This window comes from Triturus cristatus, chromosome 12 (genome assembly GCF_964204655.1).
Source record: "Triturus cristatus chromosome 12, aTriCri1.1, whole genome shotgun sequence".
NCBI classification, from domain to species: Eukaryota; Metazoa; Chordata; class Amphibia; order Caudata; family Salamandridae; genus Triturus; species Triturus cristatus.
In genome coordinates, this window is record NC_140595.1 from 767,945,929 (window position 1) to 768,090,107 (window position 144,179).

General features: G+C 43.2%; 1 protein-coding gene across 1 annotated transcript; it reads left to right on the top strand.

Annotated features, from left to right (window-relative positions):
- The first annotated feature begins 54,807 nt into the window (after positions 1-54,807).
- Positions 54,808-116,769, top strand: LOC146782775 (vomeronasal type-2 receptor 26-like). Its single transcript, XM_085637246.1, has 6 exons — positions 54,808-56,423; positions 71,446-71,737; positions 106,568-107,392; positions 109,011-109,238; positions 115,646-115,769; positions 115,865-116,769. Exons 1-6 carry the CDS (start codon positions 54,808-54,810, stop codon positions 116,767-116,769), a joined length of 3,990 nt encoding a protein of 1,329 aa, XP_085493372.1.
- Positions 116,770-144,179: the final 27,410 nt, after the last annotated feature.

Genomic DNA, 144,179 nt, shown 5'->3' on the forward strand with positions numbered 1-144,179 from the left:
TGGAACTCCACAGATGAGTTTGATGGCATTCGAGGTCAAGAGGGTTAAGCAGAACGACGGGGTGTGGCCTATCAGGAAGGAACATATCTAGTGAGGTGCGTATCCTTGCATGCTGGCTTCATGCAGTCATTGGCTAAGGATGGGAAGTGAGACACAGTTGAAGGCTGTGGAAAGGTTTTGGCAGGGCAGCAGTGTCACCTCTAGTTGGCAAGCATCTTCGGGTCTGCTGAGGGATTCTTGTGGCAAGGTAGTGCTGTAACATGTTTCCAGGTGTCTTGTAGGTGGCTGTGAGTTGTTCAGGATCTGGGCTGTGTTGATGAAGTCCATGCCTTTGATGAAGGTGTGGTGCGAGCAGGGATCCGAGGGTCCACCAGAGAGCTGTTTCTTAAGTGACGATGCTGGTCTGCGTAGTCAGGGTGGTCCTCTGGGTATTGGTGTAGGTGGGTAGGAAGAGATTTCCCGTGGTGAAAAAATGGTATTAGAGTAGACTGGGTTGTTTTCAACAGAAGCACAAAACATAAGCCCATGTGTTAGGATATATCTAAAAAACATACCACTATGTAATTTAAAAAGACATCATATTTTATTAAAAACCAGTTAAAAACACATAATACAAAAACAAAATTTCATCCGATGAAGAGATTTTTTTCTATTGCCGGTAAACAAATAGGTTCTGCTGAATCAAAAGGCACAATAAATATATCTTATTAGAATATATTTATACAGACACGACAGTGCACAATAATTGTGCTAAACGATTAACAAACTCATAAACCAGAAGTGGAGAGACAAAAAAAGACAGTACAATTTGTCATTAATTAACACATCTGCTCATAAATCTCAACAGAGCTTTTCCTATACACAATATGTAGATATAGTGTCTTATCAAAAAAGCTGTTCCCACAGATTGTGTCGTAGTATTGCGTCGACGCGTTTCGATGGTTTTAATCTAATTGTCCATCTTTTTCAAGACAAGAATTGTCTCATCCTCTCAAATTATTGTAGGCACTGAATGGTTGCCGTTGCAATAAGCTCCTTATAGCATGTCTTGGATTCTTCAGATTTGGGGATTATCTACTTATTCTTGTAATTGTGTCAACAACATCATAAATGTAGTCACATAAAAAATGTGTATTTATATGTCCGCCACACCTATGGTATGTTATTGGTGTGAATCCATACACTTTCATTCATAAATGTACAGAAGTCTTAATCAACTTCACAGTCCCGATCAAAGTATCGGATGAAAGGGAAGGTCAGTATCTAGGTCCGAAAAGCGAGAAAGGAGAGTACACCGATCATCGTCTGTATTCAGTTAGCGTGATTTCACATGAGTAACATAGAGAACAAACTAAATTTACCACAATCAAGACCGCAAGAGGAATGCTTTTTTTTATGCACAGTCAAAATAAATGTCAATTTAATTCACTAGTGAGAGAGCAAACTGGTGTACCAGCAATGCACAATCAAGAAAAATGTAGAGGATGAGAGCCATACGGTAACCCAGACCCGCCAACTGTGATATATATAACCAAAGGATAAAGTAATGTTATTGTAATATTATCTTACTGTACATTTAAGAAAAGCGTAGATGTTCACTGTTATGTTATTTCGATTTGTATAGCACACTAATCACCCATGAGGGGATCCAGGCGCTTGAGCAAGGTGCGTAGTCCCAAGATGCTTATATGAAGAGTAAGGTCTTCTGCCTTTCAATTTAGCCTCATGGAGAGGGTCCACCAAAAGGTTCAGGGAGTCAGGGTACCCTTCCCCCTCATACCATTTTTTATTGGTCAATTATGTCATTTGAGATGTCATCAGTCATAAATAATGGCATACAACATGTAATGAGTGATGTCATTTGTGAGGTAATAAGCAGTGCATGTGTGCCCCCTACCCATTTACAAAGGTGGTAGGCCCCTGTTGATGGAGTCTCTGGGCTATAATTACCCCAGAGACGAGGGCTGCATGGCTCCCACCCTTTAGTAATTGGCAAGGCCCTAGTGGATGGGATCCCTGGGGCTGATATCTGCCCCTCCCCATTTACAAAGGTGTTGGGCCCCATAGGAGGGGGTCCCCAGAGCCAAAATCGGTCTCCCCTTTAGTCATTGCCCACGCCCTGGGGTATTTGGTGCCTGGGTAAAATTTGGCTTGGGAAGGGAAGCTGAAGGACCCAACTTTCCCTTTAGTAATTGGGCAGGCCATGGGCCAAAATCAGCCCTGGAAGGGGGGCTGCGTACCCCTCCCCATTTTCAAAGGTGCTGGGCCCAGGTGGATGGGGTCCCAGAGATGAAATTGACCTGGGGAGGGGGCTGCATGTCTCCTACCACTGTAGTGATTGGCCAGGCCCCGGGGGAGGGTTTTCATGTGGATGATATCGTCCAATGAAGGGGGGCTGTGTGCCTCCCTCTCCATTTACAAATGTGCTCTGCCCCAGGGTATGGGATCTCAAGGCCAAAATTGGCCTGACAAGGGGGGCCAGTGGGCCCTCTTTAATCACTGCCCAGGCCACAGGGGATGGGGTCCAGGGTCAAAATCATTCAAGGGAGGAGGACATGTGCTTTCCTCATGGGTTGCCTGCCTTTGGGGGATAGGCCACAGGGCCCAGTAACAGGCCAGGCCTTGTGGTCAATGCTCTGCTACGCACTGCCTTTGACTGTGCAGAGCATAGGGATGGCTGCATGTGGGGGTTGGCTGCAGGCTCAGATTTTAAACACACACAAAAACAGACAAATTCAGCAGTTAGAGTTAGAGTTATCTCAAGTAACTTTAACTCATGCCTCAAGGTAACTATAACTCGCTCCCTCACCATGCACTTCTAACTACCCCACATATTATATCACTCATGACAACTTCTATGACATCACTGATAATGTCACTGCAACATTTGCTGTAAAAATATTGAAGAGAAAATGCGCATGGCGAGGGTGCGAGTTATAGTTACCTTAGTGCACAAGTTATAGTTACTTGAGATAACCTTGCTGAATTTCTATAGTTTTGTCTGGCTAAAATAAGAACCTTACTATAACTAGGCCTGGGTGGGGTTCGCAGAGTTCTGCTATGTGGAACTCCGTGGAATAAAAAAAAACTCTGCCACAGTGTGATGGGAACGCAGAGTGCGACCTCGTGCTCCAAATCGCTTGTGAACAGCACTACGTGGTTCTCAAGTATGTTCTCGCATTCTAAATCACACACAAACGGCACCATGCAGTCCACATGGGTACGGCCATTTTGTTTTTCTCCTCTCTGTTATGGTGCTGGGTTGCTAAATCTTAATCTCTCTTTAATCTCTGTAATCGTAAGTATTAATTACTTATCTACACATATTTTTATTTTTTATATTAGCGCATGTCTTTGTTTCTGTGTATTTTGCTTTTGTTTTTGTTTTTACTTTTCCTCTTATTTCTTTCTATTTTCCTTTCCCTATCCTTTCCTTCTTTTTTCTACCCCACCCAGCGCCATGGCTGAGAGGCACCGCCGCCGCCCAGGTGTGCAGCCCTGGGCGATCTTTGAAGAGGAGGAGGTTGCAGCACTAGTTTATTTCTGTGCAGCACCACCTCTCCTCTATACTGTCAGCAGGATGGAAGGCCTAGTACGAATAACCAGCGATAGGGGACGATGCGCTGGTTTGGGTGGCGCACCAGCCAGGTTCGGCACAACACCCAGCAGCTGACGCACTTCTGAATGGACATTATGGACCACGACCAGGACCTCCTCTACCTGCTAAGCAGCGAGATTCTGGGGCTCGGTAAGTATATACATTATTTGTTGTGTTTGTATTCTACAATGCTCACTTTTTTCCAAATAGCATGCTGCTTACCCTCAGAGGTAAGTTACGTTTGGTGTACATTGGTATATTATTGTGCAATCCAGTTTCTAGTTTCTCTTAGGCAGGTGCTCACCGCTACCTAATGGTACTCTTCATTGGTGCTCACTTTGGCTGAATAATTTAGAAGCCATTGCAGAATGTTCTCCTGTCACTATAGTGAATCAGTGAGTAGTGCATTCTCTCCTTGACTGTTTATGAATCTCATACAGTTCCAAGTTATTTATTTCACAGCGATGTGTAGTATGCATCTATGCATTACTAAAAGGTGAGTCTGAGTTGGTCCATCAAGGGGGTTGAGAAATGGGAATAAACTCAAAGATCATTCACTGCAATGCATTAGTTCTAAACGTAGTTTTTGCTAAGGAAATTTGGAATAAGGAATTATGGGCAGCTCAGCAAAAGTTGATAGACTTGAGTGGAAACTAGTAGTACTATAGGTGATCTGGTTTAGAGAAGTACAATGCAACTGCTTTGTCATAAAAAAGAAAATTGTGGAGATCATTAACCGAATCACTAACCTATTTTTTAAAATCTTCTTAATGTCATTTATTAGCACCCAAGGGCACGAAAAAGGATGTTTCCAAGGGTCCTGGAGAAGCTGGTCAACCTGCGCCGACCACCATCACTGCTGCAGAGGGCTCTGCTGATCCCAGTAAGTCTTTTTATGATTGTTGTGTCTTCTTAGGGTAGGATCTTGGAGTATTGGTATGTTGGTGCTGTCTATAGTGAAGATTCAGATAGCAGGCCCAAGTAAGCTAGTATTATAAATAAAATTTACCAAGTATGTTTGCTGAGAAGTCTTTCTTTTTACTGTTGATGCTCTAACACTTTTGAGTCCACAAGAGAGTGGCCATGGTCACCATGGACAACCCCCATCCCCCCAATGCAGCATACTGCTGTCTTGTTCATTTATATATACAGAAGAATGAGGTCCCACTCCATTGCATTTGCCAACCAACACCATATGTCCTTCACTGACCATTTTTTCACCCCTGGATTGTCTTTCTTTGTGAACCAACCAATCCAATGCCCAGGGTGATATTTAGAAGATACTACAGTGCTAAGTGAACTGCAGTGCTGTATTGCAGTTGTATTTGGGGTCATGTATCTGGCATCTAAATTATCTGCAATGTTTCATTCTAGCCACACAGAGCATCGGTGATGCCGGCTCTGGTGCCGCTGCAGAAGGAGATGGGTTAGTTGGATATTATATATCATAAAGCTCTACCCTACCTGTCTAATTCCACTACCATATGCCCTGCAGTACAGTAAATCAAGCTTCCTTTCCATGCATACTGCCCAGCTAATGAATTTATTTGAAATATGTGGTGGTGGGAGAGGCCACAGAGTAAATTGGGAGTAAGTGCATGATTTGATGTCAGCTTTGGTGTATGAGATACACAGTGACGAATTTGCCAAACAAAATCTGTATAGCCCTGTAGTGCAGTCCATTGGATTCATTTTCCCCAATGTCTAATTATGGCAGACAGGATACTATACTAATATCCACATTTCGTACCTGAGGTGTGTGGCGTAGCATATTATTAATTATTCATCTGCCTCTTTGGAGACAGGACAGAAAGAGAAATGCATTTGGAAAAGAGCATGGCCATTGGAATTAAACACAGATAATTGTCAACTATAGCTGCAGACAGTGGTAAACTAGCCAACGTGCTGGCTGGCAATGAGCATGTCTTCATCATTTTAGCACAACACACAACTTGTACTCCATATAGTGCATAATGCTGTACTCATTAATGAGAGGTAATTTATTTTGAACTCAAAGTGTCTAGCTCTGTTTATAGTTACCTGAAAAGACTTTATAAGAAAAAATATTCAAATCACAGTTTTTTTTAATCCAGTAAAGTTATTCTGCCTGTTAATACTTTTTTGCCACAGTCAGTGCTTTTTTATGCAAGTCATGTATGGGTAAAACATAAATTTGGCCTTGTGACTCTCCTGATCATAACCACATCAAATAAATTCCAATGGCGCTAGGGGACCAGCAATGTTCAGCTACTTTGCCACCCAGTAATTTAAAATAATTGTTTGCACCACCATCACCCACCAGGCAGGAGATAGCATCCCGTTTGCAGCGGCAGAGGCTGGAGCATATCCAGCTGGAATATCGCTGGCTGGCTGTCCCCTATCCCACTGACAACAAGCCATTGCTGTGCCGCATCCTGCAGCGGCTGAACACCATCGAGGGCCAGCTCACCACGATGGATCAGAGCCTGGACCAGTTCCGGACCGATATCCATACTGCTCTCTTTTCGCTCTTTTTCAAAAATAAAAAAAAATTGTTTTGGTGGGAGGGACTTGTTGTTTGTTCGTGCTGGGTGGAGTGGATGGGATGGGAGTCGGGACTGGAGTGACTTTTTCCTTGGAGATTTTAAGTTTTGGGGCTTGGGTCAGTTTTGTTTGGGGTGAGGGGTGGGCATGTTGATTTTTCTTAATGAATACAAATAGGGGAAAACTATTTTATTCAATCTAAATGTATGCCTTCAAGTAGTTTTATGCAGCCTATTTATGTACTTGTATCTTAAGAGAGAGTGTAGTGCTTAGTTATAGAGTTATACTTCTCTAACTATCTTGAACATTAGGTGGAGTGCTGCCATGATGACCTATATTGTGCACAACAACATAGATAAACAGCAATATGGAAAATAATGGAAATAGAAAAACTGAGTTAGTGGGTTATATATTGGTCAAAGATTGACATCACCTGAGTACTACATGAGGACACAAAAAGATTTCCTGATGGTGCTAAAATATAAAAAATAACAATGCTAGTAAGTTTTGGCTAAAGTGGAGCTAGTAGTATTATCTGTGAAATCCTCAAGTTATGCAAAAAATGGACTTAACGTCTGGAGTGGACAAGCTTAGGTTAGGCGTTTACAGTTATGCAAAACATGGTCTGAATGATGATGCTGACAACTGATGTTCTTCATTCCATATCTAAAATATGGATCATTTTTAAAGCATGGGTGGGTAATGGGCCAGTGTGGGCTATTGCTTAGAAGATCCTGCAGTAAGTTGGTGCTGCTTTCACCACATCCACCCCACCAAGTGTGTGATCCATTAATGGTAAAAAATTAAGCCATACCTCAATAAGTCACACAGCCCAGGGGAAGAGGGTTAGCGGTTTGATGAATGGATGGGAAAGGAGATTTGGGGAAAGTTTTGACAAAGACAAAAATTACCACACAAGGACAACATTCATCTGGGCAATGGGCCGCAGCACATCATTCACCATCAATCTCTTGTTAGAAGGAAAGAAAAGAAAAAATATGACAGAGTACAGATAAATGCATTGCAAAGAGTCCTTCTGCCCCTGAGAGCCAACTTATCAGATATCTAAATGTTCTATCTTCTAGGTTAGGGAGTAAACCCACCCATCCAGTTCTCTTAATACAATTGTTAAAAGAAAAATTAAACTGTATTGCAAAATTAGGTGGTGCATCTGCATTCTCCACAAAAATCTCCACTCTTTTGTACCTGTCTGGACTGGTCAGGCAGGTAAACAGGAGTATTGTTGAGCTCAGCTAGCTTTAGCATTCCGTTCATGCAGGAGACTAGAAGAAGGCCCGTGGATTGTAAAAAAGAAACTGTAATTTAGAGTGAAGGAGAAGGACAGTGGGAAGGTAAGCTTCACAAGGAGTTTATCAAGAAGTATCAGAGGCAGAGCAAACAAAACAAGAGGGGGAACTCAGAGTTTCATTTTTGCCACTAGACCAACACTCACACTGCAGCATTTCATAAATGCACCTCTCTCTACTCCACATAACTGAGTACTTGGCCTCAGACTCTTGGTTTATCTTTGAACTGATGTTGTTTTACAATAACTTCTTGCTATTAGCTGTTGATGAGGTAGTCCCACAGCTCCTGCCCTGAATTCTTCTATGATCCTCCTCCTGACTCTGAGTAACTCCGTCACAGACCAGTCATCATCAGGATGACCCAAACAAAATAGACGTGTAGTGCATAGGTTTTTCTTTGTTAACTAAAGTGATTGTTCTGTTCTCTGAAAAATAAGAGAAAAGGAGAGGACCCTGCAATAAAATCTGACTAAGTGTGAAGCTGTCGTTCATCTCCAGGGAAAGAAATGATCTTCCTTCACACAAACCCCAAGCATTGCAAATCATTAATCATCTGAAGAAATTTCCCGTATTTTAGTTCAACACACCCTCCATCACTGTCAACCTCCACCTCAATCATCACGCACAGTCACTGGATAATCTGATCACTTATTGATGCTATGGTTACCTGTTCCACTTCAAGCACGGTGGTAGGTACACTATCTGTCCTTTAATGCAAACAACAGATTGGAATTTGGCAGTCTTATAAATCAAACAATTGTCCGGGGTAGTCATCCTGGATGATGAAAAAAACAGAAGGATAATAGGAGTGGACATTACAGGTAAACTCATTTTCGATAAGTAAGTTTGTAAAGGTCAATCACCTCCAAGGAAAAACTGATCACCCATCACTCAAACCCCAAACATTGAAAATCAGTCATCTCAGGCAAGTTCCCACATTACAGTTCAACACCCTCCCTCACTGTCTGCCACCACATGAATCATCAATCATCATCATTACTCACGCAATCAGTCACTCACCGTTGGAATAGTTGAAGGTACCTCTTCTTTGTTTGCTTTGGTTGCCCTAAGTTTGCAGGATATTCCCAGACATGGGTTGCTTGCTCACTTTGCCACTGGATTCAACCTAGTCTGGCTGATGAGGGCTGTTAGCCCAAAACCAGTCCCAGGATGCTTGTTTCTGGTCCAGGGAAGACATGGCTTGGCAGTTCGAGCTGGACTGTTCCCATGAGGCACAGGGTCAAGACTGATTTACACATAGCTGTGTCTGAACTGGGGTAGTGAAGTGAGCTAAAAAACGATGATGGACTCAACCCAGATCTGTGACTGGGGGTGAGTGTCTGAAAAGATTCAGCACTCCGTCCATCATCTCCTTGTGTTTGCTGACCTCCTCCAATCCGAGCACTAGTAGTTTAGGTGTTAGGTATTCAGTCATCTTTGATGCAAGCAACACATTGGAATATGGTATTGTAGATAATTAATGATCTTCTGGGGCAGACCTTCTAGTGCTAAGTGATGCAAAAAGGGATAGGCAATAGGCATGCGAGGGGGATAGGCATTGTCCCCAAAGCCATGAAGGAATTGTGGAGGCTTCTTCAAATCACAGTGGTCCATCAGCAATCCGCCAATAGATGTGACTAATAAAAAAGGTGGGGCAGCAGAAATCTGACACAAAAATAATAATGCTCCTCTAGCTACTTTTATTCTGTGAAGAAAGAGCTAAGTTCAATGAGAAAAAAATTAAAAGTTCTTGAGGAGCACTGGCATACTTAGTCCAGGAAGAAGAGATCCTCCTCAAACTCAGATGGTCTGCCCAGCTAACACATTTGATTCAATTTCGGACCAATCACCCTCCTTCTCCGGCTGCACTGCTGTTTCAGAAACGGTGTAATTGTGGGGTGTGTAATGTTGGTTCACTTTGATCAAAGTCAATCTCTCCACTTTTTGAGTGAGAGGCTGGTCATTCTCACTGTGACAATCGTACCATCTGCACTGAACACACGTTTAGCAGATTTTGATCCACATAGACCTCTTTTGGATCATCCCGATACTCCTGGGACATCCTGTGAATGGCAATTGGTGCTGCCACTTACTCAACCTGTTTTGCCATCACCTCTGCACTGGACTTTGCTGTTGTTGCCGGTGTTCTGGTGATGGTGTTGTTGGCTGCTGTGAGACAAGACTGCCCTCTCTGGAAGTCAAAGGTGGCACCCCAGAACTGTGGGGTGGGATTCAAAGTTCCAGCCGTTCTTCTTCCAAGTGTCTGGTTTGATCTACAATCCACATCTTGTATTTAAAAATATCCCCTTCAGAAAAAGAAATGAAAGTGGTCAGAATTTTTTTGCATCGTGGACGAAGTAGTGTGACAGAGATGTACTCTTAGAACTTGATGATGTCATGTTGCAGCCATGTATTACAAGCCAAGCAAAGGATTAAGGTCCCAATCAAGGCATGCTCTTCTTAGACTCCTTCTTTACCTGGTCCTGTAGGAGATGCAACAATGGGATAGCTTGGCCCATCGTACTCTCCTCCTTGCTAATGTCTTGTGTGAAAACCTTAAAAGGGAATGGCATCTGTCTGAGGCATTTGACTAGGCCCCATTTGTCTCCATCCATGGTCATATCTTTCCCAACTTCATCGCCTCCTCTATAAATGACACAGTCATTGATCTGTTTGTACTGCTCAAACAGACGTTGCAACATGTAAAAGGTTGAGTTCCAACTTGTTGGCACCTCCTGTATCAGGGTTTTAACTGGTGCTGTATTATTACTCTCAATAATCCACAGCTGCTTCTGGCATTTACAAAAAATGCTGAAATTAGTGCATATTCTGCTGCAGGTGGTAAGTATATTGCTGACTATGTCCTCCTTTTTGAGGAACTCTTGCATGACCAGGTTGATGCAATGGGCCCAACACAGGACCCTGAACTAGCCTCTGTCTGACTTGGCCGTGACATTGGCTGTGGCAACAAATCCAACTCAGAGACCCCTGGGTCGCAGCCATTAATACACCTTGCTGTTAAAATCCTCCAAGATGTTTACAGCTGTATGTGATTTCTCCGTGGAGAAGACAGTCACTGTTGCATGCTGCCGAACGCTCTTAAAACTTTATTCAGGGCCAAGACCTGAAAATATGTTTTGCTTTACCTCCGCAAAAGAGATCCGGTGTGTAGTGATGCACATGTAATCAGTCACCTGACAGTTGTTCCACATGTCTGTCGTCAGGTGGATGCTGTAAGTGACACTTTAATGCAAAGCTTGTCCAACCGACTGTAGGACACCGTGACACAGCGTTGGAACAGCAACTCTGAAAAATAGGTCCTACTTGGTACCTTCCATTTTGGGCAGAAGGCTACCACAAATTCTAAGAATCTAGCTCCTTCCACAAAATAAAAAGGGAGGAGGTCCAGCACTAACATTTTAGACAACTTCCCACTGTACAAATGTGCAGTCGCATGGTTCTACTAGTATGGCCACTCCTGCCTAAACATGCCCATAATAGTAGCCTGGATTTTCTTCTTTTCTTGGGACATTAACACAGGAGTCTTTTGAGAAGTAGATGGTAGTGGTGGACTCAATGTGCATCAGTCTGGGACTGTCAATGTTTGCCGTAGTGTCTTCATCTCACTCCAAATCTTGTGCAATTGTGAAGTCGCAGAAGGTAGTTGAATCTGCTGGTGCCCTGCAGGGGACAGGGCTGCTTTGTGTGAAGATGTCCCTCTCTTCTTCCTCATCATCACCCCCCACCGTGATTGGACTTGCAGCTGATGTTCCCCAGCTCTCATCACCACCATTACCACATTCAGCAACTTTTAAAAGATGATCCTCCCTCTTGATTGTGTGGTGTTTTTTCATATGGGTCATCTGGCCTCCAGTATCATAATGTGTACCAGGATTACCTCGATAAACATTCAGCACAAATGGTACATACTGCAATGTGCTTCCCCTCTTTGCTAACTGTAAAAAAGTTCCAGACTGCTGAGGAGTACTTTTTTATGTTTGCCTGTGCAAATGCCTGAAGAAGAACTGGAGGTAGGTGAGTGTGTCGTCGATTGCCTCTCTGCTTCTTCTGAGGTAGCTTTTGGTGCAGGTCTCAGTTGGGGTTTTGCAAATATGAGAGCTAGTGGTGTTGCCACCTGTGCCACATCCCTCGGAGCAGCTTAAATAGCAATGACAGACACCTCTGTGTCACCTTCCACCATGACTACCTCATCATCGTCATCCTCCTCATCATCCCATTCCATAAGTCTAAGTCTTTTGGGAACTATTCTTTTCCCATGCCTCTCCTGTTGTCTCCTGTACTCTGTCTCTATAACCATAATCAGAACTGGTGCAGTAGTACACTTCCTTTTCCTTGCTGGAGATCTGGGAGCCAATGATTCTAAAAGAGGAGGTTTAACTTCTTGCTCAAAAGGAAGCTCAACTTCTTGTTCTACTGAAACATCAGGCAAATGTACTATTACTGGCTGCGGCTGCTGTCCACTTAGTTATGTTTCCTGAAACAATTATGTACTACTTTGTGAAGGGGACAAATCTAATTCAACATTATTACTTGTTGGCGTTTACATCATTACACTGGCTGCCTCACTGACTGCCTTGGTCCTGGGCTTAGGTTCGGGGGGTGGTGCTGTTGATTCAGGAGTGCTGCTTTCAGCTTGCTCACCGGAGGCCGGTGCGGCAGGCAAAGGTTTGCTGAAAAAGGTTGTGTTTGGTAAAACAGTGGTGGAAATGTGCTTTTTATCCTCCCCACTGACCCCTTTCTTGGCAGCACCTTTCCTTGGGGCCATCTTGAAGCTGTCAGTTAGCAGTAGCACTTAGCTTCACAAGCTGAAAAGATGCCTGTGTTGCGTAGTCAGTCACGTGTCACGTCGTGCACATACTGTCTGGCAATACTGTGGGTGATGTCTCTTCTCTTGTGCATCTAAAAGCATACAAGCAAGAAGAACATCCGTGAAATGTGGCTTTGTTGCAGTTCAATTAGTAGCACAAACAAACAATATGATTTAGTGTGGTTAAATTAGTTATTTAAAAAAATTAGCAATACAGTCAAACTATCCATTTGTAAAACCACACCAACATACATTTTCATGGTGTATAGTACTCTCAAGAAGTTATCAGAAAAAGCAAAAAGAACAACTTACAGATGTAACTGTTTGCTTTATGTTTGTCACGTTGGGATGTGGCCCTCCAGGAAGTGAAGGTGAAAATGTATTAATCATTAGAAACGTAATACTATTGTGTTGTGCACCTATAGCAGGCTTGTGGGTGATGCCAGATGTTAGGAAAATGGAAAGAAAAAAAAATACATTATTTAAATTAAAACTAAATTAAAGTAAACATATTTAAAACAATCATTAAAAACATTAAAAACATTAAAATTAAAAAATTACGAAATTAGTTACAAAAATAAAATTGAAAAAATGTAAATATAGCAAACTAACGTAAAATATCCGAATACAAAAGTTAAAGATAAGTGAAATTATGCTCAAGCATAATCATTTATTAAATTGTTATCATTCTCAACCATCCATGCAAGCATATGGCAAAGGGCCGCCCTGACAGGACTCACAAAATATCTGCCAGCCAGTGCCAAATGGTCTTCAACAACAACTAACAATGAGCAAGGAGGTATGGCCACAACAAAGAAGACTTGAAGGCCTATTGAAAAGCACATTGGCTGGCTACACAAAATGGCCACCAGCCACATGGTCACAGCAACAAGCAGTAAGGAAGTATGGCCACAGCAAAGAAGACATGCAGACCTATGGCAAAGCACTGGCAGGCTACACAAAATGGCCACTAGCCACATGGCCACAACAACAACAGCCAGCAAGAAGGCATGGCCACAACAAAGAAGACATACAGGCCTATCACAAACTAATCACAATGACTGACTACAGAAAATGGACACCAGCCACATGGTCACAACAATAACTAGCAAGAAGGCATGGACACAACAAAGAAGACATGCATGTCTTTGGCAAACTAAGCACACTGGCTGGCTATACAAAATAGGCGCCAGCCACATGGTCACAACAACAACAACCAGTAAGAATGCAAGGCCACAACAAACAAGACATGCATGCCTATGGAAAAGGCATGCTGGCTGGCTACACAAAAAGGCCGCTAGCCACATGGTCACAACAACAAGCAGGAGGCTTGGAAAACAAAGAATACCTGCAGGCCTATGGACCCTGACTGTACAACAAAACACATCCTCCAAAGGCTTTACCCCACCTATACACTGTTTACAGGAGAAAAAGAGGCGAAATACCAAAAAAAGCACATTTTGTATTGTAATTCAATGCCATTCATGGCCTAAATGATGTTTAAATTCAACAGACACCACAGAAACAGTTGTTTCATGTACCTATGAATAGTACAGGGCCTAATGGCTGGAAGGACCATTGGCAGACTAGGCCACGTAGTGAGTTGAATTAATAGTGCAAATTTATTAAAAAACATGGAGAAAATGTATTAAACTGTGCAACTTTTTTCCTTTACAAAAGAAGAAAAATTAGATGCACAAAACTAGGCCTCTACTGAAACTGCAGGCCACCCACCAAAATAAATTTTAAAAATCTAATAAAAGTACAAATAAATCCAGGCACATGCCCCTAATAAAACAAACAACACCCTTATACACCAGTTTTTCAACTTACTTGTAAAATCTCAAATGCAAAGTCCTTAAATCTAATGGGGTGTTATCCTTTCAGCTCCAAATCCCAATGAAAAGTGATCAGGATAGGGACAAAGCACTGGGATGAGCCTGCTGGACAGGAACGTGAAGTTGGAGTCTCAGTGGCACTTCCTGTTTTAAAAAAAGTTTTTAAAAAAAAGGGCCTTCCTGAACAAAAAAACAACTCCAATGGCCAGTTTGAAAGAAAATTAACTTCAAATGCCTCTCAGCTGCATCTCCAGCTGAAAAGATGCTTACTAGTGGTGCGAAAAGTCTCTTGTCCGCTCGCAAGCAACCCAAGACTCTTGCGAGCCAAAACAAAACGGGAGCACATGAACAGGAAAAAAACTCTGCGTTGCACCCAAATGGCGGAATTCAGGAACTCTGCGTTCTCCCGAGTAGCAACCGAATTCAGCAAACTCCACAAGCGAAGCAGAGCTTACCGCCAAAACCTAACTATAATGTCCCGGTAACCTTTGTTTTTTTTGTGAATATATATATTCCTCCACACACCCAGCGATTCTAATAGTGTAAGCTGGAGAGCACTCGCATGTCCTTGTTTGACGTTATTTGTTCGTGCACAAATAACCCCCGCACTGACAGACGCCTCTCAGCAATCTGCCTTTCTCGATGTCAGTTTCCCCAAGTGCATAGCACATTTTTAAAGAGCTAAATGTGAGCTACGTGAATTAAAAGAAACATGGAAATAAAAGATGGCTTCGTATAGTGACCACATAATGCAGAACACATAGCGGCCATCTTTAAACCTGTTCCAGAGTTAATATAGGTTCACAACAAACCAGTATATATCAATATATACAACTATTTACATGAGGTTTAAAAAAGAAAAATATATACATATTTCATAGTTAGACGATCCAAAAGTTAAACATGATTTGAAAGATTATATATTATTGTGGGATCATTCTATGCAATGAGTCAGTACTGAGAGAAGCTGCTCGTGGCAGAGGTAAATAGTAAATTCCTCTGGTCCACCGCAAATAATATTCATTATTGCCGCTTAGAAACAACTCAAACTAATGGCATACTGACATGTATATATATATATATTTATATGTATATATGTATACATGTTACCTACTAGCGGTCGCCAGTAGGTAGTTATAGTTAGGACCTATTTTCCATAGGAAATCCGCAACATTCTATAAGTCTGGCGCCGGTTGATGAATCTTCATGAAATTTTTGAAACTTTTGGCCAGCTCTGCTCCGCTCCTACCCTGAAAGTTTTGTGGTGATTCGTTAAGCGGGGACTGAGAAAAAAGAGGGGTCCCAAAACGCGTTTTCCCCATGCAATTTCCCATAGGATCTGTTGTCGCAGCTACAGCCTGAACTGCTGAACGGAATGACACCAAATTTGGCAAAGCGGTAGTCCTCAGTTGAGACTTGTGCCTTTTGCATAAATGGTGTGAATCTGTTCAGTAGTTCCTGAGAAAATTAGGGTAAAAAAGTTAGTGATATCTATGGCCGAAGATGATCCGCGGACCCTACCCACACCGTAAGCGCACCCTCCCCGAACCGAGCGCGCACCCTCCCGATCGCGCGCTGAATGCTAATTGGCTGTCGAGTGTCTCTCTACATTCGAAACCAGGAACAGTTGGCAGCCATTTTCTGCCTCAGTAGAAGCGAGGCTGAAGAAGCAAGGGGAATAAGTGTGTAAAACATATAAAGGGGTCAGAGTGGAAATACTCTGACCCTCTAGAGGTGCTTAGGGGGTCCCAGAAGGACCCCCTGGGGCCCCCATTTAAAAAAAAAAAACGGCGAAATACGCGCACGGTGCGCGCATCCTATCGCGTTGGGTGCACTGATTCTCATGCGGTGGGTGTGCGGATCCACGGCAACGTTTTTTGAAAGAAGACAAGAAATCATTGGTTGTATGACTACTTTCTACACTGAAAGGTAGGGTGTATATTTCTGTTTTTTAAAGGTATGATTCTTATTGGTTAACAAAAACAGATTGTAAGGAACATTATATATGATAAGCTGATATGTTGAAAAATCAAGCACACTTCCTGTCTTGTTTAGTAACATTGTGTGCTGAACTTGTGACCTGTGAGCTCAGTGCAGTGTTCCATGACCTGTTTCTATGGTAACAGGCAGAAGGCAGATTGGGGGAAGGGTTGAAATGTATTTCAGATGGAAAGGGTTGAAATGTTTAACCAATAGAAATGTGTGTTTGCTTTTGAGTTTATGTGAGAAGTATTGTGATTTGATTTTTACATGTATATGTGTGGAAAATGAAAAGGAAACTTTTCCATTCTTTGTTTTTGCTGAGAGGTGCACAGTGCAGAGATTATGTAAAAGAAAATATGGTGAGTGACTGATATACTTCTTAATCTACAAAAGAACTTGAAAGATGAGTTATTTAATTGTGAGGGGATGTATGTAGACTATTTTGATTTTAATCAGACTAATGTATTTCTACTGCTAAAGTGTAGGGAGTACTTTTTTTCTCTACAATCTTATTGACAGTGTGTGTGCATGTAGAAACCATTCTGTGATAAGCATTTGTGTTTTTCATGTGTTTGCAGACAGATAACTGTGCTGTTTTTATATTTTGGTAGAATTAGAAACCAGTCATTGTTTATGAATTTGTGAAATGAGTTATGTTATGTTTCTATACTAAAATGTAGTACTACTTCTAGATGAAGAAATGTGTTTTGGTATAGTGCAAGAGATAGTGTTGTTTGTCTAGAATCACACAGTGAGTCTGTGTGCATTTGGGAACCACTGTGAGAGAAGCATTTGGTAACATCGTGTATTTGCTGACAGATAACTGTTTTAACTTGTCATGTTGTGAAGTTTTAGTAGCATTAGAAGACAGTTATGGCTTATGATTTGATTAAATGAGTCAGGCTTTGACAGAAAAGTGCAGTCCTGAAATATGTAGATTGTGTGCAGTTTCCTTACCACTTGCACTGTAGTGAATGAGTTTTGGTAAACTCCTAGGGATAGTGGTGCTTGTCTAGAATCACAGTGTGAGTTAGTGTGTATTTGGGATCAGTGTGAGAGAAGCATTTGGTGACATCATGTATTTGCTGACAGATAACGTTTTTAAAACCTGTCATGTTGTGAAGTTTTAGTAGCATTAGAATCCAGGCTTTGCGTATGCGTTGATTAAATGAGTCATGCTTTGACACTGATGTGCTGTACTCAAATATGTAGCTTGTGTTCAGTACCATTAACTCTTCTAGACTAGTGAATGAGTTTTGGTAAACTCCTAGGATAGTGTTGATTGTCTAAAATCACACTGCGAGTCTGTGTGCATTTGGGTAAAGAATGTTAGAGAAGCATTTGGTAACATCGTGTATTTGCTGACAGATAACTGTTTTAAAACCGGTCATGTTGTCAAGTTTTAGTAGCATTAGAAGCCAGTCTTTGCTTATGCTTTGATTAAATGAGTCAGGCTTTGACACAAAAGTGCAGTCCTGAAATATGAAGAATGTGTGCAGTTCCCTTACCACTTCCGCAGTAGTGAATGATTTTTGGTAAACTCCTAGGTATAGTGGTTGTTGTCTAGAATCATACTGTGAGTCTGTGTGCATTTGGGAACCACTGTGAGAGAAGCATTTGGTAACATCGTGTATTTGCTGACAGATAACTATTTTAAAACCTGTCATGTTGTCAAGTTTTAGTAGCATTAGAAGACAGTCATTGCTTTTGCGTTGATTAAATGAGTCAGGCATTGACACTAAAGTGCGGTTGTGAAATATGTAGATTGTGTGCAGTTCCCTTACCACTTCCACTGTAGTGAATGAGTTGGGGGTAATCTGCTAGGGATAGTGTTGTTTGTCTAGAATCACACTGTGAGTCTGTGTGCATTTGGGAACTACTGTGAGAGAAGTGTTTGGTAACATTGTGTATTTGCTGACAGATAACTGTTTTGAAACATGTCATGTTGTCAAGTTTTATTAGCATTAGAAGCTAGTCTTTGCTTATGCATTGATAAAATGAGTCAGGGTTTGACACTAAGGTGCAGTACCATGTACTATTCTGTTCACTGTGGCAGAACTGAAAATTTAAAAGTTTTACCTAAGCACTGTCCTAGAAGTAGTCTGATTATTTAGTCAGTTTCTAAGTACCAAATAGATTGCTTTAAATGTCTATGTAGTATGCATGTAGTGTTCTAACATACTATACACTTGTCTTTTACACCTTCAATTCCCTAGTCAGTATCCATACACTTCCAGGAAACATCCTGTCACTTCCTTTGCAGTCCTCTAGAGACCCATTCAACAGCATGTACTAATCCATTCACTGTGCCAAAACCCAAACACTTATAAATTCACCAAGACACTCTCTGTCCAGTACTCTAATGATTCAGTCACTGCCTAAGTATTCATGCACTGAGCCAGGTCTTAGCACATGGACTTATTCAAACCCCTATCCACTATGCATGCAGTCCTCTAACCACCTACACAATTGTCTTTCACACCTTCAATTCCCCAGTCAGTATCCATTCACTTCCAGGAAACAACCCTGTCACTCCCGTTGCTCTCCTCTAGTGACCCATTCAGCACCATGTACTAATCCATTCACTGCACCAAACCCTAATAAATTTACCCAGGGACTCTCCTTGCAGTACTCTAATCATTCAGTCAGTACCCAAGTACTCATCCAGTGACCCAGGCCTTAGTATATGGACTGCTTCAAACCCCTATCCACTATGCATACAGTCCTCTAACCACCTACACAATTGTCTTAAACTCCTTCAATTCCCTAGTCAGTATCAATACACTTCCAGGAAACACCCTGTCACTCCCTTTGCAGTCCTCTAGTGTCCCATTCAGCACCATGTACTAATCCATTCACTGTGCTAAAACCCAAACACTTATAAATTCACCAAGATACTATCTTTGCAGTACTCTAATCATTCACTCAGTGCCTAAGTATTCATGCAGTGAGCCAGGCCTTAGCACATGGACTGCTTCAAACCCCTATGCATGCAGTCTTCTAACCACCTAGACACTTGTCTTTCACACTTTCAATTTCCTAGTCAGTAGCCATACAGTCTAGCACTTGTCACTGCCTTTGCTCTAATCCATTCCCTGTGCGAAAAGCCTAGCACTTATAAATTCACCTAGGCACTCTCCTTGCTGTACTCTAATCATTCAGTCAGTACCCAAGTAGTCATGCAGTGAGCCAGGCCTTAGCACATGGACTGCTTTAAATGCCTATGCAGTATGGATGCAGTCCTCTACACAGTATTCATACTCTTCTAGCAAACACCCTGTCACTCACCCAGTGTGTCTCCTTATAGTACTGTAATCATTTAGTCAGTTAGCATGTAGAGTTTTAGTGAGGTAGGCTTTAGGGCATGAACTGCTTCAAAGTAGTATGCACTATGCATGTAGTGTTTTAACCATCGTCACACTTGTGGTTCAGGGACATAGTTTCTTAGTCAGTGTTTATATAAAATGTGTTTGTATAGTAATGGATGAAGGGTCCTTAGGTGTTTCATCATACTTGCTGTGCTGCACGAGTATTTTTTGTTAGGATCCCCTTGTAACAGAACTCTTTTGCAAATCTTTCACGAGACGAAGGTGGCATTGGTCTTTGTTTGCCCCTTGGGAAAAGTAAAAAAATTCCTCAAAACTGAAGAAAAACGTTGTGGGCATGGTGGCTTCTGCAAAAAAAATTCCTCAGATTCGGTAAATATTTTAAAGCGGCAACATTTACAGTTTTTGTAAGTTAAACTTATAAAATGTTGTTAGCTGTATGTATCTTATATATCTGTGATTTGTTTCTTGTGGTATTTTGTTGAGAATACCATGTTGTGTTATTTTTAACAATCTTTCTGATTTTCCAGGTCTGTCGTCGACATCCATGGTCCCCACAGGAGTGTTCCGCCTTGTTGTTTTGTATTATGGTTGTTACATTTTGTTTATTAGTTTATCGTTCATATATATGTTAATAAAAAAATTAAGTTTGAAAATAGTTTATCGTTTATATATCTATGATTATAAAAAATAAAGTTTGGAAAAAAATTAATAACGTTTTTGGTTGTTCTCTTAACTGCTGTGTGACTCTTTCTTGTTCTTATTACTGTTATTTGATGGAGCCCACCATGGTGTTAAATTTTGGGGCACTTATCGCTGGAATACTGGTGATATCTGCAGTTTCCACCAACTTCTGAATAGTGTGTTTGATTTATCTCAACTTTTCTTCCGTTAAAAATGCTGATAATAAAATGGAGACTAGCTGTTCTCGTGCAAAAAGACACGAGGTGCGCCTTTCCAATTTATTCTAAATGCTAAAATCCTGTATTGAATTGCACTGAGGTATTGGCTGCACTTACAGTGTACACACAAAATCTATTAAGAAATCTCATTGTATTTATATTGATTGGGAATAGTGCGTCAGGTGCTGGATCTTGACGAGATACACTGCTCAGTTCGTATATTGTTCTGCACACGGAAAAAATTCACATCACAACTTTCAAACCAATTGCAATGCGAAACAAATTCCGGCGATAAGACAAGTTAGCACCAGGGATTTTACACCTGCTTTCTGCTGGTGTTAAGCAGGACAACTACCTGCACCATGAAAGGGAACACAACCAAGAGCCACACCAGAACACCCACAGGTGCCATAGAGTCAATGAGCATGATACAGGGATACCCATGAGGTCCAGAAGACTCATCTTAACAACTCCAGGACTGCCAATGCCCCCCAAACCCACATCTTAGTAAGTGTGTCCCTGTGGTCATTGTCTTAGCATGATAGGCACGAGCCCTGCAACATCACAGTGTGCTGTCACCTCAGCATTAGCAGTGAGCCTGGATGTGTAGCTACGCACGCATCCTCCTGCATGCACAACTGGCGTGTGCTGGTCTAGTGTTCACAGGTCAGTGCAGGGGTGTGCCTATCCGGCAAGGGGAATGGGGTATCTCGGACATGTCTGTGTACAGGAAGTACGGTAAGTGTGTTTCTGTGTTCTGGTGTGGCCTGCTACAAGAGCCGCAGCAGTCGATGTTGTAAAGTGGCATGCACCACCTCCAAACGGCACTGTGATGGTGTAGTTGGAATGTAGCAGGACATGCGCAAATAGGCATTACAATGGTGTGCCGTACGAGTGCACGAGATACAACAGCGCACCGTAAAAAAGTGTGGGGGCTCGTGGGAGGGAGGAGCAGCCGTTTGGCAACATAACACACAGTGAACTCGACCATGTGCCACATGCTGGCATCTCATCCATGATGACCACGGTCGCAGACATCCCACAACACCAATGACTGGCCTTTGTACACATCCTGTATGAATGCAGTGTGGTTTTCACTTCTATGCTCGTTCAGTGGTGTGATGTTGGCGGGTTGTGTGACTTGTGCTCCTTGTTGGTGTGTTTCATTTTGGCCATTGTTAGTCTATATGTGTGTTGTACTTAATTGTGCATTTGTCCTATTCTGCCCATCTCCCCCCTCCCCCCACTCCCTGCTTCTTTCTCTTCCTAGTGCTGTTGTGTCTATAATTTTGTTGCTGCACACATAAATACATGCAAAGAATAAATTAGAATAGTTCCTTGATTCTTTTAGGTTTCAAAACTTCTCTATTGGTTTCTTTTTAATTTTCCATATGAACCGTTTTTAAAATATTTAACAACACATAGAAGTCAGAAGTGCAACATATTCTATCAACACACTTTCTAGAACATTCTACAACACGTGCAGGTTAAAAGTTCATCAATTTTTTAAAACTTAACGATATTTTTTCGTAACATTTTCTTGAACATTTAACGACACGTGCAGGTTAAAAGTTCACGATTGTTTTAAGTTCGAACAGTGCCTTCCAAATGCAAGTAGCAGGTGTGGTTGAGCTGAGCAAATTTTATCCTATGATATGTACTCCACGTTGAAACTGCTTTTTGTTAACCAATCACAAAGATGCTTTTCCACAAAACTAATGTGCACCCTACTTTTAAAAAAGAATGCTTTTCATGATATCTTTAGAGATAAGTTATAGATAGGAATTAGCATTTAAAAAACCTTTGAAATTCACTGAAAACACCATAGGTTTCTTGCACGTTATAGTTAGGAATTGGCATTTAAAAAACCTTCGAAATTCACTGAAAAAACCATAGGTTTCAAGGGCGTTATAGTTAGATAGACATTTCTCTCGTACAAAACCCTGGAAATTCCCCTGTTATAGTTAGTTCAGCTAACTGTAACTCGCGCCCCGCAATGCACTGCTGATGACGTCACATATTACATCACTCATGACATGGTCAGTGACATCACTGATGACATCACTGATGACATCTCAAATGACATCACTGATGACATCACTGATGACGTCATCCATGTGATAAAGTAGTGCATCTTCTCACACCCTTTGATACACCGACTCAAAATTTCAAACGGCCATTTTGACAACCATAGATACTCCAATACCAATAACTACACACCCACTCATTGACTTTTAGGTCTACATACATGTCCACTCACTCACCTGTACAGTCACTCATACTTACAGTCACTCTGTGCATTTATACACCTATATAGACACTCACACACTGCCAATCATCCATTAAGGTACTGACACATCTAGTCAGTCATGCAAATAATTAATCACAGTCCAATTTACTCACCTATACAGTTACAAACACTCAAGTTCACTTACTCATAAAAATACTAACAAATTCTGTGTCTTCCTGCAGAAAAACAAACAGCACATGACACAGATATCCTTGCACTATGGCGCATACAGCCACTCCCAAAATCACACACTCTCACATATAGATAGTTATATACTCTTACACACATATACTCTGCGTTTCACATATGTAGTTACTGACACATGTACAACTGAGATATACATTCAATCACTAACACACCCATACATACACTCACCCAACCATACAGTCCATCACAGATGCACTCTTAAAACCATGCACCCACTGAATCACCCACTCACACATCTAGTCACTGAGTCACACACACCCTACCCACACAAACACTCAGGCACCCATACAGATACTCAGACAACCAATCAATACCCCATATAGACACTCATATAGCTATTCACAAAACCATGCAGCCACTTATACTCCAACACACAGACACATGCAGACATTCACACAGTTTAGTCACTAGTCTGCAGTAAGATACATTTAATGACTCACTTATAGAGTCAGTTACGCACCTAGAAAATCATCCATTCACACACTTGTACTCCCACTTATTCTTCAACAGGCCTTTCCGTATATATATTAAACATAATAAAACTGTTCAGAAACACATACTCAATGGATGATATCATCAGTGATGTCATTTGAGATGTCATCAGTGATGTCATCAGTGATGTCACTGACCATGTCATGAGTGATGTAATATGTGACGTAATCAGCAGTGCATTGCGGGGGCGCGAGTTATAGTTAGCTGAACTAACTATAGCAGGGGAATTTCTAGGGTTTTGTACGAGAGAAATGTCCAGCTAACTATTAGGCCCCTGAAACCTATGGTTTTTTCAGTGAATTTCTAAGGTTTTTTAAATGCTAATTCCTAACTATAACGTGCCTGAAACCTATGGTTTTTTCAGTGAATATATATATATATATATATATATATATATATATATATATATATATATATATATATATATATATATATATATGTATACATAGATATATATATATATACACATATATATATATATATTCACTGAAAAAAGCAGAGGTTTCAGGGATGTTATAGTTAGTTGAACATTTCACTCGTACAAAACCAGAGAAATTCAGCCGCCCTAGTTAGTAGAGCTAACTGTAACTCGTGCCCCCGCAATGCACTGCTGATGACGTCACATATTACATCACTCATGACATGGTCAGTGACATCACTGATGACATCACTCATGACATCATCCAGTGAATGTGTGTTTCTGTAAAGTTTAAATATGTTTTATATATGTTAATGCCAAGGTATATTGAAGAATGAGTTGGTGTATAAGTGTCTGGGTGGGGGATTTAATAGATGTGTGACTGACTGTATAAGTGAGTGATTAATTGTGTCTTTCTGAATGCATGGGTTAGTGACTAAACTGTGTGAATGTCTGTATCAGTCTGAATGTTGTTGTGTAAGCTGCTACATGAGTTGGTACATGAGCGTCTTTATGGGTTATTTATTGGTTGCATGAGTATCTGTATGGGTGCCTCAGTGTTTGTGTGGGTGGGTGGGGTGTGTGACTTTGTGCATAGATGTGTGAGTGGGTGATTCACTGGGTGTATCAGTTCAAGAGTGCATCTGTGAATGGCTGTATAGGTGGGTGAGTGTGTGCATGTGTTACGAAGTCACCCACCTGTATTCCGATTTTCCTTCGCTGAGCTGCTTGTTCCCAACTCCCTCTGAAAGCCCACCGAGGCCACAAGGTAATTACACTTGTAACCCAGTTGGGCCCCCGGGGGGGAAGGGGGGAATGGGAGGAGAGAGAAAGAAGAAGATACACACTGGATTCGCGTCTTGATCTTCTTCGGAGATTTCTTCAGGGACAGGGAATTAAATGATACCTGTTTCTAATGACTCCACTGGAAGCTGTCACAGATTCTCGTTACCTATACAACATAAGAGGTTCATATAAGTCATTGCTAATTACACCACCTTGAAGTACATTACTTTGAATATTAGATTCATCTGATTTCTTTCTTAGAGTCACATACCGTTAGTGGTTTCAGAATAAACTCTCTTTCACAGAAGAAAGTCTGTCAACCTTGTAGCGCCTTTTTCTTACATACAAAACCAGAATACTAATTCTGTGACAATTGCTTCAAAGTTTTCTTTTATACATATAACCTAACATTCAAAATGCGATTTCCAAAGCGCAATATAGTCCACTCCTATTGCGCAATATATTGTTCATTGTTCACTCTGTTGCGAAATATTGTTCCCTCTGTTGAGCAAATATTTTTATTGTCCAAATATTCTCCAAACTATTTCTGCAACAATTGTCCAAACGTTTGTACTAATATCTTCACTGTTCTTGAAAAGTTCCCAAAAAATGTGGAAATAACTATTAAAACTCAAAGTATTTGTAAAACACTTTCGTTCTGTTTAATGACTTCTTCTGTCTCGATACGCTTAGTCTTTTAACCTTGAAATGTTGAGCTTAAATGAACTCTTACCTAGTCTTTAGGTAATTACCCGAGTGTTTAGCTGGGTTGCTAAGCACCGATCCTCTCTTTGTTTCTTTCCTCCGTTTCCAGGTAACCGGAGGCGAAGTGCGGGAGAATCAGGAGCAGAGAGCTGTGTAAAAACGGAAGGAGATCCAGCCGGACCCTTTATTGCGGACGCCCTCGAAGAACCAGGAAGCGCTGCTGTTCAGGAGTCGAATTGGAAGCCTGGAGCCGAATTCAGGGACGGAGTCAGGTGAGTGCTGCCAGCAGGAAGCGAAGCAATGAAGGCAAGCGGGTGGGGGTTTAAATACTGAAGTGGGACGTGTGCGCGAAGACTCTAGATCAACGTGCCCAGGGTGTGCCTTGTAATTACCATACGCATGGAGCGCTTTCCGGTAACACGTGTAGCGCTAAGGTCTAATGAATGCAATACAGCGAAGAACAGTTGGCACGTGTATCTGGGGAGTACTATGCAGCGAAAACAGTTGGCACGTGTAGAACATGAGTCAAACTGCTGAATTACTAACAAACTTATCAAGATTATGCAAGCAAACAAACATTTATACCTGCAACTATCTTCATGTATGAAATCAAAGTTGATGAAGCATAATAAACATACAGATTGCTTGTAATCAAATACATATCAGTTTGCAATTCAAGTTTTCATAACAGCATGGGTGTGTTTATGAGTGTTTAGATGTCTCAGTGGAACATGTGTGAGTAATCACATGAAAGGCAGTATATGTGAGTGTTGGATTATATAAATGACTATATGTGAGTGAGTGATTGTGAGAGTGCATGTATGGATGAGTGTGTGCTTGTGTCAGTGATTGTATAAGAGAGTAAGAATGTGTTAGCATCTGTATAAATGAGTGAGGTGGTGTGTGTATAACTGTATAGGTGAGTAAGTGGCAGTGTTATTGAATCTTTACATGACTAGCTAGGTGTGTCAATAACTCTATGGATGAATGGCAGTGTCTGAGAGTCAGTATAGGTATATGAATGCTTATGATAGTGCTGTATTGATGAGTGACTGCATGTATGACTGACTGTATGGGTGAATTAATGGATGTGTGTGTATACCTAGGAATTAGTCAGTAGGTATGTAGTAACTGCTATTGGTTTGTCTATGGTTAACAAAAATGGTAGTCTGCATTTTAGAGTGGGTGTATCAAAGGTTATATTAGGGTGTGAGGAGGTGCATAAAATTATCACATGGATGATGTCATCAGTGATGTCATTTGAGATGTCATCAGTGATGTCATCAGTGATGTCACAGACCATGTCATGAGTGATGTAATATGTGACGTCATCAGCAGTGCATTTCGGGGGTGCGAGTTATAGTTAGCTCTACTAACTATAACGGACGAATTTCTCTGGTTTTGTACGAGTGAAATGTCCAACTAACCATAACGTCCCTGAAACCTATGTGTTTTTTAGTGAATGTCTGAAGTTTTTTAAATGCTAATTTCTAACTATAACATCCCTGAAACCTATGGTTTTTTCAGTGAATTTCAAAGGTTTTTTAAATGCTAATTTCTAACTATAATGTTCATTAAACCTATAGTTTTTTCAGTGATTTTGAATTATCGTCCCATTCTCAACCTGGTGTAAACTAGGGGTGGGCGGAATTTGCGTAATCGCGTTACGCAAATCTCCGCGAAACGGTAAAAATCTCCGCGAACACGCAGAAATTCCGCGAACGCGCGGAATTGCTTGTTCGCGATACTTTTTTCCTGTTCGCGATCGCTGTTTGCGTGCTCGGGGTGAAATATCTCGCGAACACGCATATTGAGAACGCGAACAAGCAAAAATTTCGCGAAGTCGCGGAACGCAGATTTTTGGGCAATTTCGCGTTCTTCGCGGAACGCGAAATTACCCAAATTCCGCAAATTCCGCGAACGGAACAGAATTTACCGCCCAGGCCTAGTGTAAACAGCTGATATTGCCAGTTTTCCAGCGATAGCTTCACCAAAAAAAATCGCCACAAATGAGAGCGACAACTAATGCTAATGATATGCAGAGTCGGCGTTCCCGTGCAAAAATAACACAAAAGCACCACTTCCCGATATTTTCAATGACCAGCCAAATCTGCGATCCTAAAACAGGTGAAAATCCGCGTAAGAAGTAAGAATTTAACAGGTGCCTTTTACTGGTGTAAAGCAGGATGACAACATACAGTATGAAAGGGAGCCCAGTCCAGATCCACATCTGAAGACCAACAAATGTCATAGAGTTACTGATCATGCATCTCCGATGTCCAAGAAGGCCACAACACCCACCACCACAACCCCAGAACCTCCCCCTGGACCACCCACCCTACTACCACCGGAGCAGCTCAGAACAGGACAGCGGACCTTCTAAATACGGCATGGCCCCTCAGCCAAACAATAGCTCAATGTTGGGAGATGTGGCAACCAAGTATGTGTGAAGGACGCAAGTCACCCTTCAATAACAATGCACACAATGCCAAGTATAGCGGTGATGTGCTAGACAGACCTGACTATGCAGAGCACAGTCCTCTCCATGTGGACTTATACTGCTGGTGCTTGTAGTGTTGTGGAAAGTAGACGCAACCATGTTACCTCAGACAGTGGGGAAGATCTCGGTGATGTAGCTGTGTCGTCCCCCCTGGAAGCAGAAGCTGGTCCAATGTACGCCATTCCAGCGTAGGAGTGTGAATAATTAGGCCGGGGCTCTAGGCGTGGTTCACTTCTGGGAGGGCCAGCATGTCTGCCACAGCAGCAGCCCTCACCCTGCCACTAGGCCGCTGATGTAACCGTCGGCCTCCTCCACACAGGCCCCCTTCGAACCCAGCAGCACTGCACCGCAGAGTTATGTCTGTACAGACTACTGCCTCCAATGTACACCGCGGGCAGCAGGGCTCACAATTCAGATTGAGTCGCGATTTCAGATGACGCAGTCTAGTAGGCAACAGACATTGCTCCCAGTGCGGCCCGCCCGGGCCACGTATCATTGCAGGCTGCGCACACGCTGAGCGGTTCAGGTGCCACTAACTCAGTGCACTACAAGTCATCACCACGTAGCCTTATTAAGGCAGAATTCATTAGACAAAAGTCATTTCTACCAGTACCCTCCCATACCATGCATCATCGCAGGCTGCGCACACGTTGGTTGCTTCAGGTGCCACTAATAACTCATTGCACCACAAGTCATCGCCACGGAGCCTTATTAAGGCACAATTCATTAGACAAAAGACATTGCTACTAGTGCGGCTCGCCCGGATCACGCATCATCGCATGCTGCACACATGCTGAATGCTTCTGGCGCCACTAACTGTGCAGTTCAACTCAATGCCGCGTGACTGTGGGCCCTTGCTGACTGCTGCCTCTGGCCTACACTGTGCTCATCGAGGCTCACAATTAAAATTGAGTCTTGATTCATTATTTGCAGAGTCCAGTACACAACTAACTAGAACATCCCAAAAACCTACATAATATCCTTTTAGTAGCCTTGCTTCGAGAACTTCTTTTATATCAGTTATAGCTTTAGTACAATGACCAAATTCATCTTGCAAGTCCACTGAACACTGAATGGCAGTCTCCACTGCGCACAGAAGAGCTCACAGTTCGAATTTAGTTTTGATTTATTAATTGTAGAGAGAATTGTACTCTATGTCCTCGCATTTTTTCAAAAGGAAGTGACAAAAAGCATTCCTCGATGTCTGTGCTGACTACTGCCTTCGATCTACACTGCGGACAGCAGGGCTCACAATTCAGATCGAGTCACGATTGCAGATGACACAGTCCAGTAGGCAACAGAAATTGCTCCCCGTACTGCCCACCCGGACCACGCATCTTTGCTGGCTGCGCACACGTTGAGTGCTTCAGGTGCCACTAACTGTGCAGCTCAAGTGAACGCCATGTGACTGTTGGCCCTTGCTCACCGCTGCCTCCAGTCTACTCTGCGGTCAGCAGGGATGATAGTTCAGATAGAGTGGTGATTGCAGATGACGCAGTCCAGTAGGCAACAAACATTGACCAATGACCAAATTCATCTTGCAAGTCCACTGAACACTGAATGGCAGTCTCCACTGCGCACAGAAGAGCTCACAGTTCGAATTTAGTTTTGATTTATTAATTGTAGAGAGAATTGTACTCTATCTCCTCGCATTTTTTCAAAAGGAAGTGACAAAAAGCATTCCTCGATGTCTGTGCTGACTACTGCCTTCGATCTACACTGCGGACAGCAGGGCTCACAATTCAGATCGAGTCACGATTGCAGATGACGCAGTCCAGTAGGCAACAGAAATTGCTACCAGTGCAGCCCGTCCGGACCACGCATCATCACTGGCTGTGCACAAGCTGAGTGCTTCAGGTACCACTAACTCTGTGCAGCTCAAGTCAACGCCACGTGGCTGTGGGCCCTTCCTGACCGCTGCCTCCAGCCTACACTGCGGTCAGCAGGGCTCACAATTCAAGATTAGTACCAATGCAAATTGTGTAAGAAGACCAAATGCTCCCAATCGTTGCAGCTCAAGTCAATGCCACGTGGCTGTGGGCCTTTGCTGACCGCTGCCTCCAGCCTATACTGTGGTCAGCAGGGCTCCTAATTCAAATTCAGTCTTGATTCATTAATTTAAGAGTCCAGTAGGCAACTAACTATAACGTCCCTGAAACCTACATATTTCGACAATGTAGTCAATACATAATTCATCTTTTGTTTCATACGCCTACACTGCGGTCAGCAGAGCTCACAATTTGAAGTCTTGATTTATTAATTGCAGACAGAATTGTACTCTATGTCCTCGGATTTTGTCAAGAGGAAGTGACAAAAAGCATTCCTCGATGTCTGTGCTGACTACAACCTTCGATCTACACTGCGGACAGCAGGGCTCACAATTCAGATCGAGTCACGATTGCAGATGACGCAGTACAGTAGGCAACAGACATTGCTCCCAGTACTGCCTGCCCGGACCACGCATCTTTGCTGGCTGCGCACATGCTGAGTGCTTCAGGTGCCAATAACTGTGCAGCTCAAGTGAACACCACGTGACTGTTGGCCCTTGCTTACCGCTGCCTCCAGTCTATAGTGCGGTCAGCAGGGCTGACAGTTCAGGGGATCTTACTTTTTGTCTTGTAGGCTGTGGTTCACAGATTGTTAAGGGTTGACACGCCATGGCTGTACCTACTTTTATTTTGTTGTTTTGTGTAAATAAAATGTTTTATATGTAAATCCATGGATGACTATGATTCTCATTTGTCCAACCTCACATGCATCTTGATTTTTCTAATTGTGCGATATAAGCCGATTTGTTACGTTCCAGATTTCGGAAGGTTGAGGTCACATTTGTTTGTGGGGGCGGACGGAGGGGTTGCCACTCAATTTTTTTTTTTTTTTTTTTAACGTTCATTTTCATTTTCATTCATTTTCATTCTTTATTTTTTTAAAGGGGAAGGGGGCCACGTGGCCCCCTTCCCAGGCCACTTCTGGCCCATGGGGACCCCATCTCCCAGGGCCTGGCCTCTCTGTTGGGGATTGTGGGGGCAGCCCAATGTCTCCACAGTCCCGCTGGTTCCCCGACTCCAGAGGAAGGCGGCATTGCTTTTGGGTAACAGGAGCTGCTAACATGCAGCTTCCCTTGCCCAAAAGCAATTCTCCTTCCTTTATTGAAGCAAGATGAGGTTTTCCTTCTCTCGCTTCAACAAAGCAAACTTGGTTATCACAGGGTGGAAGCCATGCTCCTGCCCTGTCATAGCAAATGGCAATGTTCCGGGGGTGCACACCACGGGACGTTGCAGGAGCCGGCCTTAGGTGGTGATGGTCCCCAGGGCCATCATGCGCTACAGGAGGGGGACTGCATGGCCCCCCTCCCTCTATTTTCAAAGCCCTGGGGAGGAGGTGGTCCCCAGGGCTTTGGGGGGCCCGCGAGGCCCACCCTGCATATTTAATTAAAGCCCCAAAGGGTGGCAATCCCTGGGACTTCGGGTGGCCTTGGAGGCCCCCAAACAAAAACAAGATCCCGGGGGCTGCAGGAGGGCAGTGTGCCCTCTTACATCTAATTTACATTGGAGGTGGTGGTCCCCAGGGCTGCGGAGGTCCCGAAGGCCCCCGCAATATAATTATAGGATTGCCCCCAGAACCTGCCCACCCGGGGGCTCATTTAAATGACTCGGTAGAACTGAGTCACAAGAAAACAGTAAAAAAGAGGTTAAAAAGAAGAAAAGGGGGCAGGGTAGAAACACCCTGACCCCCTAGGCCTGCTCCCACAAAGACCCCCAGGGCCAAAAAAAAGCAATAATTTTTTTTAAATTGCAGAATTCGCATTGGGGTTGCGAATCCCATTGAAATTTTTTTTAAAAATGAAGCACGGGCTCCCGCACTTTATTTTAATGAGGCCCCGGGTGGGCCAGGTCCCGGGGCAGTGCCAAAAAGAAATTTCGGGGGCCCGCTGGGCCTCCCGCAGCCCCAGGGACCGCCACCTCCCCAGGGCTATGCTAATTATGTGCAGGGGGCACGTGGCCCCCCCAACAGCCCCGGGGACCGCCACCTCCCTGGGGCTTTTTATATAATGAATGGGTGGGGGGTCCCACCACCCCACACCGCCCTGGGGACTGCCACGTCCCTGGGGCTATTTTAATTGTATGCGGGGGGACACAGCCCCCAGCAGTCATAGGGACCGCCACCTCCCCAGGGCTCTGTAATTTTTTTACAAAAAAGAAATGTGGGGGGTACTCTTTATTCAAATTTGGGGGTCCATTATGGATCCCCAGCCCTGGGGACCACCACCTCCCCGGTGCTTTCAAAATGAAAAGAGGGGGGCTGTGTGGCCCCCCTCCAGGAGCCCTTGATGGGACCGAAACCCCCCAGGGCCAGCTCCTGCAATGTCCCGGGGTGCCCACCCCAGGGACTTTGCTGTTTGCTATGGCAGGGCAGGAGTGCCAGCAAACCTTGCTTTAGTTTTTGGAAGCGAGAGCAGGAAACCTGCTCTTGCTTCGAAAAACCAAAGCCGGATTGCTTTTGAGCAAGGGGAGCTGCATGTCAGCATCCCAAACGCAAAGGGACGGTCCCGGGGATGGGGTCCCCAGGGCCAGGAGTAGCCCAGGAGGGGGGCCACGCGCCCCCCATGTTAATGAAATAAAAGGGCGTGCCCCGGAGGGTGGGGTCCCTGGGGCCAGAAATGGCCAAGGGGAGAGGGGCCACAAGGCCCCCTCCCTGGAAATATAATTAAAAAAAACAACCAGGCCAGGCCCCGGGGGATGGGGTCTCTGGGTCAATAAAGTAGTAGAGAGAAGGGGGGCCTCGCAGCCCCCCTCCCAGAAAATGAAAAGAACAATGAAACCGGCAACTCACTGGAGGCCCCGCACTCTGCAAACGTGTGCCCGGTGGGTTCTAAGTTGGGGGATTAAGTCCCCTTGAATACTGAGGGTCCCTGGGGGCCAACTAGCCCACCAGGTACCTTCAGTAAGCACCACAGAGCTGCATTGTAGAGAGGTGGTCTATGCCCATTCCCCTTTTTACACCTCACTGCAACGCCCCTCAGGAGTCAATGGGACTTAATCCCCCAATTTACAATGCGCCAGGGAGTAAGTGACATCACTGATGACATCACTGATGACTTCTCAAATGACATCATCCAGTGAATGTGTGTTTCTTTAAAGTTTAAATATGTTTTATATATATATATGCCAAGGTATATTGAAGAATGATGTTTACTAGACCCAGGAAATATCAGGGCAAGAAGGAGGAGTCCTGTACCACTGCCTTTTTCGATTTGTCAGTGCTCTCAAATGCATCTGGAGTCCTGCCATTTTAGGACTATATAAATGGTGGACTAGACCCCACTATAGCACCCATTGTTAACTTTGAGCTACTTGACTATTTCCCCAGTCAGAGAAACATCTAGTTTGAACTTTGGCACTGGGAGGAACTTGTGGAATATATATGGTTTGATTTGCAGCAAATGGGAGCCCTTTGAACCATAGCTGACTTTTGGATGGAGGGCAGACACCATCTAACATTTTAAAGACCTATAAGTGGTGTGGCCTCTATTTGATTGTAGAGGTCTTGGTTGCTTGAGAAGTAGTAATGGTATCTTTGTGAAGTAGGGTTCTGTTATTACTAGTGGTCTTATTTTGGGCTGACAATTATACCCAATCCTTGTTTATATGCTGGGGGGGCTGATATGCTGAATTGGGCCCACTGAATAAAGACACTTTAGCTAAAGATGGGCAAGAGGAAATCGATGACTGTCATTCAACTAGCACACCACTCGCCACAACCACTTCCATTGACTCATTTCTACATAGAGCTATTGGAGTTATAAGTACAAAGATCAAGATCACTGAACAGCAGATGTCTCTTCATTCTGAGACAGCTGCCTCGCTGGAGGTCGATCGGGATACACCTACCAATGCCTGAGCCCATACCCTTCCTTTCATGCCCTTCTCTAGGAGTGACAGAAATTCAATCTATGATCGCCTCGGAGATATGTATGAATAGCGCTGGCCAACCCACAGTAAGAACCAAGAAAACTAGACAAGCCACAGGTTGTAAAAATCAAGAGGCACGTTGCTCCCCATTTCTACTTGGTTATCCCATGGGATAGAGCTGCCCAATTTATCTCCTGCAGAGTTTAGTGATGTGGCTCTACCCAAATGCTTTACCCAATATATGGATAAATGCTTAGGCACTGCTAGGGAGCTCCTAGTGGAGCAATTAACTCCAAAATGCACCTGTCTAGCATCCATACAGAAGGAAGTAGCCGCTATGAGACAGTTGCAGGCTACGCTCGGTATAACCAACCCCCATGCAACTGGGAAACCTAGGGCTGTCAGGAACTTGGAACATTCATCACAATGTACCCAGAGGCTGCCCTTAGGTACATTATTCCATGAGACCAGAATATACAGTGACCTTAATTGTCGAGCATAGGGGCAGGATAGTTATGACCACATACCTCTAGTCCTACCACACGGTTGGGCAGCACGGGTTCCAGCAAGACAGCACATGCTGCTGACGATTGTCATGTCCTGGTAACACTAGATCAAATATCTTTGGGGAGAATACCAAGCTGCTGGTGATAAATCTCCTGTGGCATCCTTTCCATATGTAGTCATCCTAAAAGGAGTCCTTTATTTGCGGGAAGAACAAAGAGAGACATTGGGATGACTTATACGGTTCAGAGGTGTCCCACTTGCCCAATCAAATAACATTTTGTTTCCCAGAAGAGTGGCTTGAATTGGGTCCAGTAGGCTAGACTGTGATGGTGATTGTATTATTATTAATTTTAGAATCCCATTATGTCTCAAAGCATTTTGTTTCTCAGTGCCATTAATTAACTAGTAGGAACCAGCATAGTGCTGCAGACCCTAAGACTACTTCTTTCGGTCCCTTATCTGGCAACATTCTAAATTCCAACATTCACCTTTCCCAGTGACTGTGTCCCATATCCACTGTTGGATCCATGGTCAACTTTTTCCTATACCAATACACAAACTTTTTGACTACTTGACAGGGGTAGCTTGACGTCCAGCAGAAAGGCAGTGAATAGCCGCTGACCTAATCCAAGAGAACAGAAGCTGGGGGCTCCATCCATCTCAGCATTGAGAGAGGCTCTAACAGAGACCCCATGCCCCTTATTGATTTCAATAGGGGTGAACAGGGCCTATACCGCAAGGTTGGTAATGAGATTCTGGTTAGCAAGGGCCAGAGTCAGAGGGGGCTCATGAACATAGAACACTGTCAAAATAGAATGGACGCTCGCCCCTTAGAATACACAATAGTGGCAGGGCAGCAATCAGACAACTATGAGAGTGGGCAAACTCTTGTAAAGGATCATAGTATTTGTCGAGTTGGTATAAATACCAAGGGAGAACAAATGCAATTGATTTGTCAATTAACATAGGAGGTACTGATGGGGTGTTTTACCCCACTCCCATACTCCAAACGATCTGTCTGGTGAGGGGGGATACAGCCTCTGTTCTGGAGACCCAATCCAAGCTCATTTCTTGGAATTTAGCAGGTCCGGCTTCCAAATTAGTTTGCCCAAAGTGGTGTAAGTACATAGAGCAGTTCAGTTTTTGTCTTTCTAAGAGGCACGGTCCCTACAACCCCAGCACCATGCAGGTTACGTACATTTTTCTAAGGAAGCTGTTGCATCAGGGAAGGGAAGACCTTCCGTGGGATTTACAATTTGGGTGAGGACAACAGTGCTGGGTGGGTTGAGAAAGGTTGAGGTAGATTCTCCAGATTTTTTGTGTGTATGCTCACCAGTCCCACAGGGAGATACCTACTATTTTTATAATTTGCATTGTAGATCTGCTGCGTGTAATGTAGAACCGTTTGTTTTATAACAACTAAATACTCAGATTTAAAGACATCCAATGCTCTGAAAATTGTGAAGGTTGATTTTAATTGTCAATTCGAACCATTGAGTTTTGAGATTTCATCCCTTTCCGCGGACGAGGATGACTTATGTTCCGTTCCAGCCCTTGAAATTCCACCTATCAAGAAGTGGACTTCAACTGCAGTTAAAATTAATACACTCACTCTAAATCAGGGGTTGCGAGTCTGTAATGTTAGAACCAATTCTGATTGGGCAGGGTCCCATACATTTATTCGCTCCAGTTTCACCAGCCTAATTGTTCATATTTTGTCGGACTTTAAGTTATGGCCATACCTGGAGGACATAATAGTAATGCCACACCAGGATAGTGATCACAATGCCCTGGTTCTCAATCTCAATTTAAATGTTAAATGTAACATTTGTAATACTGGAGAGCCATTGGACAGAAGGCTGAGAATCATCAGTAATAGGCATGAGGTCAAATGGTGTAGCATGGAGAACTCATAGGAGGCCCTTAGCCTGATTTATAGTTTGATGGCAGATGTTCTGGAGGGAATGGTACCCCTGACCTCGACAGGGACCTTGAAGAATCCCTCGGGCCAATTTCTGGGATCCTCAAACAGTTGCTTGGAAAATTGAGGAGCCTCTTCTTTCTTGAGACCAGGTGAGCAATCGAGAGGAAGTGCCAACAAATATTGCAGGGATGCCAAAACCAAATTGGTTGAAGCAATAAAAGGACAAGATACGACTCTAATCAAGGCAGCTTGCAGTTCCCACAAAAGGTTCTCTCTACTGCTACTACTCATACTCAGTAGACTACAGGTGTGAATGGCTGGAAATAATATCATGTCTCCCCTACAGATGGGCTTTAGGGTAGCCACAATCAAACAGGTGCTCCAGCTCCTGATGGTGTACTGGAAAGTGGTTACATTGTGGGGTGGTTGCCGATCCATCATATTTGTGGACTTACATTCTGCCTTTGATTTAGTCCCCAGGCCAATCCTTTGACAGGTTTTACAAGAGCTAGGGGTACTTAGTTACCTACTTGATATCATTGCAAGGCTGCATAAAAACAACTATGCACAGGTCAGGAGTCACCAGGTTGGTGAGACTGGGCCGCTCCCTGTAAATTGGCAGGTAAGGCAGGGGAGGGTACTTGCCTTGACAATTTGTTTTCTCTATATAAATGAGCTTATAGACTTTTTGGGGAGAGAGTAACAATTAAATCACTAGGTTGGCAAACATGAGGATCCCTGCCCTCATGTTTGCTGATGAGACCCTCTTATTGTCTTAATCACCCATGGGCCTGCAAAACCTAATGGACCGCTACGAGCACTTCAGTAGGGTGCAAGCCTTGAAACGAATGTGGGCAAGACCAAGTACATGATTCTAAACCTAGGGCACTCAACTAGGGCCAATCCATTATTAGCAAAGACCCCCTTCAAAAGAGTGCATACCTTTACCTATCTGGGTATTACATTAACTGAACATCTGTGGTGGGAGGTACACATTATAGAGAGCAGGCTAAAACTTGAGCAAGTTGTGGGAGGTATATTGAAGATGTGACTTAGCTCACAGTTTCAACCTACCCAGCCCGCCCAATAGGTATACCAGCTCCAAGCCCTGGGCACAACATCCGATATGCAGAACTGTTGGGTCATTTGGATGTTTCCACACTAGATTTAGTAGAAAACCGGGTTATCCAACAGCTAGTATGTGTTCATGTAAGCCCTCCCCTACTCCCCTTCAGACTTGATCTTGGATTGAGAGCCCTATCAGCCAGAATGTGTCTGTACCCTATCCTTGTTTGAAGGACAATCTGGGCTACCCAAGAGTTCCACCAGTATCAGACAGGCCTAGAAGAAATACTTAGCTTTGTAGGTTTATGTAAAATACCTTATGTCAAGTACATGAAAGCTACTCTGGGATAGATTGGATTTGCAACCTTGTGGAGTGCGCCTGGCAAGGTAGGTAAGATATTCAAGAACATCATTAAATCAGCCTACTGGCAGCACAAAGACTCCACATTTCATTCCCAGGCATACCAAGGATCTCTGAATGATGTTTTTCTCTCAGTCAAAGACTCCTTTGGCAGAGAAGATTTCCTGTATGTGATAGAACCTCCCCTAGTGAAGCGCTTGTTCTTGCAACTTTGCTATGGGACCCTACCCCTCTACTCCTTTACTGCTAGGTGGTGCTCCCAAGAAAACTTTAGAACATTTATTGTTTTTCCGTCCTGCTTACATGACCAGCAGGCATTGCTGGATACTACCGCTTTGTTGGAATCAGGGCATCAGAGAGTCTAAAGTTGCCCTGAGGATACTTAGACATATTCCAGCATGCCACTGGTTTATGCACTTACCCGTTACCTGATGGCCATATGGAGAGCTAGGGCAAAACATTGAACCTCCTCTGAGAATCAACCTATTGTTGCTGTAGTGAATTATAGTGCAATATTATATATATACATCTGTTGTTTTGTTTGTGGATGCTCAGACTCGAGCGCCCTTTCCCACTCTTTCCTTCTCCCCTTCAGCTTGACTGATAATTGTATTACCTTATAAGTCTAACTACAACCGCTGTACATAAGGTTGTCTTGTTTAAAGTTTGCATTATTATGAGTTGGTATTATTTTTTATCTGTAATTATTTTACATTTTATTCTATTTAGATTTAGATTTTAATGTGTTTCATGTGTTTTTTGGATATGGAGCTGAAATAAAGGTTTTTAAACTGAACTGAACTGATAAGCCCTTTGTGTGAAGGCAGAGAACAGCCTATTCAGATGCAAGTGAGGCTATGCCCAGCTCTACTCCTCTATCCTTCCAGCAGATGGCCCATTTAGGCATATCCAATTCCTCCTTTGTGTGATTGTCTCGAAGGAAGTCACAAAGTCTAAATGCAAACTACAATCTGTCATGTGACCTAAGATAGGCTGCAGGCACCAAATGCAGAGGGCAGGAAAATGGCAACTTTGCAAAAGTGGCATTCTCAAAATTGCAATTTGAAATTGGACTTTGGCATTCAAGAGCATTTTTTATTAAAATGTCATAGATACCAAACATTAAATGCTTATTCGTCTGCAATCAAATGCTGGCACTTATTAGATGGTATAAGGCAACCCAATGTTATACTATGGGACAGGTAGGTCCAGTCTCACAGTAGTGAAAACTTTATTTAGGACTTTTTCAATACCACGACATGAAAAACTTAAATGTGCATGTCCAATATTTTAATTACAATGCACCCTGTTCATGTGCTTTATATGACCTCCCTAAGGGTTGGCTGATATGCAATAAAAGGAGAGTTTAAAGCTTGGAAAGGGGGTTATTTTGCCAAATGGAATTGGCTGTCTAAAACTGCATACAAGCTGCAATGGCAGACCTTGGTCATGTTTTATGGGGCTACTCAAGTGGGTGGCACAATAAGTGCTGCAAGCTCACTATTAGCATTTCATTTACTGGCTCTGGGTATATGGTATACAACCATACAAGGGACTGAGAAGTAAATTAAATATGACAATCGGGGGTAATCCATTTCTGCCATGTGTAGAAGAGAGAACACAGGGACATTAGCAATGGTTAACAGTGGTAAAGTGTACAGAGTCAAAGGCTCCTATATTACATTATGCATGACATGTTCTATGACATCATTGATAACATGACTGCAACTTCTGAAAATACATAATGTATGACAACAGCATGGATGGAAGAAAACAGAACAAACAGTTCAAGCTGAGAAATACTCAACACAATACTTTCATAGCTCCTCAAAAGAAACGAAACTGAAAAGGAGGGTTTTATGAATTTCCTTATTATTTGACGGAAATGATTTGAATTTATTTCATATTTCAAAGATAATTTTGCGCAGAGACATTTCTTTTGTTGCGCTAAGATCTTATATACAAAATTTTACATAACATATATTACAATGACACCTAACTGATGATCCCCTGGAAACAAGGAGAAAATATATGCAAACATTCATCTAACACTCATGGCCATTATACTCATGCATACACAGCAATCATACAAAAACAGTCAAGAACAAGGTCCGTTTGAAAACGTTTTTTTCTGAGATAACCGAAGCAGTAACGGCAGAAGTCACCGGACTAAAGAGGAAATCTACTTTTTGTCCATCAGGACCCAAGGTTCCCAAGGAAATCGCAACGTTTGAGAGAACCATCTTATCAGGAATACAGGCAATGGAAAGCAAAAAAAGCTTTGTGAGGTTTAACTTAGCCAAAAAGGAAAAAGATGCCCTTATCAACCTGCAAAATGATAGATCTATTGTAGTGAAGCAGGCTGACAAAGGTGGGGCAGTGGTCCTTTGGGACGTCAATAAATATAAGAACGAAGTACTCCGCCAATTGGAAGACGTGACCTGCTACCGGAAAATCACAAAAGACCCAACTAAAGAACTACAAGACCAACTATTTCATATCATAGAAGAAGGCTTTTCACAAGGTTTTGTGGGCCCTAAAGAACGCCTGTTCCTGAAAAATATGAACCCAAGGATACCGGTCTTCTATGCCTTACCTAAACTCCACAAAAATGAACTGGACCCCCCAGGACGACCCATAGTTTCTGGGTGTGAATCACTCATTGAGCCGGTAGCTCAATATATCGACTTTTTTCTGAAACCATTCATCAATCAGGTTCCGGCACATTTGAAAGACACCACTGCTTTCCTGAATAGAATCACATCCGTGCATTTCAACAAAAGCACACAATTGATGGTCACAATGGATGTGGTGTCACTCTACACCCAAATCCCACAAGATCAAGCTTTGGAGGCCTTAGAGTGGTTTTTAAATTTAAGAGAGCGACCAGTACAAGTTCCCACGGAATTTCTCCTGTCTCTGGCTAAGTTTGCACTATCTAAAAATTACTTTTCTTTTGACTCAGAGTTTTTTTACCAAATACGAGGCGTGGCCATGGGTTGTCCTTTCGCACCTGAGTTGGCAGTTTTATTCATGGGTTTATATGAAAATAATTTCATATATAATAACAACCCGTTTGCTGCTAATATTTCCAACTATTTGCGTTATATCGACGACATTTTCTTAGTTTGGACTGGCACACAGCAATCACTAGATGAGTTTATCTGTTGGCTCAATGGAAGATCAAATGATATCAAATTTAGTAGTGTCTCGTCAAACGATTCGATCACTTTTCTGGATGTTAAGGTAGTGGCTTCGGATGGAGAGCTCGAGACCACACTTTTTAGAAAAGAGACAGATCGGAATAAGGCCCTTCATTTTACGAGCAACCATCCTCGTAGTCTGAGACAAAATTTACCCTATGGTCAGTTCTTGCGGATTCGCAGGAACTGTACCAAAAAAGAGGAATATTTCAGGCATGCAAACAAATTAAGAGACCGCCTCCTTGAGAGGGGATATCCAAAGAAACTAATTAAACATTCTTTGAAGAGAGCTTGGTGGACACCAAGAGAGACATTGCTGGAGCAGAGAATTAGGAAAAAGGGTGACAGATCGGTCTGTGTGACAACATTTTGCCCTAACAGCCACCAACTCCGCAAACTCTTCCTGGGCAATTGGCATTTAATCAAGGACCTCCATGAGGATTTTTCGAGACCTCCGATGTTTGCGTTCAAAAAAGAGAAAAGTGTAGCTAACTACATAGTACGTGCTGCCTTACCAAAAGAAGAACAGCGTACATTAAGGAGTATGCTCAACCTACCACCAGTTATGGGGCACCACAAATGTGGAACATGCATAAACTGTGATCAGACCATAGAGGGTGATGTTTTTTCATTCAACACCACGCACTGGAAGCATAACACATTCAGTAATTGCAAAACGAAGAATGTCGTTTATGCAATAGTTTGTCCGTGTCCTAAGCTGTACATTGGGAAAACCACGCAGGAGGTGCGACAACGCATTATCCAGCATAAATCTAGGATCAGACGTCGAGTTGAGAATGCCCCTTTAGTCCATCATTGGGTCACTCATTCACACAGGGAGGCAGATTTGAGATGGACGGTTTTGTCAAAAATTGAAAGAGATCCACGTGGAGGAGATTTGGAAGGCCAATTAAGCCGTCGCGAGGCATTATTAATCATGAAGTACAACACGGCTATTAATGGCCTGAACGAAGTCGCTGAAATTTTCAGACCAATTGCTTAAAGTAAAAAGAACACCTTTTCTCTGTCGCTGTCTCTATGTTTTGGGCTTGGTCTGCTCTGCTGCTTCATTTTGTTATACAACTATAATTGATGGAGAGTTCCGATCATTCGTTTAGCCATGCATTACTCCCCGCTTTGGGGAAGCCTTCCCCGTAGTTTAGGTGCGTAGCTAAGGAATTGTTTTACATTTATGAACACACAACTAGATAGGAAGAATTTTTAACCATAACACCCGGAAGCCACTTGTCTTTTTCATCTTTATTATTTTAAATTTGCAACACTGTTCCTCAGGTTTACGAAATCCTAGCCACATTTTCAAAAACACACCTGCAGGGTCGCTGAGCATAAACTACATGTACCAGTAAGCTTTGCGCTTCTGGTAGTCCGAATGAGAGCTATACGTCACTAGCACCCACAAGACTGGGTTCACCCTCACTCGTGGTTTGACAAGGTTCCGAACGGATGGAAAATGTACTCCCGGTAAGCGTGCAGGGAAACAAGGATTAGTCATGTCTAGGAAACAGGAGCTCTGAGATATCAGGCCGTTTTAGTCTCCTTTGTTGATTTACACATCTCGTTTCGTCTTTTCAGCTTCCGGCGCGGGAAAAGCATCTTGAATTTGACTGAGAAACTTATCTAAGTAAGTTCTACATTTTATACAGCTGGTTGCGGTCCGGCTTTTCGAATGCGTATGTTAACGTTTGTTCAAAGTTGCAAAATAGATGACGATAGTCAACGGAATTCATTTCGACCGTTTCCCCTCCCTCCCTTTAGATACACAAGTATTCAAACATTGGCAGCCGGAAAAGAGGACACTTTCTCTTTCTCCAGTAAGTCGAGCGAACATTACCTACCTTTGTCCAAAGTCTGCTGTGTGTCATGTGCTATCTGTTTAGCCTGTGGTAGACAAGTAGAAATTTTAATATACTTGGTCTTGGTGTTTTTTTGTTTAGGTCCCTTTGCATTGGAAACGATTTGCATCCATGTCAGGCAGATAGATTTCCACGTTCTAAGGTGGGTTTTGAGAAGCCCTGTTGGTGCTTCGTAGTTATTTTGAGTCCAATTTCACATCCTAAAACTTTTCTATTGTTCATTTCAGAAATTGGTTGGTCCTGAGGAGAACCCATAATTCTGGGGTTCGAAACGCGTCGACCAGTTCTCATTTCCTTGTGTCGCACCGCTTTCAAAGAATTCTATTTTCATGTGAAGTTCAAAAGAATTTGTTATATTCATTTGGGCAATGCAATAATGAAATGTTTTTGGACATTTAAATTGAAATGTAATTAATTGTACAAGGGAAGAAAGGTCGCCACAAGGACCTTGTTCTTGACTGTTTTTGTATGATTGCTGTGTATGCATGAGTATAATGGCCATGAGTGTTAGATGAATGTTTGCATATATTTTCTCCTTGTTTCCAGGGGATCATCAGTTAGGTGTCATTGTAATATATGTTATGTAAAATTTTGTATATAAGATCTTAGCGCAACAAAAGAAATGTCTCTGCGCAAAATTATCTTTGAAATATGAAATAAATTCAAATCATTTCCGTCAAATAATAAGGAAATTCATAAAACCCTCCTTTTCAGTTTCGTTTCTTTTGAGGAGCTATGAAAGTATTGTGTTGAGTATTTCTCAGCTTGAACTGTTTGTTCTGTTTTCTTGTATTTTTGGCTCAGTTCAGCTGAGTTTTTTTTGAGCCACAACCCGGTGTTGTTTTCTAACAGCATGGATGGGGCATGGATGGATGGGGCATGAGTGATGGGTTCTTTAAGGCACAAGGGTATTTCAGGAAGCAATTGGGCACTGCTGCTGAAAAGTTTCTAGATCCAATCTGATGCCCGGGGAATGCTGAAAAGGTGAGAATGTTGCCGTTAGATGGATTCTCTCCTTGAAAGAGCATTACCGATGATACGTAACTTGTAAGTAAGGTGGACCATGGATGTTATGTACATTTATTGCTTGCGTATTTTCCTTCCTTGATCAAATTAATCTTTATGCTACATTGTTTTCAGTATATCTTCAGGAAAACTGGATGTTAATTGTTTAACTTGTACTACTTGTATGCTTTTATTCACCTTGCTAGTGATTTCAGGGTCACCTCTCCTTTGGCATTAGGGTTACAATCTTCCACAGCAAAATTACCAGTGCTTTGTTTATGTTCAGCTATTTCTGAATGGGCAGAATCTGGTAGGGGATTGAGAATGTGCGTACAATCTTAAGAATGTGTCTTTAGGATGGGAATTATCCCTCTGTTTAGCTTAGGAATCATGAAATAATTTAGGTAGCTCTCATTTACGATTTAATCAATTTCCTCAATTCTTTGCTGTTTTAAGTTTCTATTCAAAGAGAGAAAAAAATACAGAATTTTACTGACTTTCCCAATTTTGTTTACTGGCTTGAGCTAAACATACTGTCCAACCCTATCCAGTACCGGCCAGGTGGCAGTAGATAGCCATTCTGACTTGTCTTTTAGCAACTGTTTCCATTCCATTTCCATCTCTGCGAATTTAAAACAATCTGAGCCCAGCCCAAGCTCCATCTGGTGTGAGGGTGCCAGGAGGAAGCCATTGCTATTTTTGCACAGGCTTTCTATTAGGTCTGAAGAATTGTACAGTGCTCTAGCATTCACTTGATTCAAATTGCACTAATCCACTATCGCCAATAGTTGTCAGTGCATAGTTGGGTGAGAGTGCAGGCCATGCAAATGCTTCACCACAACAGCAAATGAATAAGTGAAACTGGATGGAAGGTGGTGTCCAGATTAGACTGCACCCTTCAATGCTCCAGTTTGGCACTTGACTATGAGTAGAAACTCGTTACCAAGCTAAATATGTGGATGTTGGCTAAAATTGACCAATTTTCGGACTGTTATGAGTCTGTAAAATGCTTTGTAAATGGTAATCACCAAGCACAAGTCCATCTCATGCCTTAGACATTTTGGAACTTTCTGGATATGTTTAAAAAAAAAAAGGTATAAAAGTGAGACAAGATGAAAATCAGATATGTTGTAATTGAACTGACAATAAGTACTTGCATCTAGTTTCCTGTGCTAAAGATTGCAGCCCTTTCCTGTTACAGCAATCCATTCCCTCTTTACTAGTCTGTGGGATAGCTTCTGCCTCTGGGAAAAAATTACATAACATTGTAAGTGGAGCTGGCCGCACGTCCCTAAACTCTGTCTCTGTCATCTGGGTGCTTAGTGTATAGGATGTGGTCCTTGAGGAAGCAATTAGAACTAAATTGGTTTGAAAGCTTTCATGCTGTTTTGTGAAGCAATTAACATAGGTGCTTATTGCTCCCTATCTCCAGTGAGTCGCTGGTTTATAAAAATAAAGCAGATTGCAATGGGAGAGTGTTTATTGCACCTTGGAAGGCAGAAGGGCTAAGCTTGGACTTATCCCATTGAGTTTACCCAAACTGAGGTCAGGGTGAATACATACTGAAGAAGGTGAGCACCTTAGCTATGGAGGGATGCTGGGTAAAGAGTTTAAAAATATTTAAATAAACCCAGTAGCACTTCAGACAAGAGAAATTCTGGGAGCAGCCAGCTACTGAGGTTTACAGCCTCCATGTCACAGATCATCTGCAGTGCAACTTGGACCTAGGTCAGTGTGCATAAGACAATATCTGCAGAATGTCTTCTGCTAACCCTCCTGGAAAGACTGAAGAACGGTGAGTAATGAACTGAAAATACTGATAGCATTGTTTGGTAGTATTTTCCATCAGCCTGGCTCTTGCATGTCCCTTTCCTGATCACTGCGCTGATCCATTCTTTGCAATCATTCAATGGAAGACTCTCTAAACTGAGAAATCAAAGCCCACCTTTTCCATGTATCCTAAAAAAGAGAACTACGTTTCACTGACCTAACAGAATATTTATGAAGCTGTCCTCTTATTGCTGGGCTTGGTTATGTTTTTGTTGTACAGGTGCTATCATTGTTTCCTCTGGCTTTGACCTCCCACCTAGGGTATGAATAGACTACAATGGAATGGAAATAAAGCACATTCCTTAAGTGGCTATTGATTCAATTTGAAAAACTTTAATCAGATTCTTTTATTGATTTTGACATATCATATATTGAGACAGATAGACAACTTGTGTTTCATTCAGGCACTTATGCAAAGGAGTTTCCCTAGCCTAATAGTTCACATTTATATGTATAAAAGGAGGACAAATTATCTTTATCATAACTATTGTGTGGAGCTCATCTTGGTTATTGTATCATCATCAAAGTGGTCCATCTTCTCATTCCTAGTGTATATATATTTGAATCATTTTTGCAAGACTAAATGAATCACAAATAAATCCTTAAGAAATGCCCTCACCTTCACCATCTCCATATGTGTGCCTGCTTTCATAGTTCAACTTCTCCTCCACCACCCACACCCAAAGCCTAATTCTTTGCTAGCAAAATGGGAGGAAATCTTTTGTCTTGTAAAATGCCCTGAATCCCTACGTATACAGTGTGTAGAGCTGGGCAGACAGAATACTGGTAGGTTGGAATCCATTCAATGTCTCATTGTGCATTTCTTGACATGCATACTTGCTATCTAACGATAATCAGAACACAATGGGCCTCTAAAACAACTTTACAAGCCAGGCGAGTGACGGTTGTTGTGTAAGTGTGCAGAGACTACAGTGTGTGGCATATTTTAATTCCTGGGATGAAAACTGTATCTGGTTATTGGGTCTCTGTACCAAACATACATGACTGGGGCCAGTACCAGTCTGGGAATTATAGGCACTAGCATATTATTGTACTAAGTGATTTGCGCTGTCCAGGAGAGTTAGCGGTGCGGGTCAAATTCCAAGAATTTAGGGCCAGATTTACTAAAGTTGTGCGTCATGGTTGCACCTTTTTTGGGCGCATCCATAATGCAAAATGCTAGTAGATATTTATAAAGCCACACAAGGGGCCATTTGCACTGCCATGCAAGGCTTTTTAAAAACAAAAGTTAATACAATGAAGTGGCTTGCACTGCATTGTGTTACATTTCATTGTGGGAGGTGTCATGCATGGAACATGGTCACTCCCATGCATCCACCCATGGATTTCACGCAATCCCAGATCGCAATCCCAGATTTAAACCTGGGATTGTGTGAAATTGCTACACCTTCCAGATGACGTTGTAACAGAGAGAAAAATCTTTTTTTTCCCTTGTTTTTTACTCTTTTTTGTGTGTGCTGCAATCTACAGCACACATACAAAGAGGAAAATGCTTGTGCAGAAAGGTATCTCTTCCTGAACAAAAGCAATTCTCCTGGTAATGCAGGCCCCCTTGAACTACGGTGCAAGGGGGCCTGCATTGGCGCTAGGCTGCCTGAAGTGAGCCAGCACACGGAAAGGCTAGAAAATCACTATAGGATGTTAAATACAGTGCACTCCTGCCCTTTCAAGCAGCGCAGCAACGTGGCTAGCTGCTTTGTACTGGATGAAAGTATGTTACATTTTCCCCTACATTTTTTTTTTAATGTTTTTTAATCTAATAATATTACGGCACAATACAACAAACATATTGGAAAACACGTATGCTTTACAGGCAGTTTTGAATAGGAGTTTATGAAATATTGCAAAACCTCCAAGTGCTGCTCAGGACCCAAGGCAGCAATGCACCTAAGCATGCATGTACGGACACGAACACTGTGTGCTGCTACTGCTGTCAGTTTTGAGGACTGGATGTACTGATGTTCCAGCCTTTATAGTAGCACCATGATTACCAGCCTAGACGTTTTCACTGTGCTCAATACATCCAGCCTTTCCAACACAGATCAAGTTTGTTATCCATGAAGGTCTTTGGGCTGCTGGTTTCTAAACAGAGAGAGGTCTAAAAGCTAGCATTATGCTGCCTTTGAACCACTAAGAATTTTTCAATATATCATTCATGAACTCTAGAAAGGTATACAATCTCCATGCCACTGAATGGCATTTATGCCTGTTGTTATTGTGCTATGTTGTGTCATATAATGAGATTCTCTAAATATATTGTTAGATATAATGCACAGCAGAGGATAGATGTACAAAATGTTATCATTAATTGCTAACTATGTTCATCATGCTGTTACAGAATAGTGCCATGAGCAGCCAGCAATGCTGAGTCTAGTAAACCAGATATTTAGTGAAATATCAGTACTTCTGAGCAAAAGAAACATTTGTGAAGTATTTAAACCAGCCACAAACATGATTCTAAGAAGGTTGAACCAACCACAGCTCTCCCAGAGAGCACTGTCATGCCTTTTGATCAGCTTCCTTGTGCCAACTTCTTTTGAAGAGAAGAGAACAGATGGATGCCACCTTCCTAGACCACAGGCAAATGGGTACTCAAGTGATGGAGATATCCTGATTGGTGGTCTATTTCCACTCCATTATGAGTCATATCCCGACATCACCTTCAGAGAGGAGCCGGCACCGATTGGATGTCAGACGTAAGATCACAAACTATAAGTGTGAATGTGGAATACAATTTTGCACAGTAATTCTGAGAAAACAAAAAAGCATATATGTACTGCACATTCCTGCCATCGTGTTATATCAAGCAAGAAGAGGAGAGTTTCTCATTCATCAGCTTAGCCAAGAGCTTGAGATATTTTCTTCCTCCATGTATAAACCATGCTTAGATAAGGGGTTATCAAACCTCTTCCAATCTACTGTTTGATTGGTGTCTTGCTTATAGTATTCTCATTTTCAGATGCATGGTGTATTCTTCAACACAAGCACCCATAATTTGGCGCTCCATGGCATTACTGGTGATTGTTTGGATATAGAGTATACTCTTCACCCTTAATTACTAGAGGGGCTCCTCCAAAGCTAAGTTTAGGCACAGAAATGGAAGGGTGGTGGTAAACATACATTGCCTCACCTGTGCTAGCTCTGCGGCCAGATACGATCTTCAGTTCAATTTCTGGCATCACAAAAAGTAACTACTCAGCAACCAATAAACAGTTAACTTCCCATATTATACAGTTTTCACTTCTGAATTATACATGACATCTGCCCAGAGACAGACAATGTGTGCTAATACTTGAGATACTCACTTTCAGAGAGGTAAGATGCTGAAATTGAGACAGATGGATGACTGTTCAGAATGCAAAAAAGAAATCATCCTTATAACAAAGCTGAAGCACAAGTTTGTAAGGTACTGCAAGACTTAAAAGAAGCTAACACTAGTTCTTCAAAATAATTTGGGACAGCTGTATAAAGCAAGTTTGCAGTCACAAACAGCCCAATTTGCAGAATCTGGCTGTTAGCGATTGCACAAATGTATTTTCTTATGTATATACCAGTTACTGAATCACAATCTGGATTTGAAACCCAATACTGATTTGGTATTTGAAAAGGGCATGTTTTGATTGTCCGTTCCAAATTAAGAATTGTAGTGGTATTGACTAAAGCTTTGTGACCAGATTCTGGTCACAAAACATTAACCTTTTACCACCTCCTCAAAGAAAGTGGTAAGTCATTAAGAAAAAGGAATGGGTCCCCAAGGGACCCTTTTCCCTTTGTGACTGTTGACCAAAATATTTTTTTAACACATCTTGTTTTCCTTTAGGGAAAATGGGTTGCATTAAAAAAAAATCTTTATTTAAAAGCAATTACAGACATGGTGGTCTTTTGATCCCAGCAGACCACCAGACTTGTGATGACTGCCATTCCTAGTGGGTAGCAATTTGCAAACTAACTCATTAATTTTCATGAGATCATTTGAATTGCAACCCACTAGAAATAATTTGTGAACAGATCTATTAGTACATAGTTCGGTTCTCAAATTACCACACTGGTCACTAAATACAGGTCACAAATTGCAACCAGTATTTTTGCAACCATTTCTTAGTATGTCCAGCCCCTTTATCCCTAATGATCCTGAATAACTAAAGGTCAACATTTGCAGCTTTGGCCCACACCACATCAGTGTTGCAATGATAGTAAACCCCTTCCTTATGCAACCAGGTTTCTCCAGATGTGCTAGAATAGATACAAATGTTTAATCCAAACTAGGGCATGTCAATACATTTGGAACTCATGAACATTCAGTGATAGGACAGCGTTTCCAATGAACCAAGAATTGAAGCTGCCCTTTATATAAGATGGAATCCTAAAGGCCACTTTCTTCATCCTCTGAGATTCCTTATAACATGACTGGAAGTGGAGGGGGGGGGGGAGAAGGAATACAGTTAAAAGGATCAAAAAGATGTGGTTTTAGTTGAGATACAAGAAAGGTCGGATTCACTTTCCAAGATAATGGTAGTTTTTAGATGAAAAGCTTTTGAATTAATCTGTTTGTAACAAATGTTGTTTGTAGCTAAAGCTAAGAAATCTTGTTCTGAACTTGGTTAATGAATAAAGAAATAATAGAACCGGGGAAATGAGAAGAAAGCCAGTCTTTCTTTTTACTGTGAGCCATTGCGTATGATGAGAATTACATTTTATTTGTGTAAATATTTAGGATTGGTATAAAGTCTTAGCAATTATTGCATATGCTCCTCTAAATGACTGATGAAGACAGGAACAGCAGGACCAAAAGTAAGAATCTGAGGAGCTTCTGGAAGACTGTGAATTCATAATATTTCATAAACCACATAGATGGAATATATCCGTGATAGATATCTTTTTTATTTCTGAAGCTGAAGAAGTCTTACTAAACATGAAACATTGGTCATCTAAGACAAGACATTTAGAATTACAATTCTCATCTGGTCACCTTTTAAAGGTGGTACATGTACAAAACACTCAATGGAAATAGTGTGGCAAGGACGGGGTGGAAAAGGCAACGGAAATAACTATCCATAGGGACACACTATCCATAGTGGAAATGTATCTGTAGGAGTCTAGCACATGTTTTGAACTGTAAGGGTGTGCTTAGACATACATTTAAACCTTTTTATGTGTGTTGTACAGTACAGCATACAAACATACGTAGAAACATTTAGAGAAAAGAAAACCGTTTTGTGCATACCTCAAGGAAGAGTGTTTTTTGCAACAAATGACATCCTCTCCAAAGAAGCACTGTGTGAGGCACAGCCTTGTGGCCCTAGAGGCCAGTTCACACGTTTGCACACATCCAGAGGAGAACATGCGGGCAGGAGGCCATGCCAAGCAAGCCACTACTTCACAGGTAAGTCTGTGCTCTCTTGAGCCAATGTCATGTTGGTGTTGACCTGACACCTAGCATATGTACTACCAACGTAGGTTACAAACTATTATGACATATTACAAGAACCATCAATCTATCAAGCAAATGACAGAAACAAACACCCTTCTTTGACTACTTTGGGTTGGGCCATTAATGGCATGCGTGCCATCCCAAGTCCCATATTCCCTGGTGAAATATGTAGAGTAGTACATTATTTAGGAAGCTCAAAACTAATAATAGCATTAAATGTTTACACAACTCCTTCCAAGGCACTCTTGGAAGGATCTGCCCTACTGTATACCAATTCATAGAAATCTTAAAGAAAAAGAAAGGAGCAATCAAGGTCTACACCAAGACAAGTAGAGACAGAACAAGTATGGTCTACAGTATCAAAATGGACTCTCTAAATGCATGACATGAGAGCTAGCAGGTCCTTCTCTTCCCAAACAACCGAGTACTGCACAACCAAAAATAAAAATGCTAAAATACTACTAGTATCTACTCCACCACATGTACATAAAAATATTCTGACTAAGCAAACCAATAAAACAACAAACCATAAAAAATCCCTATTTAATTAAATATTATTTCTAAAACTAGCTTAAAATATTTTTTTACAATTCTGAAAAAAACCTATTTAAACAAAATTCCAAATTAAAAACCAGAATAATATAAAACAAATTAATATTTCTAATACCCTTAACAAAAATATAATGCAATAGAAGTTAAAAACAAAACACAGCATCATACTTTTAGAACATTATCAGACATAATCAACTCTCAAAAACTATTTTATTAAACTGTAATAAAGAAAACCCAGCAAAACTACTATACAAAAGCAACATAGACAGAATGACACATATATCAATAAATCAATCATAAATACGTTTTTCGGTAGAATATACCATCAATGTATACAAAACTTCAACACACACGCTTTGCAATTAAAAGTTGAATAAAAACAATTTTAAAAAAGCAATAAAAGCAGCAATCACATATATCAGAGTGCACCCTAGATCAGTTTAAAATCCAAGCAAAAAAGCAAAATTAAGTTAAAAAATACCATTAGCTATATCCCCTCTAATCCATAAGCCATGATTATTATTTACTGCTAAGAATTCCAGTCACCTGTTGATGCCACATTAAAGTGTTTTATCTCAAAACATCTCACGATTATGCCGGACATTAAGAAGGAATCGGCTCACTGAGAACATAAAAGGTTCTGATGTATCTGTTCTCAGTAGTCGTTGAGCATGTATATATATAATAACTGAATTTCATAATTTTATTCTATCCCACACAACATTTCATTTTAGTAAAATAATTTCAAAGTACTTACAGTTTAGAAGCTGAAGACCTTTGAAGCAGAAATCCAATTCTAGAGGTAGAAACCCCAAGTTAAAAAATCCCTAAAAAACGCAAATATTTACTTCACTACAAATCTATGTTTTCAAAATAATTTATATAAAAATTATTTAAATAACAAAGCTGAAGAGACCTATATATCAATCTGCTCTACAGTAGCACGCTCACTAATCCTGCAAAATTGGAGGTCGGAAGAGATTCCATCTTACCAAAAATGGGTAAACAAAATGGCAAGAATAAGGAGATTTGAGGAAGCATATGCTAAACGGGTTGGTGCAATAAAAAGGTTTGCAGTGGTTTGGAAGTTCTTTGACAATTTGGCTGTATTTTAGGAATGTTAGCACTTTAGCACGTTTGCATTATAGAAGTTATAATGCCAAGATTTTGTAAATGAAGGGAAAAAGGAAGGGGAAAAAGAAGAAGAAAAAAAAAAAAAGCTACTGATGAACCAACTGATTCACTTTTATTCTTGACGATTACTTGGCACCTGAGGCTTGAGCCGGGTGTGACAAGAGACGCGCGGTTAGCGAGGTATTGGAACTATTTTTTAACCTGCTTCTAACTTCTTTTAACTTTAATAAGTGCTATTGTGAATTTGCACACAGAATCCACTGGCTTGCTAATTTGCACATTCAACGTATATTACCTGTTGCAGCGAGGGGGACCGCCATCTTGGTTGTACCGGGGTTGGCGCTCTAGGCTTCCACGCCTTCCTCTACTTAAGGCCGATGCCAGCGCGAGCGCGCTCAAAAGACACCTGAGGCTTGAGCCGGGTGTGACAAGAGACGCGCGGTTAGCGAGGTATTGGAACTATTTTTTAACCTGCTTCTAACTTCTTTTAACTTTAATAGCTGCTATTGCGAATTTGCACCCAGAATCCACTGGCTTGCTAATTTGCACATTCAACGTATATTACCTGTTGAAGCGAGGGGGACCGCCATCTTGGTTGTACCGGGGTTGGTGCTCTAGGCTTCCACGACTTCCTCTACTTAAGGCCGATGCCAGCGCGAGCGCGCTCAAAAGACACCTGAGGGTTGAGCCGGGTGTGACAAGAGACGCGCGGTTAGCGAGGTATTGGAACTATTTTTTAACCTGCTTCTAACTTCTTTTAACTTTAATAGCTGCTATTGCGAATTTGCACACAGAATCCACTGGCTTGCTAATTTGCACATTCAACGTATATTACCTGTTGAAGCGAGGGGGACCGCCATCTTGGTTGTACCGGGGTTGGCGCTCTAGGCTTCCACGACTTCCTCTACTTAAAGCCGATGCCAGTGCGAGCGCGCAGCGGAGGCGCAGCGGGCGCGCCGCAGGCGCGCCGCGGTGCGCCCAAGGCAAGCCCGTCTGCGGCCGTCCGCGCCAGGCCGGGCCCAGGGGCCAGCCATGCCAGTTACCCCACCTCATACTCGGCCAATTCCCTCAGAGAATTGCAACTCTCATACCCTCCACTCTCTCCTGCCACCACCAGTCGAATTACTACAGCTGGCCTTGCGCGCTCAGACTCACATTTCCCCAGTCGGAACATACCCCCCGCTAAACCGGCTAGGAGTGACACTTCCATCCGGGTGCTGTATCTGAACACCCGTTCCCTGATAAAACACCAAGCCGATATCTATATCCTCCTGTCTAATGAGAAACCAGACGTACTTCTGCTCACAGAAACCTGGCTGACTACTGATTCTCTCCCTGACATTCTGGCGGCCCTCCCCCCAGACTATTACATCCTCCATGCCGATTGCACTGGAAATCGCCCTGGGGGTGGGCTGGCAGCCATTATATCAAAACACCTTAACTTCATCTCCACATCTTCCCTTATCCTCCCTGAAGTAGACAACCTAATCATCAGCCTAAAAACCGACGTAGGAGCCCTAACACTCCTTCTCTTATACCGGCCTCCACACCTTATGCCGTTCTTCGCTACCACCCTGATGGAACAGCTGTCCGACCTATTGACACTGCACTCCAGATTAGCTTTCTTTGGCGACCTTAATTACTGGTTCAATGACGCCAACGCCGGGCCCCATGCCACAGGACTCTTCGAAGCCCTTAACAGCCTTAACCTGACCCAACAAATCTCCTCGCCCACTCATATCAAGGGCCACATTCTGGATCAGATTTGGACCCAAAATTTAGCACTCTCCCAGCCATCTATTTCCCCCTGCGTCTGGTCAGACCACCATCTAGTCGACACCACCCTCACTGTCACAGGCAGGATTTCCGCCCCTCGTATGGCTGGGGGCCTCTCACGCAAATGGAACTCTCACGACTCCCAAGGCTTTCTCGCGACCTTAGCCAACACCCGCCCAGTCATCAACACACCAACCAATATCGACTTGATGGAAAGTGATATTGGCACCTGGCTAATGTCGGCCAGTGACCAATTCGCCCCCCTTACCAAGTTCCCCTGCACCAGGCACCACAATTCCCACAGATGGTTCTCTGGCGAACTTAAGAAACACAAATTGAAGGTGCGCCAGCTGGAACGGACGTGAAGACGCAATTACTCTGAGCCACATAGACTACAATACATCACAGCTCGCAGGGAATACAAAAACGCAATCTCCTTAGCCAAATCTGAACATTTTTCAAACAGAATTTTTTCTGCAGACAATAAATCAAAGGAGGTCTTCAAAATTATGAACGAACTCACCTCAGACGACAGAACTCTCCCAGGTCAGATCCCCACCCAGGAGACCTGCGATGCTCTTAATCTTTTCTTTATCGAAAAAATCAATAAAATCAAGGACTCCATCCCCCCACTCCCTGAGACACTTTCCCCAGATACCCCTCCGAACAACTCATCGTCCTTCACTCACTTCCCCACCCTCAACCCCAACTCACTAGCTGAACTTGCGACCCGGGTAAAATCAGGTTCTCCGAACGACTGCTGCCCTCCTTCGGTCCTACGGGACGTCTGTCTTAAACTACCCGACTGCATTCTACCCCTATTGAATGGTTCTCTCAGCACCGGTATTGTCCCCAGTTCCTTCAAGGAGGCCATTTTAGTGCCTCTCCTGAAGAAACCTGGTGTGGACCCGGCGGAACTTTCTAACTACCGTCCCATTTGGCTTTTACCTTATTTTTCCAAATTAATGGAGGCCCACGTTACCCGGTCTCTCTCCAACTTCATCGAGACCTCCTGCCACTTGGAGCCTAATCAGGCCGGCTTTAGGCCAGCCCATTCCACTGAGGCCGTGATCCTATTAGTCTTGGACACACTGAGGAGGAACGCTGACACAGGGATTCCCCAGGCCTTCGTACTCCTGGATCTGTCTGCCGCGTTCAACACGGTTGATCACAACATCCTCCTTCACCGTGTCGAGCGGGCAGGCATCCAGGGTCCTGCCCTCAAATGGACTCAGTCCTATCTGACCGGCAGAACACAAGCCGTCCGCTTGGGCCCCTACATAGCGACCAAAACTTCCACGACCTGTGGAGTCCCTCAGGGTTCTTCCCTGTCACCCCTATTATTCAACCTCTACCTCCGTCCCCTGATTCACTCGCTTCAGAGCTGGGACATTACAGTGTACAACTACGCTGACGATCTGCAGATCATCTTCCCACTCAACTCTACGGACGCTTTGAACAACTTCCATTCCGCCATGATACACATCCAGGAGTGGATGAACTACAACCAGTTAAAATTAAATCCTAGCAAAACTGAGCTCCTTCTCCCCGGCTCCAGCCCCTCCCACTGGGGTCCGCAGTTCTGGCCTAATAAACTTGCCCCCCCCCCCCCCCCGGCCCCTGTGACATCAGTAAAAAGTCTTGGTGTGATCATTGATACCGAACTTTCCCTCAGATCCCATGTGGGCCCTGTGATTTCCTCATGTACGTTCCAGCTCCGCAAAATCCGCAAAGTCAGTCACCTACTACCATCCGCCGCTCGGGTCCAGGTTATCATCTCCCTGGTACTAGCCCACCTGGATTTTTCCAACTCCCTGTACTATGGACTCTCAAAATCATTGCTACATCGCCTTCAGGTCGTGCAGAACCAAGCAGCCCGTCTCATCTACAAAACTCCCAAATGGCAGTCGGCCAAACCTTTGCTACATAAACTGCACTGGCTACCCAGAGAACTAATGGCGGCCTTTAAGTTGGGCTGCCTCACGTTCACATCCCTCCACTGTTCCAGCCCCACCTTCCTGACAACACTCATCGATCCACACCGTCCAATGCGCAATCTTCGTTCAGCTCTTCTCAACTTGCTTGCTGTCCCCAAAACCAAAACCCACAAATTTGGCGGCCGTCGGTTTGCTTATCTTGCCCCCAAATTTTGGAATCCTCTTCCCCTGACCATCAAATCCAGTAGCTCCCTCAAAACCTTCCTTTTTCCTTCACTCAGCTAATTCCGTCTCCTCTGACCCCAGAGTCTCCTCTGTCTTATAGCGCCAGGAAACCCACGGTGTCAGTGCGCTCTATAAATTTCACTTAACATAACATAACATAACATAACATAACTAGTCACTTTAGGGTAGTTTTGTTGCAGGGATTCTGCTTATACACAGAACTATGCGTAGAACCCCAGGACCTCAGTGAGTTGTGGTGTACCAGAAACTCACCTCAGAACCCAGAACCCAGTATCCGGCTAGCATAAGTGTCCCATTCGTTATCCGAGATTTAGCTCGGCGGTCCCAATGAAAAGACAACCCAGAACACGCGACTCAGTACATACTCAGGAATGGTGGGAATCGGAAATACCTGTTCGTATATTATTCTCACATCAGTCCACAACAATAATCAACAGAGACACGGTGTAAATAAAAAGAGTTTATTTTTATAGACCACGTGTCCTAAGATGCAGTACTTTGGCTAATACAAGCAGACAAATGATTAATATCAAAACCAGCAACATAGTTACAATACCATAGAATATAAAAGGGGTGATCATATTATAATGACAGTGGATACTACCACCTTCCCTTTACTAAGAAGCTAATATTACTATTATGCTAATAGAAGGTCTCTTAGGCTTGAATAGGGGACCCCATACCTCAAAGATCAGCTTAGTGAAATCACATCACAGGAGCATCAGGAGTCTTCTCGCAGGAAGGCTCGTCTTCGGTCTGAATAATAAACATGATGTCTGTGATATTAAAAGCACCAACTTTCAGGTATGTGCAGCTGCGCGTGTGTTATGGCTAAATAGTGGGTCGATCAACCTAGAGTGGAAAACATGCATTGTGTAATAATCCAGACTGTTTGTCACACCATGTACAGACCAAGGTCGCTGCGCCGAGCTTGGGATGGTAACAACAGATTGCTCTCGTGTGAAGCAAGTCTTGATTCAGCAGTTTATTTAAGAAATAACATATAAACGCAGTGTCGTGTGCAAAAGCAGAAAGATGGCTTTCTAACATTTAACGTGGTTATGCTAACCTAACAATGTATGTACGTATTCAGGAAGAACTCACTACACGCCCCCTTGATCGAAGCACTATTTAGTAGGCAAGAAAACAGAGAACGCAGAGTTCAGATTCGTCAGAGCAGAACAAGGCGTAACCAATGCAAAGTTTCAGAATGCGCTAAAGTCTGAAACGACAAAAAATGTAAGGTAAAATAAAAAAAAAAACTCAAAACAACCATCGGGAAGAGAGAAAAAAAAAAAAAAAAAGGAGAAAGAAAAAGTAAATGCTGCGGCAGGTTGCTGTCCAGGAGCACAGGCGCAAAAGACGACAGTGCAGTCAGTCCATGAATGTATAGGCAGCATATGTGGCAACTGCTTCCAACAAAAAATCATTTGCAGGGCCACTGAAAGTCTCAGCCATCCAATCCATCAACGAAAAGGAACATACGTGTTCTTCAACCATCGGAGCCTCTAGCACAATCAGAGGGCACCCGGAATGTTCCTCCAAATAGCTCATAGCCAAGAAGTTGTAGGCAGCCGTTGAAATGTCCCAATTACCCAGGATACCATGCGCCGCACCACAGGCCATAATCCGGACACCAGAACAGGCCAACTCGTGAGACACTAGGGGCCTCATCAGTCGATCGAAATCCGGCACCGGAGACACCAGGTTGGTCGAGCACAAATCCAAAGGCCATTCAAAGGGACAATCCAGGCAGTGAAGTACAGGTTGCACACAAGTGAAATATGAATACCGGAAGGATAATCCATATGCCAGGCTTAAGGTCGCCAATGGCAGAGTTCCATAAAAGTCAAGCATCCTATCACGAAGAAGATGCAGGCGGGACAGGCGCTCGTGTGGCACAGAAGGAGCAGCCATTCCGGAGTATGAAAAGTAAAAGCAGCACACCTGCCACCAGCGCCAGAAGCAGCGGAACACCTCCAAAGATGCTCGAGAAAAGTGAATGAAAAAATGTCGGAATCACACCAAAAATAGTTTGGAAAGAGGTCACGAGACCCGATCCCACAAGTTTAAAAAAATGAGCCAGGCCGGTCGTGGACGAGGCATTAAAAATAGTTTGGATCAAAGTGCCGAAATGTAGGGGGAGATCAGTATTCAGAAGCGCCTGTACTTCAGTGCGCGTATTAGCAACGTGAAGGACAAATGTTTCACGAGAGGAAGTCAATGGCACCTCTTTTTGGGACAATAGAGCTCTTATTCTGCTCAACTTGTTGAACTCTGCTTTCAAGGTTGGAATCGAAGGCCAGATAGAAACATCCAGCCGCCCATGCGGGGGTGGAAAGAGAACATTATTGCAGCAGACAACTTTCTGCGAAACAGTTACTATGTACGGGATTCCCACTAACATCCGCAGCAAGCTTCATTATTCAAAATTAAATAACTACCGTTTGCAAGCAGCGTGAAAGAAGGCGTAATCACAGGCACTGGGATACCTCGTAGGACGCAGGCCAAGTTCGGGGCTTGTACATTGCATGCGCCGTGTAACTGAATGTGCCTACATACCAAGGAATGGTCTGGTGTCGTGGTACATTCCTCGCCTTTCAAATAAACCTCAGTTCCGTCCCTCGTACACCTATACGTAAAGGGGAGGGACCAAACCTCATGTATGAAAGCGGTGCCCAGCGGTTCATATCTACCCAAAGCATAATGTTTCATACAAGACGTAAACTTAAAAAGCGCGAAATGGAGAGTTATCAATCCGTGTACTAACCACGTAGCTGAATTGATCTCCGCTACAGAGAAAGGCAACGGTTCCAACTTTTCAATATGTAACAATGAATATGTAGCATCCTTCATGGACATAAATCGCTGCTTGTCAGTAAGGTTAAAGGGAAGGAATAACGATGTAGTGTTCAGATAGTCCCAAGGGACTCTCCCTGCCTTTAACGTCTGCAATGTCCAGGCAAACTGCATAACAGAACGCAACTGGTTTTGACCATGATATAACACAGACATATCATCATGCACAATATCAACAACAGAAGAAACAATGTTATCTAATGTATAAATCCTAGAAGAGAGAGTGCTAATGCTATTATCTATAACGGCTAAAACCTTCTCCATGTTTGCTTGGTCAATAGCTCTCAATCTGGAAGCCGCCTCAATCTGCGACAACTTCCAGACTTCGTTGTAAATAGCATACGCCCACCTTTTCGTTCTGCCACCCACAGGACCCTTAACAAAATCATTCAAATCTATTTTGTCATGTAATTGTGATAAATGAACTTTGACAGACGCCAAGGTGGAATGTCGCAGCCAAGATTGACATAACTTGCCCACAGAGTATGTAGTTACAGTATGTGACGACTCAAACCGAGGGTCTACGCGTTCCCGAGTATACCCCGGATTCAGTCCTAGAAAGCGACGTTGACAGGAGTCTGAACTGCTTTGCCAAACTAACCAACCCTCACTACTAAATTTCGAAATATTAAAAGATGTATTTGAAACTAAGGATTGCAAAGCAGTAAGGGATAGATCTGTGTGGTTATCCCAATTGGGATAAGCGCCCAAATCCGGCACAGAAGGTGACTTTAATTGTTTAGAAGTAGCCAATCCAAAACAGGTGGTTTGGAAGATGGATGAATTTAAAAACAAAATATGATTTGGTATAAGACAGGCACGATGTAAAGCCTCTGTACCCTGAACCTGCCACGGTCTGGAACCCCAAACCGACTTTAGATCAATAGTATCCTTCCATAGATCATAACCTTTGATTGACAACTCGTCCATAAAGGACTTGGAATAAAGCAACTTTGTGTGTGTCAGTCGAACCTTTGCGGCAGACTCAGGCAGCACCTTAAAATAAAACGCTGCCGGGTCGGAAACACTGAAATCGGTAAAATAAGAATACTTGTTAACTAGGGTTTGTGAACTTCCGAATGCGGGAGTAGGACAGTGTTCCCATTGGGTAAAATTTACAAAGTTTCTAAATGTATTTGCTTTATGCAGGAAGTGATTGCCATAATGTTGAAAACAATACTGTTCCGCATAATTAGCCGCATTTTCATATAAATCTTCAGCATCAAAAGCGGCATAATATTTCAAATCAGAAAACAGTGATTCAATGGCGTGTACATCCCAATCATCAGAACGTATGTTCTGCCTAACCACATCACCCATAGAAACACGAAATACATTAGGTACATTAATGACCTCTGTAGGCCCATGAATTTGGAATTTAACAGCATCCCATGCGATTCCATCCAAGACGGGCCAGGCAGTAATATTCACAAAAGTCTGGTCCCTTTTCATGATGTGGGACGAGGAGTGGGGGGCCAAAGTTCCATTGATAAGTCTAATTGTCGATCTCTCACGCAGATAGTGGCCATCCACAAGACGTTAAAAAACTATTATAAATCCAATTGACATAAACAAAAAAATAGTAAAAAGCATCAACCAGATGTACGTCCAAGGGGCAATCAAAAAATGTCTCTTAAACCAGCTGAAAAAAACAGCAATGTTTGATGGGGGGCTTGAGGGTAACGAGTTAGTGTCAAAGGAGAAACGGGACTGGCCAAGGGCTGTAGATTGTAAAACAGGCGAAGGTCCACGTGTAGGATAAGCATACTCAGTCTCTTCGGGCAAACCACCAGCCGATGGTATCAACAAGGGATCAGTAACACATTGCATCTCGATGGCAACCTCAGGCAAGGTGTTAGAAGCAAGAGCCAACATTGAATTTCTTTGCATCGTCTGGCATGAAACTGCTGGAGTCATACTAAGAAGTATCGGCCACTCGCTGAAGTTTGACATTGTCAATAGAGATGTACCTGTTTTCTTTGCGACCAGGAAGTGGAGGTAAAATGACTGTTCTTGTACCCTGCACTCCAAGCACTGGAACTGGTGCACGGTAAGAGGGGCCAAACTCCTTCTTGTTCTCCACCTTCTCACGGACCAGGTCTCCAACTCGGGGTAGCCAGCCGACTACCGGAACCTGAACTTCAGCTTCTGATGTGGAGGGCAAGTGTTCCTTCGAAAGAGTGTCTCTGGCTTCTTGTAGAGTCTGTAAAACAGCACAGTGATCATCTACGTCAAAGGGTGCGGTCGACGCCGCCATGTCTAGACCATCAAGGTCTGGGACAAACATTCTGATTCCGAAGAGCATCATGTACGGGGTCCGCCCACCCAGAGATCTTCTAGGGAGATTATTAAGTGCACGTTGGACGTTATACAAATGGGCTAGCCAGTTCCGGCCTGTGCCTAAAACACGTGCTGTCAATGATTGCTTTAAGTCACGGTTCATTCGCTCCACCACACTATTACCCTCAGGTCGGTAGGGGGACGAAAATTTCACTAGGACCCCCAAATTTCTCATAGCCTCCTTGTAAGCCTTAGAGGCGAACGCAGGGCCTTGATCAGAATGGAAGGTACCACACGCAAAAGTTCCCACAAAGACACGCAAATCCCTGATGACAGTCCGCGTGTCAGCACTCCTTTGTGGCCATACCCATAGAAAACGTGTGCACGAATCCACTGCAACCAAGATGTACTTGTACGCAGTATCCGAGGAAAAAGGACCGCAGTGATCTAAATAAACACAACCAAATGGCCTATTAGAGATGTACAGCTGTGTCTGTGGTGGGCGCGCAACAGTAGAAGGTTTAATCTGTTGGCAAATGTCACAATCAAGAACATAAGCGCGCGCTTGTTTATATAAACCAAACCACCAGTAACGTTGTTGTAGCAGAGATATTGTAGCTGACACACCGGCGTGGGCAGACGCCAACCCCTCATGTGCAGCCAAGATCAGTGCTGGCCTGCAGTCCGCGTTGGGAATAATTCTGTCACCAACGTCGTTAATCCTCACTAATGGGACATTATCAGGACTTAAATGGTAAATGTAACGAGAAGGAAAACCCTTCGGGTAATCGCCTCCCTTTTCTGTAGCAGCAATAGCTGCCAAGATGTCATCATCAATCTTACTTTTTGATCTGGTAACTGCTGCCACTAAGTATGTAGCCACTGCTGTTTTTGCTGCCTCGTCAGCCAAGCTGTTGCCGACAGCATGGACACCAAGTCGCTGGTGACCAAGAGTGTGAATAACATTCACGAGAGGGAGACGGTCTTTAAAGTCTGCCACTCGAACCCAAAGCGTTTTATGCTTAATTGTGCTACCTTTTGTGTCTCGATAATCATTCTGAGACCAGAAATGTAAATTGTCATTGTAGGACTGGACACAGTAGAAGGAATCACTCACTATAAGAGTAGTGACCCGGGGATCAGCAAACTCCAGTGCAAGCACTAGAGCCCGAAGCTCCGCCAATTGCGCGGTACAATCACCCAATGACTGCGTATGCACTGCATCAGATTGGAATTCACCATTTACGAATGTACCTACGACAATTGCGCAAGCCGCTGAGTAAGCGTGCTTCGATCCAATCGCGGGCTGCGCAGACCCGTCAGTGTTTATGACACAATGGTATTCTTCGAGCGGGCGCAAAGACAGAGGTGCCGGATGAACGAATTCATACTGCAAGAACTCTTGAGTCTGTAATGAGGCATCAAAGATGTAGGTGACATCAGGCGACGTCAGTGTTGTGGCCCATTGTATCCACCGAGGATGCAAAGCTTTAGAATTTGGTACACTTGCCTTTGTCACTGCTTCTAAGGCAGGATAGGGTGTTACAACCAGAATCTGTTTCCCATGTGACAGTGCGCGTTCTTTAAGGATCGCCATCTGTACAGCAGTCAGAACTTTTTCGACCGCGGAAAAACGTAATTCAGCAGAGGTGTACAAGTGGGATTTGTACGCAATGGGGACGGTATCGCCCTCATTAAACGTCAAATACGTGAAACCCACTGCGCCTGGCACTACTCGTATTACCAGGTTAGTGCGGTTATCACGTGTCAGCAAATATTGTGAAGCAAGAAGGTCTGCCTGTAAAGACTGTAAAATTTTAGAATGTTCCAGCTGCCAACTAGACTTCGAAAATGTGGGTTGTACCAAGGCGTAAAGCGGCTTGATACGCTGGGCATAATCAGGAATGTACGTACGGCCGAAATTCAGAAAGCCCAGCAAAGATTGTAATTTCTTTAGTGTCGCAGGCGCACTCAAGCATGCGCATTTCTCCAGAAAGTGGGGAGCTAACCCCTTTCCTTCATTATTGAGCTCGTAGCCCAAAAACAACACCGTATATTCCGCGATGTGAGACTTCGCAAAATTGAATTTGTAGCCATAGTCAGCAAAACTCACTATAATATTGTCGACTCGAGACAGATGCGGCAACAGCTCATCATCCGTGAGGTAGATATCGTCAACATAGGAGTATGCCTCGGGGTCTATTCTTTCTAAGAGAGAAACCACGCGAGCGGAAAAGACGCCAGGGCTATTTTTGTACCCCATGGCTAATCTGGTAAACTGTTTTTGTTTTCCGCCCGAAGTAAACGCTGTCCACTGGCTACTCAGTGTGGACAGGTTATGGCTAAAAAAGCCATTGGAAATGTCAAGTGTCGTTTTAAATCTTTTACGCACGAGACTGTCGACTAGAGCCGAGCTATGTGTATTTTGTACCGCGCAGGTCCGGCAATGGAAGTTTAGGTGCCGGTAATCCAAAACTAAACGGTACGAGCCGTCAGGCTTCGTTACAGTGAATAAAGGGTTATTCATAGGGGACACACAAGTTTCAATTACACCCTGATATTCCAATTGTTCAAGGATCGCCGCGACGTGGGGTCTAGCTTCACGACGCATGGGATACTGGGGCTGAGGCTGGGGCATAGACCGCAATGGAATCTCATGGCAGGGGGACAATCGGTCCCAACCCACCTGAGTACGATACACCGCTGGCGCAAGCGCCAGCGCCCACTCCCCAGTGTACATTTCAGCCTGGTCCTTAGGCACTGTGTGCGCAAAGGACGGGAGGATTTTCTCCTCCCCTTTAGGAGCTTCCAAAATGAAGGCTGGGGGCCAATCTGCCTCCGCTAGGAGGATGTCATAGGTGGTGGTCAGATTATCCCAAAAAATCCCTTTTATAGTACGTTGTATGTCACCCTCTATTAATAAGACTATTTCATAAAGTCTGTCAGGGGGAGCCACTCTGGTGTCAGCTGTTTCAACGGTAACCAATACATCAGTTGCTGTCGCCGCCAGAAATGGACGCAGAGCTTGACGGACTATGGTAATTTCCGCCGCGCTGTCCAGTAGCGTCAGCGCCCATGTCCGGTTCCGAAGTTGTGTCCGCACTATCTGAGGCATACTTTGCCGTCAGAGCCGCCACTTTCTTCTTCTGAAACGGGGGTCTTTGTCGAGCAAATTCGTCCTGCTTGCCTTTTCCCTCAGTCTGTCGAGGTTGGTCACGCTGTTGTGGAGCACCCCGACCTTTGCCACCGCCTCCGCCACCGGACTGTGTAGCCGATGTTTCCTGTGAAGAACGAGGAGAACGCGGTTCAGAAACCTGAAATCTATCAGGAGACTTAATAGTAGCACGATCTCGCAGATCATAAGTGCGTTCACTACTTGACTGTACGGGAGAGGCAGGCCGAGAGCCCTGTTTCTGCTGCTGCTTTCCCTGTTGTTTTGACCGCCAATTTTGTTTTTGAAAAGCTGGCCAGCCATCCTTACCAGGAGTATCTGCCTTACCCTGCTGCTTAGAATCGGGATTTTTGATCACAGGCTTAACTCCTAAAGAGCTACGACCCAAATCTCGATATGCCTCTGAGATTATTTTTGCAAATTCCTGCGGTTTGTCCTCTTCAGCAACTTTTTTCAGTTCATTACGAACCTGAAAGTGCAACGCATCACCCTTAAGGTTTCCCATTATCATGGTAGCCACCAGGCCAAAATCTCCGAGGAGCCGCATCCCCAATTCTATCGCAGACTCCGCTCCATGGTCCTCTTGAACCTGTTTAATAATGGAGGGCAGCTGCAACATAGACGGAGTGCCAAAGCACTGCGCGTACGTTGCAGCAAAAATCTTACCCCAGGATACACAATCGTCCATATGGGGAACTAAGTCTTTAGGCAAACTAATGGTGAGGATCCTGTGTTTCTCCACAGGAGTTGTATGCGGATAAACCGCCTCTATTTGGTCAAATTTTTCAGAAAGCCAAAAGGGATAATCATTAAGGGTGGGCGTAGTTCGCGAAGTAGCACTTCGCGAAGCTACGCAAAGTGAAGTTCGCACTACGCGAGCTACGCGTAGCACTTCGCGAACTGCGAAGTAACATGTTCGCACTGTGCAAGATGTTGTTTTCAATGATTGCACAGTGCGGACAAGCAACCGGCACTGTGCAATCATTGAAAATGGCATCTTGCACAGTGCGAGCTGTAGTTTTCTGCTGCTCGAGTAGATTTTTACTCAAGCTGCAGCTTTCTCAACGCGAACTGGTAGTTTCTCATCGCGAGCGGTCGCGAGCATACGCGACCCCTCGCAATGAGAAACCTGACCTTCTCGCGTTGGGAATCTCGCCGGGAGGTTTATTTTCCATGCTCGCGATCGCGAACAAGGAAAAAGTCTCGCCAGGATGTCATTTTGCTTGCTCGCGGTCGCCAACTTGACGTTGAGGACCGCGAGCAAGCAAAAAATGACCGCAGCACTACGCAACACTACGCTACGCGTGTTCGCACTGTGCTACGTGCAGTTCGCGTAGTGCGAAGTAGCGCGAACTTCGCAAACTACGCGAGCGTAGCGTAGTGCTTCGCCCAGGCCTAATAATCATCCCTTGTGGGGGGACGCTTGCCCATAACAGAATTAACCATAACAGGACTAATGACCACCGCGTGACGATCACTAGGTTGTCCCGCACTAACAGGCGCCCCCGCCTGTACAGTGCGCGACACATACTGCACTAACGCCCTATATACTCTTATAAGGGCAGTGTGTAGTACACGCAATTCATCCACCGTCACCGTGAGGTAACGGGGATGGGGCGTAAATCCGGCTAGTACCGGCCAAGTGGCCCCCGCAATTGATAAAGGGCCCATTCTCGGCGGTATAACCACATGGGGGAGGGCGCCATTAAACCAAATCTGATGTTGCCAAGCAGATATTGGTATCTCCTGTGTCCTATACGGCGCATAGGCGGCAGGCACGGCAGTGGCCGTGTAAGAATGAAATGTATTATCATTACCACTGACTGCCGGAATCGTCACCCAAGAGTAGAATAACTCAAAGGGATGAGCCGCAACGGCTCCCACCACAAAGATGACGTCCATGCCCGCGTCCGGCACTCCATACTGCGTCAAGTGACGTTTCAGTGCCGCACGGCTATGCGCCGCAATATTTATCGCCATAAGGACAAGCTACACTTCAAGTATTCAGTAGCACAAGGGTTCAATAACCTTTTTAATAATCAAGCTTGAAGGAACCTATATCAATAGAACTAGGTAGGTTTAAAATCCGTCAGACTTGTTATCCGGAAACAAGAATGAGGGTGCTGTGGACTAAATGTAAGCACTACTAAGGCGTTTCAACTCATAGACCAAACGTTAGGTGCGCCATGTTGCAGGGATTCTGCTTATACACAGAACTATGCGTAGAACCCCAGGACCTCAGTGAGTTGTGGTGTACCAGAAACTCACCTCAGAACCCAGAACCCAGTATCCGGCTAGCATAAGTGTCCCATTCGTTATCCGAGATTTAGCTCGGCGGTCCCAATGAAAAGACAACCCAGAACACGCGACTCAGTACATACTCAGGAATGGTGGGAATCGGAAATACCTGTTCGTATATTATTCTCACATCAGTCCACAACAATAATCAACAGAGACACGGTGTAAATAAAAAGAGTTTATTTTTATAGACCACGTGTCCTAAGATGCAGTACTTTGGCTAATACAAGCAGACAAATGATTAATATCAAAACCAGCAACATAGTTACAATACCATAGAATATAAAAGGGGTGATCATATTATAATGACAGTGGATACTACCACCTTCCCTTTACTAAGAAGCTAATATTACTATTATGCTAATAGAAGGTCTCTTAGGCTTGAATAGGGGACCCCATACCTCAAAGATCAGCTTAGTGAAATCACATCACAGGAGCATCAGGAGTCTTCTCGCAGGAAGGCTCGTCTTCGGTCTGAATAATAAACATGATGTCTGTGATATTAAAAGCACCAACTTTCAGGTATGTGCAGCTGCGCGTGTGTTATGGCTAAATAGTGGGTCGATCAACCTAGAGTGGAAAACATGCATTGTGTAATAATCCAGACTGTTTGTCACACCATGTACAGACCAAGGTCGCTGCGCCGAGCTTGGGATGGTAACAACAGATTGCTCTCGTGTGAAGCAAGTCTCGATTCAGCAGTTTATTTAAGAAATAACATATAAACGCAGTGTCGTGTGCAAAAGCAGAAAGATGGCTTTCTAACATTTAACGTGGTTATGCTAACCTAACAATGTATGTACGTATTCAGGAAGAACTCACTACAGTTTTAGATGTGGAGGGTGTAATTAATTGCTTTCTGGATGTTTATGACCATAGGGTATTCCGGACTTCTTTTTTTTTTTGTGTCTCTTTGTCTGAAGGATTCCAGGTTTTAATTGTATATATGATATAGGTGTTGGACGTATGTTTAATTGTATATATGATATATGTGCGTTAAATTTGGAAATATGAGTGCTGTTGCTCCTTGACGACCAATGTTTTGTTATTTTGTTTGGTTCTCTGCTCTGCTCAATAAAAAAAATAAAAAAATAAAAAATATTTAAATATCGCCAAAACTCTAAAAATATACTTCAAAAGGAACTTTCCAGGATAACCAAACAAAAAGAATGAATGTTAAACTTGATACTCAAAACACAAAATCCAGCTCATTTTCACACCTTTGATTTTTTTTCAATATTTTGGGGGGTGTCTGGTCACCTCAACCTGCTGGCTTAATGGGGCAGCTTGGGGAGCCCACCCCATCTCAGCAACTGGTTCCCCAACCAGCGGGTGATCTCCTCTGCTGGCGCAGGACCTAACAGCGCTGTTTTCACCTGATCACTTTGTGCGGGCAGGGAGTTAGGTATGTGATGTCCACCTGCTAACCCCAGACACAGGCAAAGGGAGTGGGGCGAGGCCACCGATATTGGGGGATATGACAACTTTAACCTCCATTTTACATCAAAAACCCATGGAGATGAGGGGCTACACATGTCCCTCCCCGAAATATATGATTAAATTGGGTGATGACCCCAGGGCCCTAGCCCACTCAGGACAAAAAAATGTCACCGCATAGTAGAGGCTCACAAGCTTGATCTTCAGTGGGGGAGCTTAAAGGTCATGAAACATACCCTATAAATAACTCATGCTGGCTCATTTTACTTCCGGTGGCAAGCTCTTGTCTGCCTTCTGGCCTGAAAAGTGGTATAATCTACAGGGAACTGGTTCCACTGACTTCCTGCACCAGCTTTTCCTACTGGTCCTTTGTTTCTGTTAGCAAAAGTTCAGATTTATTCCCCAACTGGTCTTCAGGGGGGTAGGGGTAACAGCGTAAGCTGAACTGGCCTGGAGAGACCAACTGGTTTGGGGGTCAACTGAGAGCAGAGTCCTTAGTCCTTTTGGGCATCATGGTGTTTCTCCTTCCAGTTGTCCATGGCTGTCGCTGTCCCCAGAGTCCAGCATCAAAAGCACAATCCGCACCAAAAGCCCTCTCTCTCCCTTGTGCAAGAGTTTTTAAAAAGGGGTGGAAAGTTCTAGAAGCCAGGCACCCCAGGCCAATCCTAGGGTGCCACATCACCTCTCCACCCTTGTTCCAACCCTCCTGCACAGCATGCTGAGACAGCAAGATGACATCATCCAGGAGTCACTGGTCACCTCTGTTCTTGGGGTCTCAGCTCCACCCCCATCACTGCCAATGCCTTTTCTACCAATACTTCAAAGAGACGCCCCCTCATGTGGTGGCTCAAGTTGTCTTGGCTTCCTCCTCTGTTCAGTCGGTCTCAGCGGTCCCCAGCCCTGGTACATTGTGACTGGTAATTAACAGAGGCAGGTTTTCATCCCAACCCAACCCCTTCCTCCTGGGCACTGAGGAATCTGACAGTTCTGGATGACCCAAATTATGTGCATGTAAGGTCTAGGGACCTGCGATTATTTACTGGGCATGCCTTTTCCACCCAAGTTTCATACATCACTAGACTTTGTATGCCTAAGGGAAGAGAACCTGCACTCAAAGGCAGATTTATCTCTGTGTATATCATAAAGTGCCATTGCAGACAAAACAGTAAATGACACAGAATTTACCTATAAGGCCCCACCAATATTATAAGGTATACTCCAGGTCAGAATCTAACCCTGCAGAGACCCCGCTGTGCCAGGCTACATGCGCACAGTTACTGTGCATGGTGGGAGTCTCACATATGCTGCCCACATGTGAGCACATATGTGCACATGTGTTCATGCATAACAAGCCAAGTGCCCCTTCCCTAGCTGTGTCCATTGGCATTAGCCTAAAAGGCAGAGATGTGCAGTAAACACACGCAGTCCATTTGCATGCGATTATCATGGGTGAGACACGTGTAGTGAGACTCACCCAAAGAAAAGTACAAAACCGGGTGATTCCAAATGAAATACAAGCTACAAATTAAATGGGTGGAACCCATTTTGCAATACTAACACTAAACATTTTTAAGCCAAAACCACACCCATTATTTCAAATCTTTAATTTGTGATCTGAGCATCAAAATTGTAACTCCAATTGCTGAATTATTAAGACAAGTGTTTTTATTTTGGGAAGTTCAAATGTACTATTCTAACTCCGGCCCAACTACCATTGGGGAAAACATTTAATTTTGGAGGGTGCAGATATATTATTCCCATTCCAACCCAGTGCAATCTATAAGAGCTTCACTGAATCAATGAGGATATTACCAATATGGAAGGTAGAGGAGAAACAAGAGTGTGTTACAAACATGGAAGTGCCAATGTTGATGGGTGTGTGGTTTTATCGATTTTATGCAGTTTCTGGTAGCTGGATTCCCATAAGATTTACATTGTTAGTGAGTTTTGAAGTCAATATCATGATGGATTCAGGTTCTATATATACATTGATATCAGAGGTGTGTTGTAAAAGGCAATTTATAAGAAATATTGAGTTGCTAGGCAGATAAAGTGATTTCCTCATCAATATTTTTGACTTTTTAAAGATTTATTTTAAGAAGAGCACATTGAGCACAGTGTATGTAACGAGAAAGCGGAGTGATGTTTTAAGCTTACCTCATCAGAACATTAGAAGAGGGGTACAGATATTAGGTTTGAGCAAATAATAATCCACATATCTTGCAGTGTAAAATGAACAAGGTATGTGAAGGTGGGAATGACATGATTTTCCAAGTGCATGAAAGAAGAATTTGAGATTCTTGAAGTGGTCTCCTTAGCTCAACCCTTCTCTGAAATTTAAAGCCTAGCTCAGAACTGTCCAAAAAGCTGTGTGTATGAGCCCTTTATAATTTCTATAAATTGGGTAAATTATACACCATTAAACACTGTGTATATATAGTGCTTTATAATGGGCTTTGCTTGAATTGCATTGACTTCATTAAGATTCCATGAAGGGGATAGCCAGTCTAAAGAAAAAAGAATTCTCTTTAGCCAGTCCTTCATCTCTAACAATCATCATATAGGCACACTAGAATGTCAATTTGTTCATTACGTTGGCTGAGATTTTGAGACCTATTGTGACATTATTCACTGGAAGTCACCTTTAAACAATTATTTACAGCTCTTCACACTTATCTTGATTTCACCAAAGAAGCTCTGTTGCATGGCTTTTATATTTAGTGATTATACACATGCACTCTGATGATGAACATCCATTCAGTCACTCTTTTCCTTTGTACTGCAAATTTACATTCTGCCCTTAATTCTTCCTTATGATGAATTTAAAGAGATTAATACAGATGAGTATAAACAGTATAGATCAAGAACATTGTATTTTAATTATAACCTTTCATTTTTTACTATGCTGTGTTTTCTAGGTTCTCTCTAGACGTTTACCAGTGGCTCCAGGCCATGGTGTTTGCTATTGAGGTGATCAATAGAAAAGCTACACTGCTACCCAACATCACTCTGGGTTTCAGGATCTACGATTCTTGCACAACAATGCAGCGGTCACTCTATGGGACCTTTTGGATGCTCACAGAACATGTGAAGCCTGTTCCAAACTACAATTGTCATGGGAGTCGTCCACCAGCTGCCATTATTGGGGACTCTGGTTCCACACGTTCCATGCTCCTAGCAAGTATACTTGGCCTGTACAGATATCCACAGGTACCACACTATAACTATTCTCTTACTCTAACTTGAGATCCAGCATACTCCCTGAACCTGTAGTGATGTTCTTTTGAGAACTAGATTATACAAAACATTAAGAGTAATTTTAAGCAGGATGCAAGCCAAGCTGCTATGTAAGATGGCTGCTTAGGAACAGAGTTACAAACACCATCTGATTTGAGAAAAAGCTGATGAGTGGATTTTTGGAGGTTGGTGTCAACAACTAAGATGGGGTGGGGAAGGTCTAGGATGCCCTGGTGTAGCACTCTGTCAGAGTCCTGGCACTGATATGGTCCATAGGTGAGCCTGAGGAAGTGCCCATGGTCATACCAGTATGTGGTTTTGGCTGCCTGTACTAAACGCCCTTTGCTGACTACGTAATGCACTTACCTGTAGATCACCAAAGGGGAAGAATGAAAGTACATATATGTCAATGGCATAGGAGGTTCCTATGAACCACAGGAGGTAGCTGGAAACCAGTCTGAATTCAGGAAAGTTCGCATCTCACTGCCCTTCAAAATTTTAGGTTAATAGAGGGATGTTCCATTTGGTTTCTGAAGGGTTATCTCCGTGATACTCATAGCAGCACTTACCTACTGAAAGTGGAGCTTGACATGGATGAGCAGGACTCCAGATGTTGTGGTCACAGAGTGCCTTGTGAGGAGACAGGGCCATATCTACATGAGCACAGGACCTCGGCTCTGGTGGGCCAGTGAAGCTGCTTTATTGGTAGCCAGGGACAATTGATTCACTAATCATTCCCCCTCTGACAATTATGTTTTTGTAGTGAGAAGGGCAGACTGCAACTGGGTGTTGCCACAGGCCATCTTATACTATTGTAAGCTAAGAATTGCCTATGTAACATTCAGTAAGAGGGGATTTTTATGGAAGGAGCTACGACTTGAGCATGTCTTGGATCAGTAGAACTCGGGGCAATTTACTGCAAGTGTAGTGAACATGCTTGATACTGTGACAGAGCTGCAGATGCACACATTATTACACTAAGTACTGAACTCACTTGGGGGCATATTAACAAGGAACGGGGAAAATTAATGCTAAGGGCGCTTAGCGTTAATTTTTTTAACGCCCGCTATCGCTAGATAATATCGCCTGGTTATCGCGTTATTAACAACGCTAACCGCCTAGGCGATAAAAAATCCAGCGATAGCGGCATTTTGGGAGGTTATCGCTGGTAGTGCAGCGATAAAACTGCAAGGATAGGGATATCCTTGTTGATAGCCCATGGTGGACTTAGCCATGTAATCCACCTCCCATTGGATTACATGGCTAAGTCTGAAAATTAGCAGACGTAAAAAAGCAGCGTTAACCGTGGTTAGCACTGCTTTTTTTGTCTCTAACAGGGTTAGCGTGAAGCTTGATAATAGCAGAAATGTCGCTTAGCGACATTTCTCCTATTATTTTGCTCTGGAATGCCCACTTTGCATCTCATTAGAGATGCAAATGAAAGCGTAGTGAAAAAGGGTGCTAACATGCGATTTTGCAAGTTAGCACCCTGTTGTTGATAGGGCGATATTTTTATCTCCGCTTCTTTGGCCTTTAAAGCCAAAAAAGCGGAGATAAAGCCTTTGTTAATATGCCCCTTGAATCTGCAGTGATTAGTGCACCTGGACATGATTTCTTCCAAAGTCAGTAGGGAAATATGGGGAAATATGATGCACAGCAAAGCAAACTCTTTTTTACCAACGATATACTGATAAGACTACCTCTGTGGGAAGAGGTGAGGGGGTGCAGTAGCTCATTTGGAATCAGTAATCCACTAGTGATATTGAAACAAATCTTTCTGTAAACGAATAGCAGGTTTATGTCTGTTGATAGTAAAGTAGACATGCTATCAGTGGGAATGGAACACCTTGAAGGAAGGTTAGATAAACAGGATACAAAGATTGACATGATGGAATGCCATTTTTCCGACCAATACCCACTCAGAAATTCCTGGAAGTGATTCATACCAACATTGAAGACCTACAAGCCTGATCCAGATGCAATAACATTAGTACAGGAGAGGAGGTGTTGATGAGAAAATGGCAATGTGCATACTCAAAAGGTGACTGAATGGGCGGTAGCCGAGGAGGTGCATCCGAAACAGTGCAGGCATGATGATGAGGTGGGCGATGACCTTGAGGTTTAGGGGAGGTCCTTGAGGATTTCTTGGACCCTGGGGATTTCCAACTGCAGTCCTCAGCTGATGTTGATGACTCTGCCTACTATATTGGGTGTACTGGACTGGAAAAGGCTCCACTTCCAACATTTGTGATCAAGATTAATTTACGTATACTGTTAAATTACTGATCTGCTTGTGTAATCCTGGCTTTTTCTCTCTGTGACATGGCTATTAATGGCTATTGCTGACATGTTAGCCTCTTTTTTGTAACTATAAATACTTAATAAAGAATGTTTTTTGTAAAAAGAGAGACTGATATGCAGTGTCTCATGGGGATTATCCCTCTGCCCCACTCTTTTCAACATATACATGACAGTGCTCGCCAACATTATCCGATCACAAAATATCACCGTAATCTCCTACACCAATGACACCCAACTCATCCTCTCCCTGACAGACAAGACAAACACTAATAGAACCAACTTTACCAACTACTTGACCATGGTAGCAGACTGGATGTGTACTAACTAACTGAAGCTCAACTCCAAGAAGACAGAAGTACTGGTCTTCAGCAAGAAGACCTCCCCATGTGATTCCACCTGGTGGCCATCAGAGCTAGGACTAACACCCACAGATCATGCAAGAAATGTAGGGATCCTCCTTGATTACATGCTTAACATGACGGCTCACATCAATCCAGTTTTCAACTTTTGCTTCCACACCCTATGCATGCTGAGAAAGATCTTCAAATGGTTGCCCCAGAACTCCAGAAGGACCATGGCACAAACACTCATTGCCACCAGGCTAGACTACAGCAACACTCTTTAAACCAGAATCTCTAAACAACTCCTACACAGGCTCCAGACCATTCAGAACACAGCCATAAGACTCATACTCAACATTCAACGCCACTCCGATATCACACATCAGGAAGCTTCACTGACTACCCATTCACAAGCACAGCCAATTCAAACTTCTCACGCACACATACAAAGCCCTACACAAATACCTAAATAGCACATTTTGCACCCCCTTACTCCTGAGACCTGTATGGAATTGCCTGGAATGGAGTGTGGGGAAAGGTGATAGAGAGTTGGCAAGACATTGCTACCATGTTACTTTATAGTTGCTCCTGTTCTTTACACACCATTACCAAATATAAGTTCAAGATGCTAAATAATAGCCGCAATCATCAGCCAGCCCCATTCACTGCCCTGTCGCCCCTCTAAAGAAAATTATATTCTTCAGTTGGATCTATGTACTGCCAAGCTGCTTGTTTTCAAATCATTAACCTTTGAAGCCCCTGCCTCCCACTTTGGAGCCTCTAGGAACTTTACGGGCAATTTAACTTCAAAATACATGCTCACCACTGTCCTGAAGATAAAAACCAATAATTGGGTTCGAAATGCCGTCGACCACCTCACAACATGAATTCCTTATAACTTGTAAAGATCAATTATGGAATTCAACTACTATATTGTTGTCAATGCGATGTCTTTTTAAAACTACTGTCACTATTTCACACCATGCTTTCTTATTATGTGAGCATTCTAAAATTGACTTTGTTTAAATAAATACCTGTTATCTTTTGACCTACATGACCCTTTATGTACTTTGTTTCCTGCTCCCTACGGAATTGATTTCACTTCTCTTAAAAAACCAGTGACCCTGCTTGGGTCACCTTTTCTATTGGCCCCTTTTGGGCCATAATTGAACCATTGTTCTTAACTCTTCATTATCACCACAGGTTCACATATCGGGGTACCCTTTTCTCCTAAAACCACCCCTGTTCTTTACACACCATTACCAAATATAAGTTCAAGATGCTAAATAAGTTATCCTTGAGAGTGCTGGTACACATTGATGGGTAATATTTTTAGGACATAGAGAAGCCATGAAAAATATGCTGTAAACAACTTTTGGGTTGTGTAACTTGTTAGGAGAATGGGGTGCAGACTGGGATTCCAATTGCCTGAGTTGTTAAATCCAAAACCAATATGAGATACTAAATGGCTGCATTTAAAGAAGTGTCCAGGTTTATGAGAAATCATGGACTGATAGACATTAGGAGGCCCAAGCACTCACTTCTTGTTCACAGTGAACACTTGCAGTTGAAAGCAAGATAGTGACCGAATAGAAGTAACGGGACTGAGCTCCCACTTCTGGATCCTCTTCACCCGTCATTTTACCATATGGAGGGATGAGGTGCCATCTAACCCTGGCGCTGTGGTCCAGATTGGCCTTGTGCATGTTGTGACACCTGGTGCAGCATGATGGTGGAGCTGGGATCCGCTTGTGCTGTGGATGCGCCGGCTTGCTGGTACGACTGACCCAGACGTGATGCATCGCTCTCAGCAGGTGGGAGGGTCTCGCCAGAAGAGTCTCCAGCTCAGTTTCTGACAATGGGTTATACTCTGTCTGGCTGTGTGCTGTCCACATCATGGCCCCCAAGTCTGCGAAACATCTAAACGAGAAAAGAGAGGCACTGTCCTCCTCAGCGGGGGCTGCTACACTGGCATTGGGGTCAAGACAGGAGTCTCCCCTAGATCATGCAGGAGAGTGCAGGTAAGCCGAATGACTCTCGCTCCGTAAAATATCGGCCGGACAGCTTGGGTGCTGGGCCTTAGTACGTGTTTTTGAAGAAGAGGCTCGGATGGCCCCCTTAAACATGAGAAACTCAAGAAATTGCAGTCCCTTGCATGAGGATCAAAAACATTATAGTGAAAGAGTGGATGAAATAAGGAGTAAAAAGGAGTAAAAGGGAGAAAAAAACAGGTTAAAGTAATATGAACACTTGCATATGCAATATTTGCTGTGCCACTGGTTTTGGAGTTTAAAGAAAACCCCATTAGGATGTTGTTTAGTAATAACGTGCAGTTTGGGCTAGGCACGTCGCCAGTGAAAAAGCACGCATAAAGGACGAATTTTGATGGTCATAACAAGAAGAATTTCAGGAACTGAGGTGTGCATCCCGTTTATTTATGATGTTGTTGACGGTTTTGCCCTACCGGGTTAGCACCCACTTTGAAAAAACAAGATTAAAAAAGAAATCCGAGGAATTTTGTCGGATCCCACGCAAGGCGGAACATCATTGCTCAACAAGCACGTTTAGTACGAATCACCGGGAGTCGGATGGACACTGAAAAAGTGTTAAACTAATATTGGACATCTTATGATCATATTTGCATTATCGCATTATTTCTGACACTTTTAGCGGTACGGTGCGAAAAAGAAGCACAGGGTATTATTTAAATCAGTAAAACAGATTTATTAACAACATAATGGTTTGATGAGCAGTTGGGGTGCATTATGGGAGTTGGAGTGTCTTAGGAAGGTCAGTCGACCACTATTGGTCCAGGGTGACATCATCATGTGATAGAAGTGGAGGGGCAGAGATCAAGTTTAAATAGAGGTGAAAAAACGCCAAGTAAATCTTTCGGGGCAAGATGAGAAGAGGATGAGTTTTTAACAGCAGGTATGTGAGGGACTTGAATTAGAAGTGGGTTGTTTTCTTGTAGTGCACAGAGGGTTGATCTCGAGAGTTTGTAGAGGGGAGATGAGTATATTTGATGTAAAGTGCTGTTACGAAGGAGCGGTAGGTAGGGAAAGATGTGAGATTGAGAAGGATGGGAGTGAGGGGGTAATCACATGAAGAGAAGGTAATGCAACATGAATGAGAGCTGTTGAACTAGAGGAGGCAAAGGGATGAGATCAGGGAACAAAGAGTTGAGAGGGTCATACTCTAGGATAACGGAAGTGCGTTGGGTGGCAGAGATTGGGGTTGTTCAGGAGGATGGGAGTCTCTGACCGAGGGAATGGTTGTTATGCACATAAATGGAGGGTTAGTTGCTACAGTCTAGTGAAGACTTGCTGTTTTTTAAATCGAAGATAACATTACAGTTTGTTTAAGATGAATGTTATTTGTAAGACAGAGTATAACCAGTATTGCTTATATAATTTAATGAAATTGCATGTATATTATATTTGTTGTGATTGTAATGCATACTTTATTGTTATTTTCAGTTACCCCTGACGAAGGGCCCTCGAGGCCCGAAATGCATTGGGTGTCAATAAACTGCTTTTAATGGACATGGCCTTAGTAAGTGTTTTTGAAGAAGAGGCTCAGATGGCCCACTTAAAAATGAGAAACTCAGGAAATTGCAGTCCCTTGCATGAGGATCAAAAACGTTATAGTGAAAGAGTGGATGAAATAAGGAGCAAAAAGGAGTAAAAGGGAGAAAAAAACAGGTTAAAGTAATATGAACACTTGCATATGCAATATTTGCTGTGCCACTGGTTTTGGAGTTTAAAGAAAACCCCATTAGGATGTTGTTTAGAAGAAGGAACCTGCCAGACCGCTCTCAGGTAATGGCTAAAAAACTTGGGATGCTCCTGGCCCCCAAGGAAGGGACTTCTGGGTCAAATATCCAACCTCCGAGGGAGGAGCCTAGCGCTTGACCAAGATGGCCGCCTGAGCTTAGGGCTCCCGAGACCCTCGCGCCCTCCGTCGACTATCCTGTCTCTAATCCTGTCTGCATGCATGGCATCGTGTAGATGATTGGTCAGGGAGCCGATTGATGCTACCCGTGGTCGGATCGTCCACCGGGAACCGGACTTACACCTGGCGGAAGACTGCGGCCTATCTCCCGGGGAAGCCAGGGGCTAGAGTTGGCTGGATGCCCGACTCCTAGTTGAACAACAACGGCCAGGCGAGGTGTGAACTGCCGGACGGAGGTCCCCGCACTTTCACTTTCGATTTCGCTCCCTTTGTCAGCCCTGCTACTGGAGAGCTCTGGATGGCTTTATTACCCCGGGGACGCTCTGTAGGCTACTCTGGCGGTCCACGGTAGAACTGGTCACTCCTCATTCCTCTCCTTGAGAGGGACCCGTCTTAACTGAACCGACCTGCTTGGAGTCAACCATGTCGGGCAAAGCAGAAGGGGATCGGCAGAAGCCTAAGTCTACCAGGCGGGGAACCTACACCCAAGTCAACAGCATGGACCGATATGCTCTGCAAAAGGGATCACCGAGTGGATCGAGCCAGGTGCCGGATGCCCAGAAGGAGGACTCGCCTGTGGCCCCGGAGCTCTCCCTGCAGGATGTCATGGGCGCGCTCGAGGGGATGCAGACTTCGATTGGGAGGCAGTTTGAGGCCCTGGCGCATAAGGTGGATGCCATTTTGGTGGATGTCAACCTGATCCGTGCGGACTTGGGCAAAACGAATGAACGGGTTAAGAACTTGGACCTCAAGACCACGGGCCTCACTGATGATGTTACGGAACTGCAGACCGAGGTTCGTAAGCTGAGGTCCGAGAGTGATCTCGTCGCCCGCCGGCTGGAGGACTTTGAGAGCCGGGCCAGGCGCAACAATGTGCGCGTTATCGGGGTCCCGGAGTCCTCGGATGAGGCTTCGGTTGACCTGCTTGTTGAAGACCTGGTCCTCAACCATCTGAAGCCCAAGGGCCTTGGGAAGTTCTTTGCGGTGGAAAGGGCCCATAGAGTGCCGGGCGGGAGGCCTAAGGCGGGTGCCCCGCCGAGGCCGATCGTGGCCCGGCTCTTTCACTTTCGAGATCGGGACGCTATTCTGCAAGCATCGAGGGTGACGGGCCCGGTCCCCTTCCAGAACGCGTCGGTGAATTTCTATCCGGACTTCACCCAGCAGGTGCAGAGGCAGAGACAGGGCTTTCTGGGGGTGAAGCGGCGGCTCCGGGAAAGAGACCTGAAGTATGCCATGCTCTTCCCTGCCAGACTGCGGGTGGTGCACGACGATCGGACATTCTTTTTTGACTCTCCTGTTATGGCCGACGAATGGCTGGACGCTTTGCCCCGGCGACGGACGGGGGACGACACAGCCGAGGATGGAGACAGTGGCCGGGATGGGCAGGGCTGACATCTCGGGGCCGGTCTGACTTGATTTGACTATACTTGAAGACTTGCATAGAGTGCAGTAACTGTGGAGGGTTGCGGGAGGACGAGGGTTGCTCTTTTCCTCCCTTAGGGTACCTTTTTGTAGACTTTTTGGTTTTGTAGGGCGACAGGCACACTGCAAGTTGGGGGGGCTTTGTAAGCTGCAGCAGGGGTGCAGGGTGGGGGGAGTTTTAGGGATTTTGGGGTTGTTGTTGGGGGGTTTATTTCTGCAAGGCATGATACTTATATCCAGGGCTGTTCCATGGTGGCTCCTCGGGTGTGGGGTGGGCCTCTTTTCGTTTGAGGATGGGGGGTAGGGGCTTCAGTGTTATAAGCTGGAATGTTAATGGGTTGGGGGATCGCATTAAGCGGGGGATTGTTTTGCAATTTTTGAAACGATCAATGCCGGATGTTGCCCTGTTGCAGGAGACGCATCTTATAGGAAATACGTGCTATGCCCTGAATAGGAAGGGGTATAAATTAATTGCACATTCAGGATTCTCATCTGGGTCCAGGGGTGTGGGCATCCTAGTTAGAGCTTCGTTGCCATTTGAGGTGGACTCCACCATTGTTGATGATAGGGGGAGGTTTGTGGCGGTGGCGGTGGCGGGGCGGTGGGAAGGTCGGACTGTGGTTTTAGTTTCGGTTTATGTCCCGCCTGCCCTGCAGGCCTCCACTTTTGCAGATCTGGGTAGGGCCCTGCTGGATCTCCCGGGGGGAATGCTTGTGGTGGGAGGAGATTTCAACGCTGTTTGCTCCGGCCTGTTGGATAGACACCCGCCCAGAGACACAGGGGGGGCTCAGAAATGGCTTCCAGACTTCCTAGACACGCTTGGTCTGATAGACTGCTGGCGGCTCCGGCACCCCACACGGAGCCAGTACACGTTCCACTCCGGGGCACATGGTAGCCTCTCCAGGATTGATTACTTGCTCACTCTGGCCGCGCATGCCTCGTTGGTATCCGAGGCGAGGCACATGGCGCGCGGTATATCTGACCACTCGCCAGTGTGGATCCGGCTGGATCTAGGTTGGGAGGGAGGAGGAAGGGTGGCCCCTATCAACCCTTGGTATTTCCGAGACCCCAAGATGCGCAGCGCCCTGGTAAAGAAGGTAGAAAAGTTTTTTCAAGGACAATCAGGGAACCGTTGACTCAGCGGTGTCGCTGTGGGAAGCTTTTAAGACCGTGCTTCGGGGGGAGGCCCTCTCCCTAGTAGTGGCTGCAAAGAGGCGTAGAGATGGTGAGATTCTGCAGGTGGAGGAGGAGATCGCGGCTCTGGAGGGAGCGATGGAGGAGGAGGTTACAGAGTCCTCACTGCATGAGCTTTGTTTGAAGCAAACTGAGTATAAAGACCTGGTGACGAACGCCGCTAAGACCCTCAGTAGGGAACAGCAGGGCCGACTGTATGATGTTGGTGATAAGGCAGGGAAACTCCTGGCGTGGCTGGACAAAAAAGAACGGGTCAATAGAGTGGTGCCAGAGTTGACGGGAGAGAGGGGAGAGGCGATTGTGGAACCTGAGGGGATTGTAAAGAGCTTCTCGGACTATTTCTGTAAGGTTTATGCCTCTGCGTCGGATAGGCCAACCGAGGACTCGTGTGACCTCCTCCGTGATATCGAGTTGCCCTGCCTCTCTGCTATAGATAGGGACGATCTGGATGGAGACATAACGGTCGACGAGGTGGCGGGGGCTATATGCGCGTTAAACTCGGGTAAGGCTTCGGGACCGAATGGCTTGCCGATCGACCTGTACAAGCTGTTCCCGGATAGGGTCGCCCCTCACCTGCGTGCCATGTTTTTGGAGGCGCGGGGGGGTGGGGCCCTCCCGTTGGATCAGCGACTGGCGTCGATTGTGGTCATACACAAAGAGGGTAAACCCCGCGATAAGTGCGCCTCATATCGGCCTATTTCACGAAAATTCTGGCTAAACTCCTGGCGACCCGTTTGATTAGGGTACTTGGCGACTTAGTCCACCCGGATCAATCCGGCTTCATCCCGCACCGAAACACAGCGCTGAATCTTAGGCGTCTTCATGGCATCATCGCCAGGGCGGGCACGTTGCGTGAACCGGCTATTGTGGCGTCTCTTGATGCCACGATGGCCTTTGACACGGTGGAGTGGGCATACTTGTGGGCCGTGCTGGCCAAGTTCGGTTTTGGCAGCGGTTTTGTGAGCTGGGTGAGGTTGCTGTACGAGGGGCCGCTAGCTAGTGTTGTGGTGAATGATCGGGCGTCGACTCCGTTTCAGCTTGGAAGGGGTACTCGGCAGGGTTGCCCCCTGTCGCCTCTGTTGTTCGCCCTCGCCCTTGAGCCGCTGGCTGCGTGGATACGTTGGCACCCGGATATACGGGGCCTTCGGTGGTCGCCTGAACACGAGGACCGTATTTCGCTCTATGCCGATGATATCCTGTTGTATCTTGCCTCACCCAAGAAGTCACTTATAGTGGTCTGTGACGTACTCACATCTTTTGGTAGGAACTCGGGTCTCGTCATCAATTGGAGCAAATCGTACTTGTATGTTCTTAGTGGCGAGGTTCCACCGATCCCTAGAACATGTTCGATACAGATCGCCCAGCAGGGTTTCGTGTACTTGGGGATCTTTATCTCCATGGACTCGGCTGTGCGCTATGAGAAGAATCTGCTCCCCCCCTGACACGCCTGAGGCGCGATGTTGAAGGTTGGCGGAGGCTGCCGCTCTCCCTCGTTGGGCGTGCGGCCCTGTTCAAAATGATGTCTCTCCCCCGCTTTCTCTACGCCTTACAGAATACCTTGGATTGGGTGCCGGCCAAATACTTTCGGGAGGTCGAAGGCCTCCAACGGACGTTGCTGTGGGATGGGCGGCCGCGAATTGCTATTGCAAAGCTGACGCTTCCATGGTACAACGGGGGCATTGCGCTCCCAGATATCCGTCGGTACTATTGGGCCACACAGCTGAGCGCGATCAATCATGGGCTTTATGGCCCTGCTCTCAGCCCTGGGTATGCCATGGACAGGTGGTTGCTGCGTGGTGGTAACTATTACAGGGCGTTGTACTCGCGATCCCTAGACTCGTCCCTCACGGGGCCCACCGCTGTGGCAGTGCGGGTGTGGAAGATGGCAATTGACTCACTGGGCTGGAAGGATAAGCTCACCCTCGCTACCCCGTTGTTTGAATCGGAGAGATTGGGAAGGCTTTGGCATTCAAAAGGTTTTGATAAGTGGGACCTGATTGGCATCTCCAGGGTGGGTGATGTGCTGCATAAGGGGAGGGTGAAGTCCTTTGAGGAGTTGCAGACTGAGTATGAGCTGGGGCCCTCCGAGTATTTCAGATACATTCAGATGCGCCACGCCCTCCGCTCAGTCCTCGTGGAGGGTGAGAAGGTGCCTGAGTCCTCTCCCTTGGAGGACCGGGTCCTTGATGGCCACATGCCCGAAAGCACGATCTCGCTCATATATAAGAAACTTATAAACGTCCGGGCGGACATGCTTCTGGGGCTGAGGGACCAGTGGACTAGTGATGGCCTCGAGTTAGATGATGAGGATTGGCAGTCAGCTGTTTCTTCCCCCAAGGAGGTCGCGATCCCGTCGCGCCTGAGGCTGGTGCAGCTTAAAATACTGCACCGAGTGTATGTGACGGGGCCAAGGCTGGTCCACATGGGGTTCTCGGAGGACGGCCTGTGCAGGAGGGGGTGTGGTATGGTGGGTACTTTCCTGCACATCATTTGGGAGTGCGGTGTCATTGTGGAATTCTGGAGGGGAGTCCATGAGGTAATGGGGGAGGTGACAGGCATTGCTCTGCAACCGGAGGCGCGGTGCTGTCTCCTGAATATCTGGGGGCCCACTGACCTCGATGAAGCGCGGACCCAATCGGTGACACTGGGTAACATGGTCGCTAAGAGGGATATCGCGCGATTGTGGGGCTCCTCGGGGCCCCCCACACTGACTGCGTGGAAAGAGAACATGGACTGGAGCATGTTTAGGGAGAAGACAGTCTACTGCTCTAGACGCCGCCCCCGGAAGTGGCACGCCATCTGGGGGCGGTGGAATCAATACAGGGGGGGAATATGTCTTGCCCCTGATCTGGAACCGCCCGAGGAACAGCTTTCCCCCTGACCTTCTTTCCAGCACAGACTGATTTGTGAATTATTTGGGCCTCTGCTGTCCCCCCTCTTCCTCCTTACACTATCTTGTAACTGGTAGATGAGTGGGGTCTGGCCTCCCCTCGGGGCTCTCACCATGGTTTTTTAGTGTTCTTGCCTTGCTGGGGTTTGCTGTGCTTTTTCTGTTTGTTTAAAATTGAACCTTTGCACTTCTCTTTGTAATTTACTGGGGACGCATCACTGTTTCTAATCATCGATGCTGCCGAACCTCCGGGCTGTCGGCTGAATAGCTGTGTCCTGATTTTTAAATAAAGGTTTTTCAAAAAAAAAAAAAAAAATCCAACCTCCACCTTACCCAGCAATCACTGAATTTTTAATGATAAAAAATACAGTCGGGGGCCTAGATCCCCAGGAGATTGCTAAAACGTTTGATACCGACAAGACGGGTCTGGGCACTCACCTGGCAGCCAATGACTTGTCTGGGAGGCCCCCGGTGCTGCTAGAAGGGCCTGAAGTGGCAGATAATGGGGGATCATCTTCATGGGCATTGTGGCAGCCCTCACAAAGGGTGTTAGGCAAACGGGGAGATGTGGCTAGTTCCCTCGCAGACACCTTGCAGGTGACCCATGGAAAAGAGTGCAAGGCTCCTCAATCAGTTACTCCAGGAGGAGCCAGGGGTAGAGTTGATTATAATATATAGAACACAGGTACTCACAAACATTTGCCCAGGGGCTGCAAAGTACCGTCTGTGGTGTTACCCGGGCCGCACTGATGCCAGCAGGGTGGCGGTAGGGGGTCTGGGTGGGTCATGGATTGTGTTAGGAGGTGTAAAAACATGTTAAATAAGCAGGCAAGCATTTATTTGCAGGTTAATAAATCCTTGTCCGTTTATTTAACATTGTTTTCTGCATATTGTTGCTCAGCAACTAAACATCAGTTTGGGCTGCTGTTTCCCAGGGGGGACGTATGTAAAGCTCAAAAGGGCCGCAAGCAGCTCCAGGGCCATACTTTGAGTATCACTGATATAGAGCATACCGGTTTGGCTGATGCAGACCTTACATCTGGTGGAACTGACAAATTTGTCTCCCTCATGGACGGCTCGGGTTCAGAAGACTCTAATTCCTGTATCAGTGAGGCCAGTGGCAGCTCCTCAGTATCTGACTCCAGGACACTAGAAGCACCTGAGCCATCGTTTAAACGCCAAAAGCACCGGAAGAGTTCCAAGGGGAACACAGATCCCCAAAAAAGTAGAGATAAACACACTAGCGGCAGTGGGCTGAAATGGGACTATTCTCAAAGATACTCAGGATGTCAGAAGAACCGGCAGCTCCAGTAGAGATGGCTCTTTTAGCACTGCAGGCAATGGTGGCCCTAAATTCCACTCTAAGCCTGATCTTGGAGTCAATTAAAGAGCATTGCGCTGAGACCCATGCAGATGGCAAAAAAGCTAGGCAGGCAACAAAAAAGCTGATAGGCGCTATCAGGAAGCTTGGGAAGGTTTGCTCTGAGATTGGAGAGCGGCAAAACTGCATTGAGGAAAGGACCACAGTTGTGGAGACTGATTTGGTAACTGTTAAAGATCAAGCTAATGCACATGATACCAACTGACTGATGTCCTGTGGAAGCTAGAGGACTTGGAAAATTGACAGAGAAGGAATAATCTCCATTTCTTGAGATCGAGGAAGACCTGGGAGGGGATGGTAAATCAATCTTTTATGTTAGACCTTCTATGAATGCCTTTTCTGAACATTCAGGATGGAAGTGGGACTCAGAAATTCAATCCGGTTTCCGATATCCCGGTAGAAGCCTTTCCAGGACAGTAAAGATCAAAGGCGGCCAAGGGCTATTTTAGTCTTTTTTGGGAAACTTCCTGCTTCGCCAAGCCATTTTTGAGAAGCAAAACGGACATACAGAGAATCCTCTTTTTTAATACGTTCTGACTTCTGCCATATAATGGTAGAGAGCAGGTAGTGCCTGTGGCAAATGATCAAGCCTTTTCAAGATGCTGGCTTTGAGGCCAATTTGCTGACACTAGCCAGATTAAAAACAATAGTCAGACGGACTATAATGTTCTTCATCACCAAAATTAAATCCAGAGAATATATTTGTCAGGCATCAGCAGATAGAAGCAATGTGTAGCTTATTGGGGTTCTTCCTACAAAGTGCTTAATTTAGTTAAGTACAGGGGTTTTCTCTTTTTATGGTATAATGGTGGTGGTGTCTGTACCGGAGTATTGGGGCTTTCTGAGGCAAAGGGGGGCCCTCAGTCTGGCTTTCTATTTTTTTCTCCCCTTCTTTCTTTATGGTTTGGTCACTTTATTATGCTGGCGTGGGGGGATGATGAGGAGGGGCTTGGGGGAGCTTGCAGTGTCCATCACACACACCTGTGTGGTCTGGCTGCTGTCAGTGTTGAGGGGAGGAGGGGTGGTGGGGGCATGGGGGGATAAGGTTGTTGGCTGATTTGGCATTGAGAATGCAGCACGTTTTTCTAAGTTTGATTGTTTATTTTGAATTATGAACGGAAATGTGGCGGTGTGACCGTAAACGGGGCCAGAGTAATATTTATTTGAGTTCCGAATGACAGGACTCTATGAGATTCGGTTTAGTTAAACCTGTGGGCTGGGGCCCATGCCCGGGGCCCATTAAACCTTACTGGGCAATGTTTTTGGTCAGGACAATATCTGTGGGAGATGGCTAACTTTGTCTTGCTACCATTAACATCTGCCAGCTAAACAATAAAACTTTAAGGAGACGGGTTCAAGAGGACCTTACATTTTTAAGAGCAGATGTGCACTGTCTGCAGGAGACCCATATTGCCTGAATGGATAGTGCCATATTGAACTCCGTAGGGCTGAAGGTAGCTTGTCACACAACTCAGGACATCAGGGCCAATGGGGTTGGCATCCTAGTTAAAGGAAACACTGTCACTTCTGGCCGAAAGGCAGTAAACAAGTTCAGAAGATGGGCAATAACGTAGTGTAAAGCTGGCAGCAGCTCCTTTACACTATGCTTAATGTATGCCACAGTCATTGATGACCCTGGCCTGCTCAACCTCTTAGCAATTGAATGACCTTCTTGGACTGCTCTATGTAGTTTGTGGGGACCTTAATCTAAATGGGTCTAGAGGGGGTCTTGCTGGCAGCGAAGCATGCTGTGTTGGGCACAAACCACAATCATCTAGATCCTTCAGGGATTTTTTGAGTGACATTGACTTAATTGGTGTCTGGCCATGCCTGACAGCGCCCATGCCTGGATACACTTATTAATCTGCCCCCACGGTAAGTTGACAGGTTGGATTCTTTTTCTGCTCTCAACAGCTTTGGTTAGTGGGGTTCAGGTTGAACTCTTCCCAAGATTAATATCTGATCACAACCCAATTGGTCTTTAGCTCCCTCTGGCTGGATTAGGAAGTGTTTCTAGAAGACGTACCTTTCAGAGGGCTCTCCTGTCAGACTCAGAATACAACGGACATATGAAGGGCTAGATCCCGGAGTATTTCAAATTTAACAAAGGTAGCTCCTCTCCTGGGATGGTCTGGGATGCCTTCAAGGCCAGTGTGAGAGGGGAAACCCTGAGGACTAGTTCAGCCAAACAGAAGCGGGGGCCAGGGTCAGATTAAAGAACTATACAAAAACTTAGTATCCTGGAGACAGAATTGATCAGCACTGTGGTGAAGGGGGGTGACCTTACCCCAGTGCTGAACTTGATAGGTATAACCTAGGCACACCTGAACAAATCTACTGCAGAGCAGATTACTGGGAAATTCTTGGCTAATGATGAGGAATGCTATGAATATAATGAACATGTGGGGTGTCTCCTTGCAGTGAGGGCAAGGCAAAAGCAGGCCGCAGGGCATATTGGCCAGATCAGGAACATGCAAGGCAGTATTTAACAGACCCCACTGATATTAGAGAGGCATTCAGGGATTTCTACTAAGAACTTTATAAAGTCTGCCCCATCAGGTGCCCTCGGGACTTAGAGGTAGGGACTTGTGGTAAAACCACTCAGGAGGAGAGGTCTCTATAAGGGGCAGATATTTCATCAGAAGAATTCCAGGCAGCACTCCAGGCTCTTCCATCTGAAAGGCTATAGTAACAGATTCTATCCCTCTTGAGTTCTACCAGGTTTTTTATGTAGAACTCCATCCGGAGATGTTGGGGCATTTAGGGAAGTTAGAGATTGGGCACTCCCCCAGGGTCCTGGGGCATTGCAAATGTATTTTCTTTTTAAACGCAAGGATCCCACAGCTATGAGCTCTTATAGGCCAATTACGTTACTAAATAGTGATGATAAGCTTTAGTCTAAAATCTTTGCCAGCCAGCTAGGTAGAGTAATACAATGACTAGTGTTGGTCAGGCAGCATGGGTTTATCCTAGGGATAGGGCCCTCAGATCACTTGCTGAGAGTAATTTAATTGTTTTATGCCACTTATGTCCTTTTGAAACCCATGGGGTCGCCCTGCTTGACGCCGAGAAGGCTTTCGACATGGGATTACCTATGGCAGGTTATGGAGGCTAATGGCCTGGGGGTGGGCCTTTATTTATGCAATGTATGTTAATCCTATAGCTTGCTTACAAATAATGGGAGGCGAATATGAGCCCTTTTTGATTGAGAGGGGAACGAGGCAGGGCTGCCCCTCCTCCCCCCTATTATTTGCATTATACATTGATCCCCTTCTCAGGAAGCTGGAAGCCTCTCTAGATATCTTGCCCCCCAGTCTGCAGGGCTGCGATACCAAAATGCTGGCCGATGACGTGACACTATTCACCAGTGAGGCAGACAGGACTGTCCGCTCTGTGGAAAAGATAACAGAAAAATTTGGGACTCAATCAGGATTTTTGTTAAATAGAGCCAAAACCTAGGTATTGATAAACAGACACACATCCGCCTCCGATAGCAGAATTGCAGAGGAAGCTACATATCTAGGAGTCAGTATTACAGCAAAAGTGGAGCGCACAGTCAATATAAATCTAACTCCTATTATTGAAAAGACTAAGAAGAATTTTAGCCGTTGGGACAATGTGGAACTTTCAATAATGCTGAGATGCAATCTTGTCAAAATTATGTTTCTGCCAAAGTTATTGTATGTTTTCTGTACTATTCTTCTGAAGGGTGATAATGACTGTTTTAAAGTAATTGAAAGATTGGTGGCTAGATTCATCTGGGCCTACGGTAAGCCCAGGAGGGCTAACTCATATTTGTACCTATCCAGAAACAGGGGGAGCTGGCGTCTCCCTCATCTTAAATGATACTATCTAGCAGCAGCACTACAATGTTATGGCTCTTTATTTAACAATAAGGCAACTGAAGGCATTAGCTATGTGCCTGCAATTTATTAGTTGCTGATCAGATGAAAAAAACTGTGGGTTAGTAGATATAGCATGTAGGAACAATCAACTCCCTGGAATATTTCAGGACAAATGTTTAGCTAGATGGGAACAAGGGGGCTTTGGCAGAATTGAGGACCTACTTGCAGGGAATCATATTGCGTCATTTGTGGTGATTAGTGGCAGATTCAATATTTGGCCTTTGGACTTTTTAAAATATTTACAGCTGAGGGATTTCTTTTTGAGAAAGGCTGGGGATGTATCTGGTTTTACGTGGATTACCCTGATGGAAATTCTAACAAAAAGCACTGGCCCCTCAATTTCGCAATTATATGGCTGTCTGTTGGAGGGGGTCCCAGAAGATCTGGATAAGCACAATGAAAAATGGTGGGCGAGGCTCGAGCTGTCGGACTCTGGCTTCCCGAAATCACTTGAACTTGGCGGGTCAAGTTTCTGTTCATCAAACCTGAAATCACAACATTATAAAACAATTTTTGATTTTGTACACAACACCAGCTAAAATTGATAAATCGTGCGGGCTGGGGGGACTCTCTGCCCTAGAAGCCAAGCATCTAATGAAAACCTGGTTCACATTTTCTCCTCATGTCCCAGCCTAAAATCATTTGGCTTGGAAATTATAGGCTTTTTAGATGAAGTCCTTAAAGTGAATATCTCCCTGTCACCTCAGCTTATGTTGTTGGGGGTGGATGAATTTGATAGAGGGGTCTCCGGCAGAGATCATGCTTATCCCCTTGTGTGCCCATGACGTGCTGGTCACGTCATGGAGCACAGTCGCGCTGTGCCCATGACGTGTCCAGCACGTCATGAGGCATTCCCTGGGAATCCCTCTGGTGCGAGCACCAGAGGGATTCCCTTTCTGACAAAATAGCCTCGGGAGCTGGGTTCCCCAGCTCCCGAGGTTTCCCCCCTTTTTGACTGTAATGACGATCGGAGCCATACCTCCCTGGAATCCCCCGGGTGTCTAGTTTTCAGAAATGTGTAGGTTTGGTAGGTTCCCCTAGGTGGCCGCCGAGCACCGGGCCAAAAACCCAGGTGACCCCCCTTGCAAAACCAGGTTGTTTTGATGTAGGCAATTTTCATGTCGCCTCAATACGTTTTGGGCCCTTGCCTGTCACGGGTACTTGGGCCTCCCACACGAGTGAGGCACCGTTTTTATCGGGAGACCCGGGGGAACGCTGGGTGGTAGGAAATTTGTGTCAGCCCAGTGATGCCACAACTTTCCCACACAAAAATGTGTGAAAAAGGAGATTTTTTCAGCTAAATTTGAGGTTTGCAGGGCATTCTGGGTAAGGAAACTTTGGGGGATCCACGCAAGCCATACCTCCCTGGTATCTCCCGGGTGTCTAGTTTTCAGAAATGTGTGGGTTCGGTAGGTTCCCCCAGGTGGCCGCCGAACACCGGGCCAAAAACCCAGGTGACCCCCCTTGCAAAACCAGACCGTTTTGAGGTAGGCAATTTTCATGTCGCCTCACTACATTGTGGGCCCTTGCCTGTCGCGGGTACTTGGCCCTCCCACACGAGTGAGGCACAGTTTTTATTGGGAGACCCGGGGGAACGCTGGGTGGTAGGAAATTTGTGTCAGCCCGGTGATGCCACAACTTTCCCACACAAAAATGTGTGAAAAAGGTGATTTTTTCAGCTAAATTTGAGGTTTGCAGGGCATTCTGGGTAAGGAAACGTTGGGGGATCCACACAAGCCATACCTCCCTGGAATCCCCCGGGTGTCTAGTTTTAAGAAATGTGTGGGTTTGGTAGGTTTCCCTAGGTGGCAGCCGAGCACCGGGCCAAAAACCCAGGTGACCCCCTTGCAAAACCAGGTCGTTTTGAGGTAGGCAATTTTCATGACGCCTCACTACGGTGTGGGCCCTTGCCTGTCACGGGTACTTGGGCCTCCCACACAAGTGAGGCACAGTTTTTATTGGGAGACCCAGGGGAATGCTGGGTGGTAGAAAATTTGTGTCAGCCCGGTGATGCCACAACTTTCCCACAAAAAAAGTGTGAAAAAGGTGATTTTTTTCAGCTAAATTTGAGGTTTGCAGGGCATTCTGGGTAAGGAAACTTTGGGGGATCCATGGGAGCCATATCTCCCTGGAATCCCCCCGGTGTCTAGTTTTCAGAAATGTGTGGGTATGGTAGGTTCCCCTAGGTGGCCACCGAGCACCGGGCCAAAAACCCAGGTGACCCCCATGCAAAACCAGGTCGTTTTGAGGTAGGCAATTATCATGTCGCCTCAATACGTTTTGGGCCCTTGCCTGTCGCGGGTACTTGGGCCTCCCACACGAGCGAGGCACCGTTTTTATCCGGAGACCCGGGGGAACGCTGGGTGGTAGGAAATTTGTATCAGCTTGGTGATGCCAAAACTTTCACACACAAAAAAGTGTAAAAAATGTGATTTTTTTCAGCTAAATTTGAGGTTTGCAGGGCATTCTGGGTAAGGAAACATTGGGGGATCCACGCAAGCCATACCTCCCTCGATTCCCCCGGGTGTCTAGTTTTCAGAAATGTGTGGGTTTGGTAGGTTTCCCTAGGTGCCGGCAGAGCTAGGGTTAAAAAACTACAGCTAGGCACTTTGCCAAAAAAGGTTCATTTTTCACAGCGAAATTGAGGTGTGTCTCGATGAGATTTGTGCCATTTCCTGTCGCGGGCACTAGGCCGACCCACACAAGTGAGGTACCATTTTTCTCGGAAGACTTTGGGGAACGCGGGGTGGGTGGAAATTTGTGGATCCATGCAGATTCCAGAACTTCCCACCAGAGAAATGTGGGGAAAAAGTGTTTTTTTGGGCAATTTTTTAGGTTTGCAAGGGATTCTGGGTAACAGAACCTGGTGGGAGGCAGTCAAGTCACCCCATCCTGGATTCCCCTGGGTGTCTAGTTTTCAAAAATGTTTGGTAGGTTTCCCTAGGTGGCCGCCGAGCACCGGGCCAAAAACCCAGGTGACCCCCCTTGCAAATCCAGGTCGTTTTGAGGTAGGCAATTTTCATGTCGCCTCAATACGTTTTGGGCCCTTGCCTGTCGCGGGTACTTGGGCCTCCCACACGAGTGAGGCACCATTTTTATCGGGAGACCCGGGGGAACGCTGGGTGGTAGGAAATTTGTGTCAGCCCGGTGATGCCACAACTTTCCCACACAAAAATGTGTGAAAAAGGTGATTTTTTCAGCTAAATTTGAGGTTTGCAGGGCATTCTGGGTAAGGAAACGTTAGGGGATCCACGGGAGCCATATCTCCCTGGAATCCCCCGGGTGTCTAGTTTTCAGAAATGTGTGGTTTTGGTAGGTTCCCCTAGGTGGCCACCGAGCACCGGGCCAAAAACCCAGGTGACCCCCATGCAAAACCAGGTCGTTTTGAGGTAGGCAATTATCATGTCGCCTCAATACGTTTTGGGCCCTTGCCTGTCGCGGGTACTTGGGCCTCCCACACGAGTGAGGCACCGTTTTTATCCGGAGACCCGGGGGAACGCTGGGTGGTAGGAAATTTGTATCAGCTTGGTGATGCCACAACTTTCACACACAAAAAAGTGTGAAAAATGTGATTTTTTTCAGCTAAATTTGAGGTTTGCAGGGCATTCTGGGTAAGGAAACTTTGGGGGATCCACGCAAGCCATACCTCCCTGGAATCCCCCGGGTGTCTAGTTTTCAGAAATGTGTGGGTTTGGTAGGTTTCCCTAGGTGCCGGCAGAGCTAGTGTTAAAAAACTACAGTTAGGTACTTTGCCAAAAAAGGTTCATTTTTCACTGCGAAATTGAGGTGTGTCCACGATGCGATTTGCACCGCTTCCTGTCGCGGGCACTAGGCCGACCCACACAAGTGAGGTACCATTTTTATTGGAAGACTTTGGGGAACACGGGGTGGGTTGGAATTTGTGGATCCACGCAGATTCCAGAACTTTCCACCACAGAAATGTGGGGATAATGTGTTTTTTTTTGTTTGGCAATTGTTTAGGTTTGCAAGGGATTCTGGGTTGCAGAACCTGGTGGGAGGCAGTCAAGTCACCCCATCCTGGATTCCCCTGGGTGTCTAGTTTTCAAAAATGTATAGGTTTGCTAGGTTTCCCTAGGTGACGAGAGAGCTATGGTTCAAAAACTACAGCTAGGCACTTTGCCAAAAAAGGGTCATTTTTCGCTGTGAAATTGAGGTGTGTCCACGTTACGTTTTGCGCCGTTTCCTGTCGCGGGCACTAGGCCGACCCACACAAGTGAGGTACCATTTTTCTCGGAAGACTTTGGGGAACGCGGGGTGGGTGGAAATTTGTGGATCCACGCAGATTCCAGAACTTTCCACCAGAGAAATGTGTGGAAAATGCATTTATTTGGCAATTTTTTAGGTTTGCAAGGGATTCTGGGTAACAGAACCTGGTGGGAGGCAGTCAAGTCACCCCATCCTGGATTCCCCTGGGTGTCTAGTTTTCAAAAATGTATAAGTTTGCTAGGTTTCCCTAGGTGCCGGCAGAGCTATGGTTCAAAAACTACAGCTAGGCACTTTGCCAAAAAAGGGTCATTCTTCGCTGTGAAATTGAGGTGTGTCCACGTTACGTTTTGCACCGTTTCCTGTCGCGGGCACTAGGCCGACCCACACAAGTGAGGTACCATTTTTCTCGGAAGACTTTGGGGAATGCGGGGTGGGTGGAAATTTGTGGATCCACACAGATTCCAGAACTTTCCACCAGAGAAATGTGGGGAAAACGTGTTTTTTTGGCAATTTTTTAGGTTTGCAAGGGATTCTGGGTAACATAACCTGGTGGGAGGCAGTCAAGTCACCCCATCCTGGATTCCCCTGGGTGTCTAGTTTTCCAAAATGCATAGGTTTGCTAGGTTTCCCTAGGTGCCGGCAGAGCTATGGTTCAAAAACTACAGCTAGGCACTTTGCCTAAAAAGGGTCATTTTTCGCTACAAAATTGAGGTGTGTCCACGTTACGTTTTGCGCCGTTTCCTGTCGCGGGCACTAGGCTGACCCACACAAATGAGGTACTATTTTTCTCGGAAGACTATGGGGAACGCGGGGTGGGTGGAAATTTGTGGATCCATGCAGATTCCAGAACTTTCCACCAGAGAAATGTGTGGAAAATGCATTTTTTTGGCAATTTTTTCGGTTTGCAAGGGATTCTGGGTAACAGAACCTGGTGGGAGTCAGTCAAGTCACCCCATCCTGGATTCCCCTGGGTGTCTAGTTTTCAAAAATGTATAGGTTTGCTAGGTTTCCCTAGGTGCCGGCAGAGTTATGGTTCAAAAACTACAGCTTGGCACTTTGCCAAAAAAGGGTCATTTTTCACAGCGAAATTGAGGTGTGTCCATATTGCGTTTTGTGCTGTTTCCTGTCACGGGCACTAGGCTGACCCACACAAGTGAGGTACCATTTTTCTCGGAAGACTTTGGGGAACGCGGGGTGGGTGGAAATTTGTGGATCCATGCAGATTCCAGAACTTTCCACCAGAGAAATGTGTGGAAAAAGTGTTTTTTGGGGCAATTTTTTAGGTTTGCAAGGGATTCTGGGTAACAGAACCTGGTGGGAGGCAGTCAAGTCACCCCATCCTAGATTCCCCTGGGTGTCTAGTTTTCAAAAATGTATAGGTTTGCTAGGTTTCCCTTGGTGCCGGCAGAGCTATGGTTAAAAAACTACAGCTAGGCACTTTGCTAAAAAAGGTTAATTTTGCATTGTGAAAATGTGGTGTGTTCACGTTGGGTTTTGAGCCATTTCCTGTCGTGGGCACTATGCCTACCCCTACAAGTGAGGTACCATTTTTATCGGGAGACTTAGGGTAATTCAGATTTGTAAAGGAACTGTTATTAACTATTGACTTTCAATGCATTTCTGCCTTCCAAATGAAAGACACTGTGTAAAAAAGAAGTCCTTCTAAAAAATGACTGATAATTCTCATGCTAGTATGAGTATTCCCAAATTCGGAAATGTGCAAATATCTACTGTTTCTAAACTCTATATTTTGTTCCCATTTCAGAAATACATAGGTGTCTTTCATACCGATTTTTCCATGTACACATTTTTACAGAATAATTACTATATACCCTGTACATAATAAAAAACCATTGCAAGTTGCTGCTCAGTTTTTGGCTCTGGGTTCGTCGGGTTCTTGGTGAACCTAAAAGTCCTATATATCCCCACAACCAGTAATGTCCAGCGGATGTAACGGTATATTGCTTTCAAAGAGCTGTCATCATTAGAAGAAGTTAAAGGTGAAAACGTTGACACAAAAGGTGCTTTTTTCAACAAATTTTCAATGTATCCTATATTTAACTGTTAGTTTCTATAAAGAAACCTTGATGGAGCTACACAAATGACCCCTTGCTGAATTCAGAATTTTGTCTACTTCTCTAAAATGTATAGTTTTCAGGATCCATTATTGCTTTTGTACCCATTTCTACCATTAACTGGAAGGAGGTCAAAAGCAAAAAAAATAGCAAAAATAGGCTATGTCCCAGAAAAATGCCAAAACTGTGTAAAAAAGTTGGGTTTCTGACAAAAGTCTGGTATCCCCTAAAAGCTGGGAAAATGGTGATTTCGGCCCCACAAACCCTTTTTTGATAACACTTGCAGGAAAAACCCAGATGCTTTCATTTGCAGCCCGTTTTTCCCATTTTCTCCCCAAAAAAATAAATTTTGCTGTATTTTGCCTCATTTCCGTGACCCCTCCAGGGGAATCCACAAACCCTGAGTAGCCTCAGAATCCCCATGATGTTGGAGGAAAAGGACGCAAATTTGGCGTGGATACCTTATGTGGTCAAAAAGTTACAGGGGCCTCAGCGCGTACTACCTCAAATTGCCAAAAAAGGGCGTGGCACAGGAGGGGAAAAGGCCTGGCAGCGAAGGGGTTATAGCTATGACAGTTTTTAGGCTCTGTGTGGCCTCGGCTTGGTTTGATACTTTACCCCGACTTTTCAGCAATGGAAAGGATGCTATGTTTATAATCTAGATAATGTACTTTATGAACAAAAAGGCAGGAGGGCTAAAATTAAAGGGAGGAGGATTTGGGGACTGTTTTCGACCTGGGTTTCTCTGTTTAAATAAAATATTGCTGCTCGGCTTTAGGTACAGGTGGCTCAGTTTTAATCCCCAAATATATTATCGACCTGTACCGATCTTCTATAGATTCCTATTTTTGGTCAAATTAATGAATTTGTATTTATATAAACTTGTTGCTGCAATTATGTCAATTCAATATTTTATAAATAAAAAAAAGGAAATCCAAGTACTCAGTGCAATACTTACATGCTATATTGTACAGCACACTATGCCTTCTCCCAAATTGATTTAAGGCTTCTGTTCTGTTTCACACACTGCCAGGTCACTCCCCGATGGTGAGGCAGATTACTGTCCTCTTGTCTGAAATATGCAGGAGAATGTAGTGGTCCCTAAGCATTGAGAGATGCAGTCTTTAGATCTGAATTTCAACAGGCCGTTACTGACATTTTTTAACTACATATTGGGTCTATTTCTAGCATATGCACTGTATGGGAAGCATTTAAGGTGTGTATTAGTGGGGGATTTATGCCTAAGCAATTTGCGGTGATTTTAACCCTAGACATTACTTTACAGCATCTCACAAAAGAGATTAAGGCTCTTGAGGCGCACTACTCACAAATGGGGAACAAATAGGTTTTAAATGATGTGCACAAGCTGATGTTGCTATTCAGAGAGGGGACTGATAGGGAAGTGACATTCCTAGGTAAATACAGAGCAAGCTGTCACTGTGTCAAGGGAGAAAAGCCTGGTGCGGCAGACCCACCCCTGGTGGGCTGCCCAGAACATTCTAGAGATTGAGATTGACATATGCATGTATGCATGTAGGAACCCAGAGAAACTAACTTACTTCACCTAATGTTAGAAGCTGTTATATACACCATTGGATAATATTTAGACAGAGGCACAAGGGCCTGGCTTGAGCAACACAAATTACTCATTGACACAGCTACTGACAGTAGTTATGTTGAGACGGGATTCAGAACATGGCAGGGGGAAGGTATCTGGGACAGAAAGCTTGATGGAAGAGTTTTATTTGAAAATATGTCAATATTCTTGCTTTCCATCTACTGGCAATGTTGTCAGAGGCGCATGCAAGCATCAAGCATTAAGTGAGAAACTCATTCTCAATCTGGACAAGAGGCTGAATCACTGTTCCTCATACAGGCATACAGGTCTCTTTTAAACTCCTACTTTACATGTCATGGCTGGTGCAGCCTGACCAGGCTTGCTTCATTCCCAGGCACTCAATGATATATAATTTGAAAACACTTTTCGTTCTCCTTTATTAGACCAATCCCAAGTTGTCTGTTGCTGCAGTCTTCTTTGACACTGAAAAAGCATTTGATTTTATGGCAAGACAAGAGGCTATCATTATGCATTACTTCCTTTATTCGCCACCTCTGCAGCACTTTAAAGAACTTAGAACATAGTCAAACTCCAAAAAAGAACTCCACAATCCCTCAAGATCCTGACGTCCGCCATCTTCTCCCTCTTTTGTTTGCTGCTTCTGAAGCAGATGAGTATACTTTTTTATATGCTAGTAAATTATAAAGAAAACGTTTAAAGATGATAAGTGTATAGCTTAAATGTTTTATTTAATTAAAAAAGTCCAATTTATGGACTAAAGAGTGAGGGAAAATATGTTAGGTAGTAAAATTAGAATTGTTTATATTTAAAGACGGGCGTTGATAAGGCGAAATAGTTAAAAGGAGGGAGTTTGTAATTGAAGAAAAAGAGAAGTATTTATTTTAAAGCAGCGAAAAATGAAAAGGAAAATACGAGGGTTTTGGAAACAGTACCGTTACAGGCGCGAGAGGTCTGGTGCGTTTGAAGGTAGAGACGCGTCTTTTCAGTGGTAGCGCGAGCGAGGGTTGCTAAGAGGCAGCGCGAGCGAGGGTTGCTTCGCGTGTGGCGGCCATTAGGAAATGAGGGTGCGCGCGAACGAAAAACGGAGAAAATATAGGAAGAGAAATGAAGAGAAATACAAATTAAAGAGGTTTTTTAAATGAAAGAAATAAGCAAAGAAAGGATTTAGAAGAAGGAAATCAGGAAAGAGAGATAATAAAAGTAAAAGAGAGGTGAGGTTTAAAGGAGGAGTTAGCGTACTAGTTTATTTTAGTGAGCGATTGTGCCTTTTTTCGAAGGAAAGTTGGGCATGTTAGTAGAAAGAGTATCATAGCAACGGCTTTTTTGTGATGAGAGTGAACCGAGGATGTGTTTCTAGGTTAGTGATTTGGTAGGCAGAGCAATTTTTTGGTCAGAATGTCAGAGGGACAAAATACAGGAGAGACAGGAGGAATGTTGTCAGAGGAGATAAGAAAGTTGGTGAAAGAGGCAGTTGGTTCAGCTTTATCAGGCGTGAAGAGGATTCTCAATAATGATGAGGAGGAGTTTTTCTCAATGGATGAGGAAGGAGTTTTGGTTGATGTGAGTGGTAAAAGAAAGGAAAAGAGAAGGCACCTTGAAGACGGTGCAAGTGGGAGTGGAGTCCCAAGCGGCTCAAAGAAGAGTAATGTTCAGAGTAACAAAGGAGATGAGCAGGATTATTCTGCAGAAAAGAGTGATCTGGCTGAATATGTCCTGGATTTGAATTACACAGAAGCTGAAGAGGATGAAATAGGAAGTGAATCTGCAAGTAAAAGAGAAGATAAAAAGGTTGTTGATCCTTTTGGAAGAAAACTGTTTGATCCAAAGGATGTTAGACATCCAAGGGGATCATAATGGTGGCCAATGAAACATGTTTCTGAATATATTCAGTACTGGATAAGAAGGCATCTAGAGAGAGGTGAAAGAAACATAAAGAGGGCTGAGTGTTCTCGGCCAGTAATTGGTGAAAGAGATGCCTTAACACCAAATTTGGATCCGGACATTATAACTTATATGTTTAAAATGGGAAGAGATCTAAAAAAGGGATTAGAAAGGGCACTGAAACAGTGTGAGTATAAAATATTGGATATTCTGGGACAAGTAGCGAGGATATTTGATTTGGTGGAGAGGCATATTTGAAATGAAAGGATGTAGATATAGCTTTATTAAGAGGATGGTGCCAGAGGGCAATATGTTTTATTGGCAACACAAATGCAGGAATTATTGAGGAAAGAAAGAAGGCTGTATTGTTTAAAATAAGTGCAAAATTGGGCGATTTTGCGAAAAAAGATACATGTGATAATCCAAAAGGTTTATTATTTGGAGATGGTGCGGTGAAAGAATTAGGAAAATTTGTAAATACTTTTACATCTCTTGATAAAGTTCAAGCGAATATAAGGAAGGTTTTCAGTGGAAATACTCCAAACAGTTTTTATGGCAGGGCTGGAAGAAGGGGACAATCTTTCGGCCGAAGCTACTATAGGTCCCACTACGGATATTGGAGAGGAGGAAAAGGACAGCAACAAAATCAATACAGCTTCTTTCCTCAAAGAGGAAGAGGTTATTGTTCAAGGGGAACAAGAGGTAGAGGACAGTTCTCAGGTCAAGGTACAGGTAAGCTTGAATATGAGCACTTGTACTGGTTCTTTCCAGGGAAAGGTGGGAGGAAGGTTGAAAGGTTTTGTAAAGAATTGGAAAAAAGTAACTAGGGACCCTTGGGTTCTGAGAGCCGTAACAGGGTACGAGATAGAATTCGCAAATGCACCATTTCAAACAAGAGAACCAAGAGAGTTGATTTTCAAACAGAGTCAGGAAAAAATAGTGTTGGAAGAAATAGAGAGTATGTTGTTGAAAGGGGTGGTTGTGGAAGTAGGAGAAGAAGAGATAGGTTTTGTGAGTACTTTGTTTCTGGTGGAAAAAAAGGACAAGGGTTGGAGACCAGTAATCAATTTAAGGAACCTCAATCGTTTCGTGGTTTACAGGCATTTCAAGATGGAGGGAATTCATCTGTTAAGAGATTTGTTACAAGATCTAGATTGGATGGTGAAGCTAGATCTAAAGGATGCTTATTTTTCAATTCCGATGAGTATCAAGAGCCAGAAGTTTCTCCAGTTCAGATGGAAAGGGAGAATTTTTCAATTTGTATGTTTACCATTTGGTCTTTAATCCGCTCCTTGGTGTTTTACAAAGGTGATGAGAGCAGTAGTGAGTTTTTTAAGAGAAAGAGGAATCAGGATGATTATTTATTTGGACGATCTGTTGATCATGAATCAGAATGTCGCAGAATTGAAGAAGCATTTGGAAATGGTGATAGAACTTTTGCAGTCGTTGGGATTCATAATAAATGTGGAGAAATCGGTGTTGATTCCTTCTCAAACAATAGAGTTTTTGGGGTTTGTGGTGGATACAGTCAATTGTATCCTATTGTTGCCAGAGAAGAAGGTAAGGAAGATTCACAAAGAGGTGAAAAGCTTATTACGAAAGGATACGGTGTCTTTTAGAGAAATCGCGAGGGTAAGAGGTCTGTTGTCTTCATCTATTCAGGCTGTGTTCCCGGGTCCTTTACACTACAGGAGTTTACAACATTTGAAGACCTCGGGTTTGGCAAGAGGTTTATGGTATGGAGATCGATTGCAGTTGTCAGAGGAAGCAAGGATAGAATTGAATTGGTGGTTGGAGAATTTGACAGCTTGGAATGGTCGAGCGATCTTTGGAATGAGACCAGATTTTGTTTTGGAAACAGATGCAAGCAATCTTGGTTGGGGAGCTGCGTGTTTGAGTCAGGAGACAAGTGGAGTTTGGAGTTTAAAGGAAAAAGGGGAGCATATAAATTATTTGGAAATGCGAGCGGGCAAGTTGCTCTGCAAAGTTTCAAGAGTATCTTCAAAGGGAACTCTGTTCTATTGAAGAGGGACAATATTACAGCAGTAACATATATAAACAAGCTAGGAGGGAGCCGGTCAAAGAAATTGACGGAGGCTTCTCAGAAGATTTGGAATTTTTGCATGGAACACAAGATTCATTTACAGGCTCAGTATTTACCAGGCCAGGAAAACATAGTAGTGATTGGTATTCAAGGAATTTGGTAGATTTCAGCGACTGGATGTTGAAAAGGGAGATATTTCAGGAGATTCAAGTAGTGTTTGGTCCTCTGGAGTTAGATCTGTTTGCTTCAAGGCTAAATTATCAGTTAAAGGAGTCCTTCAGTTGGAGGCCGGATCCGGGAACTTTGGCTGTAGACGCGTTCAAGCAGAGTTGGAAAGGGAAGAAGGCTTATGCATTTCCGCCTTTTTCAATGATTCAAAGAGCATTGTTAGAAGTGAGGAAGCAGATGATTCGGATAGTTTTGGTAACTCCTTTTTGGACAACTCAGGTTTGGTTTCCGACAGTTATGGAAATGGCTGTGGAAGAACCTTTTTTAATAAAGAGTCATTTAGGAATGTTAATAGGTCAAAACGGGGAGGAACATCCTTTGGTTCAGGAAGGTTCGCTCAACCTTCTAGTATGGAAGATATCAGGGGATCTTCAAGGTTCTCAGAACTTTCGGGAACAGCTTCTGATTTGCTCAAGGAGTCTTGGGCACCAGGCACAGGGAGAAGATATAGAGGAGCATGGTCAGGTTGGTTACGTTGGTGCTTGGAAAGGGATTTGGATCCCGTGGAGGCTGATGAGATGATGGTAGCAAATTATTTGGCAGAGATGTTTGAGAAAGGACTATCGTATAGAACAATAAACTGCTGTCGTTCTGCAATTTCAGCAGGACATTCGTTGATTGATGGTTTAACAATTGGTAGGAGTCCTGTTGTATGTAGGATTATGAAAGGGATAAGATTGAAGAGACCACCGAAGGCAAGGTATGTTTCGGTATGGGATGTGAATCTGGTGTTTAGGCTTTTTGAGAAATGGCCAGGAAATAGGTATCTAGGTTTAAGAGAATTGTCATGGAAATTGGCATGTTTACTTTGTGTATTATCTATTAAAAGAGTTTCAGATGTCAAAGCATTGGATGTGAGCAGTAGATTTTATCAACCTCAAGGGGTGATGTTTGAGATTTGGAGGAGAACTAAAACAATGTCTAGTACGGTTTTTTATCCAAGTATGGATGAATTTCCAAAGGTTTGTGTGGTCAGGTGTCTGAAAGAGTATGAGAGTAGAGTAGCAGAGTTTAGAGGAGATGGGGTTGATCATTTGTTGATTTCTTATGTTAAACCTTTTAAGGCAGTTTCATCTGCTACAATTGCTAGATGGTTCAAGATGGTAATGAAGGAGGCAGGTGTTAATCTAAGTTGTTTCTCAGCTCATTCTGTAAGAGGTGCAATGGCAAGTAAGGCTTTTGTAAGTGGGGAAAATTTGAATGAGATCATGAAAGCTGCAGATTGGTCAAATGCAGAGGTGTTTAAGAAGTTTTATTTTAAACCTATTGAGCATGTTGCAAGGAAAGTTTTGGTAGGCTTTGAACATGCATAATGATAGCCTCCTGTCTTGCCATAAAATGCCGATTCTCATAGATTAATTGCATAGAGAATCGTAATTTTATTAACCCCTTCCATGCTGCGCAAATTCCGCCGCTGTGCTGACGGTTTCTTGCGCGGGCGTGGTCATGACGGAACGGTTCCGTCATGAGCACAGCTCAACCGTGGCTCATGACGGAACCGTTCCGTCATGAGCACCGAAGGGGTTAAAGACAAGGAGGCTATCATTATCCCTCCCTCCCTATGTTAGGGATTGGAGGATTGGAAATGAAAAGAATTCTTGTTTATCATTTATTTAAAAAGTGTATGTAAAATTTGAAATTATATATGAGTAAGTTTAGGGTAAACAATATTTGTTTTGTTCCAGAGAACTGATTGTGTCTGCAGAATTTCAGTGTTCGATTTGGAGTTTTATGGAAAGAAGAAAGTTTTGGATCACAGAAGAAGAAACAAAAGAGGGAGAAGATGGCGGACGTCAGGATCTTGAGGGATTGTGGAGTTCTTTTTTGGAGTTTGACTATGTTCTAAGTTCTTTAAAGTGCTGCAGAGGTGGCGAATAAAGGAAGTAATGCATAATGATAGCCTCCTTGTCATTAATAAAATCACGATTCTCTATGCAATTAATCTATGAGAATCGGCATTCACTTTAGTGGGAGTTCAACATGCTCAGACAGCTCTGAAAGGACAATAAACTGATTCAATGGCTATATGCGTCCATTTTATCACGGGTATGGGTAAACCACAATATCTCAGCGAGTTTGGCTATAACACAGGTAACCAGACAGGGATATATCCTCTGCCTGCTGTTATTTGTAGTTGTGATGGAGCCCCTAACATGTATCTTTAGGGGACATCATTCTAGAAAAAGGTATGGCTTGGACGGGACCGCCTACTAGTGTCCTTCTCTGCCGACACCATTTCACTTTTTGTTAGGGACCCTGATCACAATTTATTTCCAGTTGTCAAAGAGATTCTACACTTTGGACAACTATCAGGGCTTTGAATTAACTAGCAAAAGTCAGAGAGTTTTCCATATGCCATATATGAACCAAATGCCGTTGTGCTTTTCTTGAAGGTGGCAGAACCAATCGGTCTTATGTTTCGGCATCCAAATGTCAGAACTCATAGACCGCTGGGTACTAGGCCTCCTGCCGTTGATGGCAGGGAGTATTCCACTGATCAAAATGGTTATAATGCCTAAGTTGCTTTATCTGTTTGTTAATATCCCTGTCTGACTTACCCAATCATTCTTCTGAAAGAGTCAGTCGCTTATGAACAAGTTTATATGGGCTGGCAAGCAAACATCTGTTGCCTGTGATTGACACTTGCATATGCTAATAAAGAACTGGCAGTACCAAACAATAAACTATGGCACTCATTTAGAATTTGATGGGTGGGTACATCATCACAGACGTCATGCATTAGGATATGATGCACTTGTAATATGGCAGGAGGCAAATCTGCCACATTTATGCCTGAGTACTTATCTGCCAAACTCTTAACCAGGCACCATCATTTTATGTAGTATATGTATATCACGTCTAGGGCCACACCTGCCTCATACAGCAGTGAAAAAGTAATAGCTGCACCATGGCACCTCAACACAGCTATAGTGTGCCAATTGGTAGGACCCATTAGACAGATGAAAAGTGAACTGTTTAGTATGGGCATGGCTAATACTCATTTGATACTTCGGATGCTTGATCCCAAATTCACCTGAGCAGCTGCTGCTTCATAACCCATTTGTGTCAGTGAAGTCAGAACCCAAGGGGCACACCCAACTTCTTCAGCTGTGGCTCACCAAAATGAAAGAAATGTATCCCTAATTGTCAAAGTGACATGCTCAAGTGACATGCTCATTTAAGTTTTGAAGCACAAACTGGCATACACATTTAAGTTGTTGGCAGCACATATGACATTGTATAGAACGCTAGACCAATAAAAAGGGCATACATGTGGGTCCATGCATTGCTGCTGTTAATTGTACTACATAATTAGGGCCTATCCTAAGTGTTCAAATGGTAACCTTGAGCACTGCTTCACCTTCAGCACTGTCAGTTCTTTAACTACTGCAACACTGCAGTTAAAGTGAAGCCCTGGAATGGAAGATGCCAACCATGAGACAGGGTGCTTTACTTGTGCTTTAAGTCCAGTGTTTGTTTTTAGGACAGACATAGGAAATGTTTCATCCTGCAGATCAGGGGCCCATTAGGACAAGCGTCCTCCCTGTGCTGCAGACCTAAAATGTGTATCAGTAGAACAGATGCAGGATCCATTACACCAGTGTCTCTAGTGCAGATGGGCACAGCATTCTAAGATTCAAACACTGAGAATCAGTTTTATAGGCTACCAGAATGAACATATTTACATTTAGGGAGGGTTTAACAAAGTTTTCACAAGTCTCCTGCCATATTACACAACATTATATGTAGCTGACACCACTCACCACGTGGTAGCTAAAGTTTTATGCATCCCAATCCACTTCATTTATATTCATTTCTTCCCTATTGTACTTTTTAGGAATTACATTATGTTATGATAAATTGTAGTTGTGTGGAAAAAAATAATATATTGATTATTGGGTGTAATTAAAGATACTCACTTCCCTATAATGTGATGTAAAGTCTCTAAGGCCCAACTCCGATCCGGTCAGACCTTTCCAATCCATATCAGATTACACTTCTTCCAAATTCTGTCACATCTGTTATAAACAACAATAACAGAACTGTCATCTGCCCTTTTTATTAGAACTGAGAAGGGGGCATAAAGTATCAAGGCTTTCCGATAATGACCCAGACATAACACGTGATGAAACACGCAGTCTGGAGCAAGTCTTTCCTTAGGAACCTTATCAATATATCAAGGCTATCAAGAAACATACATTGAATATTTATTAAAGAGGGGTAGTTCAAAATTACATCCCCTTCTTTCTCATCTTCTTGAAGATATGTTTAGGATCCCTTCCTTGGTGCCCATAATCTTTACACCACGTTCCTAAAACTATGTTAGTTTTTCAATCTATGTTAATGTTCAGTATTTAAGGATCATTACTCGAATCCTTAGGTAGAGAGGTCCTTCATCCCAGATTATGCTACAAGATACCTTCCAAAGATGATCTTGGTTATTGTCGGCATTTAGAGAAGCTTAGGCTTCCTGCCTGAAGCTTATAATAACCGAGTACCCGAGGAGAGCTGCTACTGTAGCATGTGTTTACCTTTTGATTAAACACTTCCTCCGTGGCTCTTCTGATAATGACAGCCTGAGCTGTCAGTAAGGTTTGCAGTGCACCACTTCCCAAGCAGTCAAAAAGGTATGCAGTGCGCTGCTTCTTCCGAAGAAACTCCAGTTCAGATGTTGCTGTCTTATATGCTCTCCTAGGTAGCGCATAGAAGTAGGTTTTGGGTGTTAGGCTTTTAGATGACATTTTAACCATGTTAGAAATGCTGATTTTATTCTCGTTATTTGCAACGTTCCTTCTTGCTGTTTTTATGATATCCTGTTTGTTTATTTAAATATCTAAAGAAAAAAGTTCACCCTGTTGTGATAAATAATTCTTCATAGTACTGTTTGTGTGTTCAGCTGTGCAGAATGAAATAGGTATACTGTTACCACGATGCCAATGACAACCTGTTTGGGATTATTAGTAACCCAAAAGCAATGATTTTGCTTCAACTATGTATTGAGTAGATTTCTGATGGGACTACAATGACTCTTCACATTCACCATTGGTGTATTGAACTAAGTTCACCTATGAGTGGGAAAGCAAACCTTGTAAAGCTATGCCATAGTTGTAGCTTACGCAAAAATAAGAAGCATAAAAAATATTGTTGCCTTAATAAAGACCCTGATATTTGTCACTACTTTAACTACTGGTGATGCCCCACCCACTTTGCCCTCTTACTGACATATATTGTCAACGTTTGCATGATCCCTCAAAAGTGGTCTGGAATTTAAGGTCATCTTAATTATTAGGGTTATTCCTGACTTACATTGATGTGTATTATCTCTCTACAGTTTATTTCTCAGGCAAATATTCATTTAAACTCTTCATTTTTTAAATCAGATCAGTTACCTAGCAACAAGTCCACTCCTGAGTGACCGGAACCAGTTTCCTTCCTTTTTCCGGACCATCCCTAGTGACGACTTCCAGTCGCGTGGACTGGCACGGTTAGTTATACACTTTGGCTGGACTTGGGTGGGTCTCCTGGCTGATGACAATGACTATGGTCAACTAGGCATCCAACTTTTGAAACAAGAGCTTATTCGGTCTGGAGCATGTATTGCCTTTTTGGAGAACATCATCACCAGTAGACCCGATAGGAATGCATTACACATAGTTCAAGTGATCAAACGCTCCACAGCCAAAGCTGTTGTCATTTTCTCTTCTGACCCCTTTGTTACTCCAATTATGAATGAGATGCTGAGGCAGAAAGTGACTGGAAAAATCTGGATAGCCAGTGAGGCCTGGTCTACATCCCCTGTCCTCTCCAAGGAGAAGTATTCAGAAATTCTTACTGGCACAATTGGGTTTGCAGTGCACAGCGGAGAGATAGAGGACTTTGGAGAACATCTCAGCAATGGCCAACCTTTCCTTCCTTCCAGTGAATCTTTTATCAGACAGCTCTGGGAGGAAGTTTATGGATGCACGGACCAAATAACTCTCAAAGTATTTGGTGACAATGAAACAAATCCCTGCAACATCAGTGTGAAAAATAATGGAACTCTTGCAAAATACATCGGCAACATTGATTTAAGAATCACTTACAATGTCTACATGGCTGTAAATACTATTGTTTTGGCTTTGCAAGATCTCATTACATGTAAGAAGGAGGAAGGTCCTTTCATTGGTAGGACTTGTGCAAAAGACATGGAGTTCCAAGGGTGGCAGGTAAGCTTGTATTTAACCCACCTCTAACAATGCAAAACGAGGCAACAACTGCGAAAGCAAATAGGGCTGCCCTTTGTGTAGCCCAGGCACATAACTGTAGGCAGAATGCTGGCACATAGTCACAAGCACACAAACTCAATGCATACATTCACTCATGAGGGAACAGACCAATATACAAAGGCATTCATTTACACAGACCAATGTACATGAAACGGCACATATACATCATCCATTAATGTATAAACAAAAACAATGCAGGTACATGCATCCGTGTATATACAAACAAAAGATGTAGAAACACAATAAACATACAAATAACATCATAGAATTACAATTAGTAGATTCACTGATACACTTACACACACACACATACACATGTGGATGGATGGATGCATACAATAACAGTTTGGGGGTGAATGGCGGGTTAGGTCTTAGTTGATGAATATAAGGGTAAGAGACAGGAGGAGGGAAGGATTGAATGCTGACCACATGGAAGTGAGTTCATATGTATATGATTGGGTAGTTTTTGGACAGATATGTGTATAAGTGAATCAGTTGCCAGTGAATTTAATTGGTTGGTCAAATGGCTGTACGAGCAGAAGCAGTGGTGTGGGTGAATGGATTCATGTTTAGGGATTATTGATCACCTATGGATATATGAGATGCTAGACCAATTTAACAGGGTAGATGAATGGGTAAATGCAAATTTTGATGCTGTGGATGAATGACTGAATGGTTGGGTTTTATTGGCTAGTTGGATGATCTATCTCATTCTATTGGATGATAGATGTATGAATGAAAGAGAGAGAAGTTGTGTGTGTGTTCACTTGTGTGTGCGTGTGTGAGTTTGTGTGCAAGTTGAACTCAAACAAAAAAAAATCATGCAATAATGGTAAAACGTACTCTGTCATTTGTGGGTTATTTTGTTTATTTTTTTAATCACTATGAAAGGTACTACAATTTAAGCAGTAATACAGAAGGGTGCCATTGGTCGGCAGCAACACTTCTCATGTCTCTGCTACTGAGACGCTACTCTCTGAAAGCAAGCTCCCAGACCTAAGCACTACAAACTGTCTGCCATCAAGCTACTTTCATATGTTGCTGTGCTGTCTGGTCAGTCAGCAGATAATTATGGCTAGACGAGAGCAAGCAGGACTACAATGAGATCCATATGCAAACACAAAACCTGTTCAAGGCATGGATTCATAAAAGGAAACAAACTCTGCTGCGCAATGAACATGTGCTGCACAATTAACCTGTTCCAGATGCCCTCAAACATGTCTGCCATTGGGAACACAGATGGCAACCTTCAGTTAGTTTTCTAGATTTCAATAAAGCAGCACCTTACTCATTATTTCTATATTGTCCAAATCAACTCCTTCATCCAGTTCTTGCACATTTAGGTCCTTCACGAACCAGTGAGGAGCATTTTATTCATTTTTCTTCCTAACTAGAAGCAAGCACCATACATTAGAGTTGCAGCCTATTTCAAGGGAAGTGAGTGACTTCCTGTATTGCATCGTGCATCTTTACTAGCATCCCCCCACCATTTCATGCAAAGTTTTGGTCTCTGAACATTAAAATGTACATCCCTTTTTCCCTTTTCTCCACTCTACAGCTTCTCCACTATATGAAAACTCTTGGTTTGCAGAACAGAGATGGTGTGGAGCTGGTCTTTGATGCTCATGGAAATCCACCAGCTCTGTATGACATTGTGAACTGGCAGAGAGGTCCAGCAAGCTCTCTGAGACATGTGAAGGTTGGGAGCTATAATGCTAGCGCCCCTCCAGAAAAGATCTTCATTATCAGCAACAGTGATTTCCTTTGGTACAATGGGATGTCACAGGTATAAGATGCATTTATGAGAACCAGTTTTTGTAATGTTTAATAAGCTTTATTGAATAATAAGAAGTGTTACAGAGAACTAGCAACACAGCGTACATAAATGAACTACAAGAGATACAAACTCGGCTAGTAATAAACAGGGGAGCAAGATATTTACAGTTTTAAAACAGGTATCTGGGTTAAGGGGAGAAGCGAAGGAGGGCAGCTGGGGGATGCTTCTACAGATGAAGAATGGGTTATATTACATAACCATAAAAAAGTTAAAAAATTATCTTATAAAAATTAAAGGAGTCAGCATACAATTAAAAGTTAAAGAAGAAAAGAACAGAGAAAATTAAACGTTCATGGAGATTTGAAAAATGCGATGCAGCGTGCGCAAAGGAATTCGTTTTACTTCGCCCCGCCTCACTGCCCCACCACGGACCGCTACTGACACCTAGGCATATTGCTAGAAAATGGTCAGTTTTCACTGAAAAAAATATGATGTGTCCACATTGCTTTTTGGGACATTTTCTTTCATGGGCACTAGGCCTACCCACACAAGTGAGGTACCATTTTTATCAGGAAACTTTGGGGAATGCTGGGTGTGTGGAAGTTTGTGGATCCACGCAGATTCCAGAACTTTCAATCACAGAAATATCAGGAAAATTTGTTTTTTTTGACAAAGTTTGAGGTTTGCGAGGTTTGCGAGGTTTTCTGGGTATCAGAACCTGGTGAGTGCAACTCAAGACTAGGCCTGGGTGGTAAATTCTGTTCCGTTCGGGGAATTTGTGGAATTTGGGTAATTTTGCGTTCCGCAGAGAATGCGGAATTGCCAAAAATTCCACGATCCGTGGCTTCGCGGGATTTTTTTTGCTTGTTCCCGCTTTCAAATTGCATGTTTGCAAGATATTTCTCCCAGAGCACGCAAACAGCGTTCGCAAACAGAAAGAAAGCATCGCGAATGGGCAGAACAAGCAATTCCGCGTTTTCGCAGAACTTTTGCGTGCTCGCAGAGATTTTTTACCATTTCGCGGAGCTTTGCGTAGCGCGACTACGTAAATTCCGCCCACCTCTAAGACACTTAAACTGGATTCTCTTGGGTGTCTAGTTTGCTATGTTTCTCTAGGTGCCGGGTGAGCTAGGGTCTAAAATCCACAGCTAGGCACACTGCAAAAAAAGGGTCAGTTTTCACTGGAAAATTATTATGTGTCCACGTTGCGTGTTGGGTCATTTTCTGTTGCAGGCACTAGGCCCAATAACACAAGTGAGGTAGCATTTTTATCGGGAGACTTAGGGAACACAGAATAGTAGAATAAGTGTTATTACAAATTGACTTTCTTTACATTTCTGCCTTCCAAATGTATGAAAAATGTGTAATAAAAAAGTCATTTTGAAAAATGGTCTTTAATGCACACACTTGTATGGGTACACACAATAATGGAGATGTGCAAATACCCACTGCTTCTAAAGTCTATATTTTGTTTCCTTTTCAGAAATATATAGGTTTCCTTGGTACCTGTTTTTTATATTTATGTTTTACCAAATCAATTGCTATATTCCCGGTACACAATGAAAAACGTATGGCAGCTCGGTTAATATTGCCTCAAATCCGGAAAATGTAGTGTAAAGATGAAGTTGACAGCCAAAGCAGTTTTCCTTCAGGTTTAATGAAGTAAGAAACAGCATACATATCTAAAGGGCCCAGAGGATCAGCACCAACTTAATCTGGTGTTCCAATCCACTGTCCACAACATTCTCATTACAGCAATGCGTGGTAATGGAAAATTCTCCACCCAAATGGCCTTGTTGAGAGATCTTAAATCCACACATAAACGAAGTTCCCCAGACTTCTTCTTAGCCAAGACGATGGGGACAACCAAAGGGTAGCATCAACTTTTTCAATGACACCATCACTTTGCATTTTTTTTAACATAGTTGGAAGTTCATTCCTTATACTGTGTGGCACATTTCTAAGTTTTTATTTCACAGGAGACACACCCTCTTCAACTATAATAATATGTACAAAATCTTTGATTTTACCAATTTTATCATGAAAAACCATCTCAAACTTTTGTTTCAATTGATACATTCAGAAAGAGAGTTCACTAGAGAAACAGGATTCTTCTGTCCTGGTTTGATAATCATACCAAACTCCGCTTGATGCTGCAGCCTAACACATTAATACCTTTGTAAGCTCCATTCACCTTGCCATGAATAGTTTTGTTTTTAAAAGTAATGTCTGCCCAAAAAAAGCCTTCCAAATCTATTCTGCTGCCTTCAAATGCAGTCGTAATAACATCAGGAGAAAGCAATTCCATATGTGACCAAGATTACTTGTATCTGTCTATTGAAATAATATTGATCTGGCTCCAGAATCAATGAGTAAGGGGATATTGGACCATTCAGTTTGTATGTGCACTTAAGGATCCCCATATTTCTTTTCCATACACACATTGTTGATTTCTAAATGTTCTACAGAAACCACAGATAACGCTAATTCTTCCACACTTTTATCAACATTCTCACGTCTGCCACCCCTGCACACCTTTACAAAATGGCCCATTTTCCTACACCTCCAACATTCTTTGTAATTCGACAAATTAGATGAAGAACGACATCTGAAACACTACAAACCAGAAGAATGACGGCCAGATGCTACACTTTTTCCACCTTTTTTTCTGAAATTAGAAGTTTGTGAACTGTTGCCAGGAGAATTAACAGTCACTCTAGTTGTATTAGTAGTATTTGTTTCTAACTGTTTGGAATCTAATTCTGAGCGTTCAATACCTTTGGCTATATCAATGGATTCATCCAAGGATGGATTTTTGCACGATAACAACTTTTGCTGAATCGTCTTAGAGTAGCATCTACAAACTATTTGATCTCGAATTAATTGAGACGTAAAGTCCTCAAAATCACAGTAACTGGCCAATAATTTCAAAGCAGTAACAAGAGTGTCAATGGATTCATCTGAACCCTGAACATGAGAGAACAATTTGTGTCTGTGCACCACCAAATTGACTTTACCCTTAAAATATGTGCTCAACTGTTTTACCGCCTATTGGTATTCATCCATATCCTCATTGTCATGACCAGAATATTCCGGTAAGGGATCAAATACATTTTGACCTTCTATCCCTAAATAGTAGTAAAGTAAACTAAGTTTCCTATCCGGTTTAAATTTCAGACCATCCCCAGATACGTGTTAAATGATCTGAACTATAACCACCACTTTAAGGGAGGTTCCCCAGGTTCTTGTAAAAAATGACTAGCAGGTGTTACGGTTTGCATAGTGACAAAAGTAACAACAAGTACCAAAAATAAAAAAAATTAGGGAGCGAGAAAAAAGAGAGAAAAAATACTTTCAGTACAATAAAATTGTTAAGTTTGACGTGCGCTATAATATAAAAAATAGACTGGTTAGAAATATGTAAACTGCAAACCCTGTGAAGAGGTGTGCCAATCACTGAGTTAGCACATGACATAATACCGAGTCAACTGCAGGAGAACACAAGTGGAAATCGAGGTTAGCGTGCTAGAATTTGAATAGATTTCATGCGCATGTGCAGAATCAGGGATCAGAGATGACGTGTAATAGTTAACGCTCCTGTAAAGCAGTCCATGAGGAAGGTAAAGAAATGAGAAACTCTTGTGATTGAAATGACCGGAGCAATCTCCCATGGCCAAGTAAAGACATCAACAAGCAGTGCTTACGTTACTTAAACAAGTGGAGGTGTTCCTGTGAGGAATGACCGGAGCAAACTATCATGGCCAAGTAATGAAGAATGCAGCGAGGGGAGCGTGCATCACAGAAACAGCAGAGGCGTTTCTATGGTGACATTACTGCACAGTAAAGATCCAAATGATACTTCCAAGACTTGGGCTGGGCACTTGAAGCTCATGCAGGTACAGCTCGTGCAGGCTCGAGGATTTGAAAAGAGTGCAATAGCGGCGTGAAATCAAAAAGTCACTTAGCGGAAGCGCTGAGTTGATAATGAGTTAAGGTGGGAAATTAAAATGTGAATGAATCAAAACAGTACATTAATGAAACAGTACAAAACTTGGGTACAGCAAAACTTTCTTAATTTGAGTCCGGATCCCATGCTTGTTGCCAAAATTGTAAGATGAAGTCGACAGCCAAAGCAGTTTTTCTTGAGGTTTAATGAAAGCCTTATGGCCTTCCGAAAAGCTTTAAAAACCTGGATGTTTATTGATTAGCATGACCTCAGTTCAATTCTTAGGCAAGATTTCACATAGCGCCAGGACACCTATGGGTAACAGTAGAGCTCAACAAATGGTATAATAATAATAAGAAGAAGAAACAGCATACCTATCCAAAGGGCCAAGAGGATCAGCACTATCTGAATTTGGTGTTCCAATCCACTGTCCACAACATTCTCATTACAGCAGCACCAACAGAGTGCCCTACATTCTATACCATATAATAAGCAATAGCAGATCCTACCATGGGTTAACATAATTCAAAATACCAGAACACCACATGTAGACTGAACCATCCCCAATTACTGGTGAATGTATACCATAACTAATATAGCCAGAGGTAGAAACTCTTTACAAGCATCAAATCTCAGATGACTTGTGGTAAAAAGGACAATAAACTCAGGACAATTGAAGTGCCTTTACTGCATTGTACTTTAACTTGCTCTTTCGTGCTAAGATTTCCTCCAGAGAGCATGCCTAAGTAAACATATTTCTGATCAATTTCAAATGTGGCTTTATCAATACTCCAAATTTAGGATTTTTTAACAAATGACCTTCTAAAGACCATCATTTTTGTTTTAGAGACATTGATGTGGAGATAATGTTTGCTTACAAATCACTATAGATCTGCCAATTACCGCTTAAGTCCTATGGGAGCAGGATCTAACAAACCAATGTCAGCAGTAGACATTAGGATATTCATTGATCTTCCCTCAATTTTTGTTGCGAGTAGCACATTTATTTATCTTATAGGGTAGCTCGCTTAGGTGCACTGGGAACAAGGAAGGAGACAAAACACATCCCTGCTTGGATCTGTAATTTTACATATGACCATTTATATGGTAAAGCAAAATTAATTGGGAGGACCCAACTTCACGCTTTTCCATTTATCAGTGTGTACATCCTGCAATATTTTGAACAAATGTAATAATAATCCCTATTTTGGCAACTTAACAACAGAGAGCACTCCATTTCATTAAAGGATGAAGAACAATTGTGCCCCAGTCAGAGAAAAGCAGGTCCATATTCGTTGAACAGAGTTTAAAGAGATGTAATATTCTTTTAGCGTACAATATACCAGCTACATTCAATAGCGCAGTGGGCGTATTAACTGAAGAGTATTCATGTGGTCCTTTGTTATAAATGAGCAATACCAGGCTCCTTGACTTCAAAATTGTGGCATTTGTTATGAAAACTTTAAATACACAAACCTTGAGTACCAGGTCTAAAACCTTAGCCCATGAATGAGGGTTACTTTGAAGTATTGTGATCAGATCCCAATCAGGTCATTGAACCTGTAGGGACTTAGAAGATCAAATTAATTTGGTCACTAGATTTACTGTACAAAGTAGATCTTGATCAATGCTATGATTCTTAATAATAGGTTACTGATTATAAACCAGGTATTAGGAATGGACTACATATTACTCTTCAAAATGGCTTTAAAAGGAAGTGATCTCTTTGGTATATTCTTTTTTCTATTGATTTTGATACAAAGTGCCAAAATTCTCTAAAATTCCTCTTAATAAATGCTATGTTAATACAAGACCCGGCTCGAGCAGCTTGATGTTTTTTTTGCAATGAGACAAAGTCCTCGATTGTCACTTAAAAATCCAGATTTAATGTTAGAAGATTGTGCTACAGTTGGAGTTCTAACAATAAGGACTACCAGCGTATCTAGAACATTGTTCATAAAGTCATTAAGCAAGTGTATAGTGGTCCCAATAGGATCAGTGGTCAAGTCCAGTAAATCATGAAGCCATACACCAATCTTGCCCATAGAGGTGCCATTCAACTTAATTGCAAGTTGTGAAAACCCTGCCATCCCAGACAGTTCGTTTTTATGATCTGTTCGCAATTAATTTTTATTGAAACAAGGCATGAATTTTGATCACGCCTGGCTTTTCTAGCTAAATGTGTTGAAACAAAAAGCACAATCAACTATTGAGGAAACACAACAGTTGGACCAGGTACAGAGGCCCGGAAAATTTCCTATGGTTTGACTGTTTTGTAACACTTAATATAACATATATGTCCATTGCAGCAACATCTTTATATGTTCTCTTTGAGTGAGGCAAGATATTACTGTGCCAAAAATGCAGCTGTTGGCCTGTCGTCCAAATGTTACTACATACTTAAAATATATTTGTTCCGAGCAAGGTTTAATTCTCAAATACAAAGTTATGCCTTATTCTTCTCCTCTAGGTTCCTCTCTCTTTGTGCAGTCCCAGTTGTCCTTTTGGATTCAGAAAATCTGCTCAAGAAGGAGAGCCCATCTGCTGCTTTCAGTGTGTGCCATGCCCTCAGGGAGAGGTTTCTAACAAAACTGGTAGGTATCCAGCAGCACTGAGATCCAAATGCACAAGCTTACAGTGGTGATGGTGAATAACCTCTAAAATCTCTCATGGCTCCTTGCTATTTTAGATTCCACTGAGTGTTCCAGCTGCCCCTGGAATCATTGGCCCAACAAGAAACAAGACAACTGCGTTAAAAAGACAATAGAGTTCCTCTCATATCAGGATGTGCTGGGAGCCACTTTGGCAGCTGTCAGCATCTTCTTATCATTGATGACCTCTGCCATTCTGGGACTTTTCATTATTTATAGGAACACCCCCGTTGTCAAAGCCAACAATCGCTCCCTCAGCTACCTCCTTCTCTTATCCCTTATCCTGTGCTTTCTCTGCTCATTGGCGTTCATTGGTTACCCCACAAAAGAGAAATGTCTCCTTCGCCAGGCTGCATTTGGCATTAATTTTGCTTTTTGTGTCTCTTGCATTTTGGGTAAAACCATCATGGTGGTCATTGCATTCAACGCCACTAAACCCAATAGTAACTTAAAGAGGTGGGCTGGACCTCAACTGTCTCTTAGGATTGTTAGTGTTGGTACTCTGTTACAGATTCTTCTATGTTTGTTTTGGTTGATTATCTCACCTCCTTTCTCACAGTATAACACATATGCACAACTTGAAAAGATTATAATTGAATGTAATGAGGGTTCTCCCATTGCTTTCTGGTGCATGCTGGGATATCTTGGGATTCTAGCCACTATCAGTTTCATTGTGGCGTTTCTTGCCAGAAAACTGCCTGGTAGCTTCAATGAGGCTAAATTGATTACTTTCAGCATGCTCACCTTCCTCAGTATTTGGATTTCTTTTATTCCAGCCTATTTGAGCACTCATGGAAAGTACATGGCGGCCATGGAGGTTTTCGCTATCTTGGCTTCCAGTTCTGCATTGATTACCTGCATATTTTTCCCAAAATGCTACATTATCCTGTTGCGATCAGAGATGAACACAAAACAATACCTAATGGGGAGAGGAGCATATTAGAGAAAGAAACAGTGATAACTCTAGTGTTTCCATAATGTTTTGGACAACATATTTTTACCTTTGTTGTCTATGTTCCTTGCGACTTGCATTCTTTTTGAAGCATTGTATAAAGACCTGAACAGTCCCCAAACAGTTCCCAAAGCATAAAATTATTTAAGTGGCAACGTGCATTTCAGGAACATCACATCATTCTGTGCCTGAAAAACATTCCAATATAACAGAGTGACAAACTATAGAAGCAATTAAAACAGCAACAAAATAACTGGAACAAAGTCGTCTGTGAACAAGGCAGTCATTTTTTGATTGCATCACCTGAATCTTATTATGCTGAATGTCACTTTTGTACCTGAATTTTGGGACAAAACATACTCTTGGAACAAAAGTATATGTAATGTATTGACAGTGATGGATAAGTGAGGTTTAGCATTTTCAGTGTGATCAATATAGTAGACATACCTACTGATAGATAGCTGAGATAAAAGATCTACGGTCAGCAGAATTAAAGATAACACATCCAGTGTGAGTGATAGTAGAGATTTCAGATCAACTGATCAATAGTGTAGATAAGGCAGGCACTGTGATTCAAAGTAGAAATAGGATACCCATTATGATCAATAGTAGTGGTTTCAGATCCATTGTGAACAATACTAAAGATCATATATGCACTGCAGTTGATAGTAAAGATAAGATACCTACTGTAATAAAGATAACAATAATACAGTAATCCTCTGATTCTCCCGCATTCCGCCCAGACCATTCACTGTCAAAAGAGGGGTTAAAGGATGTACTGGGAGCTAAACACATGTAGAAACAGAAAAGCTCAACAGTAGAGCATTAACGCAGAACCCGTGCCACAAAGTACATTTCGTACTCACAGCCAGTGACCTTCTTCCAATAAGACAAGGCAGATCCCCCATTGGCCCTGATCAATTATACGAGTCATGTCACCCACTGCATCATGCCAAAGGGTGAAGATTCTAATGGCCTTTCTTGATTGGACATCATGAGATCAATAAAGTCAAAGGGGAGCATGGGCCTGAACCACTGTTGGGACAGAAATGTCCCCTTGATGGTATCCAGGTAAATACCACTTCTCTGAGTGCCTGAACCATGCCTTGGCACATGATATGGGTGAAGGGTGGGAATAGTGTTTCTGTTGTGCTAGGTGGGCAAGTTTCTAAGCAAGTACTGGCCTGTTGTCCATATAACTCCCACTTCACTATGATCAAACTGGGTGCTCCAGTGTGAGGCAGCTTCAGTCTGTAGGCAGCATAACTTTACACAAAGTTTGTGTCTGGAGAGAAGCCCGTGAAAGACACTTGAAATACAGCCATCTCAAACCAGTCCTGAAGCTAGATACAGTGAATCTGCATTCCCTGTCTAGAACAATTGTAAAACAGAGGCACCCAAACCACTCAACTTTGATCCATTTTCAAGTTCTTTGTGACCAATGAAGGTAGTGCTCCGCAGAGTATTCGAAGAACTGCTTTTGGACCAGGGCAGGTTCTGCTTGACAGTCAGTCTCCCAGAGGTGAGAGGACATTACCATAGTCTGCACTTTCTCCTGCAGGGGCTGATGGTTTGTCTAGTGCCAGGAACCCTGCCTCTCGGGCAGGGTCGGAGCTATATTTGCTTTGCTGTGTATACTGGCCCAGGTCAAGAATTCAGAGTACTTATGTAATTAGCTTTTTTATGACTTGGTGAATAAATGATTGGATGAAGGCTGACTGGCTAAACTAACGTGTACATGCTGTTCACATGCTTGCTTGGTAACGGACTACATAAGGATATTACCAATACATGCTAGAGTTCAAACATCAAATAATCCCCAGAGCACGTCTTTGATTAAGGACTAAAAAGCTGCTAGGACATCATGCAGGACAAGAGATATTACCTGGTAGACAAACAGATTAAGTCGGTATCTCAATATAGTCTTCCATTCATATCCATCCTGAACAAACAATGACTTGTAATCTCCCCAGAGGACAGCCTGTGCATTAACCTCTATTTGCAACTCAGGCTTAGTACATGGGGCCATCAGTTACTTGATAAAATGATTTGTTAATTGTGAGGATATAAATATGGAATCCTGCCTAAATGCACACATTTGAAAACTCAAGTCTTCTTGTAGCAGTGCATTGAAAACACATTTAAAATGAGCGTTTCCAGAGCAGAGACTCCAGGCCCCTATGTTGCACCTAACCATATTCTTTCCCATGGAGAGGTTGTGTGTGGTGTGACACCTCCAAAATGACTTTGCTTGGTAGTTGGGTGTGTGGCCCTGAGTCAGAACTGCTTTGTCATTCTCATTTCACTAAGAGTATTTAACTTGTGAGAACATTCTGGATCCCTTCTTCCAATGTAACTCTGTTCAAAATACCTTTGTTGTAGCCTGAGAGGTAGAGGGGTTAACAATAATTTAAATCTTGAGGTACAGTGTGGTCATTAGGACCACACAATAAAAGTCAGAATCCGTAAGTTGAAGTTAAAAGATTTAGTAGAAACTCAATGCAAAAAAATATAAATCAATCTCAGGAACATACATTAAAAGTTCAAAGTTATTAAAGGAAGACCAAAGTGTCTTACAATATTAGTCCTCAACAACATAAAGCATATAAGTATGTAAGTAGCCACAATACAAAATGTGAGGAAAAGAACTTGATGGCTGGCTGAATGATTGTGATTCTTCTCCCCATATATGGAAAATGTTTGCAGCATCTAATAAACCCTCCACCAACCTCTAATTATGAAAAACCCTATTAAGTCAAGGGACCAAGAAAGGAGTCAGCATCAGAACCTCTGTATAAGTTCTATAAGTAAGAAGACATATATAGCATGAACTCACACAATCAGAGTTGTCAAGAGAGGTATGTACCTCTCTAAGTCTAAAGGTGGGTTCACTAATTAAAATGCATATAGAACACTTTTTTTTTGTTATGATTTTTCATTAGCATTTCATAAAAACGGTACAATAAATATATGAAAACATTGCATATCTTAAAATACGTTATAGTAGAGAAAAAAATAATGAATATAATTGTAAATATAAAAGCAAATGTATCAAAATCCATAGAATAGCAGAAAAAAGAAGGAAATTAAGGGCAAAACATATTATATCAAATAAAGGAAATACAAACATCATTAAATATTAAATAGTGAATATAAAATATTAAAGCATTAAACCAGTAATTTGACAACAAATCAATAAAAGATAGAATGTCAAACTAGTAAAACATAAGTTACTTATTTCATTAAAAGAATTCATTTGGAATATTATAAGGGAATGCATTATAAAGAATACAGAATCACACCAGTAGTAAGGATAAATATAATAGTAAAAGGTTGACTAATTGAAGACAATGCAGCATAGTCATAAGTCAGTGAACTAACAGTACCCAAAGATCAATACAATATAATGAACAAAATAATATAAGAAGTAAGGTTAGCAACAGATATATCTTTTACCTGCAGGAAAGGATCCCATACCTGTAAAAACAATTCAGTTTGATCTTGAATGTTATAAATGACTCTCTCATGTGAGGCAATTTGGATCATTGATATAAGCCAAGACTCTTGTGATGGCGGAGATGAAGATTTCCATTGTCTTAGTATACAAATTTTAGCAGTAGCTAATGCAGTGTGAACTAGACGACATTGCGGTTTGGAAAGGGTAGGGGAATCCTGTAAATCATGCAGTAAAATTGTTGCTGGCGAAAGTGGTAAATGTAAGGGGACGGTGTTACGCAGAAATCGACCTATATGTAACCAGTAAAGTTTCACCATGGGACATTTACATATGATATGCACAATGTCACAACTAGAGGCATTACATCTCCAACAATTAGTATGCAGTAATAGGCCTGCTTTATGTAATTTTACCGGAGACTGGTGCCAGTCATGAATTATTTTAAATATACAAAATTTTAAGCGAGCCTCTCGGGCGCCTTTAACTAAGTTTCCCAGTAAGGTTGTCCATTGTTTATTTTCATAGGAAAGTCCTAGGCGTGATTGCCATCTGGAACGAAGGTCATGAGATAAAGGATGAGAAAATAATTGCATTGTGAGTGTTTTGTACAGACCAGAGATAACGCCTTTGTGCCTCCCCCAAGTATGAAGATAAAATGTTATTGGTGAAATTTGCAGTGTCCAGGGTTTCGAGCCTGAAGCCTTAAGAAGAGAGTTATATAGCTGTAAATAGGTATCCTTTTGTGATAGGGGAAGTTTAAACTCCTCAACTAATTGTGAAAAAGATTTGAGGTCTCTGTTATGAAGAATCTGATCTATAGTCAGGATACCCGCCGATTTCCATGTAGGCCAGAAGAGAGTTTTCCCTTTAAATATGTATTCCAGAGTTATTCCATATTGGGGCCTTTACATGCAGACGTGGATTAAAGCCTAAAATACGGTGTGACCTTTGGCAAAATTTACGCATTGCAGATAACATAGGATTACGGGGATCAAGACGGCTGGTACCTGACCCATATAAGGCAGAAAGACCCGATTCAGAGGATAAGAGAAATTTTTCAGTATGTACCCATTGTGGCGTGTTAGAGTTATCGTGAAACATGTATGTAAGTTGGGATAATTGTAATGCAATTGAATAGTGTTCAATCGAGGGGAGACTCAGACCACCATTGGAATGATGGGCAATAAGTTTATTGATGGCTAAACGGGGTTTGATGGGGCCCCATATAAAGGATTTAATCTTCGAATCTATGAGACGTAGTGTGGATAACGGAATATGGAGAGGAAGCATTCCTAGTGTGTAAAGAAAACGTGGAAGAGTGACCATTTTCATAGCTTGTACTCTACCCCACAAAGATAAACCCACGATTTTCCACTTTTCGAAATCGCGTTGCAGTTGGGTAAGTAAGGGATTTATATTATCCGGAACCATGGCTTCTGTTCCCTTATTCACAAGAATACCTACATATTTTAAACAGGAAGACTGCCAATGGAAGGGGTAACCTTGTATCGCATGTTTTGAGGTGCCATCATATATAGGAAGTGCTTCACACTTAACCCAGTTAATTTTATACCCAGAAAAAGAAGAACAATTCTCTATGATTTGAAGTAGTGATGGTAATGATCTTGAATTCTTGATAAGTCAGTAATGGTAAGTAGAATGTCATCTGCATAGAGATAAAGTTTAGATTCTCTCAATGGAAGAGGAATACCAACAATCGAGGGTGATTGTCGTATTGCAGCTGCCAAAGGTTCAATAGCCAATAAGAACAAAAGAGGCGACAAGGGGCAACCCTGGCGAGTTTGTCTACGGATTGGGAATGGATCAGAAACAAAACCTCCACAGTTAACTGATGCAGTGGGTTGTTCATATAGCAATTGTACCTTATTTATAAACTGATCTCCCAATCCAAATTGTTTTAAAATTTTGAATAGGTATGTCCATTCTACTCAATCGAATGCCTTTTCGGCATCGAGAGATAATGCTATGGCATCGTCTTGAAGAACTTTAGCAGCGTGAAGGGTGTGAGTTAAAGAACGCAAATGATTTCGAGAGGAGCGTCCAGGTATAAATCCCACTTGGGTATGATGAATTAAGGAGGGAATAACTTTACGAAGGCGAGAGGCAAAAATACTGGCTAGGATTTTTATGTCACAATTGAGAAGTGATATCGGACGATAACTGCTACAGAGTATTGGATCTTTCCCCGGTTTAGGTAGGACGGCAATTATAGCTTTATTAGAGAGATTTCCTAGCGAAGATGTGTGTTCAGCCTCTTGGAATGTAGCATGTAAACAATCCACTACATTGTCACCTGACCAACGATAACATTCTGCAGGGAATCCATCCTCCCCTGGGGCTTTATGATATGGGAGTTTGGCTATAGCTTGTCATATTTCCTCTTTACTGATTTCTGCACTTAAAAGTGCTCTGTCCTCTGCAGAAAGGAGAGGTAAATCAATTTCTGCAAGAAAGGATGTCAATTTATCTTGGTCTATTTGGGTGCCTGGAGTATAAAGGGATTTATAGTAAGAAGCGAATTCATTAACTATATCCTGAGGGCAAGTCAGCATATTACCTGTAAGTGATTTTAAGGCTGGGCTAGCCATAGCAACTTCTCTTTGTCGCAATTGTGCTGCTAAGAGTCTACCCTCTTTTCTCCCTGTTCATAATGCCTCCCTTTCACTTTTTGTAGGGCATATTCTGCCTTGGAAGTGAAGAGACTGTTCAGTGCCATACGGGCTTGTTCTAATGATTTACGATTTCGTAAATTGGGTTTTTTGGTATATAAACGGGTGATTTGATCAATGTCTTGTTCTAATTCTTTCTGTCGAGTAGCATTTTTCCTATTGGCCTGAGCTGCATCCCGCATAAGTTGCCCCCGGATGGTAGCTTTAGCAGCAGCCCACATAGTCCTGCCAGAAGTCACAGAACCTTGATTTGAGGAAAGATAATTGTGAAGATGATCCGGTAATTGTGTTTTACCCTTAGGAATTTTGTGACCTTCAATATTCATCCTCCAAGGTTTGCGACCTGGTCTTGCCATCCCTGTTTGTAACAAGACTGGAGAGTGATCAGATATTGATGCTTCCAAAATATGGGATTCCTGAACTGATTGGACTATACTTTGGGAGATTAAAAAGTAGTCCAACCGAGACAGAGTTCCATGAGTGGGGGACGTGAAGGTGCATTCAGTGTCATCCGGGTGTGCAAGACGCCAGTGATCAACAAAGCCGTTATCATCAATTATGTCATTCATGAGGGCCCTGTCTGCAGCATTATGTTTATCAAAAGGGCCTGTCCTGTCAAGAATCGGATCTCTCACCAAATTCCAATCACCCCCTATAAGGTATTGTGAAGCATCAATCTCTGACAACAAACGATTCAGATGTAGGAAAAAGGATTTTTTGGAACCTGTCGGGGCATAGACTGATCCCACACAGATATGAGTATCACCAATACGCAGTTTAGCAAAGACATAACGACCGTCTGGATCTACCCATGTTTTGAATACCATAACTGGAAGGGTTTTTCGAATGAGAACTGCCACACCACATTTTCGAGTAGGACCTGAGTCTGAGGAACTGTCGCTATGAATACTGCTGTGGAAAACCTTTCCTACCCAGTCTCTACACAATTTTTTAGATTCAAATTCATCAAGATGTGTCTCTTGAAGAAGATCCACATCTACTTTTTTGGATTAGAGATATGAGAAAACTTTTTTCCTCTTAATATAATGCGTCAAACCATGAACATTTCATGATATTGCACACAAGGCATGGGAAACAACCATATTTGCAGGAGTATTGAAAGTTTTGTTTAACTTTTGTAGACAGAATAAAATGAGTTATGGAGGAAAGGTTTTCCAGTAACAAGTATAAAAATTGTTCTAAAATCTGCTTGTCAATAAGAAGAAAACATTTATTGTGTAGAAAGAATAGGAAATAAGTTCAAGTTACAATAAACTGGTGTACAGAGTACTACAGGATCAAAAACTTTAACCGCGGGTCTGGGTTCACAAGAACACCGCTCCAGGCAAGGCCCCCACCAGGAGTACTAAGCAGAAACCTGGACCGACTATTATTGAAAATATTAGGATCTATAGAGCCCAATTATACTTCATGGTGATCTGTGAAGGGAAGTACCAAGCATTATAAAGCATGTACCTGGGCGTGTCTGGGAACTAGAATAAAGAGATTTAGAACGTATTCTAAAGGGACATACGTGTCAGTAATATAAACAAGAATATTTCATTCTAGATATATCATAAAGGATCAAATAAATAATAGATTGTATTCATAACTATAATTATTATTTAGCAAGCATAGTTGTAAAAAGGATTACCAGTAAAATAAATACAATTCAAATGACAGACTAGCAATTGAATAAATATGAGAAAAGAAACAGTAAAGAGAGTATTATCCAATAAATATCAGCATTAATAAATAATAAAATGGCCAATGTAATAAACATTCATCAGAAGCGGAACAATTAATATATGTATATAATAATTATTAAAATATACAAATTCAAACCTTAAAGTATATAGCAGAAGAAGATAAACATCTTATGTTGAACATTGGCAACAATAATAGGGGAATAGAGAGAGAAATAGTGTAGATAATGTCCATCTGCTGAATATAAAGGTAGGATATTTCTGTGAAATATGAACATGGGAGTCATGAACTAGAATAGTTATTAATTATTAAAAAAAAGAAAATACGCTACTAAGAACCATATTCCATCTTAAAATTAGTAATAGGTATGTAGAAAAGGAGATTATAAACAGATTTATCATTAGAATAAATACAAATATATCTAAAAGTCCTATGAGGTACAATAATAAGTAATATATATAAAATACATTTTTATAAAAATTTGGAAACAGCTTAAATAAGTTTCAAATCGAAGGCATACACAAATAGATATTGGAAACCATTAACTAGAATGAGTAAATAAATACAGAAAGAGTACGGAAAATACTCATCTGGAATGTTGAGGATGCTTGTCTCCCTGTATAGCATAAACCTGAGAGATTTAAGCTAAATCTTGTAATTAGCAAGAGAAGAGATATGTTGTCAAGGACTACTCTCCATCTGAGGTGGACTTTAAAGGAGAGAGAGATTTGTCTCTGTGATGATCTTGAGTATAGATAGATACTGTCTGCAAAGCTGAGTTTTTATCTTCTTGGCTGCGGTTCAATCTCTCAAGCTCTCTACCATGTTGACGAGCTTCACCTGTGATACGACGTCTACCATCTGGAAGGTGATGAGTAGATTGAGAACTTTGAGAAGTCTGAGGTGTAGACGTATGTTGAACATCCATATCTTGCAGCATCATGTCATCCAAGAAGCGCTGTAGCTCATCTGGATTGTAGAAGTCTCTTGATTCTCCATTTTTAGTAACACGAAAACGGGCTGGATCAAACAAGCCGTATTTGATGTCCATTTTTCACAGTAAAGGCCTCATTGATAAAAATGCTTTTCGTCGTTCATTAGTTTCTCGGGAAAAATCAGCAGCCATATGAATTTCTTGACCCTCATAACAATAAGAATTCTGTGTATGTGCCGCAGTCAGAAGTTGTCGAACCTGATCATGCCGCAAAAAGCAAGCAATGAGGGGTCTTGGGTGGGAATTTAGATCCTTACGCGGAGGGCCAAGACGATGCGCACATTGGATTTCAAGCATGGGTTCAAATTGAATACCAACCAATTTTGGAATAATTTCACACAAGAAGGCTCCAGTATTCTGACCTTCTATTTTCTCTGGAAAGCCAAAAAAACGGATGTTATCTCTCCGGCTGCGATCTTCCAAATCCACCAGTTTGCTACGGAGAAATAATAATTCTTGATCTCTGCTTTGTAATTTGTCGAATTTATTTTCAACAGCAGTCAAGCGTTGATCCAAGCCTTCTGTTTTAGTATGAAATTGCACAATATCTGCTCTTATTGATTTGGTTTCCAATGCAAGGGAAGACATGTTAATGTCCATTTCTGTTAGGCGGCTACTAATGGTTGAAATTTCCTGAAAGAGACGGTCCATAGTGTCACCTGATATTACCTTGGAAGTAGTGCGAGGTTGAGCAGGTGGTGATGAGGCAGAGCTCTTCGCAGACGTATTACTTGATAGTTTTAATGCGTCAGCAAAAGGTAACTGCTTAGTAGGCTTGTTTCCGTTCTTGTCATTAGGCATTACCGCAGACACTTGAAGCAGTAAAGAAGAAGAATGAATCAAGCTTGCCAATAAGAAGGAAGTGAATTTTAGTTATTTAACTTGTTTTGACATAACATGAAACATATAGATATTTGTTGGGTTTTGTTTATTTAAAAAAAAAATAATAATAATAATAATAATAACCCAGTATATTGGCTCAGGCAGCTGATGTTGTGAGGTAACACAAACAAATTGAGAGACGGCGATTATGCATTGATGAAGCAAGTTGTGCCAAAAGGTTTAAAATTACAAAGAAATTTGTTTTGCTCTTTTTTCCTAGTCAAAGGCAGTTTACACAGAAATTCCAGCAGTCTGTATATTGTTGAAAGGAAGACAAAAGGCTTTCATTTACCTCCAGAGACAAGCTGACAGAAATTAGAGCAAGTTTAGCTCAAAATACAGTCTCAGAGACAAAAAGGTGACACATGAACCAGCAATTATTTAGAAATAAAATGTTGCAGTCTAGAGGTGCTGAGCGCAGACACAACTCTGAGGTGATTCAATGTGTGGTAAAAGCGTCATTTATCAAGAGCAGTGCGTGTGGAAACTCCCAGCTTAACTCTGAAAATAACTTCATTGCCAAGGATTTTCATGTATAAACTCCCACCAGCAGTTGTTGACTGAAATAATGATAGAGCTGTGACGGTCAGAGTGGGGAGAGGCCTACCTCATGAATCTTCACACTGTCAATGCCACAAGCTAGTCAGATAAGCAGGCGCGATGACAACGCGAGGCCCAGGGCTTCAAAGGCTTCACAAGGCCCGGCCTGCGCACTTTCTCTCAGAAATTCCACTGCTTGAAAAGGGGTCAAGAAGAGGTCATTGGGCTATGGAAACATATCCCAGGCATGGCTCTGATTTCAGCTTGCTCAGGAACTCTTCAGTGACAGTCCTGGAGATGCTGTAAATAATGCTGTTTCCATATGGGTGCCGGCCCGGAGCAGAGCTCTTCAATTAGGCGGCCATCTTCCTATGCGGCCAGACCACGCCCCTGCATATAGAACATTCAAGAAACATGACCTCATACACTTCGTAATATGTTTTTCAGTTCCCCGAAAAGAACTTGGCACCTTGAACACTACTCCATATTCCAGTCTCCTCTTCCAAAGCGTCTTTGGTTCCTCCCGTCATCTGATAGTAACAACTGGTATCACTCCCTTTGTTCTTCAATTAAAATCCTTTGATCTTTCCAGCTCTTTCTGCCTCACTATCTCTGAAATACAATGTGCCTTTGACTAATTAATGAATACCTGGCACAACAACTAAAACATGTAATTTTTACGCAAACATGACAATCCAGTCACAATTTATAAAAACATTAAACATACATATGATCCACTCTCACAAATCCCTAGTAAATGTACTGCATTAAATGCATTTTAGCGCACCCCCTTACAATCTAAACCTATAGAAGATTAATATCAGCTGTCCAGATGTCTCTGAAAATGAAAAAACGTTTATATGCACACATATATTTATCAAAAGATGCACTTTCTATACAATTTGTGCACTACATCTCATCTGTATTATTGAACCACACGAGTACATAAGGCCAAAAATAAATATTTATCTAGCCTACCCAGATATAAAAGGATGGACCTAAATTATGCTACTCCACTTGTTTCATTTTTTTGAAGTGGAAACCTATTGTCGCATAATGATCTGCTGGAAACAAAGCAAAGTGAAAAGTTGATGCTTGTCACGCATATTCTCATCTCCCCTTCCAAGAATGACCTTTTACATCAAAGGTTAACGCTTTGTATTAACGCTTGGAGGGGGAGATTGAAGCTTGTGACAGGCCTTGACATTTCATTTTTGGTACTTTTTCATAGCGCATACCAAAACAGAGTTTAGAACTCTGTTTTTGGTTGTGCTATGTTATTAAACTGCTAAAAATGTATGGCTGATTGTCATCATACATGCCAATCGACCTGATTCAGGCAGGTTGACTCTGCTTCAATATAAGTCAATGGGGAATATACATTCTCCAACTTTTTTTTTTTAAATCTCCCACTTGACCGCTCTAAAATGTTGAAATGCATGTGACAGATAAATAGGTATATTACTTTTGGAAATTAGCAATAAATCCATTTGAAAACATTGCCAGGTATTTTTTTCCTATGATTTGTACATTATTTTTTTAGTGTCATGATTATCTACTTTTGGAAAACCATTGGGATTATACACAAATTCCCCTTAGCTGAACCTGGAAATATTGTCCACTCTTCAGAAACGTATAGCTTGCTAGATTCACCCATGGCTTTCACACATGTTTCCACCACAAATTTCAAGTAGTTTAAAACTGCAAAACATAGAGAAATTGACTATCTGTCAGACTATAATTACGGTAGTCAAACTTACACAGGAACAGAGATGCTAGCTCCCAAATCCACCCCGACAGCAATCCAGAGCTTAGTGTGACAAGTCTCTAGAGTGGCTATCTAGGGGGAAGGGGGAAAGTGGATAAAATAACAAAAGAGAGAAGAGACTGTTCTGCGGCTCCCTTCAGGAGTCCGTCCAGCAGACTTCTTTTGCTGAAGAGATAACCTGTAGACAAGAGTTATTGTTATCGTAAACTTTTAGTTCTTAACCTCTCTTATCTCTTAACCCCTATTGCCTTATTTCCTTACCATGCCAATTTCAGAACTCTGCTTCTCTTCTATTTCTTTTCTGTGTGTGCTTTTATTTCCTTCACTATATTCTTCGTCTGCAATTAAAAGGAAATAGCTAGAACCCAAGGTTTATCTGCCTCATATAAATCTTTCTCTCTGAGCTTCTTACTTACTTTCCTATTTTTATCTTCCTTTGTATCTGCCTTAATTCACAGCTTCTTTTTCTTTCTTTTTTGCACACCTGTAATATAGTTACATTTATCTGTTAAGAACTTCTGCTTCCTATTAAACTAGATGTTATCTATTTTAATTGGGTATTCTACTTACTGAGTTTGAGGTCTTTTCCTATTGCTAATTATTCATCTGTGTGTTAAATGCTTTCTTCTCTTTTCGTGGTGGTATTTTATTCTCTGTACTTAGCTACTGTTCGACGACTTATTTCTGTGGTAAGTATGGTTTTATCTTGTTCTATTATTTGTAGTTGCTCAAGAGTCCTAACCTATATTGCAATTCTCTTTTCGATTTTTTCAGGACTTGTCGCTACTCCTCGTTACCTCTGTGAAGAACTACAGTAAAGCCACTTTCCTCACAGTAAGTTCTAAGACTCTATTGCTTTTAGTAATTTACTTCAGTTCTCTGACGTGACAAATATACACTCGTTAACTTAGCTTCATTTTTCTTGTTCTTCCTTCAGATGCTCCTGTTGACGCTGCTTCCTCTCCCTGACGACTCGGTGCGAAATCTTCACAAACTAAGATTTGCTGTTCTCCTCAAAAGTCACTTTACTTCATGGAACTCGGATTTCGAACTTGTATCTACTGACTTCCGAAAGCCCTTCAGGGTAGATTCTGAAAAGCCTTTGAGCAAAAACTGAAAATACTTCTAGTCAGCGCACACTGGAATGCGCACCTGACTCTCTAGAATTCTTGGTGAAGTGCGCAGTTCCTAGGCAGCGCGAGCCTCACCTAGGATTCCAGCGCGTTCTCTCCCAAACACTAGAACGCTAACAGCTACTCAGTTCTGGTGGCCTTTTCTGGCGCCATTTCCGAGTCAGCTCCACCCATGTACTTTCCATTGCTCGGGGTGTACAAACTTTGAGTCTTCGATGTGCAATTAAACCTATCTGTAATCTTGGGTTCCTGACAGTAACCTCCAACAAGGTAGGCTCTCTCCTCTGGGGTTTAGTTGGTGACCGTAGGTGAAAGGCCTTAACTAATCTTGGAGCATGGACATCTTCCTCTCGTTCCCAAGACCTTTCCTCGGGCCCATAACCCTTCCAGTCCACCAAATAGTATAACTTCCCTTTTTGTATTTTGGAGTCTAGAATTTCCTTGACTTCAAATTCAGCACCAGTCTCTAGCTGAAGAGGCCTTGGAGGCAGGTTTTTTCGCAGATCTTCTGGAGCCTTCTTCAACAGGGATATGTGGAAAACTGGATGTATTTTCAACTTTGGTGGCAATTGAACTCGGTAAGTCACCGGATTTATTTTCTCCTCTACCAGATATGGACCAATAAATCTCGGTTGAAACTTCCGATTACCTTTCAATCTCAAATTCTTAGTACTTAACCAAACATTGTCTCCTATTTCCAATGAGGGGCCTACTCGTCTCTTTCTGTCTGCATAACTCTTATATTTTTCTTTCGCTAGTTCAAGATTTTCTATTGCCCTCTTATGTACCTGATCTAACTGTGTTACAATCTCCTCCACTGCCGGAACTGAGATCTCGGTTTGCCTGAGGGTCGAGTTGGGATGTCTTCCATAATTCATAAAGAAAGGGGAATACCCAGTGGAAACATTCCTTGCATTATTATGGGCGAACTCTGCTGCCCACAAATAATCCGACCAATTTCCTTCTTGTTTCAAAAGAAACAATCTCAGATATTGTTCAAGTTCCTGGTTCACCCTCTCGGTTTGACCGTCAGTTTCTGGGTGGTAACTGGTGGAAAAACGGACTTCTGTACCCAACCCTTCCATGAAAGATTTCCAAAAGTGGGAAATGAACTGTGGACCCCTATCTGTGATTACTATTTTAGGGATTCCATGTATTTTCACTATTTGAGCACTAAAATGAGTCGCCAACTGCTTAGCTGTTGGCACTCCCTTTAAAGCTGTAAAATGAGCCATTTTAGAAAGGGAATCCACTACCACTAAGATGGTATTGTAGCCCTGACTAAGGGGTAAGTCAGTTATGAGGTCCAATGTAACTGTGTGCCAAGGATAAGGTGGAGTGGGTAAGGGCGTAAGTAAACCTTTTGGGGCCTGCCTTTCGGATTTTCCCTGAGCACAGATCTCACAAGTCTTAACATATTGCTCAATACTCTTCGACATTTCAGGCCACCAGTAGTGTCGCTGGATCAGTTCTCTGGTCTTTTCCTCTCCCTTATGTCCTGCCAACTTTGCATCATGGCATTCCTTGATAATCTGTTGCTGCAACTCTTTAGTGGGAATATACAGAGCTCCTTGGAAGTAGGGCAACTGATTACGAACTTCTCTTCCTTCCTCCTTCGCCCACTCTTTCAAGGTCTTTTCATCCATTGCATCAGTGATACCCTGTTCAAGATCAACTGAAGTGATTGCTCCAATAATCTTCTCACTTGGGATAATGGATTGATTTCCTAGAGGTGTCTTTTGATTTTCTGTGTCTATCCTAGACAAGGCATCTGCTTTTCCGTTCTGGGCCCCTGGTCGATAAGTAATGATGAAATCGTAATCAGCAAAGTAGAGCGACCATCGCAATTGTCTCGGTGTTAAGGTTCTGGCTGTTTTTCGAAATTTTAAATTTCTATGGTCTGTATATACTGTGACTTGATGCTGTGCCCCCATTAAATGATGTCTCCAATCTTTGAATGCGTCTTTTATGGCCAATAGCTCCTTCTCTGTGATGGTATAGTTTATTTCTGCCGGAGTTAATTTTCTTGACCTATAAGCGACTGGATGCAGCTGCCCCGTTTGCTTGCTTCGTTGGGACAAAATTCCTCCCACCGCCTGATCTGAGGCATCGGTCTCCACATAAAATGGTTCAGTCGGATCTGCATGTTGTAGGATTGGGGCTGACGTAAAAATTCTCTTTAGGGATTGGAAGGCTTCTTCAGCTTCAGTTGTCCATTCAAATTTGACCCCTTTTTTCAATAGACGGGTGAGTGGCAAAATCTTATGCGAAAATTCTCCAATGAATCTCCGGTAAAAATTGGCAAAACCAATAAAGATTTGTACTTCTTTGACGCTCTCGGGGGACTTCCAATTTTTCACCGCTTCGATCTTCTTGCGGTCCATAAGAATGCCTGTTGGTGAAATTACAAAGCCCAAAAATTCAACCTGAGGGACACTGAAAGCACACTTCTCTAGCTTTACAAACAGTCTGTTTTCTCTCAGCTTCTGTAAGACCCTTCTAACCTGATCCTGATGTTCTTCCTTGTTCTCTGAGTAGATAAGGATGTCATCGATGTACACCAGTGCACACTGGTCGATGAATTCCTTCAATACATCGTTAATGAAGTGTTGAAAGGCTGCGGGAGCGTTACATAGCCCATAGGGCACAACCTGATATTCAAATAGATCAGAAGTTGGTCGCACTCTGCTCGTCACACCAGCAAGTTGCCCCAAGGAACTGTGGTCAATGTAGTGGCGACGGCGAGTACGCCTATGCCACGGTGTATGTAGAAAAGTATGTGTTGCATTAGCCATCCCTGGACATGTGTTTCGAGGTAGTTGCCTCTCGTCAGCAGGGAGCAGGTCAGTGTAAAGGGGTGCCACGTGGACTGCCAAAATGTAATTAAAACAGGTAGAGTACCTCTCATGGCGCGCAGGTGCAGGTCCAAGGCTCGTCAGCCCGTTGGCTCAAGGGAGCCGTAATAAATGAATCAGAAGTTGGTCGCACTCTGCTCGTCACACCAGCAAGTTGCCCCAAGGAACTGTGGTCAATGTAGTGGCGACGGCGAGTACGCCTATGCCACGGTGTATGTAGAAAAGTATGTGTTGCATTAGCCATCCCTGGACACGTGTTTCGAGGTAGTTGCCTCTCGTCAGCAGGGAGCAGGTCAGTGTAAAGGGGTGCCACGTGGACTGCCATTATGTAATTAAAACAGGTAGAGTACCTCTCATGGCGCGCAGGTGCAGGTCCAAGGCTCGTCAGCCCGTTGGCTCAAGGGAGCCGTAATAAATGAATCAGAAGTTGGTCGCACGCTGCTCGTCACACCAGCAAGTTGCCCCAAGGAACTGTGGTCAATGTAGTGGCGACGGCGAGTACGCCTATGCCACGGTGTATGTAGAAAAGTATGTGTTGCATTAGCCATCCCTGGACACGTGTTTCGAGGTAGTTGCCTCTCGTCAGCAGGGAGCAGGTCAGTGTAAAGGGGTGCCACGTGGACTGCCAAAATGTAATTAAAACAGGTAGAGTACCTCTCATGGCGCGCAGGTGCAAGTCCAAGGCTCGTCAGCCCGTTGGCTCAAGGGAGCCGTAATAAATGAATCAGAAGTTGGTCGCACTCTGCTCGTCACACCAGCAAGTTGCCCCAAGGAACTGTGGTCAATGTAGTGGCGACGGCGAGTACGCCTATGCCACGGTGTATGTAGAAAAGTATGTGTTGCATTAGCCATCCCTGGACACGTGTTTCGAGGTAGTTGCCTCTCGTCAGCAGGGAGCAGGTCAGTGTAAAGGGGTGCCACGTGGACTGCCAAAATGTAATTAAAACAGGTAGAGTACCTCTCATGGCGCGCAGGTGCAGGTCCAAGGCTCGTCAGCCCGTTGGCTCAAGGGAGCCGTAATAAATGAATCAGAAGTTGGTCGCACTCTGCTCGTCACACCAGCAAGTTGCCCCAAGGAACTGTGGTCAATGTAGTGGCGACGGCGAGTACGCCTATGCCACGGTGTATGTAGAAAAGTATGTGTTGCATTAGCCATCCCTGGACACGTGTTTCGAGGTAGTTGCCTCTCGTCAGCAGGGAGCAGGTCAGTGTAAAGGGGTGCCACGTGGACTGCCAAAATGTAATTAAAACAGGTAGAGTACCTCTCATGGCGCGCAGGTGCAGGTCCAAGGCTCGTCAGCCCGTTGGCTCAAGGGAGCCGTAATAAATGAATCAGAAGTTGGTCGCACTCTGCTCGTCACACCAGCAAGTTGCCCCAAGGAACTGTGGTCAATGTAGTGGCGACGGCGAGTACGCCTATGCCACGGTGTATGTAGAAAAGTATGTGTTGCATTAGCCATCCCTGGACACGTGTTTCGAGGTAGTTGCCTCTCGTCAGCAGGGAGCAGGTCAGTGTAAAGGGGTGCCACGTGGACTGCCAAAATGTAATTAAAACAGGTAGAGTACCTCTCATGGCGCGCAGGTGCAGGTCCAAGGCTCGTCAGCCCATTGGCTCAAGGGAGCCATAATAAATGAATCAGAAGTTGGTCGCACTCTGCTCGTCACACCAGCAAGTTGCCCCAAGGAACTGTGGTCAATGTAGTGGCGACGGCGAGTACGCCTATGCCACGGTGTATGTAGAAAAGTATGTGTTGCATTAGCCATCCCTGGACACGTGTTTTGAGGTAGTTGCCTCTCGTCAGCAGGGAGCAGGTCAGTGTAAAGGGGTGCCACGTGGACTGCCAAAATGTAATTAAAACAGGTAGAGTACCTCTCATGGCGCGCAGGTGCAGGTCCAAGGCTCGTCAGCCCGTTGGCTCAAGGGAGCCATAATAAATTAATCAGAAGTTGGTCGCACTCTGCTCGTCACACCAGCAAGTTGCCCCAAGGAACTGTGGTCAATGTAGTGGCGACGGCGAGTACGCCTATGCCACGGTGTATGTAGAAAAGTATGTGTTGCATTAGCCATCCCTGGACACGTGTTTCGAGGTAGTTGCCTCTCGTCAGCAGGGAGCAGGTCAGTGTAAAGGGGTGCCACGTGGACTGCCAAAATGTAATTAAAACAGGTAGAGTACCTCTCATGGCGCGCAGGTGCAGGTCCAAGGCTCGTCAGCCTGTTGGCTCAAGGGAGCCGTAATAAATGAATCAGAAGTTGGTCGCACTCTGCTCGTCACACCAGCAAGTTGCCCCAAGGAACTGTGGTCAATGTAGTGGCGACGGCGAGTACGCCTATGCCACGGTGTATGTAGAAAAGTATGTGTTGCATTAGCCATCCCTGGACACGTGTTTCGAGGTAGTTGCCTCTCGTCAGCAGGGAGCAGGTCAGTGTAAAGGGGTGCCACGTGGACTGCCAAAATGTAATTAAAACAGGTAGAGTACCTCTCATGGCGCGCAGGTGCAGGTCCAAGGCTCGTCAGCCCGTTGGCTCAAGGGAGCCGTAATAAATGAAACAGAAGTTGGTCGCACTCTGCTCGTCACACCAGCAAGTTGCCCCAAGGAACTGTGGTCAATGTAGTGGCGACGGCGAGTACGCCTATGCCACGGTGTATGTAGAAAAGTATGTGTTGCATTAGCCATCCCTGGACACGTGTTTCGAGGTAGTTGCCTCTCGTCAGCAGGGAGCAGGTCAGTGTAAAGGGGTGCCACGTGGACTGCCAAAATGTAATTAAAACAGGTAGAGTACCTCTCATGGCGCGCAGGTGCAGGTCCAAGGCTCATCAGCCCGTTGGCTCAAGGGAGCCGTAATAAATGAATCAGAAGATGGTCGCACTCTGCTCGTCACACCAGCAAGTTGCCCCAAGGAACTGTGGTCAATGTAGTGGCGACGGCGAGTACGCCTATGCCACGGTGTATGTAGAAAAGTATGTGTTGCATTAGCCATCCCTCGACACGTGTTTCGAGGTAGTTGCCTCTCGTCAGCAGGGAGCATGTCAGTGTAAAGGGGTGCCACGTGGACTGCCAAAATGTAATTAAAACAGGTAGAGTACCTCTCATGGCGCGCAGGTGCAGGTCCAAGGCTCGTCAGCCCGTTGGCTCAAGGGAGCCGTAATAAATGAATCAGAAGTTGGTCGCACTCTGCTCGTCACACCAGCAAGTTGCCCCAAGGAACTGTGGTCAATATTCAAATAGGCCGAACCTCGTTCTGAAAGCTGTCTTCCACTCATCGCCCTCCTTCATTCTCACCAGATGATACGCTCCCCTCAGATCCAACTTCGTGTAAATTGTTGCTCCTTTCACTTGATCTAGCAAAACAGATATTAGCGGCAATGGATAGCGATTCTTTTTTGTAATCCTATTGATGGCTCTGTAGTCGATGCAGGTCCTCAAATCGCCTTCTTTCTTTGGCACAAAAAATAGGGCCGAGGAGACTGGGGACTGCGAGGGACGAATGAAGCCGTTTGCTAGATACTTATCTAAATACTCTTTTAGGTGATGGTGTTCTTTTTCCGTAAGGGCATACACACGGCTGCAAGGTAGATTTGAACCGGGTTCTATCTCAATCTTACAATCATAAGGTCTGTGGGGTGGTAATTGTTCTGCCTCCACTTGATTGAATACGTCTTCAAAATCTCAATATTCCCCTGGAATGTCTTGCACATGGATTACACAAATTGATTCTCCCGTCTGACACAACGAATGTGCAGGATTCACCTCTTGCTCCTGCAGCTGGCCCTTGAAACAATTTCCCAAACAATAATCTGATTCCATCTTAATGGCTCTGGTACACCAGTTGATTGTTGGATTATGTTCAGTAAGCCAGGGAAGCCCAAGGATCAACTGGAATTGGGGGGCATCGATTAAGTTAAACTGGATCTTCTCCTCATGCCCGTCATTCGAGATCAGATGAATTAATTCTGTGTGACTGATTATTGGACCAGAGGACAGGTTGGTTCCATCCACTGCCCTAACGGGCTCTGCTTTTAACTTTTTGATGGCTTCGATTCCCACCTTGCTCGCAAACTTTAGATCGCAAAAGTTTCCGGTGGCTCCTGAGTCGATCATCACTGAGACTTCCCTCAGCGTCACGTGTTGAAACCTGATTTCCATTGATAAAGTTAGATGTGGCGCTGCAGACTGTAGAGTATTGGCCAACCTATGTTCTTTTGGAGTCTGATCGAAAATCGCATCCACCTGTTAAACTCCTCCAACAGATGGTGCCTTTAGTTTTCCTTCGGCTTGAAACTTCCCTCGGGTTTCTTTGGACACACACGTACAAAATGACCTCCCGATCCACAGTACATGCATAGGTTGTTGGTTCTTCTTTTTTCCTTCTCTTCTTTGGAAAGAGGACCCCGTTTTGTACCAATCTGCATTGATTCGATGCCCTGCTGACCTTCATTGCTTCGTCCTCCTTCCGACCTTACTCGATCAAATCGTGGAATCACCGACTTGAAATCTTTCCTTTTTTCACCTTTTCTTTCCCCATGACGGAAATCGATTTCCAGCACTAAATCCACCAACGCGGAGATTTCTGTGGGTCTATTGGGTATTCCGGCCAATGCATCCTTTAGCTCATCTCTTAAACCTCGATAAAACACCGCTGCTCTCTTACTCTCAGGCCAGTTGGTTTCCACCACTAGTTTATTGAATTGAGCTAAATAAGAGACCGCATCACGGTTGCCCTGTTTCAGGTAGAGTAGTTCGTTGTCTACGGCTTGGGATATCCGCCTTCTGTCAAATATTCGAAGGAACTCTTCTTTGAAGTTCTCATAATTCTGCAATATGGGATCGTCTTTTGAAATCAGAGGCAAAGACCAGGATGCTGCATCCCCACTTAAGTATGACAACACAAAGGCCACTCGAGACTGAGCATCTGGAAAAATGGAAGGGCGGCACATGAAATGTAATGAGCACTGCGTAATGAATATTTGAGTCTTCTACGGATCCCCACTAAAACGCTCGGGTGCCACTAATGGAATGACAGGTGAGTGGGAGTGAATCACCTGAGTTGTCATCCTATTAGTCCCTTCTGTCAATGAAGCTTGAGCGTCCGACCCTGAACCAAAAGGTTGTCTAAGCCTTTGCGCCAATTCTGTGGTTTCTTTTCTAGAATTTACTACTTCTAATCTGAGGTTCTGGTTTTCGTCTCGGACTGCACTTAACTCTTTTTGTATGGTATCTAATATTGTTCCTAAACCTTGTACGTCTATTCCCTCAGCCATCTCTGTTCGGGTGTTAAATGCAACGTGGGCACTTCACTCTGTCAGACTCTAATTACGGTACTCAAACTTACACAGGAACAGAGATGCTAGTTCCCAAATCCACCCCAACAGCAATCCAGAGCTTAGTGTGACAAGTCTCTAGAGTGGCTATCTAGGGGGAAGGGGGAAAGTGGATAAAATAACAAAAGAGAGAAGAGACTGTTCTGCGGCTCCCTTCAGGAGTCCGTCCAGCAGACTTCTTTTGCTGAAGAGATAACCTGTAGACAAGAGTTATTGTTATCGTAAACTTTTAGTTCTTAACCTCTCTTATCTCTTAACCCCTATTGCCTTATTTCCTTACCATGCCAATTTCAGAACTCTGCTTCTCTTCTATTTCTTTTCTGTGTGTGCTTTTATTTCCTTCACTATATTCTTCGTCTGCAATTAAAAGGAAATAGCTAGAACCCAAGGTTTATCTGCCTCATATAAATCTTTCTCTCTGAGCTTCTTACTTACTTTCCTATTTTTATCTTCCTTTGTATCTGCCTTAATTCACAGCTTCTTTTTCTTTCTTTTTTGCACACCTGTAATATAGTTACATTTATCTGTTAAGAACTTCTGCTTCCTATTAAACTAGATGTTATCTATTTTAATTGGGTATTCTACTTACTGAGTTTCAGGTCTTTTCCTATTGCTAATTATTCATCTGTGTGTTAAATCCTTTCTTCTCTTTTCGTGGTGGTATTTTATTCTCTGTACTTAGCTACTGTTTGACGACTTATTTCTGTGGTAAGTATGGTTTTATCTTGTTCTATTATTTGTAGTTGCTCAAGAGTTCTAACCTATATTGCAATTCTCTCTTCGATTTTTTCAGGACTTGTCGCTACTCCTCGTTACCTCTGTGAAGAACTACAGTAAAGCCACTTTCCTCACAGTAAGTTCTAAGACTCTATTGCTTTCAGTAATTTACTTCAGTTCTCTGACGTGACAAATATACACTCGTTAACTTAGCTTCATTTTTCTTGTTCTTCCTTCAGATGCTCCTGTTGACGCTGCTTCCTCTCCCTGACGACTCGGTGCGAAATCTTCACAAACTAAGATTTGCTGTTCTCCTCAAAAGTCACTTTACTTCATGGAACTCGGATTTCGAACTTGTATCTACTGACTTCCGAAAGCCCTTCAGGGTAGATTCTGAAAAGCCTTCGAGCGAAAACTGAAAATACTTCTAGTCAGCGCACAATGGAATGCGCACCTGACTCTCTAGAATTCTTGGTGAAGTGCGCAGTTCCTAGGCAGCGCAAGCCTCACCTAGGATTCCAGCGCGTTCTCTCCCAAACACTAGAACGCTAACAGCTACTCAGTTCTGGTGGCCTTTTCTGGCGCCATTTCCGAGTCAGCTCCTCCCATGTACCTTCCATTGCTCGGGGGGTACAAACTTAGAGTCTTCGATGTGCAATTAAACCTATCTGTAATCTTGGGTTCCTGACACTAACACTGTAAAAACATCACTGCAAAATGTTTTCATACAACTCTGTTTGTTCCTGAAAGCTGAGAAGAAGGTGCTCTGGGCACGGCAAACCTTTTTTTTAATCCTGTAGGAAATTAGGTTACTAGTTGAAGAGGTGCAACCCTACTTGAGTAGCAACCACAGTTCTTATGAGGGTGAAACACAAGCAAACAACAAATTAACCCTCTGGTAGCTTGGTCAGACATAACGTAGAGGCAATTTGAATAGTATTTACGCAGCATTTCAAACAGTAACAGAGAGTAAACACAACACAAGAATACCAATTTAGAAAAATAGAGTAAAATTTAATAAATTATTTGATATCAAAACTATAAAAATCCAATTGGTACAACCAGAGATATGCAATTTCAAAGATTGAAGGTAAGTATAGAACCTAAAGGTTCAAAGCACCACTCGCAAATATCTGGTTTTGCGAGACCAGGGGAAGCCACATATTCAGGCCAGTCACTATAGAGTGTGGGCCAGATATAGGGACCAGGTTAGTCCAGCTGACAAAAGTTACCTTCTAGATTATAGTGCAAAAGGTTCCGTTCACGGTGAAGGGGCTGTGAAAAGCAGGGAAAATGTCACAGATGGCAGTCACTGTAGCTCAAAGAGCAGTCTGGGCATTGTGGACAGTTGCACAAACATCCTGCCTGGGTACAGATGTCCATTGCTGGAGATTTGCATTGGCAGTCACTGTAGTCTGGCGATGCTGTAGCCGCAAAATGCAGACCTCACACTTCCGTTTATTGCTGGCGGTCGCTCTTGGGCAGAGAGTCCAGCTTACCAATGCTTCACATTTGCAGGCGAAGCGGTTTGCAAGATTTTGGTGCCATGAGGCCCATTCACAGTTGCAAAGAGTCTAAAATGTCAGGATTTCTCCTTTGCTTAGAGACATAGCTTAATTCATGCCACACCAATGGCCTAGGACTGAGCCCTTCTCTGGGATCAGGAACTCACTCCAGGAAGGTCTGAAGTTACAGTTGCAGGTCTAGGAAGCAGGTTGGTTGGGCAGATGCCTGGAGGCCTCTGAAGCTTGTTATGTCCCTGTAGCACAGAACAGGAGTTCAATCACTTGACCCTAGGAGTCATTTCAGCCTGGGATGAAGGGTCCAGGTCCAGTGTTTCAAGCAGGATAGCAGACAGCAGGGCAGCAGAGCAGCAGTCCTTCTTGCAGCAGAGCAGTATAGCAGTCCTTCTTCTATATTATCCACAGGTTCAAAGGTCTTCTGAAGAGTTGGGTCTGAGTGCTCAATATTTACACTTGGTGAAAACTTTGAAATAGGAGAAGGGACTGGAGGTTTCCACCCCCAGAGGTGTTTGAAATTTCCTGGCTCCCTGCCCTAGCACCAGCTTCAATTTCAAATCTTTATTGCTTGATTAATTAAAATCATACAATGTAAAATCATCAATTATACAGCCATAATAAAACAATGTTTCAGTTCTGAGGACCAAGAGAATAAATAATGTGGCCAAATTTAATTCCTCCATATTAAAATTCTGCACTTCATATGTTTATATAAAAAGGACAAATTACCCCAATAAGATCATAATTTATATGCAAATCAGCCTGTGCAAATTAGATATCTATACTAGTCATGTACTATACTCAGATCACGAACTTCTAGTTTCTTTTTTGTTATGTATATATATATATATATACATATACAGAACACGGTATTCCACTTTGGGCCAGCCTAACTCGCGGTGGGTGCAACCAGGAAGCGGTGGTGGAAACCGCTTATGAAACAGCAAAAACAAGGAGTTCATGATACTCCCAAGGTCCGGTGCACTCAGGGGTATGTGTCGGCTATAAAATATCCGCAGACGCATTTCTGGCTCTTGCCGTCGTCAGTGCGGAAAAGCCGTCAATAAAACTACACAGTCATTTAAACGATTCTGCCATATGGTTGGTGGGTCCTTGGCCAATGAAGGGCCGGCAATGGGGCATCCCCATTTTCATTATTTATTGCGCTAATGCAATGTCTATGGCACTCCCATTGCTAAAAATGTTAATAGGCATCCGTAATAACTGTGCCTGTACATCCCCTCGCCTGCCACTGGATTAAAAACGAAAACACTGTGAGTGTCCCACATATGGTGAAGCACTCTAGCTTTGTATAAGCCACAATCTGAATAGGTCAACAGAGTTCGTAAGCGGTGGTTCAGCAGCCCAAACAGCAAAGTAAGACGCGCTCTCAGGAACGACAAAGGGATATCCACAAAGAATGATTTATTCCTTGATAAATAGCAAACATGACTCGTTTCGGCCGTCAGGCGGCCTTGATCACACACAGTGACACACTGAGACAGAGCCCCTTACATGTACAAAATGTCAAACAAAGAAAGGACTGCATCGTCGAGTATGACATAAACATAAACATAGGACTAATACCCACATTGTGGCCGCCATCTTGTAATGTTTGGCAAAGTAAACTGATCGCAATGAATCAAAAATCAATTCATCATGTGCTTAAATGTGTCTACTTAAAGCTAGGTGCCTAACATAAATCACCAATGTAGATGTTCATAAATAATAAAACGTAACAGTAGGTGCATTGTATTGATTATCCTGACACAGTGTCTGAGCAATTATGGAGGCACCATATCACAGGAAATTGCTGTATAGGTAAAATAAACTAAGCCCTGTGTTGGATGGTGTGGCAGTAAATACATCTACCGGATTCAAAAAGATACACTTCAAAAAAACTTGCTGTACAATACAAGACTTTTGAAGGGCTACTAAAGGGCACATTTGGACCTGTTGTGCACAGATATTGATGACTTCATATCAGTAGTTTAGAATGACATAGTGTCAAAAGGTAACGTAGTCGGTGATCGCTGCATCACATACAATACTTTACCCTTAGTGAGCTAAGCAATTTAGAGTACCAGTAACAAAAACATGATCACTATTGAGAAAACAACTGCTCGACATGTTATGATCAAAGCATTCTGAAAGTACTACCATGGCCTGTTATACAAAGACACATATGCAATCATATTTAAAGTAATGTCATAGTGGCAGTAGGTAAAAACACATATGCACCATGGCTAATGTACAACACACTGTCCCTGATGGGCTGTAACATGGTGAATGTCATAGGGATTCAAGGCCACGTCAATATTGCAACAGTGAAAACTTGTGATACACAATAGTTAAAGAAAAATAACAAAAATAAATAATATTTCCTTAGATGGGGTGACCGGAAAATCAGGAAGATGATGTTATGAAGAAAAGGGTAGGAAACCCAAGTAGAATTACCAGTCCAGTCCAGTAGGTCCCTTCCTTTCCTCCTGTTAAACAATAGAAATGGTAGAGTCAGATATCATGATGACAGATGGTTAAAAACATACTATAAGCCATATTAGTACACCTATTACAGACAAGCGCAGTACCAAGAAAAAATGTCTAATCATCATGTAGGTGTATGGCCATCTCCTCATCTATATTGTGCCCCCCAGGTTAGCTGGTTCCCAGGTCAATGATGTACCTAGATTTGCGTTTCCTAAGTTGCAGTATCCTATTCCCTCCTCTGTGTTTAGCAGTTATTTGTTTGATAATGAAATACTGGAGTTTGGAACTGTCCTGGTACTGATGTGTCTCAAAGTGCCTTGCTATAGGGAAGTGCTGGCCCCTGTTGTTAATGGCCCTCATATGCTCTAGGACCCTGTATTTTGGCCATCAGTGTGGTATTTCCAATACAGCTTAAATTGCAGAGGCACTCCAGGACATACACAACAGAGGAGGAACTACATGTGAGAAACTGTTTGATATGTGCAATGGCATTGATACTTGAGTTAGGAAACCCCTTTCTCATGCAACTACTACGGCATGCTTTGCAGTGGGCGCATGGGAAAAAGCCCTCAGGTCAATACCCTTTGTGGCATCGACCTCGGTGATATCACTCTGTACCAGTATATCCCTGAGACTACGTCCATTTCTGTAGGTAATGCGTGGTCTTTCGGGTATAGGTATCCCAATGACAGGATCTTTTCTCAACATGTCCCATTTCTTGGCAAGAATTTTCTGAATTTCATTTGAATTGCCGTGATAAGTTAATATAACCGGGTGGTGTCGTCAACCTCATTGGATATATCAATCTTGTCGTTGCTCTCTAAAGTCATAGATCTATTAACGAGTCCAACCATCTCAACTGCCTTATGTAGCACCCACCTACTAATTTATAACAGCAATTCAAATGAAATTCAGTAAAAAAGAACTGGGACATGTTGAGAAAAGATCCTGTCATTGGGATATCTGTTTCCGAAAGACCGCTCATCACCTACAGAAAGGACATAGTCTCAGGGATATACTGGTACACAGTGATATCATCATCATCATCATCATCATTTAATCATTTTTTCGATTTGAAAAATCATAAAAGATGCATAGTATACAATTCATACATATTTAACCAGAAAAGATGGACAGTATACAATTTATACATATTTGTTGATAAAACACAGTTTTAGAATACGAGTCATTTCTTTTGTGCCGCCTTAGGCAAATGCAAATGCTAAAATAATTTATATTAAGAATGTTAAGAATAACACCGGCATACACTGTGTCAAATATATTAAAATACAATGAAAATGCTAAGCTTTTAATCCTATGCAGTTAA

Excerpts from the sequence above, each read along its gene's own strand:
- LOC146782775 (XM_085637246.1), top strand. The coding sequence starts at position 54,808 with ATGAACGAACTCACCTCAGACGACAGAACTCTCCCAGGTCAGATCCCC. Across the intron at positions 107,393-109,010 it reads TGGAGTTCCAAGGGTGGCAG|CTTCTCCACTATATGAAAAC; the intron begins GTAAGCTTGTAT and ends TCCACTCTACAG. Across the intron at positions 109,239-115,645 it reads GGTACAATGGGATGTCACAG|GTTCCTCTCTCTTTGTGCAG; the intron begins GTATAAGATGCA and ends CTTCTCCTCTAG.